The 125,707-nt window shown below is 40.7% G+C and overlaps 5 protein-coding genes across 5 annotated transcripts; 1 reads left to right on the top strand and 4 right to left on the bottom strand.

The window, feature by feature from the left end:
• Positions 1–13,579: 13,579 nt before the first annotated feature.
• Positions 13,580–50,346, top strand: LOC121183455 (pituitary adenylate cyclase-activating polypeptide type I receptor-like). The gene is made up of 13 exons (XM_041040530.1): positions 13,580–13,633; positions 22,125–22,233; positions 38,274–38,381; positions 44,398–44,498; positions 45,344–45,441; positions 45,598–45,730; positions 47,147–47,300; positions 47,429–47,489; positions 48,099–48,168; positions 49,104–49,195; positions 49,306–49,435; positions 49,619–49,660; positions 50,140–50,346. The coding sequence occupies exons 1-13, from the start codon at positions 13,580–13,582 to the stop codon at positions 50,344–50,346; spliced, it is 1,359 nt and encodes a 452-aa protein (XP_040896464.1).
• Positions 50,347–58,885: 8,539 nt separating this feature from the next.
• On the bottom strand, positions 58,886–68,974 carry adcyap1r1b (adenylate cyclase activating polypeptide 1b (pituitary) receptor type I). Its single transcript, XM_041040199.1, has 13 exons — positions 68,918–68,974; positions 64,951–65,053; positions 63,590–63,703; positions 62,850–62,953; positions 62,637–62,734; positions 61,601–61,733; positions 61,317–61,470; positions 61,131–61,191; positions 60,975–61,044; positions 60,775–60,866; positions 60,157–60,286; positions 59,587–59,628; positions 58,886–59,074 (listed from the first exon to the last, which is right to left on the bottom strand). Exons 1-13 carry the CDS (start codon positions 68,972–68,974, stop codon positions 58,886–58,888), a joined length of 1,347 nt encoding a protein of 448 aa, XP_040896133.1.
• Positions 68,975–105,877: 36,903 nt separating this feature from the next.
• On the bottom strand, positions 105,878–109,376 carry LOC121183219 (proproteinase E-like). The gene is made up of 8 exons (XM_041040185.1): positions 109,317–109,376; positions 109,022–109,110; positions 108,054–108,151; positions 107,845–107,970; positions 107,311–107,447; positions 106,627–106,769; positions 106,379–106,531; positions 105,878–105,991 (listed from the first exon to the last, which is right to left on the bottom strand). The coding sequence occupies exons 1-8, from the start codon at positions 109,354–109,356 to the stop codon at positions 105,974–105,976; spliced, it is 804 nt and encodes a 267-aa protein (XP_040896119.1). The 5' UTR covers positions 109,357–109,376; the 3' UTR covers positions 105,878–105,973.
• Positions 109,377–110,580: 1,204 nt separating this feature from the next.
• On the bottom strand, positions 110,581–115,889 carry LOC121183535 (alanine aminotransferase 2-like). Its single transcript, XM_041040649.1, has 11 exons — positions 115,784–115,889; positions 114,894–114,983; positions 114,649–114,757; positions 114,421–114,557; positions 113,836–114,079; positions 113,678–113,757; positions 113,456–113,592; positions 112,939–113,110; positions 112,225–112,380; positions 111,512–111,624; positions 110,581–110,671 (listed from the first exon to the last, which is right to left on the bottom strand). Exons 1-11 carry the CDS (start codon positions 115,880–115,882, stop codon positions 110,581–110,583), a joined length of 1,428 nt encoding a protein of 475 aa, XP_040896583.1. The 5' UTR covers positions 115,883–115,889.
• A 1,621-nt stretch (positions 115,890–117,510) lies between these two features.
• On the bottom strand, positions 117,511–121,674 carry LOC121182839 (alanine aminotransferase 2-like). The gene is made up of 11 exons (XM_041039465.1): positions 121,567–121,674; positions 120,887–120,976; positions 120,437–120,545; positions 120,191–120,324; positions 119,476–119,719; positions 119,307–119,386; positions 119,066–119,202; positions 118,656–118,830; positions 118,419–118,574; positions 117,752–117,864; positions 117,511–117,670 (listed from the first exon to the last, which is right to left on the bottom strand). The coding sequence occupies exons 1-11, from the start codon at positions 121,669–121,671 to the stop codon at positions 117,511–117,513; spliced, it is 1,503 nt and encodes a 500-aa protein (XP_040895399.1). The 5' UTR covers positions 121,672–121,674.
• Between the last annotated feature and the right edge of the window lie 4,033 nt (positions 121,675–125,707).

Genomic DNA, 125,707 nt, shown 5'->3' with positions numbered 1-125,707 from the left:
TAACTGCATCAACTTTCAAAATTCTTTGCTTAGATTTTTAATCTGATCACACGAGCCCACAGATTTCTGCTCTGGCTTTTGCATCTGGCTGATCAGATGTGAGCCAGACTGTCTAAAAGAAAGTTACGATGGTGTAAAACAAGTTATAGTCTAAAGAAATGGGATGGAGGACAAGTCAAGAAAAACTTGACTTTTTTTTTTCTGGAAATGAAATACAGGCTTCAATTTGTGTTGCTCTAGGCAAATTTGCATGCAATCGCACTGCCTCTAAATCTGCTTTGCATCAAGTCTGAACAGTCTCGGTATAGTTTGCCAGTAATAATTTCACAAAATGGCCAAAATGCCAAATGTGTTCTTTCTTAGCTGATCCCTCTCACACATTAAATTACAGTAACAGTAAACTTCTCATCACTTGTCCTTCAGCGTGTGCAAACTCAACTGACATGATGCTGGTCTGTGAGATTGTCTGAATCGTGACTGACCCTGTTAATGAAAAGACAGGAATGAAACATAGAACGGACAGGAAAAGAACTGTTCACAACACTTGTGAGGCTTACAGTCAGATTCATAACCTTGCTGGGATCTGAAATGTCTGTTATACTTAGGACACAACAAAACGCTGCTTTGGCGCCTTTGAAGTGTGCGTTGGTGTCATGTCAGCCTCAACTTCATCAGTGTAACACTGCATGTACTACAACTCTGTGTGATCTGAATGCACACAAGGCTTTCTTACATTAAAGTGCAAGAGTCTCCTCAGGTCTCACTTCTTCTGTCTCATCTTTTTTTCAAATGATGCCTCACTGGATATTTGTCTTCGTTCCGGTTGCTTTTGATCCTGCTGTCCACTGCGTTTCCTCTTTGTCTCGCTGTGATCAGCGCTGTGGATGACCTCTACGCTAGTTAGGAGTGCTGCGCTGTGCTCTGTGATGAGTCTGGTTCTTTTATATACCCAAGGGCACAGTTGGCGGCAGCGGGGGGAGCAGCCTTGAGTCTTAATACACGGCCCTGCAACTCAACAAAGCAACAAACCCTTTAATCCAACCTGCTCAGCATTTTCAAGCATATTCATCATTATGCAAAAAAACAATCCAGATACTGCGTGTGTGTTTACATAAAGAGGGAGCATTGTGCTTGATCAGTGTACCAGTTGAACTACGGGTGGGTTTGTTGGAAGAAGATAATGTCTGCATAATAAAACACACCGAGCCCAAAGCAGCAGACCTTTTCCACATCACAGTCAACGTGACATTTCTAGACTCGCTGAATGTGCAGAAATTCTGGAGTTGTGCTGTCACTCACACATGTTGTTTAGATGTCCCACTTATCTAAACCAACATGCTTTGCAAAAGGAAACTGAAAACAATAAGAACAACAACATCAAAACAAAGAAAATGATGAAATTAATTAAAAATCACATCTCAGCTCATGTTGTTGGACAAAGGACCGAGTGAGGATTGGTCTCTGGTTCCATGCAGTCATGATAAGGATTTCAATTTTGTCAGATTTTAACTGAGGAACATTTGCAAAAATCCAATTTTAAATCCTCTCCTTTTGTATAGATCAGTTCCCATATCACAAGCTAGAGTTCAATACAATAAATGGATGATAAAAACTAAAAGCAGAGGTGCTCAAAGCCACATCGTTACCATTTATATTTACACACGTTATCTCCCATCAATGAAATGAGGAATCACTGTCAGAATATATATATATATACATATAGCAATGACAGTAACACTGTCTGGCTGAGGAAGAAAAAGGACAATATATATATGAACACATCCACTCATGTATGACATAAGCTGTTCATGTTGTCATCCACAGGAAGCACGGACTCATTCCCTCTCTGATCTGAAGAATGATAGAATCCAGCTCTAATACACTGTGTTTACTGGTTATCTGTTTTGGATCTGAGCACATCCATCCTCCTGTGCACAGTCAGGAAGCTTCCAGCAGGACGGGGAACAAATTTCATCGGTCTTGATGGACTGGAAGACGCTGTGACGTCTTTCAGCTGATCCTGTCACCCACACCGATTCAGATAAATCAGTCCAGATCTGGGTTTGATTTCGAAAAGAGACCCTGAGCTGTGCAGCACAAATGTTTCATTGGTTGAGCACAGTTTCAAGTTTCAAGACAACTTTCTCATTCTGTTTTATCCACTTTGTGGAGTCAGGGGGTTTCTGTCACTGTGGTTTATTTTTCATTGAGTTCATTGTGAATTTATTCATTTCTGACCTGAATTCGGACTCTTTATCATTTTTCACTCTCACCTATTTTCTATTTTTATTTCTGAATGGTTCTCTGTCTCTGTTCTTCTGCCTTTTTCCTTTCAATAAACCATTTGCATTAAAGGTCACACATGTATTAAAGCTTTAATGGACATTATCGTCCCTGAGTCCAGTTTTAATCAGTTCAGATTCATTAAAATAAATAAATAAATAAAAAATCTTCTCCCCAGAGAGGAATGGCTTTTATTACCTTCGGCCCCTGAGATTTAGGACTTTCACAGTCATATGCTCTTTCAATTACGTATCGGCATCAGCACTCATAAATATGTCATTAAAGCACACATGCTGGCCTAATACAATTGTCTTTACCAGGGTTTACGTGGCTTACATCTCCAGAGAAGGAAATGAATTTGCAGCAGTGTGGATGTGGTGATCTTTAGATATTATTTGAGATTTGTATGTCATCTGCACCTGTGGGACACTGATCTATATCCATCATGATGAGCACAGAAACTTCTACTGTCATGGGACATGTTCACAAAGGGGGGCAGCTGCCAGTGTTACATCTGCATAATTTAGCACAGGAAAGGTTAACTCCTTCTCATTTGCAGCTTCAGGATTTCTCCCAGAGTGGTTTATATTTCCATGTTCTCCTTTATACTTCAGCCAACAGCCCAGGACAGCTGAGACATGTGACGGGAGTGAAGCTGACACGTGAATGTGAAAGTGTGTGAAGTGAAAAATTAAAATGTGGTATAGGACATTGGCTGCATGAAGCCTGACAATGATAAATAATAATAATGCCTGTCATGTGTTGTCGTGTTTAGAGAGAAGCTGCCCAAGGGACTGCAGCTGATTTGTCCATCATAATAAACAGAGATAAGTTTACCCATAATGGGAACATGAGATGTGGCTTTTAGTGAGAAACCACTGATCGATCCCCCACAGGCTGCAGTTCCTTGATGCAACAGGCCGCCTTCATGTAGGCACTGCAGACGCTGATTTGCAGCCTTAATTTTGGCCCCTAAAGCTGCATTCATGTCTCCAAAGCAGAACCCCAGCCGCCTCAAACATCTCTTTGAATCTCTACAGTGCTGCATGAAAACAACTCTCATGAGTGATATGTGAGATCTGCTAAATGTCAGCTAGGAGACAGTCAGAGAGCATACACTGCAGAAGACTGCAGAAAAATCAAAATGTGCCATTTCTGTAATGTTTGGAAGTTTTTAGCCTCACAAGTGACGTGACTGTGGATGGCAGAGTCGGTCGGTCCATTTGTCCACCACTTTGGTCGCAATGACTATTGAACAGTCCATGACACTTGGTGCAGACACAAGAGGGTGATTCCTCCTGACTTTGGTGATCACCTGACTTTATCTCTGTCACCACCAACATCTTGACACAGATATTCAGAGATCCTAGAAGATCCTCTGACTTCAACTAGCGTCATCATCAGGTCAAAATTTAAATTTTTCAAATATTTCGGTTTATGATCAAATATGGCACATGCAAAACTAATAATCCTTAGCTGCACTTGCTAATTAGCATTAACATTAACATTAGCTCAGGTTCAGCTTCTCAGCGCTGTGAGTTTTGGTTAATAGGAGGTCATTGTCAATCATCAGTCCATCTAGTGATGTCTGCATTTGGGCCTTTTCCTTGTGGTCCTGGCCACAGCTGCCCCTTCATAACACAGTGTGAGAAACTCAGTGTCATTCACAGTTTGGGAGTCAAGAGGAAAAACATACAAAATGCTGTGTAAATGCCACATAGCTGTGATTTCTTCAAAAAGTATTTTTTTTTAATCATTGCCATTTTATCAGTGTTAATGGTCTTTATGGTCAAGTAGTTTCATTTTGATAGACCTTCTAGTCCTATACAGATAAAACTGTCCAGCGTTTCACAAGACTTGACATATGAGGGGGGAAAAAACATGATGCTAACCATCTTGCAGCTCCTAAGATTTGTCTTGTGACCTCCTTGGAGCTGCTATTCCCCAACACCAGGCTGAGATCCACCACCAAACATGACATGATGCATTAGAGATGTCTGCAGTCCTGAGCTTTCATGCACATCAACATATTGTGGTGTGCCTTTGAATGTGATGCTGCACCTTAAACAACAAATGATCTTAATGAATGGCAGCCGCCATAATGGAAAGAATGTGGACAGCGTTTATGTGCTTCAGAGGTAATGGTGATTAATGCGAGGCTTCGAGCGCTCAATTACAGGACATCATCAGAAAGGGAGGAAATGCACACGGTTCGACTCGTTCATCTGATTATACAGAGACCTCTGAAACTCTATAGCAACCGTCACCATAAAGAAAGCTTGATTCTTTGGGAGACGACATGTAAACACAAGAGATCAATGAGACCTCTCTAAAAGGCACAAGAGTCAGGCTTTGGATGAAGCTATAATTAGGAGCTAGCTATCCATCTCCAACCTGATATTCTCATTAAATCTTGTTTACAGGTCAGAGTGAACAGGAGCTGAAGGATTACTGTGCTGCAACACAGGAGCGACAAAGGTATCGGATTCACAGCAACAAGAGTCTGGTTTAAGAAAAGATTTGTTTAACTGAGTGATAGAATCATCACACACAGCAGAGATGTGTTCAGAGGTCTGAAACTAAGCTGTGGGCTCAGATGTAGCATATCATTTTAATTTTTTTGTTGGAATTAATTGGTTGAAATCAATTTAATTTAATTTAATTTAATCAATTCAATTTAAAATCAGTTTAAAAAAATAAAATAAAAATAATGTTTAAACAAAATAGTGAAGCTTTAGTGAAGGGCAGAATGTTCAGAGTAGCACTGAGCCATCTGGACCATGTTGAACTTTCATTAAAATGTTATACTTCCAAGGACCACAAACTCTGATGAGGATGAAGGTGTCTATGATTGAAGCGATGACGACCTGTTTGGAAATAAAACATAAATCATTGTTAAATAACTCCTCTGACCTGTTGTGCAGTGAGCTTCCAAAAAAGACTGAAGACAAGAGCTATGCTTTGGCTCTGACTCCTGCTCCCTGAACAAGGAGGAAGAACAACAAACATCTAAGTCTCAACTCTGTGAGAGTGATGGACACGCTCACTCACACTGATCACTGTCAGAGGTCGCTGCAGAGTCACTGACACAATGGAAACCTGGATATCTGCTATGAACAGCCCTTTTTACCTGAGAGGAACTACTATCTCTCACTAACATGTCACCCAGTATGTTACAATACATCACAATTTACATGTTTAGTAAACTGTAAACTGATCACAGAAAAACTAAACCACAAACTGCCAATCACAGAATAGTTACCATAATACAGGTAATGTTTGATCCTCACATGGTGAATATGATAAACACTGTACCTGCTTAGCCTCAGCAGCTGTGAGCATGCTGACATTAGTATTTCGCTGAAAGCACTGCTGTGCATGAGAATCACTTCACTGAGCAGAAAGGGACAGAGCATGGGCGACTTGATTATCAGCTTACAGATACTCAGCTGCATTATAAGCTGTTCATTTGTGTTTTCTCTGAGCTGTCCTCATCACTAGAGGACCTTGTTTACTGTAAACTACTGTTTTGTGCATGTGCTATAAACTGTGTCTGTATAAGTGAATCTAAAATAAACGTCTTAATAAAAGTCTTTTTGGTGGTTGTTTGGTTAAACCTGAAAACAGTGAGCCTTATGTTGAGCCTTATGTTGAGCCTTATGTTGAGCCTCATGCATGGAGGTTTAGTGGCTGACATCTTTCTTTTGAATCTGTTTACCTGCTTGTCAGTTTTCTGTGTTTGTCCTGACTTCTGACCTCGATCAGGACTAATGAGAAAAGAGAAAACAGACTTTTGATTCTGAAGGGTTCCTCTCAGTCAGCAGGGACTGACCCACTGCTGCTGCTGCCCTTGTCGGTCCTTGTAAAGATAATGCTGATCGTGTTTCTTTTTTAATGATGCTGTTGTTGTGAGAGCAGCTCCACTGTGTTTAGGGTTAGGGCTTTGAAGACACTGGTTGTCCTGTGTTTGGACAATACACAGAATAAAATAAAATCAAAAAAACCTTCCAGTGTAGCTGAGAAAAATGAAAAATGATTCTGACCTTTCATTTTCAAGATAAACTCCTGCCCTTCATTACAAAGACAGGAAAAGTGGACAGTGATGGCTGCTCAAAGCATGTGTGTTTCCTCCTCTGAGGCAGAGAAAAAAAACAACACTGACATTAATGCTCCAAAGAAAGTCAGAGCATTGCTGCACACCATTTGTTCTTTCTCTGTCAGTTTATTTTGTTCAGCCCTCTGTGTATAGAGAGTAGTTGTCTTTGTTCTACCTGTTACTCTGCACCTGTATTGTTTGCTGCGATAACTAACGTCCTCCTGTGTGACCTCCAGCTCAGAAATAAATAAATAAATATTTCTGAACTTTTACTCGGTCTCCTGTGTGAGCCCTGGTTTATGACTGTTACATCCAGATTCTGTGTGCACTGTGGGCATGTTAATGATGGTTTTTTTTTTTCTTAATTCTGTTGAAATGTTGTAATTGCTCTCTGTGATCATAATATTTCATTTAACTCAACGTCTGATTTCCAGATATTTTTGTGTGGTATTCAAAGATGGACATGTACTGTACACGTCTGCTCTCTTCCTGCAAATCTGCTTTGTGCCCATTTTACAGTCAAAGCCGTCCACAACATCTTTGACTGTCTGGGTCAGATGTTAAAATATAAAAACTGGACTCTTCAGTCTTCAGTACAATTAAATTTGACCTTTAGGCAGCTCCATGAGATCATTTGTGGGAAAACTCCTCATGTTTCAAAGAAACATCAAAACCCCAAAGCAGTAACTCATATCAGGAGTGACTGGACTCACATTTCCATTTGCTTTATCTTCTTTATTCTTTTAGTTCATTTAAGGACAAAATCTCAAAATAAGTAAGCTCTCATAAGAGAGCTGTGGTTATGTGGTTAGTTTTGTCACTGTTAACTCATTTACAGTCTAAATATTAGTTTTTTTTTTATTGCTTTGGAGTTGTAAAGAGCTATAAATTGGTGGAATAAAAAACACACTTTATACTGATGGAGACACATTAGTGAAATAAAACAACAAATTGTTGCCAAAAACATAAAAACACTAACAGCAAATAAGAGACGACACAACAAGGATGAAATGAGCAAAGATTAGAGAAGCGCCTTCCACAAAAATCATTACATGAGGAAATTGCCAAACCATATTAGACCTGGTTTGGCCTAACAGCAATATAAAGTATTAAATGTTACGTAAGCATGACATTCAGTGTATTATCATTCAAATCATCTTCAGAAAATGTCTCCCCATGAATTCCAGAGCGACGTCTGAAGGTTATCAGACCCCATGTGTCAGTGAAATGTCCGTCAAAACAGTAGCTGTGCATGTCAGATGTAGATGATGCACATGTTTGGGACACACACATCCATCAGCGATATTAATTATCCTCTGACGGTTTGTAGTTGGGGGGGGGGTTTGCAAAACCAAGACGCGGGGTACTCTCATAACACACAAGTCACCAGTCTATCACAGGACTGTCATATAGAGACAAACAGCCATTCACACTCACATTCACACCTACAGGAAGTTTAGAGTCGCTGATTGACCTGCATGTCTTTGGACTGTGGGAGGGAGCCAGAGTATCTGGAGGAAACCTATGCAGGCACGAAGAGAACATGCAAACTCCACACAGGAAAACCCCGGGCTGGCAGGTTAGAATCCAGAACCTTCTTACTGTGAGGCGACACACCACCCTAACCACTGCACCACCGTGGGTTAAACTCGTTTTGTGCAAACCCCTGCTGAATAATGAGCATGGGCTTTTATTGTGAAACATAATACTGATGAAGCCCCTTGGATAAGAGGCGAAACGTCTTCCCAGACAAACATATGTCCAGTTGCCTTCGATTCAATTTTCAAAGAGAGAACTATGACCTGGATGAATGAGAACATTCACAGACATATTGTGAAAGGGTCGAGTGAAAACCAGCTCCCCTGCATCAGAGCTTTGTTTCTTTAGGACGTCCATGCTGCAATCCCACCTTCCTGCCAGTACACTGGAGCACACAGGGCTCAATCACGTGTCAGCCTTGTTTTGTCTGAAAGCTGTAACTCAGTATTGACTCTCCCGGAGCTCACCATCTGGCCACAGCTGGTTACACACTGACATTAGTGGCCTCTTGTCTCTGCTGAGCATCAGATCTCTACCTGGAAATGAAAACAAATATTTTCAGTTTGTATGTTGCATTCATGATCCCCAGGGGATGAATCCTACTCACTTTGGCGATCCCCTGACATTTTTGGTTCTGAATGAGGATGAATTGAAATGAATATGGTGATGAAGTTTCACCCCGGTTTCACCTGTGACCACCCCAGATCTGGATCCACTGCTATGTTCAGTGAATTTTGTTGTTAAATTTGGTGTCGTCTAAGTTGATGTTTTTTTCATTCATCATTCAACACTAGAGGGCACCAGATTAAAAATGTTCACATCCTACATGTAGTAGCTTTAACAGTGTGACTACATCAACTCAAACTTTCTTATTATTAAACTTTTAAGATAATTGTTCTTGATTGAGCTTAAGATGTTCAATCTATTTTTCAGGTACAGCCCACAACAAACAAGAATGAAAGTGGACTGCATGGTTTCCACTCAATGACCCACACCTCCATTATGAGACAACTGGATTGCTTTGTCTATTTGAAGAATCAGGCCAGTACAGAGCCATTTTTAAAACGTGATGGACCATGACGATGATTGTCATGTTTTGTTCCACTATAATGTAATAATATTTTGTATTAACCCTTATGTTCCACAGAGTACGAGCCCTCATGACTTTGGCTGACCCCTGACTTTTTATCTATAGCCAAAGTCCTTTCCCCTGACACCAAAAAATAAAAGTGGCTCTAAACTTTTGTCTATCTTACCACTCGATGAGGATTACAGTCTCACAGAGCCACTGCCACAGGTGGTGACAGATTAAAACTTTTGGCTTTGTCTTGTTTTTCTTCAGATAAGAGCAGAGATGAAATCCTAAGGAAACAAGCTGATACGTGACACATCTGGACGAGTTTGTTCCATCAGTTTCCGTCCGGGGTTCAGAGTCTTGCAGCGTCTCTGTGAGCCATTGGTTGACATGCAGCTGCAAACAGCAGGTGTCCAGCAGTGACAGCACACACACATGAATACAGTGTACAGAGGAATGCTGTTTGAAGGCCAGAACCAGTCCACAAAGGAACAGATCAGGACAAACAGGGAAGAGGTCAGCTGTGGTTCTGATACAGCAGCAGGGGTCCAGGTCAGAGGTTAAAGATGTCTATTGACGACTAGTCTGATAATTCTACTTCACTGTACAACTCATTCATTTCATACAGTTTTACCCATCCTGCTTTAATCCATTTGATTCTGTTCATTGTGATAGCAAAGTCTCATTTTTGTAAACATAACGTAAGCTCTGAAGGCAATTTTACTTTATGCATTTGCAAAATCCCATTTAAAGTAAATCAGGGCATTAATTCATGTTCATGTGCAATCACTGTCTGAAACATGTGGACCTCATGTCACTATACAGGTTAGAAACAAACCTCAACAAACAAACAGATGATCTAAACCACCAGTTAGGAGGTGGGAGTGTAAATAATCCCACTTAAAATGTCATTTATAATCAATGATTGCACATAAAACAGCGTGTTTGAAAGTACCGTTTGACCTAATCCCTGTAAACATCTTTTGTTTAATTTTGAATTGAATTATCTCCTAAATTATATTTATTTGCACTTAGACTAATGCACATGATTCAAGTCCTTTAACTGAACTGGGACATAACATGTAAAAATAACAGTGATGAGGACAGTTTGCTCCCGAGTCAAAGTCAAGCACATTCAGACTGGACAATTCTAGCTTCGTAATATTACTGTCACACACACACACTTGTGCGAATCCAGGTGCCTCGTCACACCACACAGTCACAGAGCGACATTCATTTGCTGTGCTGGACGACTGCTAATGTCTGCTAACATTTCATGGCAAAGCTGAAACAAAGATGGGAGCTCTGCTGGTATATCTTCTCATGTTGGCAGAGCAGGGATATATGATGAGAAGATGGCTCTGTGCACACCTGTGCTTTGTCATGCAAACAGACCTGGGAAATGTAGTTCCGAAGGTCTAACCACAACAACACAAAACTGAGAATAAATCAGCAGAGAAAGAAGTCAGTCAGTCAGTGTTTGGTCTGCTCTCACCTCACAGAGATTGTATTGATTTTCTCAGAAGAGCAGTTTATATGTCATTGGATGCAATAAAGTTTAAAATGACAGTGTGGTGGGGAACACAGGGAAACATGACCCCTCACTGCTCTTGAACGTAGCCTTCTCAGGTTCACTAGCTCCTCCTTTCCTATCAATCAGGGTCAGAGGTTATTTAAGGCACCTGTTAGCTTCATGGCTTCTTCTTATGTAGCCTGACACTTTTTTTTGCTTTAGGAAGAATCTGTGGTCTGATGGGTTTTTTTAGCTGTGGCTGCTGTTTTAGCTTCTTTGCCATGTTGTTTCACTGAAGCTTCCTGATTGTAACCCTTTTTACACCACAGTGGTAAGTAAGACCTGGGCAACTGTCTTGTTGTATTTGCAGTATTTGCAGAGGATACCGTAGTTGTGATTCTTTTGTGTGTCTGTAGGTCCTCACGTGCTACTGTTTTTGTCTTCTTTTCGTTTTAAGTGTTTGAACACTGTTTCCACACTGGTTCTCGTAACCATTTTAGAATACTCCAGCTGATGTCTTTAGTTCACTCTGTTAACTTTGGTTCACGTTTTTTCCTCTTCAGTTTACTCAGTGGAGCTGAGAGCTGCTCTCCTGGGGAGGCTTAACACCCTGTTCTTTTCCAACTACCTACCTATATTTCTCTTTCAACAGTTCTTCTGGTATCTTTCATTTGATTAATTTAATAAAAACACTTTCATTTTGAGTCATGTCTCTGCCCCTTCAGTGAATGAGTGTATTAAACTGTGGATTTAAGGTCTCTGGTGTTTGGTATCATATATATATTTTTTCAGTTGTGCTGATTTTCCTGGGGTGTGATTCCCCAGATTGTTTAGTAGATTTCCACTCTATTGCACCTGCTGTGGAGGAGGGGGGTGGCTGCCTCCCGTCTCACTCCCTCTGCCAAAATGGCTTCCTCCATTTCAGACTCTACAGGTGTCTCCAAATCACTTCAGTCACTGCAGATGGCTTGTTAGTGCTTAAAACCATGAATCTGTGTCAAAGTTGGGAACAAAGATTATGGTGATTTTTTTTTTCCCCCATTAAAAAATAATTGAATTCAGTCTGAATTATTGCTGTTAATAAAGCCTGTTGTGAGCAAGCTGTGTGTAGCAGAGGTAGATTAAGTGAGACCCTGTAACACTGCTGCAAAAAGTCTATTGCCCCCTGTTGGCTACTGATGCATTATCATAATGTCATTTCATCTGAGTGTCTAAGTTAATAAGTGTAAAATGTATGCACTGCATGTTACCCTTCAAAAGCACGTAGACTAATAAAAATCCCAGTCCAATGCGTCACCTGTGGCATTTGTGACACCACATGTCAATGATGGTACAAAATAATGACACAATTGGTGTTACGAATTTACCACTCACTGTGAACTGTGTTCATTATGTTCAGAGCAGAGAACAAGTGAATGAGGGAGTGATGAGCTGAAAGCATAGTAAACTGATTTCTGCCAAAAGTCAATGTTGTTTGTTTTAGCCAAGTAGTTTTAGTTGTCTACATTTAAAAATAAATAAATAAATGTGAGTCTTTTTTTGAGGATCAACTTATGTCTAAACCCCCAAATAAATGGTTTAGCTTATAATATTTCTTCATGAATGTCTCATGTTGTGCCCATCAACATAATAAATATAAAGCACACACAAATTCTCTTTCACACATACAAAGACACGTTTATTGAGGACCCCTCTCTGTTCACAGGTGTTGCTGTCTGTAGGAACTTCAGAGTTGTTGGTCTGGAGGAAAAGCCAAAGGCACCGACTGTCATCGATTGACCTCTGCAAGGTGCCTCCAACACACACATTTTCTCTCTCTTTCTCTCACACACACACACACACACACACACACACACACACACACACACACACACACACACACACACACACACACACACACACACACAGACAGAGTGCTGCTCTGTGGGCTGCTGTCAGCCTGCACTGTTTGTTTACTCTAACTATTTATATGAAATGTCCTGAATAATAAAACAGAACTGTGAGGTACAATGGAGAAGAGCAACATGATGAAGGCCCTACTGGGTCTTCATCAGTTCTTCATGTCAATATGAATATTCACCATCCAATATATATATATATATATGTGTGTGTGTATAAAGTAAGAGGTGTTTGCCTCTGTAAGCTGCAGGTCACAACACAGCAAGAAAGGCTGCAGCTGCACATACAACAAAGTGCATTAAATCAAATTAAATCGATCACTGGTGTATTTTATTACTAATGAATTCTACTTTTTAAGTTTATGATAATTATTCTCAGTTATGAAATAGTTGAGTCAGTTTTCATAACTTTCAAAGTGGATATTAATTTTTCTGTGGAAGAAATTTCCCACCAGAGCACTCTGAAAATATTTATTTGAAACAACATAGTAGACTTGAAGCTTTTCTGGATCTTCCAGCCACATCTCATAACAGTGGTTTTTTAATGTCTGTCTCAGGTTATTTGATATTTCAGTCATGGTTTTAAAATTGGTTACATTCATCTACAAATAATGTCGGAAAACATTTATTTTGAGATATTTTCGCGTATCATACAGTGACATGCAGAACAGTTCACTTTCATTCACAGGACATCAAAGACTATAAAGGAGGCCTGTTTAATAGAACTACTTTACAGTCTCTCAGTTCAGACTCCAGGAGACTGTGTCCGCAGTTAAAGGTTTATTCCGTCCTCCCTCGCTGTGTCAGTGCGCAGCTCTGCGCCGCTGCTGCGTCTGTGCGCTGCGCTCCGTCGCTGCCTCTTCAGGGAGGAGCGCACCTTGTTTGGCTCAGTCGAGTCTCTGCTCTCCTCCGCGCGTAACGCGGACCGTCTCGTGCACCGGACACCGGGAGACACACCGACCACGTTCACGTCGGCAAACTGCCAACAGGCGACTCAGTTCAGGACTGTTGCCAATTTGTGGAAATTTAACAAATTATCATACACTGTTTTGTTTTTTGTTTGTTTTTTTTTCATCCTCGGAAGTTTTCGCACTTTTCAAAGTGAACGAAGCTTGAAGATGTTCATGCTCAGTACGTTCACCTCTGGGAGCTCGTCGAACTCGTGCTTGAGGTGGATGGTCACATTACTTCACTTGGGTCTGTTACTGCAGCTGGCGCTTTGGGAAACGGTGAGTCCACCCGAAACATTCCGGTTAACCGAATGGATCTTCGGGGCTGATGAGGTCTATGATGCCGGTCGATGACCGTGTGTAGGTGCGTGTGTGTTGTTCAGGACTCGAATGTTTTATCCTCTTGCTCATCACTGCATGTTTCCAGAACAAATTAGTCTCCATCTGCTGCCGTATGAAAGTCTGATTAGAGATCAAGGTGTCGAGCATCATTACATAATAGTTTCTTGGTTCTGACGATGAGATAAACGGATTAGTTAAAAAATATAAATATGATTAACTGACAAAATTAAAAATGACTGGTGACCAATCCTGCCAAGTTTCTAAATAGTAATTGCTTCTTTTAGTACTGAATATGTACCAGTGTGCTTGTTTGTGTTTATTTAATCACTTATTGCTTTCCCCTTGTTTTGTATTTGCAAAATACAGAACAAATGTGTCTCTGCACTGAGCTTGTATATTTTCTGCCTATACACCTCATCCTGGAGCAAAGGGTGTAAAAGGCTTGGTTTTTTTATGACAGATTTAATACCATAAGCTGTTTTTAAAGATTTTGTCCCTATTTTTTTCGTTTTGGTTTGATATATTTTATTGTGTCAGCCTTGTCTTTGTACAGTATGCTGATACATCCTATACAAGTTGTGATGAATAAATAAATTCATGTGAATGTCACAACTGATTTCACAGTGAAAAAAAAAACAAAACAGGGGAAAATGTTTGGGCATTTCCTACATAGTAAATATGCTTCAGTTATGGAAGCTGCTGATCTGATGTTTGTCTGATGGGTCTGGACTGAATGATGCTTATAATCACCTTATGGATGACTCATTTGTCCGGAGCGGTGCCAGATCCCTGGGGATCACATTTAATGATCAGTTCTCCATTTCTAACCAAATTATCGGCTTTTCTGTAAGACAGACCTGGTTTTAATGTGCCTGACTATTGTCACATCAGCTTGACTTTTTCGTTCTGCTTAGTTTTGGTCCAAATGAGAAAAATCACGATATTTGATGAATGAAACATAAAATTAAGAGAAACTTTAACCTGTCAACAGGAGCAACCAATGATTAAAAACAACACACATATACCTAAAATAAATATTAGAAAAAAAGAATACATCCAGTGGCGTCTCCTGTGACTCCATTAATACTGGACACTCACTTGACTCTGCTGCCTTTGGCTGCAGACAGACAGCAGCAAAGAGAAAGCATTAATATTTTCTTTTTTTTCTGCACATGCACATAAGTCAGTTTGAAATTCAAATGATGCAGACAATTCAGAGTGAAAAATATCCCTGTTTTATTCCATTTTATCCATATTTGAATTTGGATGTAATACCATCATGGAGGCATTTCTCCTCCATCAGCTGTGTTCGCACCTCCGGTTTCATCTTTTCGTGGTGATGGATTTGGGTCTGTGAGGTGTCTTTCCTGATCCTGAGGGCTGGTAATGATCCTTTGTTGTCTCTTCCTTTATTAGCTGCTTCCACCAGACTCTCTGCTGCACTTTTATTGCTATCAGGCCTGGAAGTGCTCATTTTGTCCCCTCTGCCTTTTCATTACAGAGCTTTTTGGTGACAGCAAGATGGACGTGTAATGTCACGCACTGACCTTCTGGGTCACTGTAATCGCATCTAAGTGATGCTGGAGTGATTTAGTGTGACTGTAGAGTTGTGTGATAACTTTCTGTGAATTTGGTACTACGATGTGACACATCTCATGTTACACATCACATATTTCGTCCAGAGTTGGGTTTTTTTTTCATGAATTTGTGAGCATATGCGCACGGGCTATGCTGTACCAGCTCACGCAGATGGTTTCATGTTAGACACGAAAGAAGATGACCGCTTGCTTGAAAACATGGATGTAAACCATGCAGATTTCAAATCAACTTTGCATGTGATTTTTGAGGAAGGAAATAGAAATACATCTTGATCTGCTAGGTCAATTGTAACTGTAACAGTCAGAAAACACAAGTATGTAAAAATTAGTAATACTCAAGTAAAGTACTGTACTTAAGAAAGAGCTTTTGATCTGTGACGTCAAAGTGTCCCACTAACCTCAGCCTCCAGCCTGAGGCGAGTCATGTCTCTGCCTTTAAAATAAGCCATAACACCTTAAAATCAATTTGAAAGGCCACAGGTAACCAGAGCACAGAGGCCAAAATGGAGGAAATGTGCTCTGTTTTCTTTCTTGATCCTGTGAGAGCCCTGGCCTGGCGGTTTTCTTTTGTTCAAACTGAAAGCCGTCAGATTGTTTTTTTCAGGGCGAATATCTGCTTAAGGCAGATATGTGTTACTTTTATTGTATTAGTGTATATTTTGACTGATAAACAACGAGCAATTTCAGTGCAGAAAACCCAATGGAATCTCTGAGTTTTACACTGAGTTTGTTTTTCGGCTGCGGAGTGGCCCCCTCAGTTTTATGGTCACAAAACAAATGTCAGGGATCCCTATGTTGTTCATGGCTTCAGTATGTGCAGCAGTAAGTGAACACATCACTGTTCAAATGGCCCCACATTCAGATCTGATACTGACCTCAGGCTTTTTACGTTCAGTTCAGTATGCCAGTAGCCTGCACATAAGTTCAGTCTTTTAATATGCTTTTAATAAGGATGTAACACACTGTGAATCACATCTGAGCAGACAACAGCTGTCTCAGCCACCAGTAACTGGAGCTGCCAGGCTAAAAGCTACTGATTCATTCAGTGAAGATGGTGATCCAGTGCCGTCAGTCCACTTTGAAAATGTGTTAGAAATTTTATTTCGTTTGCACTAAACACGTCTGAACAGAGTTCCAGACAAAAGTCGAGGGACCCTCGATTACATCGTCACACATGAGAAGAGACTCAATTTAACTGTTAATCTAGAGATGCTGGGGCAGGTGGCTGCCTAGTAAGGCGCCTGGGGAGCTAGGGTGAATCGGTGCCTTGCTCAGGCGCACCACAGCAATGGTTGCAGAGGCGAGGAGGTGGGGTGTCTCCATCACCACCACCCATATCCATTGTGCTTGGTCGAGGAATCAGACTAGCGACCCTTTGATCTCCAGGCAGTCTAAAGTCCAAAGCTGCACTCTTAACTTGCTGCACCACAGCCGCCCCCAAACCTCTGTCTTTGAGTGGCAGTGACCACCATTACAAAACTAACTAACGTGATACTGCTGTTATTAAAAAAATAAAAATAAAAATAATAATGGTATTACATGTTGCCCCCCTCTCCCAGGTCACAACCAGCGCCACACTGTCCTCCTCCTTTTTAAAGAACTGGAGTACACAGATGGACAACATGAGTTGATGACACGTCTCTGTGTTTATTCATTAAAACTAATTCTGTCCATTTTAGCCCTGCAGTTCACCAGGCATTTACTGCACCATATGACATGAATTATCTTTGACACAGACTGGGACCAAAACTTTATCAGATCCATCTCACTCAGTGTGCACCTGTAAGATTGTAGTTTACAGTCTGATGGCAGCAAAAGTAAGATAACTCGTGCCATGTGCAAACCGAGCCAAACAGAGCCTGGCCTATGTATTGTGTGTGCGTGCTGTAAGGCCAAAGGTCATTAGTTCACTTTACCAGCATTTAATTACTTGAGATCCAAGGGAGTTAACAGAGGAGGGGTCTGAACTATATGCCCATCTACCTGTGTATCATCAGTGTAAAAATGATAAGAAGTACTACTACCTCAACACTCCTCCATCAGGTGTGTTGGCCTGCATCACAGGGCCAATTACACACACACTTTAACGACATCAGAGGCCTGGTGATCACCCATCCTTCGTGTCACTATGAAATTTAAATGTAAATAATACAGCTTGGTAGAGGTTTGCTGGAGGCGACTGGTGCCCTGTGATAATGACCCCGGTTAAGACAGTGATTGAATTTAAATGACATTGCTGTCACGTAAACTGTTGCCATTTAGAATTGAGGTTTCCAATAATTAAAGTGCACGCTCAAATGGCTCCTCGCTCACACACACATTTACACAATCTAATTTCATTAGTCTGCATCCAGGAAGTTTCAGTTCTCTCCCTTGAAAATGATGGTTCGGTACAACTAAACTGCAACAGCGAATGTGTTTTGTACAAATTGTGATTGGGGTAAATTGAGGATACACTGTTAATATAGATATTTTTGCAAGGTTCAAATACATTGATACTGATTATATCAGTAAAATGTTCACTGATAACATATTTATTTTCCACCAAAATATCTGATCTTGAGCTACAATACCCATCTGTAGTGACTCCAGCATTATGAAAGTCTTTAATGGTTCTGTTTAGACTCTCACAGCACCTAAGGTTAGGGAGAGATCCTTGTCTGGTTTAATACGGAACCAAACTTGGTCAGAAATAGTATATGGCTGGACTGCTCATTACCGGTAGTGTAATACAGCTGAATACCCATTAAAGCTGTTCCCGTTTACATGTTTCTCTCTGGAACAAGTAAGAAGTCTTGACTGAAACTCGGCCCATTAAGACGACACGTTAAGCAGCAGTAACCTCTGAGTCATTTCCAAGCTGTTCCTCTCCTGAAAATCAAAAAAAATCAAAAAACCATGATGTCTTCTGACAAAACCACTGCATACATAAGTTAAAGACGACGGCTGTGCTATGAGTTCATCTGTATTTACCTGTAAAATGGTCACAGAGAAAGTTAGAAGCTAATTCACATTGTCAGTTACCGTGCAGTGCGTTGAAGGAGATGCATAGAGAGGTGTGCCTGTGGAGGCAAAGTCTGACCTTAAATACTGAAGACTGTCTTCTTCATCAAATAGCTAAGGTTTGTCCAGAAAGCCGCTAGATTTGTTGCTAGGTGCTCTTCTGGAAACAAAGTCGCTAGACTACAGGAAAGCTACCGGTAAAAGCACGATGTTGGTAACACTGTTTGTAAACGCCTCCGAATGATGTAATATAAACTGCGTCAGTTCATTTTGAAAGTGCAACATCAAATCTCAGCGGGCCGACCAAAGGTGCAACTTCATCGCGAACTGACGGGCATTTGAGGATGACTGAACACGCTGCCTCTGAACATCCAATCAGTGATCTCTTACAAAACGTACTTGCTGTTGCAGTTTAGAGAAGTCATTTCAGGGAGACGGGGTTGGAAGTTGAGAAAACGTCTGCCAGGCTCTGCACCTCATCATGAGTTACACCAGACTCTGCACATCCCTGAGCTGTATACGTGGTGCGGGGTTCCAAAGGCCACATATTGTGTAGCTATCTTGCTTGTTTAAAGGAGGTTTGTTCCATAAACCTGCAGAGCAAATATGACTGTGCTGTCCTGTGTCACGGCAAGGCTGCGTTGCCAGATTAAGCTGCCAGATCGACGTTTTCAGCAACACAGACTCATTTGTTTGCTACTGTAGATATAAACTATTAATGATGAAGGAGTTCATGGGGCCACCCTGTTCAAATACAGTGTGGAAATATTTAGTCTTTTCACCGTAAAGTCTTCTCATATCAGGTTGTGTGTTTAGGTTACACTGTTTTTATCAGATAATCCTCAAAATAGACAATGAAGTATTTAATTTAAAGCTGTTGGGAAATTTGACAAGAAGAGTCTCTGCCATCCTTCATGTTTCTCATTCAAGTATATCAGTCTGTGTTGTGTAAGGAAGGGATGGGGTTATTTATCAGAAAGCCTGAACTTACTGAGTAAGGTAGTAGATCCCAGCCTGAGGCTTGTAACCTTGAGAAGGGGTCAAAACAAGACAAGATTAAATTCTGCTTCACACAATGATCGTTTTCAAACTGCATCTATTTCAGGGGACAGCTTCACAAAAGCCATTTGTCAGCAGTGTTTATATGCAAATTAAACAAAATGGTGGCACCATCACATTTGCAAATAGCAGATACCTTTGCGTACAGCACCTGTCCACAGGATGGCTGAGCTCAAACTGTGGTCACATCCCAGTCCAGACAGTTCAAACACATTCTTTAGAAGAAACCATGTAAAAGAAAATTATATTAATATACACAATTAAATAGTTTTAACAAATATGTTTAGGAGGAAGCCAATGCAGTATTATGTTCTGTTATGTTCTCAGGACAGACACAGGGCTCAAACACATGACTCAGAGTCACAGATAAAAAGTTCAAACAGTTCACCTTTAATAAAAGGTGATGCAGCCAGAAGCAGGTGAGGGTTTGGCGAGGGGTGAAGTCAGCAGCAAAGAGGGAATAGGCAAAAGTCCGAACACGTCAAACACGGGCAAAAACTGGCAGGCAGACAGACAAAAAATAATTAAAAAAAATAAAATAAAAACTAAGAAAAAAAACACAAAAAGGTCAGCAGATGGGCATGGAGCCAATCAGGTGACTGGAAATGTGGGAAAGGCTGAGGTTACTCAGCAGGGCAGATAGGTGTGGCAGGGTCTGAAATAACAAGACAGAGAAAATGGTCAAGGCAGGCGGAGAAAGCCTGTGAATAAACTGTGACACTGACATTGGGGACCAGGATCCATGTACTGCCTCCTCATTGTGGTTAAGGTTCGGCTACTGAAACACTTTGGCTGTAGTTTGGGTTGAAAGTTGAAGCGGGAATGTGTTGTGTCTTGTGCTTCAAGCCTTTGACTGTTTACATATTTAACCAAGACAATCTTTACCCGACACTCTGCTTAAATGTCACCACAAAAAACTTTATCATACTTTCATAAATATTTGTTTTTGGACATTTTTTTTTTGCCTTTATCAGTTATAGTCAATGCTAGACAGAAAACAGGAAGTGAAGGGACAGAGAGATGAGGAGCAACATGCAGAAAAGATCCTCAGGGTCAGCACTCTACTGCTACTTTATTCTTCAGCTTCTCAACAACTGGTTCAGTAAAGGAATGACACGTGTACACACTGTAAATGCAAACAGATTCATCGTATGGACTCTACAGTATGACGGCTGTAGAGTAAAACCTGTTGTCCTACAACAGGTCAGGAGGCATTTCTGTCCAGTAGCAGAGAGCGTCTTCTCTCTCCTTTAATCCTGGATACTGCAGTGCTTAGAGAGAATGGGGTCAAATGTCACCTGCAGTGTCCCCATCTGTTCAACAGACAGGTGTTTCACCAGAGATGGTTCTTATGTTTCAAACCAAATACATCCACCAGAGAAATCAATTAGACAACTTCAAAGCAATCACACAGATTATTTTTCCCCTGACGGCGTAACAGATCAATTTTTGCGACATGGCTGCACAAATTAGATTCAGCTACAGGGTGGAGATGCTTTAGGAATCTGAATTTCATCTTCATGTGTGAATTTATTCATCATCTGAGATTATCATAGGCCTGCATGGGTGCTCCTGTTCCTCTTGTTCTTTAGAAGGTGTAAAAGGCAGAGGAGCCTTGTCAGCAGATGTCAGGACTTTAAGAGGAAGTCGCTGAACTCCCACGTTTCAGCTGTCAGTGGTGCTGATTACCGCACGAAGGTTCATCACTGGAGGGGAGCAGGGTCTTCACAGGGGGAGAGCGATGAAATCCTGTTTTTGTTTCCTTCACTTTTAAGGTTTCAGTTTGATTTAGTCACTAAAATCTCTTTAAACAGAATTCAGAGCAGAGAGATGTTGATAAAACTGTTATGTTTGTGTAGGTCTCTTTCAAATAGCACTGTGCATTTGCAGTAATTAAGCTTTATAAGCAGAAACAGCCCTGAGCTTCACCTTTCAGGCTACAGAGAGGCTCTGCCCTCTGATTGGTGGAGGCTGTACCTCAGCCCTGAGTAGGCCTGCAGACACTACTCAATGTGACAGCTGTACAGCGTCACAATGTGAAAATACTCAATTACAACTACAACAAAGTTCTGCTTTCAACATCCATTTCTCATTAATCATAATATATATTGAAATATTTCCCTCTGAATTATATAAGGCATTATATAAGGCATCACAAAATGTAAAGGCATCAAAAGATGCAAATACTCAAGTACAAGTACATGAACATTTTTTTGAAAACTTTTTTGAAAGGGTAATGAGATGAATACACAGCACTAATCTTCTAATAACTTTGCCAAAGAAATCACCTGTTTTATCTGCAAAAAATATATTGATTTCAGCTTTAAGTAGCTCTGAAAACACGAATACTGACTTTTTCACTTGTCTCACGAAAATTAAAATGTCTAAAAGCTCACTGTGTTGATGTTTTGTTGGTGTTTTTGTTTCGTTTAATTTACGTCCGCCAAGTAATTCAGAGGAATTACAGTCACAGCCATTTTTAAATGCTTATTATAATAATAGTTAACTTATTGTTAATAAGCAGTAGTTGGTATTCATATACTAAACTATACAATACTAAAATTCTTGGATTTGAATAATAAAGTTTTAGCCTTTCTTACCAAATTATGCAGACAGCGATACAAATGTTTTGTTTCGCTCTGACATTATTTCTAGAAGAAACATTAATCCAGTGTGTAATTATACTTTAAGCTGCCTGCAGGACCATCACAGTGCTGCTGTGTTCTCCTGTATAACTGAACTGTGCTGATGGTCTCTCTGCTCTTCAGACGGAGGCCATCCACCCAGACTGCGCCCTGGTGGTTCAGCACATGAAAGCTCAGGAAGAATGTAACCACATCCTCAAACAGGAGGAGAACAACCACTCCACCCGGACAGGTCAGTCTGTGTTCAAATCTTCATGTGGGAACAAGGATTTGTGGGGACTCGCCTCCCTCCTGGGGACAAATGTCAGGTCCCCACTGGCTTTAGTGTTACAGTAAGACTTTGGGGATAAAGTAGAAATGAGGCAGAATTAAGCTTTGGCTCAGGTTAGCGGGAGGCTGGGTTTGGGCATGTAGAGTTATAGTGAAGATCAAGAGCTAGAGTATTAATGAGAGTCAATAAAGTGTCCTTATAAGAGTCAAAACCAAGACGGTGCAGTGTGTTTACCTTTTTATTAAGTACTCTGACATGACTGTACAAGATGAATGAAATTGAACAGTAAGTATGTTTAGTTTATTTTTATTTTGATTCTTTATAAGTTTTACCTGAGACTTCTTTGGCAATCACTCAGAGGTGACATTATATCTATAGTAATGTGCCATGTACCATCTGTTAATATTCTACACCCACTAATTCATGCTTGAAAACTTTCCTCCAAGCAAAAGATGAGTGGGAAACGACAACAGAGAAATTCTGATAACTAACATGAAATCATTTTTTCTTCACCTCCACCTCTACCCTCCTCTTTCCTAACCTTTTCTGTAGGTTTTTCTGTTTTCTGGGAGATGGTTTTTCTTAGAAGCTCCATTCTGACCTGTGGAACAATGCTCCAGCTAAAACTTAAAAAAAAAAAAAAAAGAAAACACTGTGTTTGGCAGCACTTTGATTTGAGGGCCATCAGGAGCACTCCTGAGTGGGCTGGAGCCATGTCAGGTGGTTAAATTACAGACATTGGGGACAGAGTCTGACATTCTGAAGTTTGGGACTCAAGGGAGAAAGCGACAAATTATTGGATTGGGCTGCGCAAATCTTGACTGCAGTCAGGAAGTACTGTGAAAATCTATTTTCACTTTTTTAATATATGTAGCCCCTGTTGTCAGAGTACAGTAAATTCATATATTTGACTAAAGTTCATTATAGGCTGAAGGGTCACTTCTTCCCATCCTCCTCCTCTTCAGAGAGTATTAAGAGGAGTGAAAGGCATTGCAGCTTGAACAGCAAATGTCAGGGGTTGAAAAAGTCAGTGAGCTCCCACGTCCAGGGAATTGATTACCGTACGGAGGTTCCTCATTAAAGGAGAACCACTGCCAACCTCCAGGTTACAGGCACTGGCAGTCTGAGTCCATGCAGAATCATGCCACTTCGATCTCATTCAGCATGAGAGAAACGAGCCTACAAATCAGATTTATTGGTAGATACAAAAGACATCAACATTCAATAAAAAGCTAATCTAATGAAAGATGACAACCCCCATTTGTAGCTCACCTCAACACCAAAACAGTTTTGGTCTTTTTCTCACTGCTCTCAGCTGTTTCTACTTTATACTTAGCCTGGATCACCTGGCTTCTCTGAGCATAAAACTGGTGACCCTGAATTAACCAGTATAGCTCTGTTAACAGCAACATGGTTAGAACCATGAGTGATGGACTTGATATGAAATGAGACAAAATGGAGAGCAGCAAACTTAAAAAGCCTTAAAAAGTGAAATTCATCAAGGTGAAACATAAAGAACATAATCATGTAACTAGAACAGAATTAGAAATTGTAGAAACACTAGAAATAATAATAAAGTAAAGGCTTACTACTGTAATGAATTGTGGGAATTATGTCAACATGAAGATGAAATAAAGATTAAATAACTGAAGAGTTTTCAGGGGGTTTCCTCCTCGAAAAACAGATTGTTTCTTGTAAACAGAGTAAAAATTAGTCTTGATACAAATCAGCTTCAACCAATCTGTTCCTTTAAAACAAATCTGTGTATTCTTTAATGAAAAACTGAAAACAGTCTCAAGTAATTACAATCAATTTATGCAGTAAATAACAGTCATGACAGTAACACAACACAAGTAAATCAAGGTGATAATATTGATAAGTTAAGGCAGAAGTGATTTGTGCAATTAGTGCATATCCACGCTGAACACTTCTCTAAAGTATTAATTAATGTGATTATTTTCTCTTCAACTTGAACTAACACTTCTGCATGAGAGTTAGGTTTGTAGATAGTGTAGGTATTTTGGTATTCTTGCACGTGGGGACAGTTTTGTAAACATAAAACATACATGATTTTTAAAACACCGTCTCAAACCATAGAATAAACCACAGCTGACTGTGAAACTGCTGGATGCCCTCCTGCATCTGATGACTGCTGCTCTTTAATCAAAAGCATAGCGAACACATTTACTTCCTATAATCAAATTACCGTCCTTCACTTGGCAGAGCAGCCAAAACAATCAAGGGAACTAATCAGGTGAGGAGATGTCTGGAATAAAGGGACTGATTGGTCAGCCTGCTGGCCCTGTTTCATCTCTATGGCTCAGGTAGAAGGTGAGCCAACTGAATCAGAGCAGATTCATCCATTATCTTCCCTTCAATGGCTCAGAAAAAAAAAAAAAGAAAACTCGGGACAGGAACAGCTTGTCCTTCAGGAGCTTCATTTTCCATCTGTCGATGCTGTCTCAAAGAATGTCGATTACACCCCAATTATGAATTCTCTTTGTTTTGAAGTGTTTTGAGTCACGCGACAGGGTCATTCCAGTCGGGGAAGCTCTGTTCTCTCCTCTCTCTGCCTCTCAGCTCTGAAAACACTATTATGAAATCTATACACAGTGAGATAGTTGTCTGCTCGCCGGTGGGACCGCGTGTGCCCGCCACAGCTGGTTTCACTCAGAATTAATTGCATCATTTGTCACCCTTTCCTATGATCAACCAAAGCAAAGAAGTGACAATTAGCATTTGAAGTGGCAGGTATGAGTCGCATCAAGCCCGGGCTGAACGCTGACTGAAGCAGACTGAGGCACCGCTTCTGTTCTGCCTTTGGGGCACATTTTGTTCGTTTAGAGTAGAGACTGTTATTTTGAAATGCATACCTTTATTTTGACGTTTCTTGGACGTGGAAGTAGACGGACGCGAGCAGAACGTAATGTTAAAAAAATGAATGCAAGTTGGCAATGAGGGACTGCGTACGTTCTCAAATAATTAAAACGGACTTCATATAACTCCTTGCAGAAGCAACATCTGTATGTATGCATTTATACAGTTATTTCATGCCAATATGTTCAAGAAACAAAACGAGTTTGGAGAGCTGAATAAGAAATGGTTATTGTTACGTTGCTAAAGCTAAACTACTCTTGGCAGGCTGCCGGGAGCAGTTTGTTGATTGTTGACGTTGACTCCTGAAATGAGGATTAATTAATTAGTTGTGACTTCATGATTTTCTGAATAGAGTTTAAGTTTACTGAAAGTACAAATATCTAATTGTAGATGTATTTTCTTGTTATTTTTAGTTTCACTCTGTATTCAAAGCGGTGCCAACAATGTGTAATATACCCGCAACCTGCTACAAGGACACGCCTTGCATCATTGAATCAGAGTTTAGCTCACTGTCTAGTTGAAATTTCAACATGTCAACGAGGACAGTACAGTGAAAAGACAGAACAACCTGGAGTTCTACAACTGATAAGACATGGAACAAGCGAAGTCAGACAATGCATCAGTGCGTACAAGAACTGCAAAGAGCTTTCTCTCCTCCACGTTCAGCGCAGCGGCTAAAGCACGAGCCAAAGCAGAGGCAGCAAAAGCACGGGCCTCTTACGCGGAGAAGGAAGCAATGCTTAAAGTACAAAGTGCTGCAAAAGAAGCAGAGCTACAGGCAAAGCTAAGTTAGAATCTGAGCTGAGTGCCCTGGCATTCCAGAGAGAAGCAGCAGCAGCCATCGCACAAGCTGAAGCATTGGAAGCAGCTGTGGAACTGGAATCAATAAAGCTGGAACCCTCTGCTCGGGAAATGTTACAAAAGAACATTGCAGTAAGGACTCAAGAATATGTTCAATCACATGTGGAGCTTCGGTCACAGAGATGTCAGGCAGCCACACGCACCACAGTACCTAGTTCAGCATTGCCAGAAGAGAGTTTTGTCACGTGGCACGCCCTGTCACAAGAGGAGCACAACAATGACAAAAGCAATGTTCAAGTTTATTCTGGTGAGGAGGGATTTCAGACTGAGACTAAGCCAACTCGTCACTCCTATGGACCTTCACTAAATGCAGCAGCACCAGCTCACGTTCCTCAAGGTATCACCATTCTCAGCAGTGTAGCACCTGAAACAGAACATTTGGCTCGATACCTGGCACGATGTGACTTGGTGAGTACAAGTCTCTACCAATTTGATGACAGACCTGAAAGTTATAGAGCATGGTACTCATCTTTCAATAATGCCACTACAGACATAGGACTCACAGCTACTGAAACATTGGATCTGCTGATTAAGTGGCTTGGGCCAGAGTCTGTCAAACATGTTAAAAGAATTCGTTCTGTGCATGCTGGAAACCCAACTCTAGCTTTGCAAAAGGACTGGACACGCCTCTAGGAATGCTATGCTGCGCCTGAAGTGGCGGAGAAATCCCTGTTTAAAAGACTGGATGAATTCCCAAAAATGTCTGCCAGACATTTTTGGGAATTCATTTTGGGAATTCATCCCTGTTTAAAAGACTGGATGAATTCCCAAAAATGTCTGCCAGAGACTACGGGAAACTGAGGGACTTAGGTGATCTTCTCATGGAGCTCCAGGGAGCTAAAGAAGAAGGTTATTTGACAGGATTTGACAGAAACACTGCCAGGGGTTTAGCACCCATAATAGAAAAACTTCCCTATGCTCTCCAAGAGAAATGGCTCTCAGTCGGGTCAAAGTTCAAAGAAGAAAATGGTGGATGTTTTCCTCCGTTTGACTTCTTTACCAGTTTCATCTGCCAAGAAGCACGTAGGAGAAATGACCCAAGTTTTATTTTCTCACGTACTACTGAGAGACCACACGAGGCACCCTCAAGGAATTATGGGAACAAGATATCAGTTCACAAGACTGAAATTTCTACACCTGAGAGATCATCTGCAAACCCGCCTGAAAAGAAATTTGATGCACCAGAGAAAAATTGTCCCATCCACAACAAATCACACCCATTAAGGAAATGCAGAGCATTCAGAGCAAAGGCAATCGAGGAAAGGAGAGCTATCCTTAAAGAGAATGGGATCTGTTTCAAACGCTGCACTTCTACCAGTCATCTGGCAAAAGACTGCAAACTGCCTATGAAATGCACAGAGTGCGACAGCAACAGGCATGACACTGCAATGCACTTCAGCCCACCAACTCAAGTCTCTACTAGGTCTCCACCCCCAGCAAACAACGGCGGGGAGGAGGAACATACTGTCACTAACCCTGCAGTGAGCTCACAATGTACCCAAGTGTGGACAAGGGCAAACAGGGAGATCCAGTTCAAAGATCTGTCTGGTTCGAGTGTATTATCAAGGTCAACGAGATAAAACCGCCAACATGTATGTGATTCTGGATGATCAAAGTAATCGTTCGCTGGCATGTTCAGACTTTTTTGATCTGTTCAACATAAAAAGCCAGCTATTTCCCTACAAACTTAAGACTTGTGCTGGGCCAATTGACACATCTGTCCGCAAAGCGGAAGGGTTCCAGATTGAATCTCTTGACGGAAAAATTGTCCTCTCTTCCACCGCTAATTGAGTGTGATGAAATACTTAACGACCGCTCTGAAATCCCTACCCCTGATACAGCCTGCAATCACCCTCATTTGAGAAAAATAGCAGAGCACATCCCTGAACTTGACTCCAACGCAGAAATCCTCATCTTGCTGGGGAGAGACATTTTGAAGGTACACAAGGTCCGTCAGCAAGTGAATGGTCCTCACAATGCCCCTTTCGCACAGAGACTGGACTTGGGATGGGTCCTGATAGGAGACGTGTGTCTCGGGAATGCTACACAAACCAACTGTGTGCACATACAAGAAAAATGTGTTGGATAACGGCCGTCCTTCTATCTGCTCACCTTGCGACAGTTCCATTAAACTGGTTGAGAATCCATACCAAGGCAAGGAGCAAAGGAGTAAATCCTGCAAAGCATCACTAGAGATCCTAGGGCAGAATGTCTTCAATGAAACAAGTTTGGACAACAAACCTGGCCCATCTGTAGAGGATGCAATCTTCTTGGAGTTGATGGACAGAGAAGCATTTAAAGGAGAGTCAAATCACTGGGTAGCACCCCTCCCTTTCAGACCTCAGCGTCAACTGCTGTCCAATAACCGTGAGTACGTGCTGTCTCGCCTAAACTCACTGCAAAAGACATTACAAAGAAAACCAAAAATGAGAGATCAATATCTTGAGTTCATGAACAAAATTTTTCAGAACAAGCATGCAGAGGAGGCCCCACCATTGGAAGAAAAGGAAGAGTGCTGGTATCTGCCGACCTTTGGAGTCTTTAACCCACAGAAACCAGAAAACATACGTGTGGTCTTTGACTCCAGTGCTAAGCACCAAGGGATGTCTCTAAATGACGTGCTGCTGAAAGGCCCTGACCTCAATAACTCCCTTGTAGGAGTTTTGATCCACTTCCGGAAGGAGCAGGTTGCAGTCCTCGCTGATATACAGCAGATGTTCCACTGCTTTCTCGTTCGCAAAGACCACAGGAATTACCTGAGATTCTTCTGGTACAGAGACAATGACATGTCCAAAGACTTCACTGAGTATAGGATGAGGGCCCATGTGTTTGGCAACAGCCCATCCCCAGCCGTAGCCATCTATGGACTCAGGAGAGCAATTCAGGAGGGCGCATGCAAATATGGAGCAGACAGTCCATTTCGTCGAACATCATTTTTATGTTGACGATGGCCTCATTAGTGTGTCCACTGATACTGAAGCAATTAGTCTCCTGCAGAGGACCCAAGCCTCCCTCAGTGAATCTAACCTAAGGCTACACAAGTTTGCTTCAAATAGCAAGGTTGTCCTGCAAGCATTCGCGCCAGAGGACCGAGCAGTTCTGAAGGACATGGATCTCGGTAGTGAAACCGCACCAGTGCAACGCAGTTTAGGCCTACTATGGGTGACCACAACAGACACCTTCACATTTAAAGCATCCGAGGATAAGAAGCATTTCACACGCAGAGGTGTTTTGTCCACAGTGAACAGCATCTTTGATCCCTTGGGCATGCTCGCACCCGTAACGATTGAAGGGAAAAATCTACTGAGAGAGTTCAGCTTGGCTGAGAGGGACTGGGATGCTAAACTTCCAGAAGGGAGGTTCAAAGAATGGGAAGCGTGGACAGAGGCCCTGCATGATTTGAACAAGCTGCACATTCCCTGTGCATACGTACCAACATCGCTCACCAAAGCTGAACATAGAGAGCTATGTGTGTTTTCTGACGCATCCACAAAAGCCATCGGAGTTGTGGCGTATTTCAGGACCATTCAAGCTGAAGGACAAGTGGATGTAGGATTCATTCTAGGGAAAGCTAAATTAGCTCCACTCTCTCAACCCACCATCCCACATTTGGAGTTGTGCACCGCAGTACTGGCTGTAGAGGTTGCTGATCTCATCCAAGATGAACTGGACCTAAAACTGGACTCAGTTGAGTTCTACTGCGACAGCAAGGTTGTGCTCGGATATATTCACAATCAGACCAAACGTTTCCACATCTATGTTCACAATCGAGTTTGTCACATTCATCAATCAACAAGACCAAACCAGTGGTTCTACGTCAACTCAGGACAACCCAGCAGATCACGCATCCCAACTGGCACAGTTTTTGTCATGAGAACGCAAAACAGACATATGAACTTGTGAACCCAGACACAGATTCTGAGATATGTTCTGAAGTAAGCAGTTATCAGACACAGACTCACGAACAGGGTCTCAATGCCACACGCTTTTCATCCATGCACTCACTCACCAGGGTGGTTGCAACACTCATCCACATTGTTAGAACTTGCAAACAAAACAGGTCAGGCAGATGCAATGGGTGGCATCATTGTGGGTTCCCACGAACTCCTGATGAGTTGTCTCAGGCTAGACTGGTTATTACCAAAGCTGCCCAGGAAGAGTTTTTCTACAAGGACATTGCTGCTCTCACACGCACAGGGTCAGTGCCCAGTAACAGTACACTTCAGAAGCTGAACCCTGTTTTAAAAGAAGATTTGATCTGTGTGGGTGGCACATGCAGAGCTGAGCATGGCTGAAAAGAGCCCTATCATCTTGCCCAAGGACAGTCACGTTTCCCTGCTTCTAGTGAGACAATATCATGAGCAAGTGAAACATCAGGGCCGCTACTTTACTGAAGGGGCCCTCAGAGCAGCAGGCTATTGGATCATAGGCAGCAAGCGGCTCATCACCTCAGTTCTGCACAAGTGTGTAGTATGTCGACAGTTGCGTCGCAAAGTAGAAGGACAGCTCATGGCTGACTTGCCACCAGAGCGTGTACACATATCCCCACCCTTCACCTATGTTGGGGTAGACGTGTTTGGACCGTGGCTAGTTGTCTCCAGACGCACAAGGGGTGGCCAGGCCCAAAGCAAGCAGTGGGCTATGCTTTTCTGTTGCATGAGTTCACGAGCAGTGCACATCGAGATCATTGCCTCTTTGGATACTTCCAGCTGCATCAATGCACTCAGGCGGTTTTTTGCATTACGTGGACCTGTCAAACAGATACAATCAGACTGCGGGACGAACTTTGTTGCAGCAGCAAAGGAGCTGGGATTGAGTCACAAGGAACCGGATGCCGCAGTTCATAAGTTTTTGAGTGATCAGAACTGTCTGTGGGTGTTCAATCCACCACATGCGTCCCACATGGGGGGGTCATGGGAACAGCTGATAGGATTGTCAAGATGCATCCTCGACGCTATCTTGCTTAAAGATAACATTCAGCTTACTCATGACGTCTTATGCACTCTTAATGATGGAGGTGGCTGCTATCATCAATGCTAGGCCTCTTGTCCCAGTCTCCAATGACCCAGAGTCACCTTTCATATTGTCTCCTGCTATGATTCTCACTCAGAAAGTGGGAGTTCCCCCTCCGCAAGGAGAATTCACAAACAAGGATCTCTACAGTAAACAATGGAAACAGGTGCAGGCCCTTGCAGATGAGTTCTGGCGCCGCTGGCGTCAGGAGTGTCTTCCTACTCTGCAGACCCGGCGGAAGTGGACTGAAACAAAAAGAGATGTGAAAGAAGGGGACATCGTACTTCTAAAGGACTGTCAGGCTGCACGGAACAATTGGCCTATGGCAAGGATAACTGCTTTCTTTCCAGGAAGAGATGGCAGAGTCAGGGAAGTTGAGCTTAAGATAGGTCCAGGTTCCTCAAAGGTTTTCCGCAAACCCATCTCAGAAGTAGTTCTTCTTTTGCCAGTGAATTAACAAGCAAGGTTTGGTGATGGTTTAATGGTGAACTAATAAGGTCAGACAGGGAGTGTTCTGCCTTTGGGGCACATTTTGTTTGTTTAGAGTAGAGACTGTTATTTTGAAATGCATACCTTTATTTTGATGTTTCTTGGACGCGGAAGTAGACGGATGCGAGCAGAACGTAATGTTAAAAAAATGAATGCAAGTTGGCAATGAGGGACTGCGTACGTTCTCAAATAATTAAAACGGACTTCATATAACTCCTTGCAGAAGCAACGTCTGTATGTTTGCATTTATACAGTTATTTCACGCCAATATGTTCAAGAAACAAAAAGAGTTTGGAGAGCTGAATAAGAAATGGTTATCGCTACGTTGCTAAAGCTAAACTACTCTTGGCAGGCTGTCGGGAGCAGTTTGTTGGTTGTTGATATTGACTTATGTTGAAATGAGGATTGCCTTGCATCATTGAATCAGAGTTTAGCTCACTGTCTAGTTGAAATTTCAACATTTCAACGAGGACCGCAGAAGCCGCAGAAATGTTTATCTGTATATTTGCAGAAATATAAATTATTCTCTACATTTGAGTTCCAGAAAAATTTAATTTTTAACAGAAAAGAAAATGTGAATTATTGTGCATTTTCACCCCCAAGTATCAGGAGTTTCTCTGTCAACTGATAAGGAGTTTGCAACAAGATGACACGATTAAAAGAGCAAAACATGACAGAAATATGCCATTTTGTTTCATGAATTAATTTGCGGCAGCATAGTCTCCTTAAAGCTCCACACAGTTTTTAATGTGCAAATTGAAAATAAGCATAAAAACAGGTCAATGTAATCACACCTACTAAGACACTAGAACAAGAAAACAGTAAAGAAACAGAAAACTAATGTACGCCAAAACTTAAAACATAGTTGTGGTATGGTGAGTTAAATATGGTCAAAAGACAATAAAAAGCAAAAAAGCAAATCAAGGTCATATAACATTCTAAACAAAAGCCGTCCAAAAATAATAATAATAATAATAATAAATTGTCAACATAAGAGCTCAGCCAGAGTGGGCTGCTCACATGCAGAATACTGCCAAGACATAAAGTGTACCTAAAAAACCCCTAAAAACTTAACACTCATGAATATTTAGTCACAGCTGTCCTGAGGAGAAGTGTCAAGGCCATGTGGGTCAGGTCCTTATGTCTTTGACCAAAGTGTTGTGGCAAATACAGATGAGAGCGGAAGGAAGTGGAGGGGGAGGGGGTAACTGCATACTCGAGCACTGTAACTGCAGATTTTGTACTCATTTGAGAGACCTTTTACTTTAAGTCTATCACATTCCAGTGCTAAATTTTGCACATGTTACTCCACTACATTTTGTCAGGGCTAAGTTTTCATTCAACATTACAAAATCTCATTAAGCGTCACTGTTGTTGGACAGTGTTGTTGTTGTGGTGATGGACATAGACCCTTTTTTTTTGACTTGTCCTTGCAGGAAAAGCATAGGTGTAGTTAATAGCATTAATTATCGCTCTGTTCTCTTCTGTTCTGCTTGTGCTGGTGAACCACCAGGCACAATAGGCTACCGTGTCACTGCAGCAGCACACCTGTATAGTAAGAAGACATGGTTAGTGTTAATGCTTCCACCTGAATTTGGCAGTCAAAAGGTCCACCGTGAGAAAGGGTGAGAAGTGGGCTTGTTCACTTGATGACCCAAAGCATTTTAAATTTGATCTTATTGGTTTTAGAGAACACACTCAACTTAGAAAATGTAAGACAGAAATGGGAACTCTACTGTTCCATTCTTCATTCTGCCATTTCTTGAAGGTGATTTTGACCCAGTTGATAATAATGACTAACATATCAGACCATTCCAACATCATTTTCAGCCAACAAGAAATTTTCCAGTTTGCACAGTTAGCATATCTTCTCAAATTCACAGAACAGCAACTGATATTGAGATGCTGTATGTTCATACACAAGGACAATTTGCTGTGAACATAAATAAAAGCACATAAGGAAGTCTGATGCTGGAAAATAGTATCTGATGGATACTAAAAATTGCTATGGCTCCTTGAGTTTTTACAATGAATGATTAATAAACAAAGTTAACCAAGAATACCTATAGAGACTGTGCCAGAAGCTTTCTGTTTGCTTGTAGCCTCTCAAAAAAATCTAGTATTGAACTAAATATTCATCTTAATAATCATTTAAAAACTCAGAGTTTTAACAGTGGCTGGCATTTTGGCTAACTTGGCTAATGTCTGCATCTGTTAAAACTGCATGATAAACTTTACTCTCATTTGTGCTCACAAATTTCCACAGCGCATTCATTTCAATTACTGAATTTATGCTCTTTGAGATATGAATGTGGATTCATCAGTCTAATGCCACTAGACAGATAATTTTGTAAGACAGACTTCTACTTTTACTAGCTGAGCTCATTCTTTTGCTTTTGCCTGTTTACTTCAGTACATGAAAAGCCAAAGCTGTTAGTTTTAATATGAGGTCGAACAGGTGTGTTTAGGAGCACAATTCACCTGCAAATCCTTTCAGACTAATTCGTCACTATTCAGCAAGGGTGGAGGAGCCAATCAGACGTGACTGAATGAGGGACAAACAGATGGGTGGGATGAAGAGAGGAGGTAAAGGGCGACGCGGCTCATGAAATTGAGATTGGTAAATAATGAGGCTTCATTTTTGCAGTGTTACAAAAGACTGCACAAGAGGTGAAGGCTACTAACTGATAAATATAGAATTTGCAGCTGTTGACAGAAATACAGCACCAACAGGTAACAGGTAAAAACACAGTCACAGTTTTCCACTTCGTGGCCTTTTCTCTATCAAGAGTAACCAAATCAGCTGTCCAGTTGGGGGCAGGGAGGGCAGATGTGTCTTCTTCTTTGGGTTAATTACCTTCAGACCTCCAGTCCCACAGGAAACGCATCAGAGGAGGAACATGGGGAGTCTGTGACAGAGAGGAAATGAGGATGTAATGCAGGAGTGAGCGGAGAGAGAGGGTTAACAGTCTTGTCCATTTTCAAAGGATGCTTGTAATTAGACCCACAGTGAGCAACAGCCAGTTTGTTCGTGTGTGTGTGTCAGTGCCTATTTCCACATTGCTTTCACACTCCACTGTTGACATTTCCTCAGATCATTTCACACTATGGCTGTCCTGCCCTCTCCACATCTCTGTGGTTTCCCACAATTGTCATTTTCATAACTAATTACACAGACTAAATGCCAGAGGTGAAACGTTACTATAAATCTAATTGCAGAAACGATTGGTCTATAAACATAAGAACATTAAGTTTATCAACAGTTCTGTTGATAAGAAATGCATCAAACAAAAACGATGAATGAAGTTCCCAGTGTTTTATATGACTGTAAACTGAATGTCTTCCGGTTTTCTTCGTCCGTTTGAACATCTCCCCTCTGTTACTTCCTGCTCCTTGTCCTCTCTGTGTGTCTGTCCACCTCTGCTTCTCCCTTATCACCTAACATTGTTCATTAAAGGGTGGATATTGTTGTATACATCTCAGTGGAGCCTCTTCCTTTGTATTAGTTTTAACAGTATTACAGCAGCAGCAGTGTACATGACAAACAGAAGACAAATGCTTTACTGATCCATGAAAACTCTGGATGGTGAAGTTTCGAAGGTAGATTTGAAGCCAGAGGAAGAATAAAATACTGAGATATGGCCATAGGTGAAGCAGAGACACGAACTGATGCTTGGTCAGTCTTGCACCTTCCCGCATTATGCCTGCCCCTGGGAAATGACAAAGGTTACCTCTTAATTTTTACTATAGGTCACATAAAGGGTGAATCCTTGTGTAGTGAAGCACACAGGACAAAGTTTGTGGACAGGCCACTCAGGTCTGACTTTGTCTGCCAGCCTCAGTCCCTGACAAGAAAGGTAATCCAACAAGTCAAGTTAGAGGCAGCTGTGGTATTAACAGGAAACATGCTCTGTTTTCTTTTCCCCGTCACACCACCAGTCAACTCATATCCTAAATTTCCAAATAGGCTCTGTAATATCTCCTAAAAGTTAGGTTTCTATGTTATTACATTCATTTTCCAGTTAATTGTGATGGCAAACCTGGCGATCTCTGTTTGGATTATGTTGCATCCAGACCTCTGGCTGTGGTTAGGCTTAGGCTAGAAAGGTACTTGGGTTAAAATTGGGGAAATGTTCATAAACACATTGTTCATTCTGGACTTTTTCATCCTTAAGCAGGTTCTCTGAGTTGCCCATAAAAAAACAGTAACCTACTTTAGTTTCTACAAGTGGATGTTGTAGGAAAACAAATACGCTGTCAGTGAGTATTTTACTGATACGTTCAGTATCAACATTTTTGCAACTTGCAATACAGTTTTGAAGGGAAACATTACGTTACAGGTCGTGAAGAAGTTCTCATCTTGATTTAGGCAACAAAAGCACTGTAGGGAACAAGTAGGGAACTGGGAAATTTCTGGTGGCTCTGACCTGAAATTGGAGCCAAAAGAGCAGCAAAGCAGGATGGCTGGCAGTTTCGGATAAACTAATAGAGTCGATGCATCTATTTGAAAATGAGCTAAACAGTCTGCGTAGTTAGTTTATATCTTAAACAAGAAGCAACCATTTCTAAAAACACATTTTCACTGAATGCTTTCTGAAGCCACTGTAAATGGTAAAAACATGATGTTTGCTGTGATCTCAGCATTATTCTGCAACAAAATCAGAATATGTATCTTGAAATACCAAAAAAAAAAAAAAAAAAAAAAAGATGTGACACTAAATCCATGGAGGAACGCAACGCTTAATACTTTCATTTCGTTTGGGGTCTGCTTTGTTGTTGCTTTCTTGCCACATGCCTTTGGACCACTTCTGTGTAAATGTGCGAAGGTGTGCGTCAGTGAGATGTTCATGTGCATGGGTGAGCATAATGATGCTGATGAAGAACATTACGTAACAGCCTGTCACAAAGACCACTGATCCTAACAGGATAACTGAGACCCTGGAGAGGAGATCTAATGAAGGCATGAAAAAAAACACAAGGCGCTCTTTACCATTAACAGGACAAAAAGATCCAACCATTAATAGCTGATGAGAAGCACCAGTACATTCATCCACTCTGTCACCCTGTCAAAGTGTCAGTGCTTTGCTTTAATTAGCACCTAATGAGGAACTTACTGATGCAGGGTGTGATCATACACTGGGATTCAAACAAAAACACTGTGCACATTGATACCACAACAGTGTGTATACACACTGGCTTTGTGGCTTTTCATTACCTGGAGAGCCACTGGGGCAGCTACAATAACAGCCTCATAACGTGCCATTTTGAAGCGATGCTGCACATGAAGATGTCATTTGCTGCTCTGTGAACACACAGTAGGCACAATGCAAACAGAAAAAAAGAAGATTAAAAAAGGAGAGCTCAATGTCACATTTATCCAACGATATGTTTGCTTCACCACAGCCTTGGCAGCAGAACCTCCAGCAGGAGCCAAAAGCTGTGTTTTATTATGAATGAGTGGTGGTGTGTCTCCACGCGCTGCTGTTTTAATTGACACAGGGCCAAGCGGCTTTGATGTATGAGGCGTTGTGGTGGCGGAGAGAGACGAGAGACTCCTCATTACTGCTGTGCCCCCCCCCCCCCCCCCCCACCTACCTCGTTTGGAGCGACGGAGGCTGCAGGGAAAGCTTGTCAGCCATGTGAGGGGAACAGACAATGCGTGGGCAGAGAGGAGGGCTGAGGACATCACTAAATCAAACGCCCCTTCTCATTCCCTGACTTGGGGAAACCCCTTGAAAAATGACATGAGAAGTCTGACTCTCTATACAGACAGGATGATTTTCAGATAGGTGCATGAATCGATAGTCAACATCAGTAAATGCTGCAGCATTAAGAGGCGTTCAGAGCCAAACAAGTCACTCTCTGATTAAAGAACGATGCATAAAGTTGATGTCTACAATCAGGATTCGATCAGAAATAACCAAACATTTTTAATCATCTGTTGTTAATTTATCTCATTTCAGTGTAGACGCTGCAGAGATCTCCACATCAAGTCTGATGAGTCACCTGACTTCCTACTTTGCTACCGTCATAATCACTGCAGCCACTAGTGGGCACTGTCACTACAACGAAAACATGTCATTTTGGTGCCTTTGCTGAAAAGACTGATGTCACCTCACATGACCACTAGATTAATGATAAAGTGCAGTGATGGGTCGTATTAAGCTGAGTAGGGCAAGGCAGGGGAGACAGAGTCCGGAGATCTTGGGAGAACCAAGGTAATCCAGAGCTGGTTCTGGGCAGAACGGGAGAGAGAGGGAGGCAGGTGTCGGGCAGGGGAACGTTGCAGGCAGAGGGAAATAAGAATAAGCAACAAGATTCAAAAAGCTGGAACATGACTGAGTCTATGATCTGGTGATGTGGTGGAGTCAAAGGTCAATATTTAATACAGACTTACACACATGCTTGATGTTAATTATTGTTTTGCTGCTCTTGTTTTAATGTCTTTAGAACAAGTTCTTTGTAATTGTACATCTGAATTCCCTGATTTTTCCTCCCGTTTCCTCTACTAATTGTATATTTTCTCCATGTTTATTTTTCCATTCGTCCCTGCTGACAGTCTGTTGATTTCTTGACTTGTGGTGAAATCTTGTATTTTAATTTGCCTCCATAACCATAATTATTGTAAGTTATTTAGTTATTTGTTACTCAGATATATTGACGTTCTTCTGTGACACTTGTTTACTTGATGTATAATGATTCCATATTAACAACTCGCTCTCTCTTACTAACGTGTGATAAATGTTGTCTTCTCGTCTCAGGTTGTCCAACAGTCTGGGACGACATTCGGTGCTGGTACAGTGCTAAGGTGGGACAGGTGGTCAGCGTCTCATGTGCTAATGTTTCCCAGCTGTTTGCTAATAACCAAGGTAAGTCACTTGTACTCAGCTTTGAGGTGGGTCAGTAAGAGGCTCCTTAGGATCTTTAACCACTGAGGGCCAATCAGACTAAATTAAAATGGTTTGTCTTTATTTATTTATTTAAAGATGCACCCCTGACAACAAATGGTGTTTGGTGTACCAGATTTTGAGATATCGGGGGCACTGTAAATTCTTGTAAAAACTGTGCAATGAAACTTTGTTTAATCAGTGTTTTTTTGTTTGTTTGTTTTTTTATCTGTAATTTAATCTTTATTTGTATAGGGACAAATTTATAAGTTTTACTAGACTAAGCTAATTTGCAGTGTCGTCCCTAGATGGACCTTTAAAATACATAAAACTCACCAACAATCAACAATGCACGAAAAACAAGGATAATTCATGTTATGTGCCATTTAAACCTCTGTGCTCTTTATAGTTTGGAATTCTGAGTGTGAGAGATTGAAATTCATTTTTGTCGTCCACATTTGCACCTTTTGTTTTTATTGTTGTGGCAGTAGAAATGTTCATATCAGCCTTGCATGAGGCAGTGTAGAGAAATGATTAATAATGCTGCCAACAGTATTGCTGATCTTTTGTCTTATCCTCCACCATTTTTCCTCCTTTGATGCTGTCAGTAAATACTCTGTCTCAAGGCCATGTTAACTTCTGCCTGTAGAATAGGGCTTCTGAAACTGGAAATAAGAGTGCGAGTTTCCTTTGTTTAAAAGCCAAAAAACAAGCACATTTAACTCATCCAGCACAATGAACTTGTGCTCAGTTCATCCATCTTTCAGCTTCAAGCAGGTTATATTTAGATATCTCTTAGGATCAGTGTTATGTTTTCACTGAGTGGTTTATGGAAACAGGCATTTTTCTACGTGGATCATGTGGACTCGTCTCCTGTGTCTGAACTTGGCGGCAGAGAGTGGCACTCTCCTGACTGTTTACAGGACAGACAGTAAAAAGCTTTATTCATCTGCTCAAGCAAAAAAATTATAATTAGCCTGATCACCTGTAGAACAACAATTTAATCTTTATGATTACCTATGTAAAAACATCCATAAAGACGTGTGGACTAAAATACTTTGTAAAAGGCCAGTCATTTTGGATGCTAAATATTCAACGAATGTTTTATATCTATATGTTATTGATTGATAAGGTCAGAAGGGGATGAAGGAGAAGTTGATGCGAAATGTTATTGTTACAAGACATTTATATTACCTTCAGAATCAAACTGAGGGCTCATCAGAGATCAAATGTATTATTTTGGCACAGTGAATTTTCATGTGACCTGGTTTGGTTTGTGTTGTCACTACCTCCTGTGACAGTTTGGGGTTTGTTAAAGAGTATGCAGGTATTTGGTGCTTTGGTATGTTTTCAAAATTGCACACTCAGCCTACTGGTGTACTGTGTGTAAATGTATCTGGGAAGTATCATGCATGAGCGTTGTCCCTGTGCTGAAACACTCGGTTTGAATAAAGTCCGGACTCTTTCAAGTGAGTGAGTGCTGGTGAATAACTTTCACCTGAACAGGCAGAGAGCATGTACAGTATGTAGGATGCTGTGTGTAGAAATGATGATGATGAAATGACTGATTTCCAGTAAAAAAAAAAAAAAAGAAAAAAAGAAAAAAGAAAAGAAAACCCAGAGCAGCGAGCTTCTCAGTGGAAGTTAACTGTATACTTTCTGTGGAGGGATCAGGAGGCAGAGGTTGCTGCTGACGACCTCATAACTCAGTGTTAGTGGGTTCCTGGACCCCACTGGATTTCCTCCTCCACAGACACCGGGAAAAGTCAAGCGCTGTAGCTGTGCACTCAGATCCAGACTAACCAACAGGAGGCTGCATGCAGAGAAAATAATGAATTGGAAAATCAAAAGGTTCACTGTAAGAGCCGAGAGCATGAGGAAGGAATCGGCGCTGCTTGTTAAGCACGGAGGTATGAGCACTAGTGCCCTCCCCGGAGCCTTGGCCTTCAACCCCCAATCACATCCAACCATTCACCCGCCGACGCTGTGGCTGCAGGCCTGCAGGCTCTGCACAGTGCATTTTACTGAGGCTCATGCAGCTGGATAGCAGTAAATCCACCCACCACTCAAACCCCCACACTCCGCTCAGCAGTGCCGAGGAGCCGGATGGGCATCTTCACATCATCAAATTCAAACCTGTAATTTTGCTGTACACTTTTTCATTCTGCCTCTTCACTGAGAGAACCTGGTGACTTTGTGTGGGTCATGGCTGTCGTAGAGCTCGGTGAGTGAGCTCCGTCATTCTAACTTCAGGCCATGGTGGGAGAACATTGCTGCCAATTTGCCTCATTTAAATTCAGCATTTACAGTCTTCACTTGACCACTCATACTTACCTAGAGCTGTCAGAGGAGAGAACAAAGTAAGAACCCCGGACTCACAGGATCTGTCCCATAAGTCGACTTTAACAGGGGAGACCACCGTTCACTTCCTTCCTGTTTTCTTTTGACCATGATCACTCTGTAACCATAACCATGTGTTTAATACTGTAACCACAACAACAGCAAGCCTCTAACCTTAATGAAGCTTTTATTTTAACCACAACCACGATCTTGCCCTAAATCAAACCAAATCATTTTTGTGCCTAAGCCTAACCAAACTTTTACTTGTCACATTATAAAAAGCTTATATGTTCTTCAGCTATGATTGTCTGTTTCTGTTATATCTCCTGCCACCTCACGGACACTAATTCAGGAACAGCTCCTGCTGAATAGGTCGTGTCAAAGGGAAGGGACCTAAACCTAAAAACCCATATAGTTTACTAGTTTGCTGATGGATGAACTTGGACATGTTGAACCAACATTTTCTCAGTGAACAGGGACATTCATCTACTGAGAGCAGGTGCTAATGAGCCAAAAAAAAAAAAAACTGAATTACTTCGGGAAAGTTGAATTACAGACTCTGCAAACAGTTACACAAGCTCAGTAGGCGTTCGTGTTCAAGTGCATTGGCTAAATCAGAGTGTCCCGAAGGACTGGAGTTGTTTAAGAAAAGGTTGTTGTTTCCTGTGGTTGGACAGTATTTCCCAGCTCCAGATATCAGGGAGGAACAGCAGCAATGAGGCAAGACGTTTGTGTGTGTGTGTGTGTGTGTGTGTGTGTGTGTGTGTGTGTGTGTGTGTGCGTGTGTGCGTGTGTGCGTGTGTGTGTGTGTGTGTGTGTGTGTGTGTTAATGTTTGAAATGGTGAAAATCAGATGGGAAAAAGTCAGTCATCTCAAAATCTGGGTAAAAATCTGCATTGTAAAAGTGTAGAAAGAGAAACTGCTGCTTTTTAGGTAAACCCATGCAAACAACTAGCAGCTTATTTGATTTTTTTGACCCCATTTTTATTGTTTTATTAGTGTACTGTAAATTGTGATCAGCGGAAATTTCAAACCTTTGTGTGTCCTGTGATTACTCTATTTATTTGTCGCTATATTTGACCGTATAATGCATTTTTTGTTCATTTTCTGATACTTCTTTGTGTTTGTGTTGTCAGAGTTTTATGGTGATGTGATGGGGGGCCTCAGTGTAGCAGCCCAACCATAATCATTGGCCGGTAGCATTTCTGACCTTCGGTCAAATCGCTGTTCCGTTCATGTGCAGTTATCTGAGAGTGGGAGCAGAGCACTTATGATGTGCGGTCAGCTGCACTGAGACACAAAACAATAGCAGTAAATACTGTACAGAATGGATTTCTGGACACAGCTGTTGCCTTTAAAAATTCAACACGAGTGGTTACCAGCCACCCAAACCCTCTATCAGGACAGATGCATACTGTAGTTTAGTACAGTAGTTTGATGTACTGACTGCAGCATATAGTTTTAAGTTTGGGTCAATTTTGTAAAGGATTTGTTTCACCCAAACTGCAATAACATATACTTTGACGTTTACTAACGTTTACTTTGTGCTGACTTCTCGTCAGCCTACTACTCCCATTTAGATCATCAGATGGATTGTCACCAGAACTCAGACAATCTGAATCAATTTGTACTTTTACTTGCTCACTGCAGGGTTGTGTATTCTTTCCTTTGTTTTTTATCTTATATACCGAGGAATGTAAAAATCTTATTATTATTGTTTCTTTTCTGTCAGTCAGACCACACACATCTTTTTTTTTTCTTTACTGTCAGGCAGCAGACAAAGTCTGCTGGAGTAGATCAGAGAATTCTGATGTTTACTTCCTTTTGTCAGAAGGACAAGAACGTGCTGGACGCTGTTGTTCACCTCAGCTCAGGTAGAGCAGGTTTGCCACTAATCGTCGGTGGTTTGAACTCCGTCTCCTTCAGTCTGCATTTCAAAATGTCCTTGGGGCAAGATGCTGAGCCTCAAACTGCCCCTGATGGTTGTACCGTCAGTGTGTGTGAATGGGCATCTATGACTACTGTAACCTATCACCTGCATGTAGAACAAATGAAACTATAGATGGAAGTTTGGTTTTATTCCATTAGACTTTTTTTTTTTGTTGTTGTTGTTTGTTTTGTTTTGTTTTTTCAAACACAATATGAACCTTTCATTTTGGTGTGGTAGATATGGACCAGTCACTGTTGTAGATCCTTGTGTGTTTGAACTCTTTTGTGTGTGTTTGTACTTTTGGATTGTTTTTATGTGTATAGCTTTGTTTGCAGACTTCCTGCCTTGAGTTGCTCCTTACGGGACAAGTAAAGGATATTGACTTCAACTGAATTTACCCCAGTGGTGTTTAACTATGCACATGCGCTGCTCTAACATCCTCCACGCGTCTGCTTTCAGTCTTTCCACCAGCTGTTGAACCTGCTGCAGGGATTTTATCCCATTCAGCCACATTAGGACATTAGTGAGGTTTACACATTACTGACGTTGGGTGATAAGGTCTACACCACTTAGCAGTTAAAATTACTTGTTTTGAGTATCAAAGCCTGCTTGCATCTTAATTTCTACAAAATGCTGCAGTCAGACTGTCAACGAGATCAAATCACAAACCCCCAGTATGAGACACACTGCAGTGGCTTCCAGTTTGTTTTCAAAGTAATTTGAAGGTTTAATTTGTTATTTTTAAAGCTCTGCACTGTCAGACTCCAGCAGATATTTGTGACACTCTGTGTGCTTATTGCACTTTCAACTTCATGTCTGATCCTACAACTAAACCCTGGTAACAACAGCAGTCTAGACTTAAAAATAAAGGCTGGAACAGCTTTCCTGTTTAAACCTGTTGTGCTACCTTGGTGATTTAAACCTCTGCTAAAAAATGCTTTTTAATAAACCTGCATTTCTGTTATTTTATTTTAATGTTTAAAAAGGAAAGAGCCTTCTCAAAACTATTGACGCAAAGTCAGAGGTGCACTGTTGTCTGGTGGATAGAATTTAGTTTGTGTTGCTCAAACTATCAAATATCTGAAGTTTCAGAGACAATGTTCAGTAGAAAGCAGCAGCTTTTTTCAAAGATAACTTCATGACATTCACGTTAATTCCCCATCGCTCAGAGCAGAAATCTCAGTCTCAGTTTTTCATCTGTCTGTCTCTGTCTGTGTGACTAGATCTTGCAAGAGGTACAGTAAGGAAGTAAGTGTGTTTTTTGTGTGGATTTTTGGGAAACAGACCCTTCAAACTCCAACAGGAGCTAATAAATATTTATTTTCATCGCTGATAGCACTGAAGATCTATCAAAGAAGAATTTTGTACATGTACTGTTTTTCTGGAGTTTTTTTTGGCCACCTAATTACCAACGTAGACTGACACCGTGGCAAGTGCTGACTCAATATATTATATAAATATAATAATATAATACCATCTGTCAGTGTCCTAAAAACCAGAGCAGAGACAAACTGTGTGTCTTTAATCACTGTCTTTACTTTGTTTCTATTTCTTTGCCAACTGTCTGAAGTTCCTCCAGCGTTGCCAAGTCCTTCAGTGTAGACTCTTTACCCTGAAACTCAAATACTTATGTCAGTCCTTTATTTACTCTGCCTTGACTCTTCTTGTCTCTTGTCTGACTGATGAAGTTCTACATCTCTCACTTTTCACTCTTTTTTTTTTTTTTAGGTTACATCTACAGGAACTGCACTGAAGACGGATGGTCTGAGGTCTACCCGTCCTATGAGGAGGCCTGTGAGTTTGCGGAAGATGAAGAGACAGAACCAGAGGTAGATGGCTTTATTTTCAGTCAGAATTAGTCTGCAAAGACACAAACTGTCCTTTCAGTGTCAATATCTTTCTCTTTAATAACCCTCTCATTTGGATATTCTGTCTGTTCTTCTGCCTGTAAATTACCAATGCGTAAAACAAAAGATGGGAGGCATTGCTCCTCACATTTTTGAGGACCCATCAGGTGAAACCTGTGACTCTGCTGAGGGCCTGTGCGTACTGTAGGCTGGCTCACATGCACATATAATGACTTGTATTGTCATTAAAATAGTTTAATTACTACCCTTTCACCTCAAACCCTCAGTTTTGCTAATTATGGTCCAGAAAGGCTTAATTACAGATGTTATTTCAAGCAGGCTGTGAAGTCAGTGATTGACATTTCTCTCCTTGACTCTGACGCCAACATGAACCCTGGAGGACTGTCATCACTGGAAAAATAATAATAATAACACTTTAAGTGCCATGTTAACATTTTTCTGACCTCATGTTGTCAAGCAAATATTGACTCTCCTCTCTAAGGAGGAGGAAGGAGTGTGATGTGGGCATACTGTTGAAGAAGGTCTGTGGGAGGAGGCTGAGAATATAACAGTTGGGTCAACACTGATAAATGCAGATGCCTGCTCAGTGTCCAACAATTTGTATGTAAAAACTTTAATTGAGCACCATAACTAATACTTTGTAAATTTACAGCCTGTCATCCACCAGATGCCAATGTAACGGCAGCTTTCACGTCCAACACTCATCACTAAACACTTCTAAGGATTTATTGATGACAAATTATTGCAGTGGTGCAATTTTTTATTCTCCTTTGTTGTTTTTCTTGTTTTTTGTTTTTGCATTTCAGACAACGTACTTCTCCAACTTCAAACAGGTGTACACTGCTGGCTACGCTACCTCCCTCATCTCTCTCATCTCAGCCATTTTTGTCTTCACTGTGTTCAGGTAAAGCTGTTTACAAAATTCTTCGGTCCAAAAGAATGTCACAGAATTTTTCTGACCCTATTGCCATCATTTCTAAAGCTAGACAGACTAAAACCTGAAAAACTGTTTGGTGTGTGTGTGTGTGTGTTTTCAAGTGTTTTTCTCTCTGTTCTACAGGAAGTTTCACTGCACCAGAAACTACATCCATATCAACCTGTTCTTCTCCTTCATCCTGAGAGCGAGCGCTGTTTTCATTAAAGATGGAGTTCTTTTTTCTGATGAAAACCTGGATCACTGCTTCATGTCGACTGTGAGTGTTAAACTCTCCAGTTCCATTAACGTGTTTGTATGTACGTCACCCTCCTTCACATCCTGCTTTGAAAGATCCAGTTAAGTACAAGCAAACTAGAGAACACGTTATACCTGTAGTACAACTTGTTCTCTAGTGTTCAGTGACAGCCATACTGCCACAGAGCTGAAATGAAGAAAGAATATAACAAATCATTATATACGTTTCCACCACTGTTCCTAATCTCAAACCAGTTCTTGGCGTTTTGACAAAGCCAGGAAGACTAGTTTGAGAGCTGCACCAACACTTATGTCAGCATATGTCAGGGGCTGGAGGCGGGATTATCATGACCAACAAGACCAACTAAGACTTTGTGATTTTAAAAAATCTGGAAAATCACACAAAGCCAGGACCAACACTTGAAAATAGACAGTGTGGTCCACCATTGTTGTTGTTGTACTTGGCACTAGCATTGCTGGGAAAGCAGAGTATACAGATACGTATACAGATGTATACAGTGACATAATGGCACAATAGAAAAAGCAAAGGAAGAGAGGGATGGAAATCAGAGAAGGAAAGGAAGTTAGGAATGAGATAATGGTGGACATGAAGAGGAAAGACAGAAGGCACGACAGAACAAAGAATGGAAGAAAATATGAAAAAAGAAAGGTAAAATGTTATCGAAATAATTATTTATAATTATTATCTTATCATATGGTGGATATAAAACCTGACTTTCAGTGTAGTGGAGTAAAAAGTACAGTATTTCCCTTTGAGTGTCCCAAAATGGAAATAACCAGTCCCTCAGATGTGTAATCTCTACACATGAACCTCACAAACTCACAGGAGCTTCTTATGGTAGAGAGCAGGGAGGAGGAGGATTGAAATGAGTGGAGTCTGTGAGAACATTAGTGATGAGTGTCTCTCCTCCTGTTCCACTGCTGATGAGTCTCCTGCCTGCAGTGAAGGTGAGTGTCCCCTCGTGTGGCTGCGAGAGACCAGCATTAACACATCACTGTGACTCATTTGGACAGCATGCGAGGGTGAAAGAGGGAGAAGATGAGAGAAAGCTCTTTGTACTCAGTCAGAACCAAAATATAATTTTTTGTAGAGTTAAAAAAAAAAAAAAAAAAAAAAAAAACTGTGACAGGAAAACAAAAAAATGGGTAAGTGCTGATAAATGGATGAGAGGATGGCGTTCAGGCAGTTTGAAATCACTTTGAGAATCTGTTTATTAATAATCAATTACTGATTACTGCCTAGAACCAAAGTGTAGACAGATTAAGTGAGTGATACAGTTAGAGTTTTCAGCTGATGCACTCCCGTAATGATTATTGTAATTGGTTTTTAAAGTGTCGGTGGTTGTCCTGAAATGAGAAGCAGCTTTTATATTTGACTAATCTGATGCTTGCGTATTTTGTTGTGTTTATCCCGCAGACGTCCTGTAAATCAGCTGTGGCCTTCTTCCAGTTCAGCATTCTTGCCAACTACTTCTGGCTGCTGGTGGAGGGCATGTACCTGCAGACGCTGCTCGCTCTCACCTTTGTCTTCCAGAAAAAATACTTCTGGTGGTACATACTGATTGGCTGGGGTGGGTGACTCCTCTTTCCCCTGTCTCATGTCATTTTCTTTCTTCCTTCCTCTGTCTGTCCCCTGTTGAGGCTCTTGTCTGACTCTAATGATCAGGTCCTTCTGTTTGTGTCTCCTTCTGTCTCCCAGGTCTCCCAACAACAATCATAACGGCGTGGATCCTCACTCGTAACTTCTATGATGACAGGGGGTGAGATCATGTCACATGAAAACTTCGAAATCGGGGGGAAAAACAAATTTGGATTTGTATTTCTGGTCCTTCTTTTTGTGCCATTGTTTGATGAAGGATCACACTGAGGTTTTGCACAAGTGAAATCAAAGACAAATATTTCAAGGTCAGCAGCAGAAAACATAAGATATAATAGAAATATTATTTTGAGCTTTAGAGGTACGAGTAGGTGGTTTCCAGTCTTTGTGCTAAGCTAAGCTAACCAGCACACACATCTGAGAGTGGAGAAAATCTTTTGTCTAACTTGCTGCAAGAAAACAAATTATCCAACTATTCCTCTAAAACATATTAAAATAAATGTTCATATTAATGAAAATAATAGGAACAAATATGAAGAAATATGTTTACTGAATTATAACTTTTTATATCTAAAATATTACACTGATTTCAGGAGAAAAAATAAAGATTTATGGTGGGTTTAGATTTTGACTTACCCATGATGATTTGCTTCTTCTAACACGATGTTCTGGCTGTGGACACTGAGTAGTCGTGCGTTTCGTGATGAGATGTACAATATTGTACTCCTGTGATTGCCTTGTTTATCTCATTACTGCCTATCGTGTGTCTCAGGTGCTGGGATGACACAGATGTGGCCTTCATCTGGTGGATCATAAAAGCTCCAATAACTGCATCACTACTGGTGAGTACAGAGCTGTTACAGTGGGAGCTACTGAGGAATTACAGGAGTCCTAAATCTTGGATCAGGCTTGTGGTGTGACTCTGCAGACGCCGTCTCCAACTCTTATCTCGTGTTCACATTAAGGGCAACAATAAACAGCCGATTATAACCAGCATCAACCTCCTGGTTCCGTGGTAAATTTTTGATTCATGTTTTTGCTCTTTTCCTCCCCAGTTTGGCAGGACCTTTTTGTGTATACTGTCCCTGTCACTGTTTATTCCACTGTCAACCTGGACAATGAGTAGTTCTCTGAGATGCCTGGAACAATCTACCTGCCAAGTACCTGAAAAAACAGTGCAGGTGTACTGAGGAGAACTGGTGCTGTTTTACAGGCAAAGGAGAGCCACAGCAAATACTGATTACTGATACTGATTTAGTTTTTTTTTTCTTTTTACAGCTCTGATAAATAAAAACTGTTCATTGTGCTTGAAATCACCACTACTTCTGTGTGCACTTTATCAGGAACACCTGTACACCTTCTTATTCATGGAATTATCCAATCAGCCAATCATGCAGCATCAGTGCAGTGCATCAAATCCTGCAGACACAGGTCAGGAGTTTCAGTTCACAGAACAGGGACCATCCTGGATTTCTGCTGAGGCTGCAGATGGTAGGGTCAGAATCTGGAGTCAGCAGCACAAATCCATGGACCCAACCTGCCTTGCATCAGCAGTCCATGCTGGTGGTGGGGTGATGGTGTGGGGGATGTTTTTCTTGGTTTACTTTGGGCCTTAATACCAATCAGTCATGTTCTGAATGTCACAGTCTGAGTATAGTTGCTGACCATGTTCATCCCTTCATGGCCACAGTTCACCATCTTCTAATGGTTCCTCCCAGCAGGATAATTCTCCATGTCACAAAGCTAAAGTCTTCTCAAACTGGTTTTCTTCATGCAGGTGAACTTCATCATCTTCATCAACGTGATCCGTATACTGGTTCAGAAGCTGAGGTCTCCTGGTGTTGGTGGCAATGACACCAGTCACTTCAAGTGAGGCACAGCATAAATATCCTTCCACATGATGACACACACAGATACACACAGCAAATAATCTGCACGCACATATGTCATCTTCATGGGGGTTTTCTATGTGTGTGCAGGAGACTGGCCAAATCCACTTTGCTTCTCATCCCTCTGTTTGGGATGCACTACATGGTGTTTGCCTTCCTGCCAGAAAACACAGGAGCAGAAGCTCGACTCTTCATAGAGCTTGGTGTTGGATCCTTTCAGGTAAAACACACAACGCAGAAACAAATGAAAGTCAGGTCATTAACATAAAACAGCTCTTGTAGTCCAGCATAACCTTGTTAAATATATAAAATTTCTGTTTTTCATGGGGACACAGTGTCAGACATGTTTGCTCAGGATGTACAGTTTTACTTTTAATATTTAATATTTATTTCTGCTCTGAAGGGATTCGTTGTGGCTCTGCTCTACTGTTTCCTGAATGGTGAGGTAGGTCAATGCTGCACAATATGTGCAGGCTCTTTGTGATATGAAGAATATAATGTGAGCTCGTTAGAATTTGTTATAGAGGGGAACATTCGTGCAGATTCAGTAGTACTAACAAATCTGCTTGAATCTTAATAAATATTATTCAGTTAAAAGAACATATAGAAGGCATGTTTTTGCCAATCAGCTTCCAGCTGTTTCTATAACAAATCACACGTTTATAGATTAATTTCCTCGCCCGTGGTGGCCATTTCAAAGATGATGAGCTCAAATTCCTGCTACCTTTATTTTCTAGTGTTACATTATTGTTATCTGGTAAAACAGTTGCAGGTATGGTTGTGTGTGTATCAAGGGGGACTGAGAAGTAAAATCAGTGTCTGATAAGTGCAATTTGTAGCTTATATGATTATTTGTATTTTTGTAGGGTTATTTGTTTTCTATTTTTGAGCTTTGTGTGTGTGTGTGTGTGTGTGTGTTTTTAGGTGCAGGCAGAACTAAAGAAGAGGTTTTGGAAGTGGCAGACTCAGAGCTACCTGAGCTACAGTAAACGACGGCGTACACTGTTCACTGAGAGCAGCACGGTCACTCAGATTTCTGTTCTCGACAAATCCAGCCCCAAAGATCAGCCGGGCTCAGACACACACACCCTCACACACACTGTAACACCCAACAGCATCTCCACTGTCTGACAGTTGGACAGAGGTGATGTTCATGTCCTGTGTTTCAACATCTGCTTTGTGTTTGGACGACAACCTGAACAATAGACTAAACCACAGAGCCTGATTGTTGAATGATTGAGGTACCTCTTATGTTCTTTTTTTTTTTTTTTTTCATGGGTGGACAAATTTACAAGCGTGTAGACTTGTAAATTTAACTTTTATTGATTCACCACACTTTTACAATAAACTCTGTGACACTGATTATTTTCTAACTAAGAGGTTTTGGTGTTGGCAGAAACACAGGCTGTATCATGCATGCCTCCAGCATCCCTTGGTTGGGATGTTTTCTTCATCTTTTGTCAGTGCATACATCAGAAAATGCAGACTGAAGTCAATATGCTTCATTAGTCTGAAATGTCACAGATCATGATGAGGGAAATCATGATGATTTTAGTTTGGGGTACATCCTTCACATTTTCAAGAAACCACTAAATAAATTCACCCCTTTTAGAAAAGCACTGATATCACAGTTAACATACAGCTTATTTATGTATTTATGTATTTATTTATTTAATTTTGAAATAACCAAAAAAAAAAAAAAAAACCAGAATCTTAGTTTAATCAACTGAAGGTAAAACATGACTAATTCCTCCTGTAGCCCTCTGGGTCTTTCTGGCTCAGTCTTGGCTGCTTTCTCTTGTGATAAAATGTCACGTTTGTGTTGTTCTTGCTCATATTTTCAGATGCTGCTCATAAAAGGAAATAAATGCATGAAAATGGCTATCACCAAAACAACTTTTCTGCAGTCTCTCCTGTCATTTTCAAATATATTTCCTGTAGATTTTCATATGTTTGTGCAGATTTTACCCTGATTTATCTGCCCACAAGAGGCTGCACAGAGAGTAAAGCACGCTGGGTTCATGCTGTCCCCTTTAATATCACCCCCCTAATGTGCAGATGCTTAGACCAACCTCAATTTCCTATCCACAACTCAAAAACAACAACTTATGTTTGTTGGAACATGACCAAACCAAGGACCTTGGCAGTAGCAGGGAAGTCTGCCCCTGTGCTGCCATGTCACCCATTTCCAAGCATTTATCACGTTTTATGAGCAGTCAGTATAAAGTCAGTCTAATATATCTAATCAAATCTTATCAACCAGGTTACGCAGTTTTAACATACAGGCCCCGCATTGATGGCTCAAAATGAACAGTCCCAGATGCTTCCCATAGAAAAGGGAAGTGGCTGTGCTCTGTTCTTTATTGGAGGTGGGGATTTTAACCAAATGTGTATTTGCAAAACTCATTTCTGAATCCTTCTCTCCCAAAAAACCAAAACTTGTTCAGGTTTGTTTTGGAATGTGCCACAGATTCATTGCTGATCCAGCATTAAGGGGTAGTAATGAGCCCATGACAGGCTGGACAAACTCATGTAAAAATTAGATTTATGTTTTCAGAAAGCATATTTAAATGTTAGAAGAAAGAAAAACATTTCAAGTATGGTAAGTATGGTGAGGACTGTCTCCATGCAATGGATGACAGTCCATGCAATGGATGACAGTCCCAAATGAGTCCTCACAGTTACTAAAAAAAACTCATAAATCACTACATATGCACTGCTCCTTAATTTTGCAGATCTGTATTTTGGAATACTTTTACCTTATGTGCTAGTGTTCTGTTCATTAGAGTTTGGACTTGCTGCTCACCGTGATGTCCTTGTTGTTCTTGCTGTCACTGATTCAGTGCCGTGTGGTTTCTTGAATGTTGGGCACTGGACATTCCATGACCATGTTACCAAGAGATTTATTTAACGGGACATGCCCGTGGTAACAGTTGCTCTGCATGCAGCATGTTGCACACTGCACTAGCGCACATCTGGAGCACTAGACTGTAAAAGCTTTTTATTTGTCAGATAATTGTTCTTTGTCTGAGTGGAAATAGACCTGAACTAGTTTACATGTATTTTATAACAATGTTGCAGTTTGATATGTAACTATCAGACTAAAAGACATTGTTATTGTAAAAATAAAAGTCATGAATAATAGATAGAAAGGATTTAATAAGTTACTTTAAAATAGAAAAGTTGGCATTTATATTTATCATTTTTGTATCATACATGGTTATGATGATAGTTTTATTCATATATGTCATAATATTGCAAAATGTGGAAAAAATTTAACTGTACATGTCCATATTCCTTAGCTTAGGTTTAGTGAGGCCCAGTTACAGATTGCTGTGCTAATACTAATGCTAATCCAGAGCATGTTTCCTCTAAGGAGTAATTTTGGGAGATCGGGTGGGATGTTTTTACGTGGAGTTCATATTGTTTCTGTGTTTTACCTCTGTAAGCATTTAGCAGGTATGTACAGCAGGTAAATACATGTACATACATTTGTACATGTATATATGCACAGTATTGTCCAGAGTGGGAAAAATTACATTACTCAGCTACTGACCACTACAGTGCCTTTATCATTCAGCATAACTCACTGTCTCTCTGCAGTTCAGGTGGATTGAACCCACAGTAGGTTTGCATTCAAAGTCTGAATCATATATTTACGATTGTGATATTATGCCATGTACTTTACACTTTGCTGGGCAGCAAAACATAATGCTTCTGTGTTGTGTCAGATTTGAGATGTGACAAGAAGTTTGTGCTTAAATGACAAAAAAGAGCCTTTGTTAAATTTAAAATTGTTCAGTAAGGAAGAAGTTTGGACTGTGCTTTCTAGATTACATGCGTTTACAGCTTCAGTGTGGACAATGAACATGTTACTTCTCTTGTTTTACTTGAAAAGTGATTGTGATTGTTTCTCTTACAGGTTCCAGTTTACAACACAAATGCAGGTTTCTGGTTTGGTGGTTTCTTATTTGGGCCAGGGGGCAAACATTCAAGGACAAGACTGGCGATCGTCTATATTTTTCTTTCTGTAAACCTCCCTTGAAAGTACTAAAACCAACAATGTGTTAGTCAGTTTCTCTATACTTTGTGTTCTCTATCTCATCTGTGGCTTTCAGTCCAAAGCCCACTGTCTCCTACTGAAGCTACAAATCTTTAAAAATGACTCACAAACATATGGTTTCTTTTTTAAAATGAGCGCAGTAATTTCCTTAAACAGCTGGTCACTGTAGTTTTTATCAAATGGTCCTCAAACAGAAGGAAATTGTGCATTTGTTAGGGACTATTCTCAGTAGCAGGCTGGGTGTGTGATGTGTGTTCATTCCCATAAACACACACACACACACACTTAAGTTTATTTTGCCTCAGTCCCATATAAACCAGTTCTGTTGCCACAAATACTTAAGACTAACAAATATGGATTCATCCACCACTGAAAATAGTCCTCAAGAAATGCACCATTTCTTCATCTTTGAGGAACATTTGTGAAAACCAAATGTTGTGTCCAGTTGTTTTAGGAAAGTTAGGAAATTACTGAGCTGCTTTTGAAAATGAAACTCTACATTTGTGTCCCCTTTTTAAAGATTTACATCTTAGTAGGAGTAATAACGAATGAGACTGAGTACAACAGATAGGAACGGGAAACAGTAAAGTAGGCTAACTTTGTTGATTTTGCTCTTTTCATGTTGACAATAAGAAAAAACAGAATGAGAACAGCCCTATAAAAGATTCCTAAATAATTCTGACATTAACACACAACATCATTGAGCCAACGAGTTAGAAACATTTATTGTCGATACTTCCATAATGTACAAAAAAACCCTTCTAATGTGCACACAAAAACAAAATAACATGGTGCACGGTGCAGTGAAAGAGACCAAATTTTTAAAAAAGAGCTCATGAACAGATAGAAGCAGGCTCACAGCAGAGATTATTCAGGTACTTTTACATTCAGCCACCAGTACACAAACTGCCGAGCCCCCCACCCCACCCCACCAAACTACCTCTAACTGATTCAAACAGGCAATCAGTACAATGAAGTAATTCAGTACAGATAACCACCATCAAAAAGCTAAAAAAGAAAAACATTTAAACTGATTTCATGCTTTGCAGTAAAAACAAAAGGAAGTATAGTACAGTAAGAGTACAGCAGTTTTTTTTATGGCACTTTTCTTTTCCTCCTGTTTGGGAAGATTAACATTCAAAGGAAAAGTATTTGATGGGTCCTGATGGGACTTGAGCTACAATTAGATAAATCGTTCACAGTTGAAACCCAATATCTGTGTCCCACCTTATTAATTGCCTCATCCACTCGTTACAGCGGATTGGAAAAACAAGGACACAGCTCAGATTCTCGTAATGGCCTGAAAGCTCGACCCTCCCATGTGATTATATCTGCCGGTCAAATAAGATCAAAAAGATTTAACACGCATGCATCAGCCTATTAGAGAGTACAGAGGCATTACAGGAGGCTTTATACTTTTAGCAAACACGATCACCATTTTAAAAAATAATAATAAAAAATATGAAGACAATCACGGCGCAAAGTTTCTTAAATGACAGCTATTCACTTTGAACCACAGAAAACTTCATTTACAAGGTACAACATTGGCAGCTTGTTTCTGTCTCGCATATTTAAACTGCAGTTTATTTAGTCACAAAGGTTGGCTACAGACCTTTCAAACACTTCAACTACTTCATAGTTCAAAACAACAGGTTCAAATGAGTATTTATTCTTATAATAATAGCAACATCTTTGTCTGACATCAACATAGTACTGGCAATGTAAGGCTCCAACTCCCGTATTAACACCAAAGGAAATAATTTATAAATACGTCAACAAAATTAGGCTCATGACCTGGCGAGATTGTCTTAATGTTTGTAATGAGCTCGACTGAACATTCAACTGAACCAGAGCAGAGGTGGTGATTGTCCAGCCCTTTCCCCGGACATCAGAAGATGAGAGGGGGCCCCCTTATGGCTGCTGTTGGATCTGCACTGTTGTTATTGCAGGTCGGACTGAAAATAGACATAGCAGAACAACAGGACAGTACAGTTTCCGGTCAGCCCTTCTTTTCTCTCTCTCTTCCTTCTCTGGACTCACAGAAAGTATAAGCCTGGATGTTTGCAGGTCAAAAGATGCCTGGGTTAAAATCGGACCAAACATTTCTTCCACATAATTACAGTGGCAACATTTTAATTAGTAGTTAAAAATGGTGCAAACTGACATAAACGTGCTAAATTGCTGTGGAAAGAGTAGTTATATGTAGGAGAAAAAAGTTTCATAAGTTTTGATTTTTTCTGAACTTTCTGTTGCAGTGTAAAACTTTCACGTTTCAACTAAAAAGCTCAGTTTTAATGTAGATGCAGGGCTGTTGTTGAGGACGTCAAGGTCTTGTCACCAACAAGACAGTCGTTTCTGGGACTGTTTCTGCACAAACAAAAACAAAAAATTAGGTGAACCTCTGATGGTTAAATAATTATTTTTCAAGAACCCATAACTAATGTCTTTTTGCCTGCAAACTACCAAAGTAATATTTATTGTGTGACTTCGAACAGCTAATGAGGAGAAAAAGACATTTAACCAAATTATACTACTGAACTGAGGATAAGCACATCGCTTATTCATAAAAGAAATGGCAGATATCTATTAATGAAAGAATTCACTTATTTGTTGTTGTTTTGGAGTTTTGCAGTTCCAGCTTCAGACAGTTAAATTCCGACATTTGCAGTTAGACCAAATTATTTCTGTCTTTGCAGAAATCTTGTCAAACCTACTGGACGTTTTGAATTCAGCCCCTTTGAAGTAGAAAATCATAAAGAAAATGCTCTTGTGGTTCAGGTCCATGTAACGTTTTACAGTCTAGTTATTTTCCTGCTGTAGAGAAACCAAAGGGTGTGTTTGTAAAACGAGAGAACTAAAACATCTTTATCATTTTGTACATGTGACATAATGAACTGTACATCGACGTACTGAGTTAATATACTGTAGCACTGCTTTATTAAAAACACTAATCGGTCGTATGTTTTGCTCATCTTTCACAAAGATGAGTTAAAGTACTTTGAAGGCCTCCAGGTTTCAAATACTGATTTAGTCTTAAGCATCATAAAAGCACTTTGTTAAACCCTTTTCTTTACTTTGCAGTTTTGTTTTGAAATGAAAAGACAAATTTTCTTTTCTTGTATATCATCAACAGAAGTCAAAATACAAGTTTTGTGCTTAAAGGCACTTTTGGAGAAACAAAGTGGAGTGAAACACTTTCAGGGATTCAGAGGAAAGTTGAGTCAGACCAAAGGAAAAATCTGCAGTGACATCAGCTGCAAAGCTAACTCAGCCTTTGCAAACAGATACGGCCTTGAAAAAAAAAACCTCAGTGAGGAGTTGATTAATTCATCTTTGGAATGAGAGAATTAAAGTCACTCTCCAAAAGCAATGTCCATCAGTGTGGTTGCTTTCAAGCTTGAAGAGAACAAATGCCACCAGAGACAATAACTGCAGACAGACAGAGATACTGCGAGGTGGCATGAGGGATTTGTTGGAAAAGAAAAGCCTTCCTCAATTAAAACAGATTTTTCAAATGGTCGTTTTTCAGAAACAAATTAGGAAATTTTCCCCTCAAAATAAGTAAAGTACCGTCATGTTCCAGACGGTCTAAACCTTCACTTAGACCAGTACAATGTTGAAACTTCCTGCAGGAGGCTGTAGGAGAGGCTCAGCTTTTAAAAGTGACAATAACAATCAGTATTACAGCGTGACGCCTCTACAACAGCCTTTAGTTAAAAACTAAAATTTCATTTTAAAAAAAAGGAACTGTTAAAAAATTTAACATCCAATTAAAACACTGAATTCTCACAAAACAAAACCGTAAACAAAACCACATGGAACATAAATGCAATTTCATGCAAGCAGTCAAACTCATGGTGCTTCAGTCATGAGTTCGTTTTCATTGACATTTTCTGTACTAGCGGCTGTTTACATCTACAGACGCAGTGGTCTCTAAGGCGTGCTCTTCTCTGACGTCTCGTTCCAGCGCTGAGATTTAAAGAGAGGTTTGTGTTTGTGGTCGTAGTCGGCAAACCTCAGCGCTGGACATACATCCGAAGAACACGCTTTTGAGTCAAGCATCTAACCTGGTATGTTTTTTTTTCTTTTTTTCTCTTTTTTTTGGCATTTCACGCAACTGTAGAAAATATCTCCTTCTCACAAATTGATTCTCATGATTTTCCATGTTTCCCCTGTTAGATCCAGGGGAAATTTCTTCTCAACCTTCCCTCAGTCTGGTTGTCTTCAAACTCCCATGATATTGTTTTACACTAGTCACAGTTTAACACAGGAGAGGAAGGCTTATGCCAGCGGTCGGTAATAACACTGAGCTTTCATACACAGTCACTGTTTGTACATCAAGAGTGCTGCGGTAATTTAGAAATGGCGCACTTGGCTGTCGTCTTCAGATCTGGGTTTGACTCTACTGAAAATAGTCGTAATGTTGACCCTGGTCAGTAACACTGATAAAAGGGTGATGAGGGTGAACCTCCACTCCTTAAATTTTTGTATTCAGCATCTCTATTCATTTAAGGTATTACTGTACATTAGGGTGCCCAGTTTCTCACCTCACTTAAAGGGTCACTCCAGCTTTTTAGACTTGCACCTTCATAAAACTGGGAGACCCACAAGAGACAGATTGAAAGCAGACTGGTCAAAACTGAAGCAGCACAGGCAAAGATATCCTGAATTTTAGTTAAGCTCCAAAAACACCTATTACTACATTTCCCATAATGCTCCTCATCCACCCACATCTTTCAAAGTCCATGCCCTCAGTTTGTTGCACAGGTATCAGCAGGGTCATTTCCAGCTCCTCCAAAGCCACATAAGACATTATACAACTGTTTAGACAGGCTGAGCAGCAGTCAACAAGATGAATACAATGATCGTCTGTGTAAAATCAGCAGAATGGCCCTTTAAGGTATTTACATTAGTGCGACCAGCTTTGTCTGTCTTAAATTAAACCGTTTCAAATGGCACAGCAGCTGTGATACCTGTATTTAAAGGATGAATACAGTGTTCAGTTATTGTCTAAAATACATTTACAGCACAAAGTGAAAGTTGAGGACAAATGTAAAACCTTCCTCAGACAGACTGGAATGAAAACTGTGAGCGGACACGCACTGTAGAGCCCTGACTACAGCAATAAACTGGTCCCTCTGTGCTGTACAGCAGCAAACGCTGTAGCACCAGACAACTGTAACGCTAATACAATATATACAGAGAGATAACCAGGCTTCTTCTGCATGTTTCAGCCCAATGATACATTAGATACACACTGGATTCTTTATTCATGCCCTTATGTTAGGCTGCTCAGGAACAGCAGGGTGAAGTTTGTTTTCACTCCAGCTGCGCCTGAACCGGGTCAGAGGTCGGGAACATGAAGAGATTCATTATTTGGCACCTGACATTCGGGTCTGGTCATATTCCGGGGTGAGGCAGGTCACACTAGAGGCTGTTTTGGGTCGCTGGAGTTGAGCTGAGTTTCCATCGTGGTTTCATCAGGGTATGGGTTGGGGTACGGGTTGAGGAACGGGTTGGTGAGGCTGGTCATTGGGATGAGGGTGGGCGTGGTAGTTTTGGCGGCATCTGGTCCAGTTGCAGATGTGGTGTCCCCAGCGGTACTGCTCAGGTGGCCAGGGTCTCGGCCTGCAGGCTGGACATGCGGATCTGCGAGCTGCTCTTGCTGAGGATGGACAGCTGCGTTCCCCCGTTCACCCCACTGCTCGCCAGCGAAGGATGCCGGTGCTTCAGGTCCACAGCAAAGTACCTGTTCACCGTCCAGCTTCGCCATTTCCTCTTGATCTCCGATTGCACCTTGAGGAATATACTTCACAAGGTCATTATTAATGGACCTCGCTGGAAAGAGACAAGCTCAATGTCCCTCTGTCTCACTATAGCTCTTTACTGTACCTAATGCTCATCAGTTTTTACTGGTTTTCACTGAAAAGTACAAATTTGTTAAAGGGAACTTTTTGATTGGAACCAATTTTTTTAAGTGGATTTCTTTTTTTCTCAAACAGTGAAAATATTTGTTTTAACTCAAATTTAACTCAAAATTCATGTGAACATGAGAACAGTTAAACTACTAAATTTTGTGCCTCAAACACTGCTTGTAAAATAGTTTATTTTTTCCAGATATTCATTGTTTTTTTAATAATCACAAAAAATTCCAGATGTTTTTGTTTGAAAATAGAATCTGAAAATAATGAGCCTATAATTCAAGTTATTTGCATGTCATACCTCACCTATGCTGCTTATCAGTGAAATTGTTCTGTATATTTGATGAAACAGTGTCAGTCACATGTTTACATTTAAAGGAGATTTACCTCTCCATTCAGGAAGCAGTAGAGGACAGCCACCACAAATCCCTGCACAGACAGACAGAGGGTCCAATTGTGAGACAAAAACGCTGCCACATCTTTTCTAACAACACAAAGTAAGAGCAGTGATTTCAAAACAAGACTACGCTTTCACTTTTTGAATCTATAGCCATTAGTGCAAGTGTACCAATAATAATAAGGTGTTTCTTTGCTTTTTGCAGCATAATTGTTGAACATGTGACCTGTAATTTTTTCTTGCCTTAGGTCTTGTCTGAGTGTGAAGTTAAATTTGTCCTTTCAGTGCACAGACTGAAAAATAAAATGTTCAAGTTGTTTCACAATTCGGGTCAAAACTTGAAACTTGACAGCCCAGTCAGACCTTTAGGCAGTTAAGACTCCATTCAGACAAGTCTGACAGCAGTCAAACCATTTGTGATTTACAGCAGGTTTACCTTGAGTCCAAGGCTAAAATATTAAGTCTGTGTTTGTGCTAGTATCCATATTCGTCTTCCACTGGCTGTTGTGAACATCTTAATGTCTTTTTCCAAATTTAAGCCATAATAAAGAAGCAGTCACCTGGAAGGATCCGAGTCCGAGCTCGAACACCAGGCGCTCTCGCTTGCTGACGTTCTCCGGAGAGAAGGCGAACACAGTGTAGTGAATCCCAAACAGAGGAATCAGTAGCAGAGTAGAGCGGGCCAGCCTCCTTCAAAATATCACACACACAAACACACACATTATCATGAGAGTACACAGTACATGTGTTGAGGACCTGCTCTCATAGGATACCATGCCAAACAATCTATTAAAGTTTAACAGCAGTGGGGAAAAACAAAGTTTTAAATAACAGGCTATGTGTGCATTAAGTCCAGTGACATGGTCTCACAAAACCTGATCTTTACAACCAGCTGATAGTCATCTTCAAATGATTTGAGTGAATCAAGCTTTAAGTTCAAAAATGTTGTTTTTCATGATAACACACAGAAATGAGTCATAAATTAAGAGCTGACTCTTTGATGCCATTTACACAGAGATTTATTGTTTTACCCACTGTGAGCTGCTGGTCATGAATGTACTGAACAGAACAATGGTGTATTTCAGTGCTTGTGAATTCTACCTTTCATTTTTAACATTGTGTTATTTCCTCTCACAGAAAGTTACACAACCTCACATCAAACATAAAATGTTTCTCACAGGTAAATACTGGATTCATTTCCTCCGATATCTGGGGACTGCAGCTTCTGGACAAGGATGATGATGATGCCGATGAAGAGAACAAAGTTGATCTGTAGAAAAAAAAAATTAATGGAAAAGAAATTTATCAACTAAAAACATTCTTGGTAAAGGTAGTATTGTTCTTTTGTCCCACATTCTCAAACAGACTGACAACGCACCATAATGGAAGCCAGCACAGGTCCCTTTATCACCCACCAGATGGCAGCATTGTCATTCATATCCCAACAGCTGAGAGAGCAAAGTGATAAAACAACACAGTCAGCAACATGAACACACGAATTCATCATGGGACTAAACTCTTATTCATAACCTACCCGATATCATCAAAGTGCAGCCTCAGCACCGCCCAGATGGTCACGCACACTGTGGGCGTCCCTGGTTGAAACAGAAACCATGAAAAACAAAGGCATAAACATTAACAGCACTGCATTCAACGCAGAACATTAACCATCCAAAAAGATAGGAATCAGATACAGTGTTTGATGTGTTTGCTGTCTCACCCCAGCCAATCATGATGTACCAGTAGAAGTATCTCTTTTCAGGGAAGAAGGTCTCCACCAGTAAAGTGAAGAGGTACAGGCCCTCGATGAAGAGCCAGAAGTAGTTAGAGAGGACGCAGTAGTGGAAGAATATCATCACTGCTCGACACTCCAGCTTCAAGGAGAGAAGAGACAACAAAGGAAAAGGTGAGAAAATTATATCTGAACATCAGTGACCGCCTGTTAACGTGTGACTAGGACAACAGCTTTATGTGCAGGCGCACAGGTGCTTTTGTGGTACTCACGGTGTGAATGAAGCAGTGCTCGCTGTCTTCTTTGGCGTACAACACGCCGTCTTTGATGAAGACAGAAATAGCTCTCAGGATGAACGACACAAACAGGTTCATGTGGATGAAGTTCCTGGTACAGTGCAGCTTCCTGTGTGGAAAGAAAGATGTGAACATACTGAATAACATGTGACCTTTTATTTATAAAAAAAAAAAAAAAAAACCAACAGCAGCAGTAGTAGAAGCACCAGCAATATCAAAGCAACTAAAGTGATAATTAGTGTATTTGCAGTGGTTCTATTTGTACTGTAGTAGCAACAGCAGCTGCAGTTGTAGTGGTAATAATTGTAATAGTAATAGCAAAACCAGCTGTAGTAATAACAGTAGTTGCAGTGACAGTGCAACAGTATCAGCAGTGTATCACTAGTATTAGTAGTGGTGGTAGTTGCAGCAACGGTAATAAGCAGTGGTAGCAGTAGTACCAACAATACTATTATTTAATTATTTAAAGAACTTCATAAGATAAGATAAGATAGACTTTATTCATCCCACAACGGGGAAATTCAATTGTTACAGCAGCATATAGAAAAAGGTAGAAAAACGGCAGTAACAGAAAATATAAAAATAACAATATACAATCCAAAACACAATGGAGAAAAACAAAGGCAAAAGTACTCAGGTTATAAATATTATATACTATATACAAAAGGTGCTTGAGTCTTTGTAGAGAAAGTGACTGGTGATGTATGTAAACATAAAAACAGAATTATGGCAGTGCAGAGCAGTAGTAATATGTAACATGGTTTCATTATGTGTTGTCATTGTACAACCTCACAACTGTTGGGATGAAGGACCTGCGGTCCAGTTACAGCAGCTCTGTACCTTTCTACCTTTCATATTTAATCCTGAAGGTGAATTCTTCATCACAAAAACCTTTGGTTGCAGAAGCCGGACGTAAAACTTCTAACACCAAGAATCTCTAATGAAGTAAGAACATCGACCACTTCAGTGTATGTTTCCACTGCGCTGCAGTTCAAACCACCAAATGTCTCACCTGAACCTGCACAGGATGACCATGGCTGTTGTGAGGGAGACCAGAGAGGTGCTGTAGCCCACAGTGTACAGAGCCTTCACCGACACATAGTACATGTCCTGAACGTGGAGCAAGCAAGACAAAAGCTGTGAGTGAACAGTACAGTCCTGAGAGGGTGGTGGTATTTCATTCAGATTTTTCTCTGTGTTTCTGAAGCTGTGGTGGTGTACTAACCGGATGGCTGCTGTTTCCCTCCTCATACAGGCAGGCATCGATGTAATGAGGGAAGGGCTCTGACCAGCCAAACTCAGTGCAGTTACGACTCACCTTCCCCAGCTCTGTGGATACAGATGATTTTATTTGATTATAGCAAACGCAGGCAAAGAGTGCAATCAGGAAGTGAGGCAGACCTAACATTAATTATTTCATATAAGATGAGCTTCTACTAAATGGACTATAATATAAAACGTACAATATATTGGTATTTTACCTCTAATTTCATGTATATGTTCTGGTTGTGTGGATGAATATTTACTTTGTAATCAGTTAATGCTACATTCATCGTCAATAGGAAGCCCTGAAATCTCTCTGATACTCTGACATTCCTCTGACACTTACTTTGTAAGTGGTTCCTCACTTAAACACACAGAATTGTGAAGACATGTTCACATTGGACCCTTATGTCTAACCTTAAAAAAAATATATACTAAGTGTCCTTGTTTCCAAGGTCTACAACTCACACTCGTCCACACAAAAGATGGCACTTAAAGTACCACATAGAGATACTCACACACCCATTCCTCAATTTGATAGTGTGATTGTTCCATTTCAGTATAGTTTCCCAAGACGGCTTATTCAGTTTCACACTCAGACACTCGAGCCTCTGACATTATACACCACAATTACACAAAACAAAACATCATCTGGATTAATTGCTGATGGTAGTTGTGAATGAGAAGTGTTTGGAAACTGACCGTAGTCTTCTTCGCTCATGAACTGAGAGAAGAGTTCGGGACAGTTGACCTCGACCACCTCACCGATCCTGGCGGGCTGCCAGCACGTCAGGTTGTCCCACATCCACGGACAACCTGAGGACACAACAGGTGGACGAACACGCCGCGTCATTCTAACGAGCCATATGTTCGTTTTGGGGAAAAAAAGGTCCACCTGCAACTCATTTATCAGTACATCAAAACCACAGATCCTTGAAATACTCATATGGTCGCTCTCATGCCAAGAGCTATTTTGAACAAGCATCTTTTCTTTTTAAGCCAAAAGATTTCATTCAACAAATAAAATAATTATATGTCTGCTAGGTGTTGCTAACAGCCTATATACATCCATTTTTTTGTTGCTGCAGATATTTAGTTTAAACTTTATAAAAGCATCGACTTCAGTTTCGATTGAAAGAGAAAGAAAGAGAGAAAGACTAAAGAAAGAAGAGAAAAACCTAATCTCGGCACAGAGAGGATGACAGGGGTTCAAAGCACAGGAGAAGTCAAAGATGATGCTTTGTGGCTTCTCCAGGTGTGTGTAAGCTCTGTGAAGCAGGCAGATGATGGCATCGTCCACACCAATTTCTGGTATGCAAACTGCAGCAGGTCCTCATGACTTGACCTTAAAGCCACAGGCCTGGAGTTGTAGAGAGCACCAGGATGCCCCCTTCCTGGGCACAGGGACGACGCACAATGCCCTCCAGAGAGGACAAAAAAAGATACAAGAACCCTCCTGCCAGCATCCTCGGGTTAATTGTTGTCAGGTGTTCCAGCCTTGCTGATCTGGATCTTGGTCCTGCTGATGCTACATCAATAGCGTCTCTTAGTCTGATCCTCCCTTCACCCATCATCTAATCAGCCAGAGAGATGCCTGTCACTCATTGTCTCAAGGATCAACATTCATTTCCAGCATCATCATCAAGAGATGCTGCCAGTTAAAGCTTCTGTCTCTCCCTTGGTCTGGAGACAGAGGCAAAAACTGAACCATCAGAATTAATTTGCTTTGCTGAATGTCTCTGTTGGCCCAGCTTTGTTTGTTTATTTATTTATTTTGTGCTACAAATAAGGCACAGACGTACACACACAGGCAAAATGTGAAGACTTTCTAATGATCTCTCTTTGCAGACAAACAGGTCAGAGTCAGCAACAATTTGTAGAATTATCTCCTGCTCATTAGAGTGGAGGCCCTGAAGATGTTCTTGTTATTAATCTCTGTGTTTATTCTTTTTTTTATATTTTAATTGGCTTGTGTTGAAAATTATTAAAGAACCAACAAAACAGTGGTTAGCATGAGGGGAAGGGGTCCAAGGCCAAACAAGCACAGTCCCACAAATACGTACCAAAGTCTGGATCGTTCCTAGGATCATCCGAGGCCATCATTTCCATGCATTTCTCCTGCTCCCTCTGGATCACACAGTTAGAGGGCACCTGTTGGCTCAAAACCTGGAGTACACGCACAGAAAGACACAAACGCCACAAAAAGAGAAAGAGGGAGTCAAGCAGCTGAAGATTACATCAGACCAGAGAGCAAGGACCCAAAGGTAACGTGGAAGAGGGTGCTTCATCAGCTTCACCATGCAGTTCACACCACAGTGTGGGAGAGGTCGTAGCTCTGGGATCTGTTTAAACACACAACCAATTAAACAACCCATTTCAGAGCTACTGGCACTTTACCCATGCTAACTGACCCAGAGGAGGGGCACACAGCAGGAAAGGGGGGGGGGTTATTGGGTGATGGAGGGTGTCTGCTAAGAAGACAATTTTGTGTCTGTGCTGGCGTCAGCCTGGGACATACCACGTCACCGCTTTATGAGGTGTAGCAAGGGAGCAGTTGAGCATTTATACGCTGACGTCAACAGCGTTTGCTTGGGATTCATGTGCTGAAGATTTAGTAGAGTAATATAGGCACAGTAGTGTTGGGGCATTGTGCGGAAGAAGTGTCGACACCGTCTCTGTATCCACAAATCTGCTGGAGGATTTCTGTGCTGCACTCTCGGCAACAGTTGAACAGTAAAAGAACAGAAGGTTGAACTGATAAGTCTTCAGAGCACGACTGTGTGAATGTGGATGTTATTCCATCTTAAAATATCTGTTAGACGTCGCAGACACTAGTTAGTCATATCAGTGGGTTTGGGACTAAAAATATTTACATCCACATTTTACATCCTTGGTGTATGAAGAGTGATCATTAGCATCCGTCTTCAGCTTCAAAGCTGCACTTATAAATATTTTTATATCAACGGATCATTTATCCAAGTAACTGATAGAGAAGTAATCTGTCATTGAATGTTATTAATATGCAGCTATTTTCCTGTAACAAATAACATTTGTCATTTGTAAAGTTGGGTGGCTGCCATGTTATAGGTACAACATATCTAACAGGAGAGCCAGGATGTTTTTTTTGTTTTTTTTTTTAAATCATGTGTATGTACTACTAAATCATTGAATTGTTTGCTCTAAGTATGCTGCTGAGAATTTTTGTGTTTCTGTTTGAGATTTAGCACCTGACAACAAATTGAGTCAACTGACTTCAGTATTAAACATACTGTATCAGCGCTGACTTGCAATATGACGTGAATTAAAACAGATTACCAATGTTAAAGTGTTTTAATGTTTTAGATCCACCCTTCTGACCTTTTCCCTGCTCTGCATTAAAGTCTCTGCTTCATTCTTTGGCACTGAACGTTGCCAGTGAACATCAGTCATTAACACAGATTAAGTGCATATGAAATTAATTTGTAGGCGACAGGCCTGCTGAAACTGATCGGGAGCAGCAGGAAAGCCAAATACGCTGTGTGAGTCTTGGAAAGTTTAGAGCACAGTTTCAGTGCTTCTGTGTTTATTTCTCTGCTTGCTGTGTAACCTCCTGTGACTCACTTCACTATATCTAATTAGGTCAAACTGTGTACACCCAGCATGACTAGCTTCACAGTAGCCTACATGACTGAGTGTGTGTGTGTGTGATGAGTGTGTGTGGCCAGATAATTGCTAAATGATCAGGTGTTTGATGGAGTGTCATTTAATAATTTAAACTAAGCCAGCTGCTTAACTACATTTTATCATGCTTAGTGCTCACTGAACCTTCAGTATAACATCAGTTTAAGGAGCAAACACAAATGTGATTAACTCATTTTAGAAGATAAATAGAAATTCAATTAGATTTAACTGCAACATACAGTATGACTAAACAATAAAACATTTTTTGTGTGTTTAACTAAATGTGTCACATGTACCACAAAACTACAAAAATTCCCAGTCTGTCTCTTGTGGGCATGTTTGTAATCCAACCATGACTAATTGTTGTTTGGGCTGTGGCTTTGTTTTTGAAGCAAAATATAAATTCATGTAACAGAAATCAATCTTTTCCAGGAGCTGCTTTGGCCAGTTTTCCATTATTTCAAGCTTAGCCTAAATTTAACATATTTACATACTACTTTATAAAATTAAAACGGGTTACCCCAAACAAGGCTAATTGATACAATTATCTCATCATCTCAGAGCTGATCCTGTTAACTGGGAGAATTTTAAATTACATTTTGCAGAAATAACAGATTCAACATTATTTCACATAAAAAAAATTAAAAACAAACTATAGCCTCAGACTCAATGACTAACATGATCTAAACAGCCTTAGCTAGTCACATAATTCATAGCATAATTCCCAATTCCGCTTGTTCTGAAATCCATGAATACCGCTAACTCTGAAACACCCATTTCTCCATGCATGTTTATGTAGTTAAATAGTAAAGTTCTATCTACATTTACAAAGTATTAGCTGTTGAGTTTAATATAGGGACTGCCCCGTAAACTCTTTTCTTAATGTAATTTTTATTTAATGCTGTGAGAAGCTCAAGCAAAATTCCCCTCCTTGTTGTTGGGGTAGAGGCAGAAACAGAACCAAACCAATGGGGCAAGAGAGTGAGAGTTTAACTTACCTAACTAATTTGTTGGTTCTTTAGAACCCAAGCAGAGCATACTTTTCGAAGTACCTAGAAACTTTTGTTTAACTTGTTTCCTTGATTTGATCTGATTTTAATAACTTCAGATTTTGTGGTTTGCACATGTTTTTTGTCCTTGTTTTTATGCCCTTTTTCTTGTGTGTCTTTAATTTTCTCACTCTCTTTTTCACCTTCTGAAAACAGTGCACTGTTTGGAATATTTGAAGGTTTGCTTTCTCAAAGGTTTTAAAGATGACTCCCCTCACGTTGTAAAGAATGCACCAGCACCAACAAGGAGCAGAAACTAAACTGATCTGATCAGATTCATGTCCAACTGTATTTAATGTCCTTTAGTAAAATAGTGTTTGTGTGTATATTTCAAAAGTAAACAGCTTGCACAACTCCTCTCCAATATAATGTACAAACGGTTTCATCTACTGCTCCTTCATTGAGATATCTGAGGTCTTTTTCAGTCTCTTAACATACGACCAGTACAAAACAGCAAATTTAACGTAATGACAGACTTTAAACATAAAGAGTAACAGTACCAATCTAACAGTGCTTGTCCCCTGATTTGTACATCTTTTCTGTTTTCTGGGACATCACAGTCTGACAGACGCTGCCTTCTTCCAGCCTCTTAATTCTTCTGCTGTCCAACTCTCAAACCTGTCTGTCTCCTTTCTATTTATGTCCTGTTTCCCTGTTTTCTCTGGGTCTCACTGTGTTGGACGATGAGCTTTTGCTTCAGTGTTCCCAAAATATCCCACAGTGCATCGTGCTACCTACGTCATTGGCTCATCCATACCCAACATTTTTTTGCAGTATTTGTGAAACAGTCCATGGCAGCATCACACGCAGCTGCTGTCGTTCACCATCTTACCTTCTGCTCAAATAAACTGTCTCTCACTTTCTCAGACAACACTCCAGCTCAGGGGAGATGACTCACGTTTAACTACAGTAATAAAATATATATTTTTTCCGCACAGCTTTTCAGAGAGCAGAGGAGAAGTCTGGTAACAAGGACCTTCTCCCTCCTCACAGATTTAACAGACAGGAATAATGTTGAACAAGCAATGAATAAATGATGAGAATGCATCCTTACCCATCGTTCCAGCCACACACTGATCAATGAATTATTGATGCAAACACTTGGTTACTTTAACAATGTGAATGACTGTACGAGTGCATGGAAATCGGGCCTCAGCCCGTTTGTTGAATTTATTCATGCAAAGCTCCACCTGTTGCTGAGTCTGTTTGCATGTGGATTGTTTTAGCTGCACGTACACAACAGCGTACACAGAGAAAATGAAGGTAGATGAGACATTTTAAAGGTAAATAGAGTAAATAAAAACAATTTAAACAAGCTTACCGAGGTTAAGAGGAGGAGCAGTGCGACGATCAGCGGACTGATGTTAGCAGCAGACATTTTGTGTTTCTCAGTCAATAGTTTCCTGTAAACAGCGAACTCTTTCAGCTGCAAAGACGAACACAACAGGCCTTCAGCTCACCTTGGGATCTGAAAAACACAAGAGTGGGGATGTTAAGGAGGATGTGTACATTATTTCTCACCAGGACATACAGTTAGAGCAGACGTTCATGATAATGTAGAGAAAATGTTCATACATTATAGTCAAAAGGTATCATCTCAAAATTATTGGATCAGCAGTCTGTACATTTCTGTGTTTTCACGAGGAAAGTTTTCCACTTTAATTGCGTCACAACTCTTTTGGTCATGTTGCAGCTTTGTTAAGCTGCTGCTGTCTCCACCTGCATATCAGCAAGAGAATTTAATTGTGAAGAAGCTACAAGGAATGCATTGTGATGTTCACCGTGCTGCCAGGATTTCATTGGCAGAGCTCAGGGTAACTGTAGGTCTTGAAAAGTCTGAAAAAGCACTGAAATCAGCTTCTTCCAAACAAGGGATTAGAATCTTTGCATCTTTGAATCTTTGAAGGTATCAAAAAGCCTAATTGATGAAAGTCTTAAATATTATACTGCTGTATGTTAAACATAATGTTTTTGTATCTGACTGCAGGATGTCGGGAGATGTTATACTCTTATTAACTAAAGACAAGATTGTTCTGACAGTGGGATGTGCTGCATAAGGCTGAACCATCAGACAAATTTCTCCTGCTATAGCTCAAAAGTTCGATAATCCATCCTTCCATTTCCTTGTAAAATTTGAGGATTTGCTGCTTTTCTTTGTCTTATGTGTCCGTAAACTGAACATTTTTGGATTTTGTTCTGCTGGTGGGATTTCAAGACGTCAGCTTGGGCTTAAAGAAACTGAAAACGCCTGATCAGATGATCAAGAAAATAATAATAATGTCACGTTGACATTTCCTGCATTTGACCAACACGCCTTTCACTTCATTTTCATCCACAGCGACGGCAAGAAACCATTACAAAGATATTGTCTGCCTATCAGATGATTGGCTTTACAAACTATATGTGAACAAAAGCATGTCAGGTTGCGTGTCTGTGATGCACCCATGTGCATGTATCTGTGTGTCCTCATACATGTAGCCTGGCTCTGCAGGCCTGGAGGCTTCGCATGAGTGAAGCCAAGTAGCAGGACTGAGCACTCAGGCCTCGTCCCACAGGGAGAGTTTGGCAGCTTGGCAGCCCTACCACACCAAACCCTGCCAGCAACAAGCCCCTCCTCCTGCCGTTGTCAAGAGCAACAGCTGAGAGCGCTGCTGAGTTTGGATCTGAACTGGACCATGTGGACCTGGATCCCCCTTCTGCTCCTTCTTCTGTTTTACTGTAAATAGCCTCCCTGAGAAGTACTTCAGGTCTTATGTGGTAATACATAGTTTAATCTTCACTAAAAACTAAACCCAAACTTTCAGTCTGTGTTTCAGCAGAAACAGTGGAAACACATTTCTACATTCAAATGGTTTTAGACCTGCGCTCTGAATATTAATGCGTTACAGCTGCACAAAAACACAGTACCTTCATTCATATTTTGCTGGAGTATGTGGCACTAAGTCACTGAAGGACACACACAAAAAGAGTAAAAAATAACAAAGCAAGACACAACATGAATAGGAGTCTGCAGCTTTGCCAAGGCCGCCATAATGGCTGCTGATGATCTTCCATAGAAAAGCTTTCATGTTGAGTGCTCGAGCACAAACTGCCATTAATTCATTTTTGAAAAAAAAAAAAAAAAGGAAAGTTAGAAACCACCAAAACACTGATGGTATCTCACCCTGCCACACTGGGAGTTGTGTGTAGAGACAAAGAGAGAAGGAGAGGATAAACAGAGAAAGCTAAAACTATAAGTAAACCGCTTCCCATGAAATTAAATTCCAAAGAAACATCTTCTGTGGTGAATTCATGCATCTTTATAAGTGAAACCGAAAGTCCAACCAAGAAAATCCTCACCAAGTTTTGAACAATCTAAAACAGCCTTTCTGTTTTGTAAAGGGTTTGATGAGAAAGGTGCCGCAGTTTGAAGTCAGGCAATGTCAAAGCATGGTAACGACACAGCTCTGGTCTAATGATTTCTCCATTTTTAACACATAATGAATCAGTGTTTTTATTGGTTGACTGTCAGAACTTTTGGGGCAAAGGGTGATTCCACTGAAACGGGAAAGGCATTCCCGAGGAATATAGACAAAACATTTCTACAAAATGTCTTGTTTCTTAAAAAAGGAGACAGTTGAGATTTAAGTACACAAGATTATATATCTCACCAAATTCTTAGGCCAACTTTCAGGAAGGTTTTACTTATTATGGTCAATACCAAGAGAGCACATTGATGTTTGATATCCAGCCCTATTCAGGAGTCCTGTGTATATTTGCAGATATTGGTGCTAGTGTGACCATACTCCAACAAGGCCGCCTGGAACTGCCGACACCTCCCACACTGCACCGCCTGTGGGCGGCAGTTTAAGGCCACTTCCACTGTTGGTGTTTTGTAGACTGACACACAGATTAAAGTAGGAGATGCATCTGATTCAAGGATTATTTCAGTGATAAGATAAAAACGGCACTCATTTTTAATAGTTAATGTATGTGAGGTTTTTTTTGTTTTTTTTTAAATGAGCAAATCAGTGTGCAATTATTCTCTCTGGATTTTATTTCCAGCTAACATAAGATTATCAACCAGACCCCCATGAAGCCACAAATCTCAGGCTGACTGCATTTCATTTGGTTTTGGAAATTTAATTAAACTGAATTTACACAATTTATGTACAATTTAAATCAAAGTCCTGCATTGTCAGCTAACCCTGTGACCCTGACTATTTTAAAGAGCTGCATTAGTTTAGTTTAGTTTAGTTTAGTTTAGTTTAGTTTAGTTTAGTTTAGTTTAGTTTGCTCAGACATGGTGCAGATTCCTGGAGATGCACAAAGTGTGGTTGTACTTCAAATGGTATATTTGAAAACTAACTTCTGGGTTTTCTGTGTCCTAATGTCTGTGTGTGCTGTCTGTGAAACAGACTTAGTTGCATCCATTGGTGCTGCTATAACCAGCTGGTTAAGTGCACACCTCCAAGCTTGACTCAAGATAATTTAAATAACACATTTTTTTTTTTAAATATGTGAATGAGCCTTCGCTGTGATAATACCCATGAGGTTATTCATGGATACACATACAGTCTTTATAGTTATTCACAATTTTTAACAAGTAAATCACAAAAACTTCATTATTGTGTGTGTGCGCACACGTGTGTGTTAGCGTAGCACCTGCTGCTGAGAACTCCCCTCCCTGAGCTGTAATCAGAGGCTTAATGAGTCTCAGTGGCTTTCATGTTCAACACTGTCAGCTTGAGTGTGTTTGATGTTTGATGCTCCGTCTAAAGAGGACACACATGGTTAAAGTAACACACACACACACACACACAGAAGCATGTTCACTCTCCAAACTCAATGTGCACACATTTTGGACTTTGTCTTTACTTTCGCTTTATGATGGCACTAATAAATAAAGAGGAGGAGGAGAAAGATAAACAGAGGAAGAAAAGAAAAAGGGAAAGTGAAGAGAGCTGAAAGATAAAGAGAAAGGAAAAAAATGGATTCCTTAAGAATGTGAGTGGGTGGTTGTTTTAAGAGTAACGATTCCTCTTGGGAAAAGAGGAATTATTTCTCTGAGAATAAAGCGGAGAAGAGAAGCGAGGGTTTCTTATGATGCTGCTGAGAGAAACACTTTGAAAACGCTGTGATGAGACGCATCATTAGAGAGAAAAGAAAAGGGAGAGACGAAGGGAGAGAGTGGAGAAGGAGGGAGGAAAGAGAGAGAGCGTGAGCCACCTTACTGTGTGGCTCACGCTCTTTTGCTTTTTGTGGGACACTGAGAGCTGCTTTGTCCCTTGGGACATGTTTCAGTCAGGTTTTGACAGCTGTTGTGGTCTGTGGAGTAAAGGCATGCACCAGCTTATCCCACTCTCCTCACTAAAAGACCTTCAACCCCACACCCTTCTTCTCCTCCTGCCTCTCAGCAACCTTATCTGATGGACACTAACTGCTTCTGTCTTCAGGAAAACAAAGAAAAAGGACAATGTACTTCTCCTTGCTGCTTCAAGAATCATCATTTAATGTGTTAAACCAGCTCCGGACTGTCTAATTCCCACTGAGTATCACACTAAGTCACTCAAGTCTCCAGCTCTATTTTTAGCCCAAGGAATTATGGGAGAAATTAATTCACACAGACATGACTTAGTCTTCATTATTTTGGGGAGCGAGAGGGAGGAGCACATATTACAGACAGAGAGAGACAGAGTATGAAAACTGTCCTGGTTTCTCGCTCCCATTACGTCCCGCTTTTCCCACAATTCAGTGGGGAGCTGCACAGTCACAAGACTGAGACAAAATTTAAAACAACTTCAGGAGCAGTTTAGCTCCTGGAGCTGCAGCCAACCATTATTATTTTCATTATCAATAAAACAGCATACAGAAACGGCAGCAAATGTTCACATTTAAGAAGATTTAACAAGATTTTGTTTGTGTTTTACTTCAAAACTGATTAAACAATTAAACTTAAACAACAGTTGTCCATTAACAAGCTAATTGTTGCAGAGCTACCTGGTTCACTACGACACTAACCAGTAAGTAAGAACCATTAAAGGAAAAAGGTTTAAGAAAGTCAAACAATATTGGACACAAATACAGTTCCAGATGATGTTATGTCGCTCTTCATCTGCAGGAAGCAGGTAATTGTTTGCTGATATGTTTTTCTGTTCATAGAGCCCAAAAAGTGATTAATACACACTTAACATTTTAACATATTTCTGATTTTAGAGGCATCTTTCAACTGAAGCTAAGAAGAGACTGGAGGACAAACGAGCTGGCACGATACGCAGAGCAGACATGACACACAAAAACAGAGCAGTGGAAGGCCATTGTGTTGCAGCTGTGCAGCTGAAGTTGCCTCAGTCTCTGCTCTGGTTCCCAACGTGACCCAGTGAGACGGCACTGTCTGCCTCATGGCTGCACTGTGATGCTGACTGCTGACTGTCTGCAGAACAGGTCAGAGATCCCCTGAAACACGGTTTACATTTCACGACTCTCTACACAGAACTGGACTGCATGCTTGTTTGTTTGTATGTTTTTAGGCCAGTTTAAACATGTGGCCACAGGCACCAGATGAAATGTATTTGCTTCCTGTTCTTGGTGCAGCACAGCTCTCCTACATCAGGCCATGATCCTGTGCATTTCTACTTTGCAGCCGCACTGACCAGCAGCATCTATGACATACCATCAACATCTCTGGTCAAACAGGTCAATAGAGAGAAAGCAGCATTTTAAAAGGCTGGGTTTGTCTTCATGAAGCTCCTCTGTAACATACGAGTTACTGTGTTGGGGTTTCTGTAGCTTCCAGCTGACAGGCTGCAGACACTGGGCCCAGTTTTTCAAAAGCGGATTCAAACACATCTCCTGGCGCAAATACACATGGGTGTGACAAACTAATGTCAGTGTCGCAGTCAGGCACAGTGAGGTGCATGGTGATGGAGAGGATTAATGCATTATTAGCAGGAGGAACACGGAATCTGTGGGCTCGACTAATGGCCAATCAGATGAGCTCTTCTCATTTCCTTTAAAAGCAGAAAATAGGTTAAAGATGCTGCAGTTACTCCGAGGAAGAACAGTTCACCTCTGCAAAGCCTTGTGATGTCCCACAACATAAATATACATCACCGCAGACGTTAATATACTGTACATCACAAAAGGCCTATGTGTGCAATGAAGCTACTGTAGCAGAGGAGCATCTATCATTGGCATTACTGCAATGTTTCCTAAATTTGATGTGTGTTTATTAAGGCAACTAGAGATCTGAGATCTTTAGACCTCACTCAGATTTTCTGATCATCAGTCGACTTCTTCGTGTAGCCGAGTCACCACGTTCCCAGAGCTCAGCAATCAATTTGCTAATTTAATGTTCTAATTACTGATATGATGGTTCTATACAACCAGATGTTATTTTAAATTTTAGGGAAAAAATTTTAAAAATTACAAAATGATGTCTTGAACATTTCCTTTAGCTTGAGTGGCAGCAGATACAGGATATAGACTGTATTTGATACTGGTGATAGTGTATAGCAAAGGTTTTATCTACGTTTTAACAAAGAAAAGGGAAATTATAGCATTCCTCTTTCATAACCAGATCTCCTTGATGTGATTAAGTGGCACTCGGCTCATCCATGATACTGGGTGTGTTACAAGGTTGCCGTGCTGAGACTGGGCCCGACGCCTAATGTCCTCTCCTCCCTCACTTTCTCTCTCTCCTCTGCCGCTCAGGCCAGCCAACACTACAAGGCTAATTGGGCCATTTAAATGTCAGCATCACTGAGATCTAGGAGACAGAAAAGCTCTTCCCTGATATTTCAGCTTTGAATGTTTTTGTCTAAGGTTTTAGCAGCAACATCTTACTGACGTATTGTAGATATGTTTGTCATAAGTCAAGCAAATCCAAACAGGATCTGCAGTTTGCCTGATGTGCTGTGCCAGATGTGAGCTGTAAATTTAAACAAAAAAAAAAGAAAGAAAGAAAGAAAAGAATTGTAAACACAGTGTTTGTCGTTTTGGATAAACCAGAGATTTCTCACAGATGTACACAGAGGTGACTGGATTGGAAAACATCTCCCACAGTGGGTGCAAGCATTGATCTCACCACAGTTTTCACTAAACAGTACTAATAGCACCTGTTTGGCTTTGAATCAGGATTCATGGCTGATATGCCACTCATTCATCACTCTTTATGAATGAGGCTGCAGCTGAGCATTCAGAAATAAATAAACAAATAGCTAAAGAGAAGGCTTGTTTTTATCAGTCGATCTGCAGCAATCAAACCAGGTTACCAAAAACATGCAGGAATACACACACACACACCTTTTTTTTCTCTTCCTTTCAGCCATACACACACATTCATAAACATTAAGTAGTGATAGGTGCTAAGCGGAGGCCCACCTCGGTCAAACACAAACCGCAGGATAAGGGTGGCTGTGACTGAAAGCTGCTTTTTTTAAAATCCTCCCAAACCATCTAAACACACAGGCAGGAGAAACGAGAAAGAAGCAATTGTGATTCCATGACAGTAGGATGCATTACAAGGTCACTCACAGCTCTTACCCACAGGCCTGGGTCTAATAGATCTTCAGGAACAGAGCAGCCCAGATACAACAACCTCAAATATGTAAAACCAGGGGTAATAGCGTGGTTATGGTTGGCTGATTGAATTCCTACAAAAGCCAGTGGGTTGCAGGCCTGCTGTATGTGAATCCAGTGCTGTAATGATGTGTGTATGATTGAATGATATATAGATATAGAGGGAAAATGACTCTGTCATCATTTTTAAGCATCAAATATCCGGAGTTGTCCTTGCTTTACGCTTCATTATTCAGTAACCGCCTAAACAGACTGAAAACAGAAAAAAAAAAAACAAAACTCATGCATATAGACAAACATATGTGCCACCTATTTGTCAGTGTGTTGAAGAGCATGCTGTGGGTATCAGTGAGCATTTTTGACAATAAAAGTCCTCTACAGTATGTTTCTGTCACCTGAAAGTCGATGCTTAACGTTGTCCTGTTTGCAGTAATTGTGCAAAGTGCGCGCTGTGAGCAGCCTCTGATGGGAGGGAACCTCCTCACTGAGCTCAGCCGACACATGCCGCAAGATCCCGGCATGCTTGTTTCCATTCTCCTCCCTGAGGTGCACCGCCTCACACCCTTTAATACATGTGCCTTCGTGCAAGCCGCGATCTTTAATTCGAGACGGCACGATTGTAATTCATCGGTTTTATCTAAATCTTACCATTGTATCGGTTTTCTCCAAATGCAACTCCTGCGCTGTGGATCCTCCGGGCTGATGAAAGGCTGCGCACTCCGCAGGGGACAAATCAACGCTCACGGTTCTGCGAAGATACAAGAGTCCCCCGTGGCTCCGGGCAGCACAACTTCCAGCCGAAATGCAGTTGGGACAAAATGCTGTGGACGATAATGCGACGGTTTTCTCTTTGGCTTGATCTAAATGTGTTGATATTTCGCGCAATTCCGCTGCCCTGAGGATGGCTGCTCGCTTCGCCTTCAACACAAGAATGCACCGAGCATTTCAACTACCCCCCATCCCCCCGTCTCTCTCTCTCTCTCTCTCTCTCTCTCTCTCTCTCTCACTCCCGCACACACACACACGCGCGCGCGCGAGGAATCTCAATCTCATGATAGATGTGAGACATACACGTGTTATGTTTAGTAATCCAGAGTTTCACCAGATTCAACACAGAAAATGCATATACAAAAGAACATATTTGTGGTTGTGTGTGTGTGTGTGTGTGTAGTCCTGAGGTCACTGTAACTGGTAGATTCAAATAACACACATCAGGACCAGGGACAGCGACCATCATCATTCACACCCCACCTTCTTTTTCTTATTAATTACATAAAGTAATAATTTGGCTTTGGACTTTAGTGTGTGTAGACTCCCTGTGCTGTTACAGGCCTGAGCCAAGATGAGACAAATTTTCCTCGGGTTTCCCTTAATAACATTTCCTCTTAGTATTTCTCCAGCAATGTTCCTCCTCACTGGTATTTTGTCTGCACTGTGGGGAGAAAATAAATTATGTGCTTTCAGTGTTACCTGTCAGCACTTTTTGATTAAGCGCCATCTGTGAACACTAATGTTAAAGTGAATCCCACACACAGTGGTTTTCAGTAGCGTTTGCCCAGTTAGAGGGGTCTAGTGTCTCGTTCACACCACAGGCCTTGCTAATTCAATAGGTGTTAGTCCGGTGTGGCTGGACACGTTGTTTAGCGTGTTATTTTTGTCCATTAGTTGCAGTTAGAGCAACTGCTCGGAGGACAATTCAGTGACTGTCCAGGTGGGTTGCCAGCAGCTCTGATGGTTGTGGTCTCTTTCAAGATGACGATGCTTCCATCTTCAAAGCATGAGGGGGTCACTGATTAGAGCAGAAGTTATGAGAATTACATGCTGTGGTTTTCTCAGACAACAGCTTCTAAGCCAAATGACCGCTTATGGAAAATTCTGGGCTGACATGTTCAGTATGAAGCAAACAAGCCAGCTGTTCCCAATGACCACACCCAAAGGGCAGGTGAAATGCCTGCTGTCATACTGAGGGCTAAGATGAGATGAACTGCTTTAATACAGATCTTGTCACACACTTTCAGACAGTCTTTCCTCTTGTATTCTTTTCATGGTGTTGTACTTCCGTTTATACAACTAAACAGCAAATACATTTTGTAAGAATTAATGCAGAGCTACATCTATTAACAGCAGCTGAGTCGTCAGGAGGTGGTTGGGGTAGATGGTGGTGCACAAAGCATACGACTGTTCACAACAGAGACCAGTTTTTATGTACACTGACCACATGTTCATTAAAATCTATGCACTGTTCAGGCGTCAGATTTGGTTATATATGCCGCCGGGAATCTACATCTCAGTCTTACTACAAACAGTTGTGATGATGCATGAACAGAAAACGGAGGCGGGGGAAGAGGAACAGGAGGTCTTTGGAAGAATGTCTCTAAAAATATATTCTATCTAACTCGCTCGCTCTTTGTGATTGATATAAAACGCTTATCTGCAGGAGAATAGAAAACAAGCAGGGAGGAGAGGCTAAACACATTATCAGTTACCACCTGAGCTAAAAATATACAATAATAATTAACTCAAAGCAGCGTTTGTTGAATGGTACTGGCTACTGATTAGTTACTTCTCTCAGGCAAAATCAGCTTTTTTCAAACCTACATATCCTCAGTGCTTCGCGTTCTTCTGCAACATGGAAAGAAAGAGGCAGCAGAGTTACAGCAGGGGTATAGACGTAGGAGGTGGGTTATTATATCAATTTGCTCTGTCAGAGAAATGGCAGAGTGAGGGCTGCATTTGATGTGCAGCATATTTTTCTGCTGCTCTCGCCACAGAGAGCACCGGCTTGAACTTGTTTTGTACGCGTCCAGTTTTCCTATGAAGATCCTCTCTGGTACCGAAACCGTAACATCTACCTGATCTCTCTTTTTCGTCACAGTCTCACCCTCATGCTGAAAGTCAAATTTCATTCTACTTGTACTCCCCCTCCTGCTGTCATCCAGCCCTCCTACACACTGTGTAGTGGTGACTCAGGCACCTTAGGTCTGCCGTCATCTTCCACGCTGAGCTGCAGAGAGGAGAAACAATCCTCTCTCTCTCTCTCTCTCTCTCTCTCTCTCTCTCTCTCTCTCTCTTTCTGTATATATATATATATATACATTGTTTGTTTTTTTTTTACTTTGCTTCGTTCTCAGATTGCCTTGTGTCGTAAATAACACATATGTGATAACACACGCAGACCTCAGCGAGCCAGTCTGAAGATCAGGATCGTGATCAGGATTTGAGTGGTTTGCTTGACGCAGTGACATCATCACTAATTGATCCTCTTTTGAATTCTGAAGGGGGAATAATATGCTGCTGTATGGGGTTGCCATAGCAACTGGCCCATTTCAATGCAAGGGGATGTGGAGTGCTGCTGGAAGCTGGGGGTTAATTGGGGATGGGATGGGAAATGGGAGGAGGCGTTGGTGGATGTGTGTGTGTGTGAGAAGGAGAAGGGGTGAGAGCTGTCTGAAAGGAAAGAAAGAGTTAAAAAAAAAAAAAAACGGCCTCAGTGCATTCAGAGCATTTGGACAAAAACACCTGTCAAGCACATAGAACTGAAAGAGAAAGAAAACTCATTCATAATCCATCAAAACGTGAGGAGAAAGGGGACAGAGCTCTGATTTGCACAAGAAAACAAATCCACTTACAATTCATAATCACGCTGATAATGAAATTAGAAGGACTGAGCTATTGAGATTTGGATCAATCACAAGTCTCGCTTCAACTGCGAGCTATTGAACTGGTACCTCTGCACGGATCCATAGGACACACACATCCAGAGCCGATCAGAGAGGGGATAAAACACCTCGCGTGACTAATTGATTGGTGTTCTGTGCATGTGAGCTGCAGACATAACCCTTTAAATCAACAGAGTTACTGTTATATCAACAGAGACACTTAAGTCAACACTGTCTCTGTATCCTGAGGCCTGTAACCCCGCCACAAGACAAATGTGAAGATATACACGCCCTGCATCATTACGGAGGTGTTCAGTAGCTTATCATGCTGTAACACAGCTGCCCAAAGGCTGAAAAGTGCTAAATTCTTCTTCCTAAAGCAAAAATGTGTGCAAGTGATATGCACAGACCTGTACTCGTCTTTCATTCCTCCTGTCTTCAGATTGGTTCTTTTCAGGTCCGTTCCATTTGTTTCCTTGAAGCTGGGCACTGGATGTGTTATATGTTATATGTGTTATATGGTGCTGTATGGTGTAGTAACTCACACTATACATTTTTATAACATGGTGAAAAAATAGGACGTCTGCTCTCACTCTATGAAGATCAATCGGTCACAGCATGGATATTCACATTGAAAGTTATTTTTTTATTTATGGAAAGTTATGATTTTTTTTGCTGTTTTGCAGGGAGTCTCTATAGAAATCTACAAAATGGGTCGGTGAGGCTGTGCTTAGGCGCAATGGGGCTTTGAACTGAATGCTAACATACGAATAATCATTAGTCATATGTTGAAGTTTAGCAGGTAACACATTTAGTTTTTTAGTTTTGTGTGTTAGCATGCTATCATTTGCTTATAAGCACTAAATACAAAGTACAGCTAAGGCTAATGGGAATGTCACTGGTTTTATTCATGAGTATTTGCTCATAAACCAAGTATCACACAGTCAAATTTTTACCTGTTGGTGGCGCTATAAATCATCGAAGGGGATCACAACATCCACATCCTCATCCTGGTTTCTGACAGCCAGTTTGACCAACTCTGGACTAATATCTGCCCAGGTCTAAAATTTTAACTCTACCAGTCAATATGGTTTATTGGTAAATGTGAGTTAAACATGACTGCAAGAACATCTTAGCACAATAATTCAAATAATATAAAAGAAATACAGACACAACAAAAAGAAAAACAAGACAAAGACCGAAATAAAAACTAATTAAGTTCTCCAATAAAAGCCTGTTTTAAGAAAAGTTTTAAACGTAGTAGTCCTAACATGTGGCCTGACAATAAGCATTGTTCTCGTTCTTAAATGCTGCTTCTGTGCATCCCACACACTTCATATCTGACCTGAGGTGCAGTATATGACGGTGGATTGGCAGAGGGAGGGGTGGCCGTGCTGTCAGGGGGATAAATGCTGGCAGAGACACTGTGAGTGTTTGGGAATGTAAATATAACGCATCTCTCTCTCTCTCCAGCAGCAGGTCTTCCTCATCGCGCTGTAGCAATAACAGCGATTGAAATCACCATGGCAACAGAGTTTCTACCTGAAAGCTGCAGAGAAGCTGGATGAAGAGGGATGAGAAAGCGAGCCGGGGCCTCTCATAACCCAGCATGATTTATGAAGGTCTGGGAAGGAGCATTTACAACACAGCCACTTCACACACTGAAAGAAAAGAACCTGAGGTATTAAAGGCCTGGCTGTATATTCAGCAAGTATATTCATTCTCTCTCTTCGCCCTCTTCTGTCTGTCTCAGTCTTCCTCTCGTTTATTCAAGCCCCCTCTCCAGTATAGTTTTTGTAAACTATACTGGAGAAACCTCATCTTCTGAACCTTTAGGCTTTATTCAAATCTGGGTCATGAGTATAAAACTTTAAACAGTTTGGCCTCTCCAACATTACCTTTTGACTCAGAATTATATATATATTTTTATAGTTTTGCTTGGCACTTAAATATCATTGTATCTCTGCAACAGTTAAACTGGTCCCAGTGACAAAAGCCATGTTTACATTGGCATGGATCGATCTGAATTCAATCCTCTCTTAATATCTTTTCCTTTCAGCGAAGATGTGAATAAATGATCCACATAGTTAATCATCTCCTGGGAGCTTCACTCCAGAGCAGCTTTTCTTCTGTCACGCTCCTGTTTTAGAAATTAAAACAGGAGCCCTCCTGGAGCATCCTTGTTTATTCCTGTAGGATTTAACTTCACAGCCCATGGAATGGATAGCAAACATTAACCTTAGCCAATCAGCCTCCTCCCCTCTGTCTACGAAACAGTTAACACATTAGCCAAGCTGAGCAGACACAGTCTTCAAAATGACCCCCTCAACTCTTTGTCCTGCATTAATTTAACAGCCTCCACAGACAAGAAAACAACTGATGCCCTGCAGTTGGCTTCACAGCTGATTACAGCCATCATACTAGCGGGCAGAAAACACACTATTTTTGGTCATGGTGGCATGAAAATGCATTAATACTGAAAGCTGTTGAGGCTGGATTCATTGATACATCTTAGCAAAGATATGTTTCACTCTGTCAGACACATACAATTTTTTACAATAAAAAAGTAGTAGCTAAACCAGAGATAAGTTTTATTTCTTTCAATAAAAATCAGGTTCCATTATCACTGCTTTGTTTCACTAGTTATTTCAGACTGAAAACAGCATTTGGATTTTACATAGTACAACATTATAAAGCACAGGAAACATACGCTCAGCAAGTCACTCAGCAACTCATACTGTATAACTACTGTACATTGAATATACAGTGTACGCCTCACCTTTCAGTGGTATTGTCTTTCAGTGTTTGCCACTAAAAATATTCACATGCAAAACCTGCAGGAAGAAGGTTTCTATTTACACTGGCTAGTTAAAAAAACAAAGAGCCTTGTTATGTAGGATGAACCTGAACTGATAATGACAGTTACAGTCTGTTCCCGTCACAATTCAACTATTTGTCCTCATGTTATGATTCTTAATTTGTAGTTAAATACCTGTAGCTTGTTAGACAACACAAGATAACCCAGGGTGGGAAGTCAAACTTAGCAAGGTAAGCTTGCAAACATTATCTTTTCTTGCTGTCTGCTAAACAAACACTAGCCTGGTTGAGCAGGTGGCTTTTCATTATTTTGGATATGTCCATGTTACAACAGTAGTAAGTAAGAATATTCCTATATATTACTGTTCATTACTGTACAAACAACATGGACTTCCACTGAGACTTTGTGTACTTACAGTAACTTTACAGAGGCTAACAGCCTCTCATATGACTAATATTAAGTTTGAGGGTTTGGGCAATGAAATCCCCACAGAAAATGGCTTATGAGAGAGCAATGCCAGAGTGATTAATGGAGTGTTAATGAAATGGCCCTTCAGTCTCATTATCAGGCTATATCTCAGTCAGGTCCTTGCTGGCAAAAGTGTGATTTAAAGTGTGAAGTCAACAAGTCACGGCTGTCTTTATAAAGCTCTAGGCTCTGAACTGTCCTTGTATTCTCCCACCCCTCTGTGTTCTTGTTTTCTTTGTTGAGTGAGTGAATCATCCTCCGCAGCTACAGTCTCGTCCAGATCAATGAAGATCTCCACATGGGTCCTCACAAACCTCGCCGCTCTTCCTCCTCTCTCTGCCGTTGCCATGGAGACCCTAGCAAGCGGCTTCACTACATGGCGGGACTTGTCAGAGACACGCAGTTCTTCCCAGTGGTCCCACAGGCACACATGGACGCATACACTGACAGTTCTTCAATTAAGGAGATGAAAGAAATAGATCCCTCTTTCCCCTGACTGTCCAACTCATTGCCTCCTCTCCTCTCACCCGGTCCTCTCACCCACATCCTTAGAGTTCAACATTTATGTTCTCGTATTTCTGAGAGGTCCCTCGCTACTGACAGTTTTATATTTCCCCAGTGTCCGCTGGGTAACAGTTTTCAGACAAGTTCACAGAGCGACAGGAAAGTCCAAAGGGAAACAGAGGACCAGCAGAGCTCATACAGTGAGCTGAGGAGGAGGATTACAGTGGTAAGTGAATGTGACGAGGCACTGGGGAAACAACACGAGCAAATCGAGTAAATCAAAGGTCAGTGAGGAATAATTAAAGCTCAGTTGTAGATGAGTGCTCTACCAACTATCATAGCCTCTTAACACAATGAACACAATGAAAGAGCTTTCAAGATCAAAGTCTCTTAATCTTTTACCTATTTTACAACACATTCAGGAAATACAACTAAACTGTCTCAAATGCCTAATTGTAGCTGCCTTATAAAATAAAGTTATTTGATTTTGTTTTACTTCTCTTGATTACAGGATGGAGTAGATGTGTACCTCTCTTCAGATATGTGACAATGCCCTCATGCCCCTCATACCCTAATTTTGATCCCCATAGTTTCAGTAAAGTGAAATCTTAATTCTAAAATACAGTTATATTTCAGAGGCAGCAGTTTGAGGAAGAATTGTTCTGGTTTCAACATGAATAAAGCCAGCTGACCTCAATCCCATCCAGACCTTCTGGGAGGAACTGGAACATTGGCTGAACCTTATGCCATGTTCATGTCATAGTTACTATAATTACCAGTTCTGTAATTTAATGGATAAAGTGCTACACTGAACAAGAAAGCTGTTTTTAATGGTCACACATCCATTAAAGTTTTTTTTTAGTTAACAGATTGCCTTCTAGAGAGAATGACTTTCTTTGAAGAACTGTATCAAACATTTGTGTATTTCTATTTTGTTTTGGTAGATGTTTATGGATTAGCATTTCCTATTTTTTGGTCTGGTTTAACATAGAAAAAGTTCACAGTGACTTCAGACACAACCTGTTTATTTACATTTAACTTAAACCACCATCTTTCCTGAACCTTAACCAAAGAGCTGTGGTTTGTGACCATATGTGATGACCACGTTTTTGGGCTCAGATGTTCTTTTGGTCGTGTAGTGTGCCATATGAGTAACACTGTGATTGGTTAGCTTGGCTGCTTGTGTCTCTGACACAAGACAAATGTAGATGTTGTGATCCAGGGAAATTTTTTCCCAGGAATTATTTTCAGTCTCTGCTGGGTAAACGTCTTGTGTTTACTTTGGGAATGTGATGACTCTTTCTCCACAAGGCAAGTTTATTTACATAGAACATTTCATACACAAAAGAATTTCAAAGTGCTTTACATCATGCTCAGGAAACAGAATAAAACACTGAAACATAAATGATAGAAACCATTTTGAGTGTGATCTGAAGGTTCAGTCCGAGGCAGCAGAGAAAAAATCTGCTTTTTAATCTGGATCTGAGTCTTTTTTTTTTGTTGTTGTTGTTGCAGCTTTGTGGTGCACAGTAAGTAAATACTGCTTCTATGTGTTTAGTTTGGACTCTGGGAACAGTTGGTAGACTGTTACCGGGTGGCCTGAGACAAGTTCACAGTGAAGTTCGATTAATTTAGTTTTTGTGGTCAAGTTAACAAAGTCGTTTCTGGGGCCAGCATTAAATGAATGTACATTATAGTCTGGTCATGTTTGATGATGTCTCAGATAGGGCGGGTGCGATACCACAATTTAGTAACACCAGTAATCCACAATCAATAATTAGGAACAACTTTTTAACTTTTGTCATTTTTTCAAACTGTTTTAAAACGTTCTTGACATTGGACACAGACTTGACAGGATTTTACAAACAAAATAAACCAGTTTTCATCCTTATATGATTTTCAGTTACGTGCTGTTTTAATTTATATTTGATGTGTATATTTCTTTTTTCAAGCCCACATTACAAAATAATATGGACAATAAATTAAATCAGTCATACAAAACGTTGTTAGTGATTGTGTATTAACACTGACGACAGGATAAGTCAGCTCATACTGAGCGTGCTGCAGTTTGTGCCTCCTTTGCTCATGCATTTGCGAGCAATTATCTCTTATAAGATCGCCTCATTGGGCTACTGAGAAGGAGACACATAGTAAACCCAAACATGACAGTGTAGTGTGTGCGCAGGCGCACAAATTGATTTTGACAGTTAGTTACTCAGAGCTCTGTGACCCAGTCATCCAACAGACAAAAGGGAGCATCTACCCAGCATTAACTGGTGCATCTACAGACAGGACGTAAATTCACCAATCCTCACCAAAGGCAAGAAGAAAAAAAAAACCTTTGACAGACATCTTCAGCGACAAGCAGAGCACAGAGTTAAACATTAGCAATCCAAACACTACCATGAACAACTCTCACTTTATAAATAAAACACTCAGCATTTCCATTAATACTGATCTCCAGAAGGCTCGACAGGCCAGGGTGAGAAACGATGAGTACACTGCAGCACAGCACATTTCTCAGTGTCTGCATGCAGTGTGTGTGTGTGTGTGTGTGTGTGTTTGCCAGCTCTTTCTTCCCATGACAGAGTAATTTGCTAATTCTCAGAGGATGGGGGATATAAACTGATTTTATTTTTTTTTATGACCATCACAGACCCCTGGCTATTAAAAGTGTATTTTTTTTCTTGTCTGTTTTCAATAGTATTGCAAAAGTGCGTCAGCTGTCACTCAATCAGGATATATGACACCAAAATACAGAGCTCTGTACAAATGCACCAACAGAAATAACCAAAGCAAATGAGAAGCTGCAGAGATTATTCCAGCCCATCGAGCTGCGCTGGTAAATAAACCCACAAAACCAATTACTTTCAGGGATGTGGAAATTTATTCACCCTGAAACTTTTGATAAGTTTTGTATACCAGTAATAAAACTGGTCAAAAATGAAGGCAGAGATATAAGATGCCATGCTGCTAATGGGGGCATCAGATCAGAAAATGCTCATATTCTTATGTTTGGGAAAGAAAAGACAAACAACCTGTTTTGAAATAACCAGTGTTTTTTTTTTTTTTTCTGAATTGGACACGTGATGCATTTAAAACCACAACACCTACAATAAGAAGCTGGCTAATGAAATAGGTTTCAGGGCCTTGAGGGTTCATGAACTCTGCAGTCAAAGCTGATTAGCTGTGGTATTGGTTAGTGGTCAGGAGTTAATGGGTCGACTGAGATACGCTGAGCAGGAACCAGCTTCAACCAAAACCGACCACAAAAAAACAATGGAGAACATGTGTCACTGTGCTGAAACGTGCCTTTACATCAAGACATCAGCATGGCGAAACACTCCGGGCAGCGCTCCACACACTCACACACACACACACACCAGCTCCTGCCTACCGCAATGAAATTACTGCCTTTATCAGAATGTAATCACTGTTATTGTGCTGTCTCCTCTTGCACTATCACACAGCCACAGGAAATGGCTGCAAGTCTATTTTCAGGCTGCCTGCTGATGGCAGTTTTCAGACCCCTGAACGATTAGAAGAATCCTCAGAAATACGGTGCTATTCCACCAAGACAATATGTTGGTAACCAAAGATTGAAGATTTTTTTAGATTTAGATTTAGCTTCTTGAAATCAGTGCGGTGAGAATTAAAAAAATTCTATGTTCTTTGCTGTCACTTCGTTTACAAATCATGCAATTTTATAAGTAAAACCTGTAAAACAAGGATCCTTTTGGTTTCTTCATCCGGTGTCTTTCAGCTTTTGTTCTGCCATTGGTAAAGGTTATTGTCTTCACTTCAGAGGCAGAACACTGAAGGATGAGTTCATTTTCCGAGGCAAAGGTTTCTTTTGGGAGGGACGTGGGCTGCAGTTTATTTGAAATGTAGATTCTTAGCCGTGTCTGTTGTGCTTTCATCCTGTCCATGAAAAATGCATGCTGTGATCTCATTATCCTGCTCTCCTCTTGGAACGCTACATAAAATCAATCCGGGGCAGAGGAGGGGTGAGAACACCGCAGATTCTTCCTCTCTTTTCACAATGGGTGAGAAGAGCCCCTACAAGTGGGAGGAGAAGAAGTGTAGAGGAGTGTGTATATGTGTGTGAATCTGCATGTGTGTGTGTGTGTGTGTGTGTGTGTGTGCATATAAAAAGCATTTAACTGGTGGTTGGCTTGATTTAATTGATTTAATTTAATGTATTAACTGCATGGTATCCTAACTTTCAGGCAGCTGCTGGTTTCCATTTAGTTGAATGTGCTTGAGATAGAAAATCCATAGTTAGAAACAATTCGGTGGCTTTATTTTCCATTGATTTATTCTAGAAAGTTTATTTTATATATTTATTCAGTGTGTGGTGATGGAAAAAAAGATGTGATACACATTCCCAAAATCAGCAAGTAGAAAGTATTTAGATGAACAGTGTAAATATTTGCCATCACAAGTGATGCACTAAGAACATTACTAAAGCAAAACCACATAAGTGTAATCAGTAAATTGTATTTTAAGTAATGCAAGTAATTTGTAATGTAAATAGTAAACAGATAAATGTGGTGGAGTAAAAAGTACAATATTTCCAACATCACATCACCAACGTAAAAATGATTGTTAGGTCGAAGCAGGAAAAAGTTGCATGATTTGTTGACCCAATCATTGACCCCGATCTCCTCCCTTCTCCCAGATGTTTCCTGACAGCATAACATCATATGAGAGAGCAGAGTAATTACTCTCATGACAGAAAGACAGAAAGTAAATATAGATCATCAATGTACCTCATTAAGGAAATGCTTCAGCTGTGAGAACTGCACAGAGCGGTTGAATGGACCACCTAAGACACTTCTGAAAACGGACACAAATGCCCAGAACAACCTTCAGTGTGTCAAAGATGGTCTCTGTGTCAATTTTAAATATTGTCCTAAAAATAGCAGAAACCAAAGGCTGTTTTTTAGGGTAGGACATCAGTCTGAACACTTCTGGCCAGCAGTGTTTCAGATAATACACAATCTGCAGTTAATGAGCCAAACCATGCAACACTGACAGTATTGTCCCTTAAGCTGCATGTGTTGTGAGTGCACAAACTGTCTGACTCTGTCAGTGTAGGAGGAAGATAAAAATATAAATATCAGAGCTTATTTTCTTCTCCCAGGAGAAAACTCATCCTCATTTTAGTGCATTTTTTTTTTCTTTTTCTCTACCGGATGTTCTCATTTTCTAAATTGGCAGCAGGTGGAGAGAGTTACATGTAGCTGGAATTTACCCAATTACAGTAATGATGGGTGAGGGCTGTGTCTCATTTCCCTCTGTAATGGGCTAAAGTGAGCACACCTTGACCAAACACACTGCATACCAATGGCACACCTGAAACACAGCAGCAGCTGAGTGTGTGTTTGTGTTTGGGTTCAGGAGTGGAGTGTGTGTACTGTTAGGTGTATTGTAGGGAATCCCTATTTATTCCAGTTGCGGTTGCCATGGGAACCATCGGCCAAAGGCTAAAGAGAGCTATGCCCTTGGCCAGTTCAGAGATTAATGGCCTGTTCAGTCCACTGTTGTGCGATTGATGTCCCCCTTCTTCCTTCACATCAACATAAGCACGGCTGACTCTACCATCTTCACATTTAGACTGATGCACTCTCAGCCCTCAGAAACAGCATCAAGGATCTGGGTTCTGCTGTAGCCTGGTGCTGGATTCAGTACATTCTAAGTCTGCTCTGGTATCAAAATGGAAATATTACAACCTTACCAGCCCTGAAAACCCATTTTCTCAATCATCTGGGGAAGGGCAGACACTTTCCTCCCAGAGTCAGAGCAGTCTTATTTTTTTGTTTTCTCTGAGGTCTGGTTTGTAGTGGGCAGGAAAAATAGAAAAATATAATATATATAGAATATAGAAAAATATAATTTTACATATTTCAATACATCAGCCAGAAATGTAGCGATTTGATTCAACATGTGATGACACGTTTAACTTTTTCCTTATTTCTTTTGTATTTGCTCTTTTTAATTTTTTATTAAAAAATTATCTCTATCTTTTTACGAGAGTTGTTTTGGTTTAGCAAACACAAGCCATCATAATTTGAATGTAATGTTAGGTCTTAATGTTATTTCCATGGAGCCTAACATTAGCTTGGCGTTAGGGCTCCGGGTCTCATTACTAACTTTACCATTTTGACAATTTAAACCGAAGTAGAGCTCCTCAGCCACTGTGCCAACTTAACGTTAATGTTAGCTGCTTCTTTCACTCTCACACAGTGACGTGTGGTTTGTGGCAGTAATGAGAGTGAAGGTGAAAACTGCTGGTAAACTCAAATGTAAAGGTTTTTACAAAGAAACACTGAATGAATAAAACTGTGGCCGACACAACTGCACTGTTGAACTGTTTTCTCAAAATCACCAGCAGCACGTTATGGAGCATCCACACTGTCCCAGCCTGCTGGGTTGCAGAGGCTGCCTGTACTGTCTTATATTGACTTTGTCTTTGCTGTAATCTCATTGGGATAATGGACTGTGCAGAATACTTTTTCAAGCCAAGGTTTATTCAGTCGTTTTGCCTGTAACTCGGTTAGGAGAGATTTGTTACCATTATCGTTGTGGATCCTTATCAATGGGATTAAACGTCCAAAAGGTGTAATGGGATAAACTGATTCAACGAGACACTGAGTGATTTTTATGTGGAAACTGTTTAATGAGGGAAAGGAAATTGATCCTCAACAGAAACAAGAAAAGGCTGATGTTCTCGAGAGGTGTGCTCAGACCCAGCTGGAGGATAAAGTCTGAGCAGCCAGGCTGTAAATCCACAATCTTTTCTTCTGGAGTCACCAAAGCCACTTCATGTGAAAGACGACACCTCAGCCACTTCCTCCCTGCTGCACGCTCTGACTATTGAACTGACCGATGGAAATGTCTGGTGATGCATGTTAACTCACTGGCATTTCAACAAACCACAGGTCTGAAGAGGATCGTCGTTCATTGTGTTCCAATTTTTCATGAATGAAGTGCACGGTATGCACAGTAGTATAATAAGATAATCATTGTAATTGCAGTGTGTAGGAAGTCCCCCAAAACATCACTAATATGCTCTGTGAAACCACTGATAATGATATTTGTAATGATGATAATACACTCAAAGGGTGTAATTTGTAGATGAGAGAACATGTACAGTGAATTCAGAGAGTATTCAGACCTCTTCACTTCTTTCATATTTAACGTTGCAGCTTTATGCTAAAATCATTTAAATTCACTTTTCCCCTCATCAGTCTACACTAAATACCACATAATGACAAAACAATTGTTGAATTTTTATTTTTGCAAATTTATTAAAAAGGAAAAACAGAAAAACTTTACCCTTTACTATGACACTTGAAATGTAGTTCAGGTGCCTCCTATTTCAGATGTTTCTACAGCTTGATTGGAGTCCACCTGTGGTAAATTCAACTGATTGGGCATCAGTGCAAAAACCAAACCATGAGGCTGAATGAGCTGCCTGCAGAGCTCTGAGACAGGACTGTGCTGAGGCACAGGTCTGGGGAAGGTTATAAGAACAAACTTTCTGCTGCATTGAAGGTTCCTATGAGAACTGTGAAGCATGGTGGTGGCAGTATCAGCTGTGGAGGTGTTTTTCAGTGGCAGGGATGGGGGTACTGGTCAGAGTTGAGGGAAAGCTGAATGGAGCTAAGTAGAGATACCCTTAATGAAAACCTGGTCCAGAGCAGTCAGGACCTCAGACTTTGCTTACAACAGGACAGTAAACCACAGCCCACAGCCAAGACAACGCAGGAGCGGCTTAGGGAGAAGTCAGCCAAAGCCCTGACTTCAACCCAATCAAACATCTCTGGAGAGACCTGAAAATGTCTGTCCACCCACAGTCCCCATCCAGCCTGACAGGTGTGCAACGCTTGTTCTGTAATGCCCAAGAAGACTGAGTAAAGTTTCTGAATATGTCAGTGTGATATTTCAGTTTTTCCTTTTTAATAAATTTGCTTCAAAACTTCAAAATTGGGGTTCTGAGAGTCAACTGATCAGGGGGAAAATGAATTTAAACTATTTTAGCAGAAGGCTGCAACATAAAATGTGAAAAGTGAAGCGATTTGAGTGTTTTCTGAAGGCACTCTAATAATGATTAGATAATTTGATGATTCATAATTACAATGAGTCTAATTTTCTTTATTATATGAAAGGACATTTTGACGTTTAATCAGGTGGTTGAATCCAGATTATGTTTGTGGATTCCTCTGTCTTAGTTTCAGGCACCGTTGTGCAGGCTGGGTTAATTTTCTGTTGATTATTTGACTAATTGAATCGGCCACACTGTCTGTCAGCAGTGACAGTCAAAGATCAAAGCCCCAAGGCTCAGAACATGGAGTTCAGACAAGAAACTCCAACTTAAACCGACCAGAGAGGAGTGAAAGAAAGATGACAGGGACAAGCGGATATTAAAGTAAGAAGATGCTGCACTGACGAGGCACTTTGTTGAAACAGAATAAGATAAGGTTTAATGACACATCACCCAACAACTGAGGGGAGTGCAACTCGTGTCATTAAAAAAAAAACACTAGTGATGATGTGAAGTGGCTCTTGGAGGTGGAATCCATGATTATGTTCTGAGAGTGAGAGTAAAAATAATAGAGTGGGTATCTTTAACGAGAAAATCAGTGGGCCTCAGCTATGAGAGACAGAAAATCAGTGTGACATTAGTCTGAAGAGGCTGATCACATGATCTGAGCACAATCAAATCCCTTCCTGTGCAAACAGCTGAGGGAAAACAGACAAGAGGTAATGATGACTGGAAGACATGGATGAAGTCTGCATAATGATTAGATGAGCTAAAGCAAGGAAGCATGAAAGACACGTGATCTGTATTCATGAAGTCCAGATCTATTTGTGAAATAGGGAGAAATCTGCTCTTGGTATGTTTTTACTTGTTTGTTTTTTAATGTGATGAAGATACTTCATTGCACTGATGAAAGAGTCATAAAATTCAAAATGGCCACAAATCAGTCCTTGATTTGCAAATTGCCCACAGCAGCCTAATAGACTCAAAGATATTAAAGGGAGAACTAGGGCGTAAATTGTGCAGCAAAATCTATGTAGACAAATTTATATTACCTCACATTTGACATTTCACTTATCGATTTTCCCAAGACTCTTATCAGGAAAGTCAAAACTTTTCTTGTTGTCCATAAAGTAGGTTGTATATTTACCCATGAATGTCTGCTGTATGTCTGGAAAGATAAAATGTTTGCCAAATGCAAAACCAACTTTTAAATTCAATATTTCAGTATTTCACTATATACAATATATTTCACGATATTTCACAGACTGCTCACACTGTGCCACTGGCTCATTTAAAATATTGATTTTAAATATAATTTTCACCACTGGCACAAAGACAGCTGCTGGATCATGGAGACACAACCCAATACTGGAATAAGTGGGGGAAAAAAAAAAACATTTTACTTTTCCCCTGCGGTTTGTGTTATAGTAATGTGCAAAGTGCAGAACTCTAAAGACCAACAAAATTTTAAATCTAATTTGCTGAAATATTAAATTGTACAATGACCTGGTGTAATTCTGTAAAAAACAAAAACAAAAAAAGAAGGGGCCTTATGAAACCAACTACTTGAAATTCAATATCAGAGATGAAGAGATTGATTAAAAAAATGATAGTTTACTGGTACAAAATGGTGCTACAGGCAACTTTAATCCCCAAAAAATGTCTTTGAAAACTCAACCAGTCAAGCAACAGCACACACACACACACACACACACACACACATTTACTCAGAAACATCCCCGTTGAATAGAAGGACCAGTGTTACACAAAGGAAAATCATCTCTTTCATTTCATACCAGTGAAGATGTGTAACTGAGGCTCCATGATCCCAGTCCAGATGATGATGTGTCTGTCCAGCCTCAGGCTGCAGTGTAGTCGACCACTGCTGCTTCTACTGTACTAGTCTCTGTGGGGCTTGTTGAAGCTGCAGGGACGACTGTAACAGCAGCAGAAACAGGAGCTCCACTGAGATGAATCTCAATGAGGACAGGGATGGATGTTCTTCACGCATTTTCGCTATACTGTCACATCAGGAGCCACTCATGTTACAATACAGTGCAGTGCACGTGACCTGCTACACTATTCCCTAGTCCTACACAGGACTCTTATGTTATGAACATGTTTATCAGTCATGGTGATAGGAATGTATTATCAGACAAACATTGCAATAAGGTGAAGTATCACATTGGGACTTCATGTTAAATGTGATGGGAAAAGATAAAATCCTTTGTAAATTGTTGTGAATAGCAGGAGATTTATCAGTGTAGATAATATAACAGTATAACAATAATAATATAACCCTGCTAGCAATCAAACAAAGGAATACTTCTAATAAAACATGAACACTTTCCACCATTTCCATGTGTGGAAGTTCACTACTGCAGAAAATCTGACATTCCCAAAAATGGAGGCTTAAACTTATTTAAACTAATCTGCTGTTATCTGTACCACGGGGACTAAAATGAGCTTAAACCTCTTTTCGAGTTTTAAGCTGCACCCCGTTCATACTTCCCCGCAGCAATAATATCATTGTACAGCGCCAGCAGACATGAGCCATACAGTAGCACCTTTTCTTTAAATACCCCTTGAACTGAAAGCGACCGTGATCACTAAACTCAGTTAAGGGCAGAGCAAAATGAACAGCTAGCCTTCAAGGTTTCATAAGCCCAGAATCCCAGAGCAATTCAAACTGAGCCTTTGTTCCCATGACAGCAGCAGGAAGACTCAGTCTGCACTGAAATTTCACTGATGAGCCTGATATGTACCACGTGTGCGACGCGGCACATTAGCTAATCGTACAGATGAGCATGTGCTTGAATATGTTTCTCTTTTCATAAAATTAGCCTCTCGTGTGAGAGTCAAACCCAGATTTTATTTGACAGATACACCTCGTGCAAATTACCGAGGTGATTAACCGAAGGTAATTTTGTCTCAGTGACGTGATTGAGCCGCCAGCTTATAGACATTACAGGGTGGGAGCCAAAGGGAGGGAAAACTAGAATTCTGGGCAGCAACATCCCAGGAGTCTGCTTCGTAGAGAGACGCTGATGTTGAAATTCAGATCACACACACGCCTGCAAACCATGCTGCTCACCAGGGAGGGGAAGGATGAGAGACAGAGGGGGGAGAGAGAAAGAGAGCATAGGGGAGTAAATAAAGGACAGAGGTAGACAGGGAGCCTGTACGACAGCAGACAGAGGAAGAAGAGGAAGAGGAGGAGAAGGAGGAGGAGGAGGAGACTTCCACACAGGACTGAGGAGCTTGTGTTGAAATAATGAGGCCAGATTCATGTTAATTAAAATTCCACCTAAATTTGACTTTGCACATGTTGCGTAATCCTCCTTAAAGTTTGGATCAGAAAGCGTCTCTCCTGAAGCTGAGCAGCACAGGGACTCGCTGTAGTGATGATGTAATGTAGAGACAAATCCCCGAGCTGCTGCGCAGACGAGGAAGAAAATGGAAAAAAAACCCATGAATCGACGACAACAGCAGCAGTCAGAAGCTAAAACCTTCAGTCAGGATTTTTAGGATCTAAAATCTTCAACAGGACTTGTGTCAGTCCACAGAGATCACAGTCACCAGACCAGTTTCTGTTTGACTAAACAGAGTGAGCTTTAGAGGTGCTGGCAGGTGGATTTTCTTTTAACAGGGGAGGGTGAATTTAATATTATTATTGGGCTGATTTTAGAGCCAACAGTAGAAATTCTGCTCAGTCTAATCAGATCAGGTCTTGTTTAACTGTCATGGGTCAGGTCTGTGTGAGCACAATAACAGGTGTGTGAGTAAAAGTGAAGGATTTTTAATTTCATCCTTTCATCCATCCCCAAATTTGTACTTTTAGCAGGGGTCTTTCCTGTGTCTGCTTCTTTGCCTTTTCTTTGTAAGTTGCAGCAGGAATTGAAAAGGCGAACTATTATTTTACGGTGCCCCACTTGTGTTTTTGTAAAGTCACAAAAGAATTCGATTTCTCGCAGGATTTCAGAGAAGACCTGGGTCTACGTTGGGTGGAAATGCTCATTATATGTGGAGTGTCAGGGTGTTTTGGGGTTTCCAGAATCTTACTTTGTTCTCAGCTTATGATCAGCAGTCATCTGTCTTTCAAATGATTCTCTTCCCTTTACTAATTCTAACACATTAAAACTACCGTGTGCCATCTCAGTTATCCTGCATCTCATTTTTATAATGTAGTGTGGTGACAAATGTGTACATAGAGTGAAGGTAAGCGCAAACAAATACAGACAGGTGAGAGAATAGGGAGGCTGGCAGGAATAACAGTGAGCCGGATGCAGAGACAGAGACAGCACCTTGTGGTTCTGCTACTGCTGCTGTTTACACACTGAGTAAAGCAGATGGGTAAATGTGTTTGCCGGTGCAAACACAAATCCAACACACACACACACAAGAGTTATTCATCACCTTTTATACATACACAGCAGCATAGCACAGCCGATTACTATCACAGTATTTTGTTGCTCCTGCTGTACTGCCAAGTCAAATATTTAAGGGCATCATTTCAACTTTCAGTCTGATTCATTCTCTAAAATACCAGTAAACCACAGTATCGTCTGACTGGTCAGCCACCAAACTCCAGAGGGGAGAAGCTCTGAGTTATCTGAGAGTTTATTTACCTGTAGTTAAGCTGCAGTAGTTTTCAAGCACTGCTCAGTGATTGTCAGACTTTTTTGCCCCAGATTTTGCCTTTCAGGCAACATGTAAGCTGCCCTACCTTCACGGTGAACCCTGTCGCCCAGACCTTACATTTATAAACACCTAATTTGTGCCAACAATAGAATAGAATAGAATAGAAATACTTTATTCATCCCAAGTTGGGAAATTTCACTATCACAGCAGCAATACACAGGCACTCGGCCTCCAAATATAAACCTCTAGTGGTAAAAATAAACAATATAGACATTATTTACAGAAATAGGATTTTAAAATGAGTAAAAAAGGAAGTGTGCCATTTGAATAGAAATATAAGATCTAAATACAAAAACAAAATGTGCAGTTGAAGCTGAACCTTGTGTCAGATCTGTCATGTACAGCAGTGTTACCTGTGACACAGTGATGACAGATATAAAACAAATATGTTTTGAAGGAAACATAACTGGATTTTAGCAGAGAGGAAACTAAAGTCATGTAATAATATAAAATGTAGATGTTGGTTAATTAAACATGTCTAATGTTTCATGTTTATTAAGGAACCAAGTAAATATGTTTTAACTATTTTAATTAAACAGTGATGATAAGGTGTGTGGGCTGTAATATCATATGCAGCGGTTCACCCCTCTTTACTTTTTAAATCTACAAAAAGAAAAACAGGTTCCCAAACTTCAGTTCACTTCTGAAACCAAACCTACACCCATGCAAATATTATCTCTACTTTAATCTTTGAAAAGTGCTTCACAAATGAAACAATTATCATTACTCTAATTATTATTTCACGCACTTTGTGTTCAATGCTCCATTTCGCATCTAATAGTGCATTTTTGATGCTCTCACTGCTTTTGTATTTTGCTTTTTTTTTTGTCTTCTCCTCCCTCAAATCCCCCTTTTCATCTTTGTTGCTCCCGACGCAACAAAGCTACGTGATGTTGATTAGACGCTCCCTCTGGCCAGCATTCACACAGAGCATTAACTCCGTAGAAAAGGCAAGGCATGATGGGTAGGGCTGAAAAGGGAATGAGGCAGACTGCCAGTTTTACCCACTATACATATCATTTTGCCCCCCGTCCCTCAGGCACTCCTCCCAGCTCTTTTGGTTTTGGTGTTTGTGCTTGTTCATTCTGGGTCAGGGGCCGTTAACAGGGGTCTTCACTCAGTGCCCTCCATTGATCTGCAAATGTGAGGAGGGGTGCTGAAACACTTTTAGCCCTTTTGTTCCAGAAGAACAATAAGGTTTGAGTGTGGTTATTTGTTTGCTGTCATGCAATATTTCTCATTTTCTTCAGCAGAGCCATGTGTGTTTGGGCCCCCGCATGAGATGCAGGGGCCCAGGAAAAAGGCGTTGTTGCTATAAACAGAGCAGAAGGGACGGGGGAGGGGGGGGGGGGGGGCTACAGTGATGAATTTAGCAAAGAGAGGCAAAATAGAAGGATAGCAGAGGAGGAGATGATTTGTAGGTGTGGTAGAAAAAAGTAGAGAACTCTGTGTGGTCTTGGACTGTTTAATCTGAAAGTGACAAAAAAAAAAGTTTTAATTATCTGTTAGAATTGAACATATCTGCTTAGAACTATAAGTAGTTATAAACAGATATTTGGACATTTTAAAATATTAAGTAAAATACAGTAGTTGTCAATTAAAACGTTTCCTATGAGGACATATTCTATGCTATTAGAACTGTATTTTATTATATTGTCATTCATTATTATATAATGTCATCATGGGTCCTAATAGGAAGAGTTAGAGTTGACGAATATATCAATAAACACTTGTAACTGCTCACAACTACATTATTGTCTGTTACAAACCAACACTGACGTAACAGCAACATTGGTAGCAAACTGTTGCTCATTTCCACATCCAGCAGTTACAGATCAACATGATCATTAATTCATGTTTGAATCCACCTGAGGAATCTAAGTCCAGTATTCCCTCTCTTTTAGCTCTGTGTTTGGTCTCCACCAGCTCCTGAGGGAAATGTCTGGCTCTTTAGCTGCTAAATGCTACACTGTATTCACCAGCTGCTCTCTGACTGCGTCTGTCTGCTGTTTGCTGTTGAGCAGGTCGTGTTCAGGGGGGTTTTAAGGGCTTTTTCTCTGGAAAAGGCTGCTGCTGTGGCTGAAAATGATGCAATGAGAGTGGTGAGAGTGAACCAGAACTTTTGAGCTGTGGTCCAGACAGAAGAACAATGAGCGGAAACTCACCGCAAAGCTCTGGAAAGATGACGAAAGCTGCAGATTCTGCTAATAATTCATCACTGCGAGTGACCCCTGTTTTCACATATACTGCTTAAATATTAATATTTTAATGATTTTAAATAGCATAATTTGAAATAATTTACAGACAGCAATTCAAACCCACAAGGACTTTATCGTCACCTTCCCTTTTAGATATCTGCATTAGTCGAAGAAATTTCAAATTTCAAGTATGATGGTCTGTTGTTTGCTTCCATATTAACACACATGTGCAGTGCTCCACACACACACACACACGCACACACTTGAACATACTGTCCGCTGCAGCACCTACAGTTCACAAATCACTATGGCAACCAACTAGGTCCACATTTTCTTCTCACAGCATGACCTCATTTAGAATAACAATAATTCCACAGCAACACACTTTCTCACTATGTGTCTCTCTGTTATATGAAAAGATTATCACGGCATATTGCCGTGGCGTGAATACAGTGGTGGTGTCTTTGAGTTGACCGGTTATCCTGGTATTTGTGTTGCTGTGTTTTGCTCCATGTCTGTCATGTCTAACAAAGTGTAGCTATTCATAGAGGCAATCAATGGCAACCAGCAGGAAGAGTGACAAAACAAAGCTTAATGACGTGTGGAGCTGCTTTTGATAGCATGTATAAATAAACTGTACACTGCTGTTCACCAGTCAGTTCGTTCAAAACAATTAAGGAATGAGTCGATAAAGGAAGCGCTTGTTTTTAAAGAACAGGTTCCTGTACCTCAACAACCTCCTGATGTTTGTTTATTGATTCCTCAAGTGTAGAGTGGGATGTTTTACAAAAACTCACCAAGTTATGGTGTGTATGTACTGATATACAATAACTGTGGGTTGGTGAGTATCTGTCATCTGATAGATTTTGTGCAAGGTTGAGATGTGCAGGCAGAAAAATACAGAAAAACACACAAACATAATTACCTTGTAAAGTTCTTACAGTTCCCCCTGGTTCCCGTCTTGTGCTGCGAGGTGCGAGAGAACTGCTTCAGTTCAGTGCCCTCAGAGTGCACAAACAATTAAATAAATTAAAATACTGTGGGGAAATAATGGCCGTTTGTCCTCCCAGTGGGTGCTCCAGCCTGAGAGGGGTGATGACTCGATAACTCACCATACATGGGAGAGATGAGGAGTTGTGAATCACGGTGTTTCCTCTGGTTGTTTTGTCTCTATAGAGGAGGTTTAGACCAGAATCATATGTTCCTCATATGAGTTTTCTTAGTTTCTGTGTCATGTGTCTGCAGTGATTACTTTCCATGGTGTGTACGCTGTAGACGTCAAGTAATAATACACAACATCTAACACTCTCTTTTGCCCTGAGGAGAATCATTTTTCGACCGCAACACAAACTCGCCCACCCTCTACACACACACACACACACACACACACACACACACACACACACACACACATAATGACACACACAAACACACAGAGTGAGCAGTCATAGCCTGTCTGCAGTCCCCAGGCTGGCAAAGTAAATGAGGTGGAAATGTATGAAGCCTAAAACGTCCCCAGGGAGACATTATGTGAAAGAGACACCATTTCACTGAGGAGAGAAGCCACACAGGCCAAGAGAGACAGAGGAGAAACAAAGCTGAGGGGCAAACTCAGGCTCGTCATGGTAACAGAAGAGTAGAGTGGTAGAGAGTGGAGGCCGACATGCACCACAGACTACAAGTCAAAGTCTCACTGACTGTCCTTTGAAATAGACCTGAAAAGAAAATAATTCTCACAGCTTTTGCCCTGCAACACTCAGATGCACTGACTTGGGTTGCTGCTTGTGGCTCAACCCTGTTGCCAGTAAAAGTTGCCTAAACATGTGGTAACAACAGAAACCTTGATAATTTTTTCAGTGGCAGAGACTGTACAAGAAACAACTGAAGAAAAAAGAAACAACTGACTAACGTTGTCAGTGAACAATGTGCAGAAATATTCAATACAGGCTTCAGGATGCTTGATGAACTTGACTAATTAGGCTGTTCAAGGTGCTGTCTGACCAAGTCTAAGCTCCTACGCCTATCCTAAATGACCACACTCGTAGAAAAGCCTGCCCCCATAGCCTCATCTTGGTTGCATCTTGTTGGCTTCCTGATCCCTCTCCAAGAACTTTGTGTCTTTAGTGTTGTCTCACTGAGATCATTCGCATGGTTATATGGGGATAATGTGGATAAGGGTGAACATGTTTGGTGTTGCACTTGGTTATTCACACAAAGAGCGACATGTTGTAAGTAGAAGTGTATGAGGAATAAAAGAGAAGCTCAGATCCCTCCTGCTTTCACACCTACACACAACAATCCAATCTCTGTGTAAAGAAGACAAGATGAATGTATGATTTTTACAAAATTATTTGCTGCTACAAATTATATGTAACCTTTAGTGCAGCTGGAACAAAGCTGTTAATTCCCTCCTTGTTGCAGTGATGCAGCTACGCAGTCGCGTCCCATAGTGGAACATGAGAGTGTGTTGCTTTCGAAATACAAATAAAATTCAGACAGTTCAATGTTCTGGCTTTCGGTGTGGTTCAGCCATAAATTTGTGCATGAAGGAGAAATTCATTCTCCAAAGCAGAATTTTTTAAACAAACCAGACGTGTTAAAGAAACATTTTCTAAACAGCCTTTGTGTCTCACCAGTCTGTGAAACAATAACCATCCCTGGACCTCTGACAGAATTTCAGTGTTCAACCCTGCAGCCATCTGCAGATGTATTTCTCTGCTTTCCTCTGACACTAATAAGATTATATATTCCCGCAGGCTTTGTGAACAACATGCTAACTGTCTAACCCCTGACCCCAGTTTCTTGGTGCTCCTTTTTCAATGTCACTCATCCCCACGGAGCCTACAGGGGCAGCTGTACCTGCCAAAGCCCCATCAACCCCCCTGCTGCCCGGCAGCCGGCACCTCTCACCCCCCAGCAACACCTTCCACCACCTGCTGGCATTTAGCAGCTAAAGCCAAGATGTTTAGGGCAGACAGAGCTGGGAAAGAGAAGAGAGGAGGGTTTGTGTGTCTGTGTGTGTGCAGTTGGTCTGAACGCTCGTGCATTTGATGCTAACGCAGAAAAATAAATATATGTAGCCTCAAATTACACATAACAAGTGTGTCCTAAATGGCTTTGGTAGCACTACCATGTTGTTGAGATGGAGCGAAGCCCTCACAGAAGGTATCCATAGCAACGCAGTGTCAAGCATCACTTCTCAGAAGCTGTGAGCTGTACACAGCACTCAGCTCGATATGAGAATCCTCCCAACACAAGGCACTTCTCCAGTCATGTTGCATTTCAGGACTGCAACACACACTTCACGTGCAACCACACTGAGCCGTGCAGATCAGAGAGAGACTCGTGATGGCCAAATGTTGCGTATTAAAAAAAAAATGGCGTGGACCGTACCATCTCTCTAACAGGCTCACTGCGTCTGGGAAAGAAGGGTTGAGACGTTGCTTAATTCACTTCTCATAGTGACTGTCCATGTTGCATCAGCCGCATATTAAAGCTGAGCTGGTCGTGAGGCAGCTGTGTTTTAATGAATTATTACATCAGTGACAGGTAAATCACTTGAAAAACAGCGAGAGCACTTCAGTGCTGGGGTTCCCAACCTTGGGATCGGAAAGTAACCTGCAAGGAGTTCTGCACAAGCCTAACATTGAGACCTGGACCTGGAACGTAACGTTATCTCTGAAGTCAGGTGAATAAATATCAGAGGAATCTGATGAAACTGTTCAGGGATTTGATCAGATCCCTCAGTGGTGGCCACGGCTTAGTGACTGTGAGTGTCTAAAGAATATGGAGCCACATGAACCTCCACCTGCACCTCCTAAGGGAGGTGCTGGTGGAGGTTCAGGGTTTGTTCAGGGTTTTTTATTATTATTATTTTATTATTTTTCCTTTTAATCATTTCCCATTTTTCACAATTTTGGGAATAACTTTTAAATTCCCTTTTGTCTGTTTCTGGAAAAAATAGCGACTGAAAATACAACTCAAGACAAAAACTTAAGGTTTTCTGGGGTTAACTTCTTCCTATAAAAGAAACGTGGGTGTAAAGAGAAGCATGAAATGGGAGCTGGAGAGTGGAGACATTTAACATCGATGCGCCGCTGAAAGAGTTGCCGAAGGAAGAAACAACGGATAGACAGATACAAGAAAAGATCAAAACACAAGGAGCAGGAGAGAATAGAGACATGAGGAGAATGGAAACAAGCAGCCTGTCCTGTCAGGTCTCCATGGTGAGCATCATGACAGCTTGTGAGCTCCCGCTGTAACTCCTTACATGAGGAGCACGCCTCCTCTTTGACAGCAGATTCAGTCTGCTCCTGCACATTCGGTCCCCGCTGATGTCTTATTCTTGTGTTCGTATGTCACCTCCAGTTTGTGTATGGTGTTTACAGTGAGGTGTGTCAGATCTGCCGTACTGTACGTGTGTTACTGCCATCATGACTGCGGTGGAAATGCAGGCAGACAGGCAGGCAGGTCAGCAGGCAGATGGCCAAACAGACAGAGGATTGGTGGTGAGGATTGGATTAACATGAGTATCTAATTGCATTTGAGGGACCAGAGAAAGCACACGAGGAATAATTAAAAGTGGCATCCAAATGATGGCTCAGTTACGTAGCAACATTGGCACAAACAAGAGAAACAAACTTTCCAACAAATTTCCTTAGCAGGTTATTAAAGCAATTAGGATTCATAACGCAAAGGAAACTAACTCTGTATGAATTATATGAGGCCATTTCAGGTGTTCTATAAGGACAACTACACATTCAGAGAAGGATGAAGTCAGCTGGCTCCAAAATAAACTGGAGAAAAACATGTTTAAATACTCATTTAAAAAAAAAATCTTCTTAAGCAAAGGGGGCTAGGGCTGCTCTCCAGGCCAAAAATACACCTCCCTCCATGAAAAGTTCATTTAAACACCAAGACATTCATTAAGTATTAACTATTCATTGGAGGGACTCTATAATTCAGATCTTAGAGACTTTAAGGAGTCAAACACTGTTTTGTTTTTTATGAAGCTGTAACTAAACTGAAGATTTAAACTAATATTCTTGCTTGTTGCTGCCACAGAGGGATGAAACAATGGCAAAAATTCATCTTTAAACACTGTTGTTATGCGTCATGAATAACTGATTTTGGTATGTCATTGTTAAAAGTGTGTCCTGCCTCTTTGTCTTGTATCCTTTATCTTTTATTTTTGCTATCCATACATCTCCAACGACTACAAACAGCCTTGGGCTCTTGTGTCAGGGATTCACAGATGTTTTTCACTGGGCCAAATCACTGCCATATCTCTTCATATGCAGCTAATTGTAGTTTCTGTCTCATTTTGTGTCTTAGGAATCTGTGACTGCAGTCTCATATGGAAAAAACTGAAACATGCTGAAAACTGAAATAAGTTACCAAAAGAACAAGTGTAAAAAAAAAATCTCAATAAAATGCTGTGATGTTACTGTCGGTTCAATGCTGGGCACAGACAGAACCGCCTTCAGGAACATTGTCCTGGATACTTTGACCTCAGCAGGTAACTTTTCATTTCTGGCGGTTTTCAGTAAAAGAGCCATGAACTTCTCTCTTTTTTTTCATCCTTATCAAATCTTTTAATCTGAGTGGAAAACAAGTCACCAAATAGGATGGTTACATAACCATCTTTGTGTATGTGAGTGCTAATCAACCTGTGTGTACAATCAAAAAACTGAGATCAAGGCAAAAATGTGTCAAGCAAAAAGCAGAAGTCAATTTAAGTCAAGTCAGTTATATTTATTTGTCCCAGTTGTCAGTGAAGTCTGTACGACGATCACCATCCTGCACCATCAGTTCAGAAAAGGATAAATGTGACAAAAACAAGCAGTACATGGAATAAAGGATAAAGAAGATGCTTTTTCAGTTATTTAAATTGTGACAGCAGAAAAAACAGATCCTCCTCAGTGTGTATGGTAAATGTACCTGCATCATACCTCTCCTATGTTTAGTCCTTCCACGTGTCATTGATCTCATCACTGTTTATTTCTCGCTTTCGTCGTCCTCTCTCCTTTAAAGCTGTGGATTCTACGTTCCTGTGAAGCCTTGGAAATGATGCTGTGGTTTCCCTCTGCCTCCTGCAGTGGAGCACCCTGAGCTGAGCGGTTAGGCTGGGGGAGGGCGGGGGATGGTGGGGGAGGATTGTTGGGCTTTGCTTTTGAGGAATGAGCCATCTCACTCTCTCTCCCTGGAGCAACTGGGGTGGAATAATTACATAGCATGTGCAAAACTGAACTCCACTCATTGTGAAATGATAGAGGGAGTGAGTGATAAAGAGAGAAATGAAGCAAAAAAAAAAAGAAAAAGAAAGATGGCCGCCAGTTCCTGTGGGTGAAGCTGAGCCCTGCGCAGCAGTTATCACATTATTTACAGCCGAGGATTTAATGCATCGTTCAGTAATGAGCAGCCAGCCAATGGCCTGTGATCTAAAGCTCGCTTATTCACTGGGCTCAACTCCAGGAGGAGAAGGGCTGGAGGAGCCCCCCCAGATAGAAACAAAGCCAGATCTCCCTTGCTATTTTTCTCTTTTTTCTGTTGGACTCAAGTGTAATACATTATGTGTGTGCCTGTGAAAATGTGTGGAAATCTGTTTGCATTTTGGGACTTCATTTCATACCTGTAGAAAGGAGGATCGGTTCACCTGGTTTACTCACCTGCCTGAGGTGTCCTTGGCCAGTTTACTTACAGCAGCTCCCTCCATGTTCAGCAGGCTGCACGTTCACTTCAGTTGTGGTGCACATGCCATGATGTGCAGCTTCTTTGGGCTAATTTTGATGAATGAATGCTGCCTTTTCTCTTTATGTTCAAGACACATTCAAGTCCAGGCTCATGGTGTCTCTTCTCTCATCAGCAAGAACAACCAGTCGCCTACAGACGGCGAAAGCCAACACTGACACCCTGTGGTTTCCCACTGACAATACACCGCCTCCAGTTTCTACAGTGTATCACCTTGGTCTGCTGTAGTGTTAGGCTGTGTTATAGTTTCATACTCACAGTACGGCTTACAGTACATGCTATCTATCTATAGATAGATACCATTTATCATTTTATACTAAAAGGAAATGGTGTACCAGCTGGTGTTGCATCATTGCTAACAATCAAACTGCGAGTTCAGAGTAAAGCTGCCAATCCATCGTCACACATTCCTGAGGTGTCCCTGGATCTGATTCACCCTCGTCCACACAGTGGCACAGGAGCTCCTCCATGTCTTTGTGTGTTGGAATGAAAGATAGCCGTAAAATAATTTTTCAATTTTCTATTTCAGTTTTTATAGTTTACATCACATAGTCAGATTGTGTTGTATAGATTTGGGACATAACAAGGGTTTATTTTTCTTGCACTGAAAGATGCCAAGGACAGGTGATTGATGAGGTGAATTTATCATCAGATAAAAGGCTCCAGGTCTTCAGTGCTGCATCATAGTCTGAAAGATAGAAAACATACATTTAGCAATGTGGCCTATGCAGGTCACATGAGGAGACTGCTCTTTCATTATTGTTTACATGTTTGTGGGCTGGGTGTATTTCCCCTGGCTTGGATAGACATTTTACCACAGGTATATATCTGAGAAATCATTGGGAGATCTGCACCACTGTAATGTCCTAACAATGTTCAAATCAAATGGAAATATTAGGTTAAACAACCGGATTCCTCATGTGTTTTGTAGTCATCTAAAATCAGCTCTTTTCTACCATTAGGCACCTCTGGGCCTCTCTGTAAATTAAAAGCATTTTGATAAGAAATTTAATAAATTGCATTTACTTCTGGACAGACTTGTGCAACTGTGCTTTTTCTCTGGATGGAAACTCACGTCATGGATCCACTTGGAGAAGGAGGAGGTGCGAGTGAACACTGTGGGCTTCTTGAGGGTGTTGCATCCGAGGGAGGAGACGAAGCTGGTGACCCCCTGCACGTACCACTTGCGGTCCACACCCCGGCACATCAGAGGACCCCCTGAATCCCCCTGCAGAGACAGCCACAAGACAAGTGAAGACAAAACACTGATACAACGAGAACCTGCTTGCACAATGATGACCAATTTAAGGGAGCTGTACGTACGTGGCAGCCAGAGCGGATATCACCACCAGCGCAGATCATAGTGAGCTTTACAGTGCTCCCCCACCAGCTGCTGCTGCTGCAAACGCTGTGCTCGACCACAGGAAGGAGAGCCTGCTGGAGCTTAGAGGCAATGGGACCACCGGCTGTAGGAAGTGGGGGGGCATTGCATTAAATCCTTGAAATTCTGAGCAAAAAAATCTAAATATGGCTAAAATATTGAAGCACAGAGGCAGAATTTGACTGTCCGAAGTTCAGAAATCAAACTACCAGCACCTCTAAAGCTCACCAATTAATTATCTTCTGTGTTTTCTCTGTACACAGGCAGAAATGTGTGAAATATGTAGTATTTGAAAATAAGAATAAAGTAATTGCCTTTTTTGAAGAATGTCCTACCGTCATGTGATTCATGTTGCGCCTCATTCCTGTGCTGTACTATTGTTTTCTTTGTTTTTATATCAACATGGTTCCAAATCTGAACCCAGATCTGGTATTTTATGTCTATTACAATTCCCAATAAAACAATAGGAAAATAATAAACATTTACTAAGTGGGGCGAAGTCCTTCATTGCTCTACTCCAACGCAGCAACACTGAATGACTTTATCGCGTCAGTACAGCCACATGTTGGTCTGTGCAGTAGCTGTGTAGATGAGACTCAGTGTGTTGTTGTATGAGAAGCACTCACTGTAGAGTCTTCCCCAGCCGGTGATGTAGCAGGGGTGGTCATGAGGGACAATCTCTCCGCTCTTGGGCAGACAGGCCAACATCACCTTTTCGCTCAATCTGGCTGGGGAGGCTAGTTTGATCATTGCAATGTCGTTACTGAGCGAGAGGAAAATCACAAGAATGTAATCAAATAAAAAGAAATATCCCTGAAAATTAAAAAGGTAATCATCACTTTGAAAACCTTTTTTTCCCAACACTCTACTTAGATTAAAGAGAAATATGCTACAGTAGCAGCTCAGTCAGTCACATAATAAGGCTTTCATTTGTCACAGGTGTGTTTTCAGCTTGTTTCGCCCGAGAGTGGCCAACAAACAAATGAATGCAGATTTAACTTATGTTTCCTCTAAATCATATTTGCTGTTGCAGTTTAGCTGTATTTAAACATAATTTGTTGGGCATCCTTGCTTTGTGCAAAAACATCTGTACTTTTCGACACATAATCTTTTCTAGCTCTTTGTGCAGTTTGAAAACAGCTCTGTGTTTTAATCCTTACCCACATGACAGGCAGCTGGCATCCCACTGAGGGTGAACTATGACCTTCCCCACAGGTATGATCTGCTCAAAGCCATCCTTCATTTCCAGGTCATACTCCGCCGCTACCACGTAGTATGTACGAGACCTAATACGTAGACACGCACACACATCAAATTCAATCATCCTGTCACATCATGACATGAATACCAGCAGCAGACTGTGATTCACCCAATGCAGTGTGCAGCAGTCAGGACCCAGTCAACAGAGAGCAGAGTTCCTCCACAGGTGTGTCGGTACGTGAAGCCGCTACGATACTGCAGAGAGACCTGAGACAATAACACACAGTCTCAAAAGCATGGTCACACATCACATACAGGCAGATAACATGCAGTCTGTTTAAAACCACACACGCACACCACACACAAGCCGGAACGACAGCACACCCAAAGCAAAGTTGATTTGATTGACAGTCAGAGAGGAATTGGCATAACTACACTGTTGCCCATAAAGTTGGAATTTGACCTCTTCTCATGAAATGATTGTGACAATGTGATTTCTTCTTGATAGATAAAGTGTATACCTTCTCAAAACTTTCTTGATTAATCTCTTCCAATGTGATTACTGATGTGTATAAATAGGAATAAAAAGAGGAATGTGTCTGAAAACAAAATTATTCCAACTTTATTCAAACTTTATATCAGTTTACATGTTTATTTTTGAAGTTGTAGTGGGAGTGGACTACATTATGTTGTGATGTTCTTTTAATGTTTTTGCTCATTCATTTACAGATATGAGGGTGAAAAAATATTAGAAACACATTTCAGTGTAATGCAGTCCAGTACAACACCATCACTGATAGGCACACAGCTGAATCTTGACAGTGTCAACAGAAACGGAACATTATAATCATCCTAAATGTGGAATTTGTGGCTGATCTGTTGTATTAAATTGTACAGCTGTACTTAACAGGCCTGGCTATGTGGTCAGTGAGTGTGTTACAGTGTAAATGTAGTTTTCTGTTGTGATAGTGATAAATGACCAGGAGGGAATGTCTGTGGCTAATTCTTAAAACCTAATAGATTTATCATATCATAGTGAAAGAAACTGCCTCAAGAGTTGTGATAAAGCAAAATGTGCAGCAGATCCTTGTCACCTCACGTCATTTTGCCAAACCCTGAATCTCATTATCAGCTCACCTGCCACGGCCAGCTGTATCGACGAGCATCTACCCCGTTCACAACACGGTTCCTATCGGGATCATAGGCAGATATACCACAGCCATAAGCTGGAGACCAACAGAGAGAAGTGGACGTTACAAAAAGTAATCCAGCTCAGCCCTGATACTGAGATACTGTACATCAAACAAACACCTTAGTACCTGGCTGGATGAGATTGGGATACAATGTTCATTAAAAAAAAATAATGTAGACTAACAGCAGAAATGCCCCATTTTAAATCATGTGGACTGGGTTCAAATAATCAGAGACTCACCATGGGCAGCAAACAGCAGGACAAGGATCAATTCCATCATGATTTCTTCTGACTGGACTCTCTAAGTGTGTTTTTTGGCTTTTATACCCTCAAAACACATTCAACAATTAGATCTCTCACACACAAACACAGTCCAATCTCTGACCTGGGAATGTATGTCCCAAGCAACATCTGTTTCACATGTCTTTACATAACCTTTCTAGAACAAGGAGAAGAAACAAACACAAATACAACAGAATACTTGATTTCAAAAGACTTTGGCAGGGACAGTTTTGCAGAACTGTCCATTTTATTTAATTTTTATTTCAATCTTACAGTCTTCAAACTATACTGATGTTTTTTTTAATACATTTATTAACAGTTTAACTTTAAAGAATCAACATCAATCAAAGTCATTTTAACAACATTTTAATAATTAAAAACTACATTTTCCAAAATGTAACTTGAAATCAAATAAACATAATCTTCAAGTACTGATGTGCCCAGCACCTTTCATTTTTACTTATTACGATGAAGTCTGGTAATAAACATTGACCCGCTGGGTGTAAATAAAGTTCCATAGACTGAATTTAATTACAAAGATTCAACTAGTGAACACAGGAATAAATGCCACTAACATATAGGCCTGTATGGCAACCAATATGACTTTGAATTTGAATTGTAGCCACTGTTTCACTTTGATTCTGAGGAAACTTACTGAAACCTGATGATTCTCAAGTTCTGAGTCTTTTATTATTATTCATAAGCATATTTATTTTGATGGACATCGGCAATAATCATATCATCTGGAAGTGTTATTCACACCGAATGATCAATGTGTTTGTTGTCTTGTCAGGGAGGCTTTTGTCCTTCTCTTTTGTCTTTGTCCTGCTGAATGTCCAAGTCTGTTACAGAACATCTCCTGTAATTCTGTGAAGGTTATACCACCGTCTGGCACAGTGAATATTTCCTTCCCCACCTCTTCCTGTAATGTAGATCCCATCTCAACGGGGCAGCAGAGGTGTTTTTCAATTATTTTTATGTGGGTACATTTTTTGTCAAGAATTGAATTAGTTTTAACTAAGGGAACTGAAATGTGTTTTTGTTTTTTTCAGGATCAAATGAATTCAATTAATTAATTCAATTCAGGATTAAATTAATTATTCCTTTTAAGACTGTTTATTTAAAAGATTAAAAAGGCTGTTTTACTGAGTGTGAGAAAATCGAGAAAACCTTGCTTCTGTGAGGTTTTTTTTCCCCAAAGTGTGTGTCCTTGACATTTCTGTCAGGGGAACCTGTGCAGCAGGCGCAGGTGGAACAAATGGAAACGAGCCAAAACCTCGTCCAGAGCGGCCGGAGGAGCCAAAACACATATCCTGACAGGGAAGAGGAACACACAAACTAAACATTAACATACATACACTTATACATGTGTACTTAGAGCAGGAATGACCTGAACATTAACAGTTTAACATAGTTTAACAGCTATTACACTTTGGATATGTCCTCAGGCCGGAGTGCATCCTGTTGTTCCCTACATGCCCTCAGGTGACAGAATCATTTCACACAAACACCGAAGTACTGGTTTTCTGAGCTCTTGGTTTGTATACATGGTGAATGAGATAACAGCCATGATAATACCTTTGTTTGTACAGCAGCTCTGAATACAGGCTGCTTCACGCTGCTTCTCAATCATGACCTCATTATGAAGGAAATATTCATTTTTGAATTTAAAATATGTGTAAAATATAGTTTAAAAGAAAAAATGAATGACCCTCCACACACAACACAGGTATTAACAGTTATTTATCAGACTTTCCAGCACTTTCCAGGATGTCCTCAAAATGTCCCTTTTCTCCATCATAAAGTGTTTTCTTTCCAAAAGTGTCCTTGTTGTCCAAAATGTCCTTACCTTCTCAAAGGGCCTTGTTTTTCCTCAACACCCTCACTTTCAAACATTGTCCTTACTTCTTAACAAAACGTTCCAAAAAAAAAAATTTTCAATTATTTCCTGAAATTTCCTCACTTTTCCAAAAATGTCCTTCAGAATGTATCCCACTCTTCAAAATGTCCTGATTTTCCCTAAATATCCTGATTTTACTATTTCCCTAAAACCAGATATACTCACACTTTTTAAACTATGTCCTAGGTCTAAAACTCAAACAGCACACACACATGAAGTTTAACAGTAGAATCCAAAGCTCTTTCTTTCTCACCTGACGTGACAGTTTTGGTCGTCCTGCCCGTTCTCGCAGCCAGCTCCCAAACACACACCTTCTTCTTCCAGTAACTTCTGACAGTAAAGCACATCTGCCTTCACACCTAGCATCTGAAATTAAAGGGGAGAACAGCAGCTTGTGTCAACTATGAAGGCCTCGTTTATGACTTGCTGAACGTTTGGATTTTCTACAGTGTCAGTGTTATTGCTTAAACTTTATGATTTTATGGACTACAGTGATTTTCAAATTTCAGAGGTGATACTTGTTCTTGTTCTTCATTTTGCTGTGAAATAAAATGTTAGATTCTGTATTTTCAGCAGGTGTTGAATGGTATTTACAGTATATTTATAGACACACGAGTACTTAAGAATATAAGCTGGTCTAATGAGTTTTCTTTTTACCGCAGAATTACAAGTTTATTTTATGTACATATTTAATAAAGATTAAAATTAGTCTTTTGTGTGTTCTAAAAACATAAAATACCGATGTAAACAAACCTTCTGCAACATCAGAAATATAACATAAAATCATAAAATCATAATTGATATTGATTTTATAAATAACATGTAAGTATATTCACATCCCATGAAAAAGACTTTTGTGTGGTGGATCCAAATAAATCACAACATGAGAATAAATATACAATAAATTAAACTATCACAGCCATGTACTGTGGTGCAGTGGAGAATGTTTGTGTGCAGCTTTCTGACCTTGGCCTCTTCAATCATCTGAAGTGGTAAATGCAGACGGGGATAAAGAAAGACTCCAGCCATCGCTGGTTGGCAGTTTATCCCTGGAAGGCCATTCAAGAACTCATAAGCCCGCTGAGCATTCTGGGCCAGTGTTGTCTGAGTGTGAAGAATCTCCTACGATGGAGGAAAACATGGCAGGTACTGGTTACCAGTTGTAAAAGTATACAAGCTAGACCGGGACAAAACTCCTTGGACACTGACTTAAAGCTGCGCCAATGAATCTTTTTATATTAACAACTAAAGAAATTAATATGTATCATGTGAAAAAAGCTGGAGCACCTAGCACCCCTTTTTTCTAACCTGAAGTTGTGGAAACTCAAACTTCATAACTCACACTTCACAGTGAATAGCAGCGTGCTAACGTCAATTCAGACAATAAAAAAACCCCAACATATTTATTAAAATACAGTGGGAAAAAAACATCTATTGGATTTGATTTTGTGAACTTGTGTCATAGTGGACCTTTGATGTGCATCAGTCTTTTGTGAAGATGTCAGGAAGAAATTGTACAAGTGAGTTTGAACATCTGGATCCAAAAAAATGAAAATATTTTACTGCTAAGGATATTTAGTTATTTAATTAACTGAAAAATGTTAAGACAGTTTCTGAATTCTGTAAGAGGCTGTATTTGGCAGTAATTGCTTTGGATGAATTTTTTGCTCATTGTCTTACCTGTGCATATTTTTTATATGAGAGCTCTCCAGGTCTGGGTGGATTGACCATGACCTCCAGAGCGAGCTGTGATAAAACTGGAGGGCTGGATGTGGCCTGCATGTTTCTCAAATGGTTGTTCACTGCTGGGTCCATGTTGATTACCTCCATGTACCCTCCTCTCAGACCACATCTAAACACAGGGTGAGCATGGACATAAATGAGTCACCAGACAGAAGAGACTTTTTTAAGGCTTAAGATGAATTCAGATAACATTTTTCACCTCACTTTATGGGAGTCTTTTTATAGCCATATATTCCACCTTTATTTGCCCCAAACATGCAGTACACTGACACCAGTTCAGTTCTTTCTCTTACTGAAAATAATCAACATGCACACGAACACGTCACACATGGACACACTGGAAAAGGCTGCCAATACCTGCTCTATGTGGTTAAATCACTGAGCAGCGAGTGCTGAGATCATAGACTGGGCTGTGAAAAACATTTGTTGTTTAACAAACATCAGTGAAACTCACTCTCCCATACAGGCTGTAGATAATGAGTGGAAGGAGATCAGCTCCACTTTCTCTGCATACTTCTTTCCCATGTCAAACAGGACTTGCTTATAGGAAATAAACTCTTTGTCCTGCCCGAACACACTGTCCTGGTACACCTAGAAGACACGAAAGAAAATGAGCTTGTGTGAGACTCAAGCAAAGTCTTGAAGATGCCTGTTTCATTGTGTAACTTATGATCACCTCTTCAGCCAGGAGGACGAGACCCTCTGTTGCAGCAAAGTGAATCACTTTCTCGATTGTTCTCCTGTCTTGCACGTGACCTAACAGGACAAATAACAGTTAGTATGAGATAATAAAATGGGAAATGTAGTCAGTGATGCTGTAAGTATGTTGTTTACCTGTGGGGTTTCCTGGGTTGCTGATGTAAATGGCCCTGGGCTCGCAGTGCCCCCTAGCGGTCTTCAAAGCTCGGTGCAGCTCTTCCAGGTCTACAGCCCAGCCTCCCTCCTCTATCAGCTGGTAGGGCACCAGTTTCACCCCTGTCATATCCATCAGCGAGGGCAGAGTGTGCGGGCAGGGCACAGGGGTTAACACACCTGTCTGAGTCTTCCCAGCCCCGTTGGCCATCAGGTGCAAAACCAGCTAAACACAATAAATAACAACACAATTAACTGCATGCAAAAGTGTACACTTCTATTCCACATTACAGAACTACAAGCAAAACAGATGTGACCTGACAAGTCACAATAAGACAATTTCAGCAGTATACACACACATGCACAGACATAAATGATTCATAACACCATTTAATGTAGTTGTACACAGCTATAAGGACATTATCAAGTGTTTGTTCATTTCCAATCATAGCATCTCCTACGACGATGTTTATACACTGCTTCTGAATGCTAAATACAGAGACTTATTTTTGTCAACTAAAGTGTTGACAAATATACTAATAATAGTCCCAGAAATATGTCTCATACCGACAAAGTCTTCTGAGAACCAGTGGAGATGATGATGTCTTCTGGGTGTGAACTCACTCCATCATCTCGCCTCATTATGAACTCAGTCACACTTTTCTGGACATGTGGTGCACCACGGGAGGTTATTGAATATGAGCCTGTCATCGACAAAGGGTTAGAAGTCTGTGAATTATTTGGGGCCAGATGTTTTTAAATCTGCACAGATGAAATAATATCATTTAATCTTACCCACACTCCCGCCTGCGCAGGCCTCCAGAAGCCTCTGCGCCCTCTTCCTGACGTCCAGAGGAAGGCTTTTTTCTTTGAGGAGCTCAGGGTATAGACACACAGCCAAGACCTGAGAAAACAGGGAGAGACAGACGCAGACAGGCTCAGTTTGTAGCTGTCAGACTGATCACAGTGGGGCAGGAAAGCAGGTACACCAGATAGACACACACACACAAATACACACAGACTAAATATAAAACACCAACCTGGCGAACAAATGAGATGGGTGCCATCCCTGCCCTGTGGGGATCACCTGAACTGACATTGATCACCTTCTTGAACGGTTTCTTTGCTCCCTGAGAAGAAAACAGTCTGGTTTTAGACACAGGCTCGGGTTGGTTGTCTTTTTCGACATTCACTGTCTATAGTTTTATCCTTCATTCTTTCATCTCTAGTCAGGCGCCACTAAACCAAAACCAGGACATGACAAGATGATATAATTAAAAGATCACCAAGCAAACCTGATGGATGGAAACATGACATTTCAGTTTGTTTCATGAATGAATTTGAAGAAGGTAACAATCGACTCATCGCTCCACAGAGATCTGATGTTCGACTCTGCTGCTATTTTTCTTCTCTGGACAGTAGTGGACGTTTCAGTGGACGTCACGTAGTAGTAGTGTAGTTTATGTTTATTATAGGCAGCTTTCATCAAAACCTCACTCATACATGTTATACACCGATGAGCCATGCAGTGCACCTGTGTGGAAGCATCTGCTGGTTAAGTTTCTCCACTCATTCTCCAGTTAGTTACTGGATTTCACAGATTAAACTTGATGCCTTGTTACTGATTAAACTACTCAGCAGTAGACTCATATAAAGAAGTTAAAATTAACTCCACCACAAGGAAATAAAACTTCAAAATACTGCAGACATGTAGATGTATATGTGATAAAAAAAAATCTAATAATATAATGTTTCTAATATATAAACACTGGCAGGGGCCGTTCTTCATAATGAGTATTTTACATTTGATACTTCAGTACATTTAGCAGGGAATACCTCTGTAGTTTTACTTACATGAAGGTTTAAATAAAGGATATTAAATAAAGTATATAGCTCAGATTAGATCCGGTGCCCTACACCTGTGACTCACCTGTGTGATCTGCTGTGTGATGCGTGCAGCCTGACTCTGCAGGCTCGTGGGGGCTCTGATCTCCCGGACTCTGGGGTTCACCTGCTGCACGGAGGTCATCTCTGTCTGCTCTGTCTGTTCTCACCGCTGAGGTCTGACTGAGAGGCTCAGCGCCGACACTCAAGGTGTGTCTCTGTCCCGCTGGGATCTATCAAGTAAACAAGCCCAGACCACAGCTCGATGACTTCATAAAACCTGTGTGCCGAATTCAACGAGCCCGTGGAGGAAGTGCACGCAACCAGCGGGAGCGCGCATGTCTAGAGGCACAACTGTCAGACATTGCTAAATGCTCCATAATACAAGACAATTAACGAAGTACATTTACTCAGCTACTAGAAGATAAGTAGGATAGTTTAGTTAGTCGATAGTTTAGTAGGATAGTTTAGTTAGTAAATAATCGATAGTTTACGTACAAACCAAGTGATCGGTTTATAGATTATGATGCATCACTGTAGATTAGACCACTCAGAACACAGGTATATGGACTGACAGAGGCGTATGCTGTGCTCTGGTATTGGGCTGGTTTTGATGGACCATCGTGCACAGATCGTGTCAGAACCTCGTCAGGCTCATCGGCGGGAGGGGAGGGACGCAGCGGTCTCAGCTGTGCAGCCCCATCGTGTTTGTATTGAGTCGTATTTTCGTTGCGGTCTGGAATCACGTGAATAAAGGTGGCAGTTCTGCCTCAGGCTTCATTGCATGATGTGACTCGTGAGCTGATCAGAAAAAAACTTCTTTGCAAGAATTTGAAAAATGAAAAGGATGAAAACTCACCCACTGATTGTTCAGTGTATAAAATGTCAGAAAATAGTGAAACATGCCGATTATTATTCACTGAAACCTGTGTCATTAGGATGATTCCCAACATCAGTATTTCATCATTGCAGATGTTTGACTTTTTTCCTGCTGCAGCAAATTTACACAGGGACACAGGACGAGGTAAAGCCCCACAGACGTTAACATAGATAAAGACCCTCGAGGGTGAACATACAGTGTATTATCGACAGAGCAGAAGCTAAGCATGTGTAGAAATTTGTTTAGATACTGTGTTTGGGTCATCTTGACATCCACGTTTAATCATTTACTCTCTCTAAGGTCATTCTTAGGAATACATTTATGATGATTCTTTTTCACGTCTGTTATTATTATTATTATTATTATTTTAAACACAGTAAGAGTTTCTTTTACTCATACAGAAGAATAAAAAGTTATGGTGAAAATACTTTTTTTTCCATTCACAGGAGAAACAGTCTGGTCCAGCACATTATCAAAAGGAACTGTAGTAACTCGCACCACACACAGCAACATTTTATTAAATATTATAATTTTATAGACATTGATTTTTATTGATTGATTATTTTAATGATTTGGGTAACACTCTTCCATATCCACCATATTGTCCCATAACACTGTTAATTATCATACTGTTTTATCTCCATACACTTTATTTCACTATCACTCATATCTTTCAAACCTCTGCTCTCTCTCTCCCTAAGTTTCCTGTCTCTCTTCACTGCAACTATCAAATAAAAACTAATTAAAAAGGCCAAAAAATAACTTTAAAAAACCTGAACATTTAGAATATCGGTGTCCTATTAAGCAAAATTGCTGGAGCCTTGAAACGTGATTTCTACATCTGGCAGTTCTTCTTTCTGTGATTTACTCTTGCCGTTGAGGATCTGTGCTTCTCAACAGGGGACAACATGTTCGGTCACAGTGTTTTGCCACTTGTCTCTGCCCCTCACACCTTTGTTAGAGCGAGCAAATCTGTCCACGAGACGATGGTGGAAAGAACCAAGTCGAGCCAGGACCTCCTCCAGAGTGTCAGATGGAACAAGGACACACAACCTGAGAGGGAGAAAACGTAATCCAGTCACTTTTTGAGAACAAACAGTACTTGACCAGATTGGGTAACTTCACACATCTTACCTCAGATGATGTCTGTCAGTTTCTTCACCATGCTGAGAACCAGCCCCTACAAACACACCTTCTTCCTGCAGTAGCCTCTGACAGTACAGAACATCTGCCTCCACCTTGAATATCTAAAAACAGACACACATGCTCCCCGGCAGGAACAACAATCATGTACAGGGGTTATTATTTCTGATAGATAGGAAATATGATCTCTTGTGTTTTACATGTTTTTCAATGATAAATTAATTTTGAGATAATGCCCCTTTCATTACCTTATGTACCCTTGTAGTCTTTATTGCATATTTTAATTCTGAAATATCTTTTATACTTGCAGAATATCAATGCTGTTAACACTATTTTTGCCAAACTTTAGTCCTGTTTCTTGGTAGGTATTTCCTGGTATTGTAGGTTCCCAGTACAAAAATACTTTAAAATGTATAATTTAGTATAAATTATGATAAGAAATAATAAATTATAGTATCATTTCTTTCCTCTTTGCTCTAAAATGTCTAGCTTTTTTCTTCCTTGTTTCACACAATCTTGTTTTCTCCCATTATACCAACATTTATGCACCAGTAGGAACCAGTAAGTTTTTTATTGATACGTGATTCATACAAAGAAATTACTCTGTAAATCATGAGCAGCATTATAAAATGGTACCAGTTCTTGTTGCACTTCCCACCTTGGCCTGCTCTATAATCTCAGGTGGTAAATGCAGACTGGGATAAAGGTAGACTCCACCCATCGCTGGCTGACAGCTCATCCCTGGTAGACCGTTCAAGAACTGCCAAGCCCGCTGAGCATTCTGGGACAACGTGGCCCAACTGTGGAGAATCTCCTTTGACGGAAACAATGACAGGGATTGTATTTAGTAACACAACATGGTGCAGGGACCTGTACTGCAGGGTCGGCGTGTCACCTGTGCATATGCGTCGTAGGAAGGGTCTCCAGCTGTCGGCGGGTTGACCATGAGATCCAGAGTGAGCTGTCCTGTGACTGGAGTACTGATGTCACTACACAGCATGGTATCAACATAATGCATCACCTCTGGGTCCATGTTGACCACCTCCATGAATCCTGCCCTCAGACCACACCTGGCACACAGGTACAGAAGTTACTTCGAGATTTAATATATACTATTTCTAATGGTTGTTTGCTACTTTGATCGCTAAAGTTTAACTGGCTGTGACATGTATTTGACCAATCAAATAAAAGTCACCTGTTGGTTTATGCTGCCAGAAAACACACACAAGAGCAAAATACCAGCACAAAGAAAGAGATTCCTGTGTAGAAGCGCACAGAAGTGCTGTTTGCTGTCATAGGACTCACTCTCCCATGCAGGCACTGGATAAGGAATGGAAGGAGACCAACTCCACTGTCTCTGAGTACGCTTTGTCCATCTCAAACAGGACTTTCTTATAGGAAATAAACTCTCTGTCCTGCCCGTACACACTGTCCTGGTACACCTGCAGCGCAGAAGAAAGGAACAGACAAATTAGTGTAAGCAAAAGACTGTCAGTTACCGAATTTAATCAGAAATGTGAAGATCAGAAGTTTAGTTTCTAATCACCTCATCAACCAATAGTAAGAGTCTCTCAGCTGCAGCAAACTGAATTATTTCCTTGATTGATTTCCTGTCCTGCACATGACCTACGAGGACAAACAGCAGCATGAAAATGTAATGACAGCAGGGAAGTTTGGACAGGTGGCTTTTTCTAAAGATGCTCTGAGTTGTTTACCTGTGGGGTTTCCTGGGTTGCTAATGTAAATAGCTCTGGGCTCACAGTGCCCCCTAGCGGTCTTCAGCGCTTGGTGCAGCTGGTCCAGGTCTACAGCCCAGCCCCCCTCCTCAATCAGCCTGTAGGGCACCAGTGTCACCCCAGCCTCATCCAGCAGCATGGGCAGTGTGTGAGGGCAGGGCACGGGGATCAGCACACCTGTCCGAGTCTCCCCCTCCTCACGGGCCAGCAGCTTCACAATAACCTTAACACAACAGAACAGTTAAAAAACAAAATTATACTCATTTACTTATTTATTCTTATTTTTTACACTTTATAGGATAATTGTAATTAATCAATTACAATTATCCTATAAAGGGTTCAATTACTGTTTTAGTTTTGGCCATTGTTTCTATCAGTTATGATCAGATCAGTTGTTGAGATCTGGGAATGCTGCAATATTATTTAAAAGAAACATAATGGGGCAAGAAACGCAAGCAGTCAGATGATCAGACAGGGTTTAAACAACCTTATCTGGAAGAACAAATGAAGATAAACAGCATTTGTCTCAGTTTACAGTCCACTGTTTCTGACTCAACTCTGACTTAAAGTACCTACCAGTTTTGAAGGCAGACTGAATTATCCTTTAACATCCATATACCACAGTATGTTACGTCAGTGTGGTATCTGGACAATCACTAATGATAACACAGTTCTATCAACGGTATATTTATACCATCAAGGCCCTTTGAGAACCACCAGAAATGAAGACGTCTTTGGCGTATGAAGGCACTCCAGCATCCCGTCTCCTGATGAACTCAGCGATGCTTTGCCTGACATGAGGCAGGCCAGAGGACGCAGTATAGGAACCTGTGGATCAGTCACTGGATTAGACGTTCCCATACATGTATTCATTTAAATGTTCATGTGTCATGTTTTAAATGTCAGACAGACTGTAAAGAAAAGTTTTTCTGATCCTCACCCACACTCTCTCCATCACAGACCTCCAGGAGACTCTGAGCCCTCAGCCTCACATCCAGAGGGAGACTTTGGTCTTTCAGCAGCTGAGGATACAGACATGCTGCCAAGACCTGAGGACATAGACCAGGTTTACAGAGGACAGTACAGACAAGAATCTGGAGAATATTCATACAACTTTGGTTAAACAGGAAAGTGCATCTCTGAGATTAAAAAAAAAAAAATCTCTTACACTCTCAGTCAAGAAAGCAGCAGCACAGAGAGCATGGTTACAAAGCATGGGACACATACTTATAATAATGTTGATTTTATTTTTTTTTAAAAAGTTTGAGAGAGAAAGAGAGAAATCAACTGACAAAATCAACAAATCAAACAAATCAACAAAATACATATAAAAAGTGTGAGAGGAGAAAGGCTCCTGAAATCACGTAAAAGCACAAATGACAGAACTGACCTGCTGAACAAATGAGATGGGCTTCATTCCTGCTTGGCGAGGATCACATGAGGCGACATCAAGCACCACTTTGAAGGATTTCTGCGCCCCCTGCAGGACAACACATGCTAATGCAGGAAGGGTTTGTCCAGTCTGGACTGTGGACCCAAAATCACCACAAACACTCAAATTATGGGTAAGGGGAAATTTGGAAATGTAAGGTGAAACTCTTCTCAAATGACTGTTAAATTTGGTGTAAGGCATCTGATGATTGAACAGGTAGTTTAATGAAACGTGAAAAGTTTAGAAGGGAAATCTGTCCGTCTGTTTGGTTGAACTGCTAACAACTCATAGACAGAACCAGACACTGATGGGTCAGAAGACTAAAATGTTGAGACGCACTGATTTAGTCTTCAACAATAAGCTTTTATTCATTTGTTTGGCGTTAAATTCAGTTGTCAGATAAATGTAGATGACTAAAAAAAATGAATGTACTTAGTTACGTTCCACTGCTGTGATTAACGTGGTTATTTAATAGCTTTGATGGAGGGTGTCACCTGAAGCCACCTGAACTCAACATCTTTAGTCTCTTTGTATCAAAGAGAAATAAATCTTTTATCAAGATTTACATTTGCAGATGTTTGAAATTTTCCTGATCCTGAGGCCCAGTGCAAAGGTAGGTGAATAAAACTGCAACTCACCTGTGTGATCTCTTGTGTGATGTGTGCAGCCAGATTCTGCAGTGAACTGTGGGATGAAACTCTGATCCCCCTCACTCTGGGATTCACATGCTGCAGAGGACTCATTGTCTTCTTTCTGAAATGACACTGAAGAGGTTCCAGAGTTGCACAAGGTTGGAATCGAATCCTTTTTGCAGCTCTGGGTTCTTACATGTGAAGGACGGAGGTGACTGGTTAACCACTCTGTCACTGAAAATGTTAGTGTCACTCAGCTCCTCCCGTTTGATGAATAATCCTTGAGATTCAGTTTGTGGTGCATTTAAACACACACACAAGAAAACCCTGATCTCTAAGGTGGACTTTGTATATGTGAGACTTTTCCTAATATTCTCATTCTCAATGCCCCTATGCTGTGGCTCCAGATCATTTTTCAGATGTGAAAAGATCAAAAAAACAAACTTTGATAAACTGCCATTTTTCTTTCACTACAAGCAAACACTGAAGACTTCAGACATTTTAAAATACAAATGGCTGAAAAGAACCTGAAACATTTATTGGATTGTTTCAGTTATTTATCAAGAAATGTTATATTTCATGGAGTTTAAATTTCATATTTTTTAAACTGGTCTGTCACAACATCCATTTGTCATTTTCAAGATTGCATTTCCTTTTTCAGTTTCCTTTTATTTACTTTTTTTAACAATTACTTATGGCCTGGTTTCTGATCATCCTGGTTTATTTGCCATTTACTTTTAATATTAAACACTTTGATCACGAGACAAAACAAGAAACTGACTACACAATGTTTATTGTTGTCTCACGGAAATACAAACAGTTTGTAAACAAAAGCATCGGTGTTTATTTCCTGGAAAACACAGTGCATTTTAACGTCTCTTTGATCGTACAGGTGGACGTTAACCTCCAGACCAATCACCGCTCATTGAGCAGGTGGGGGGCGGGTCGTACAGGTCAGGTGGCAGGTAGTAGATGTGGAGAAGCGAACGCTGTATTTCATGGTAAAATAATGGAAAATGTCCAAATATTCTGTTAATCTCAGCTGATTGAGCAGGTGAATCGATCCATGAAGGTTAATAGTGCGTGTCTGTGTTGTTGTGTTCATAATACTAAACCACATGGATGCAATTTGTTGAGACTCTGATGCTAATTAATTAGCCACATTGTTGACGGGTGAGACAGGCTCAAACTCAGAGATGGTTCCAGCTTGTCCCTGACTGTTTGAAGTGACTGGGGAGACGGAGAGGACCGGGACGCTCTCCAGACCTGGACTATCTTCAGATCAGGAAACTCTCCAGACCTGGACGCTCTTGCGCTTTTGCCGCCTGCACGACCACCATTTTGGACCTCGACTGTTCCTCCACCATTCTCCATCTTTCCGTTGCTCGTGCTTCAGGTGACACCCTATGGACAGGTGAGTGCACTGAATTTGAGTTTTATTTTGGAAGCTTGCAAAACAATGTGCTTGTATTTACATTTTATCTTTATTCACACTCACTGGGCACTTTGTCAGGAACACCACACTGACACTGGTCAGTTCCTCACTTCCTCTGAGGTTCTGCTCCACGTTGACATGATTCATCACATCATCAGCCACATCCCAAAGGTGTTTACCATCACACCACCACCAGCCTGGACTGTTGACACAAGGCAGGTTGGGTCCATTCATGCTATTGATGCCAACGGGATAATTGGATAGTTGGATGAACAAGGAGGTGTACAAGTGTTCCTAATAAAGTGCTCAGTGAATGTACTTATACTCCGGTACATTTCAGGGGGAAATATTGTATCTACCAGTGCTGTATACAAGTAGAACTGAAACAAATAAGACGATTAATCAGTTAGTCCACAATAGATAATTGATTGGCAACTGTTTTTTATAATCGTTTGTGCTTTTTTGATGTAACGATGTCAAACATCTCATGGATCTAGCTTTTCAAATTTGAGGATTTGCTGCTTTTCCTTTGAATTAGTTTGATAATTGTTTTGATTGGACAGAAGGAGTGTTGTGAAGGTGTCTCTGTGGCTGTAGGTAACTTCCGACTGTTCTCTGAATTTTGACAATCGATTGATTAATCAATAAATCACCAGATTAATCAGAAAATAATAATTAATTGCAGACCAACATAAAATAGTTAAAAAACCATCTCCACATCGACCAACTACAGCAGCAAAATGCTCTTTACACAATTGTGCATGAGTGATCAAAATCTAATGATACAATACTCTGTCCAACAGTAGAACACTCACAGGGCCCTATTTTCTGCTCTGGGTACTCTTACTTTTTAATTGAAGTACATTTTCCTGATTATACTCACATGCTTGTACTGAAGTTACATTTTCAGTGCAGGACTTTTACTCATAGTGGACTACTCACGTACTGTGGTATTACTTCAGTAAAGGATCTACATTCTTCCTCCCCTACTAAAAGCAGCATTTTTACAGCAACAGCATTTCAAACAGTCTGAGAGAGTGGGACGAAGTCAAATTCTCACTCAGATCTGCAGCTCCGCTCGACTTTATTAAGCTTTATAGTGAGTTTCAGCTCATTGTTTAGCTGTACAAATTTGTGATTCACTCGCATAGATTTGTCTTCTGCAGCAACTGTTTACAGAGAAAAAAACTCTGTCCACTACCTGTTTAGCAGCAAACAGCAGACAGACACAGTCAGGGATCAGCTGGTGAACATTGTGGAGGTGACGCAGCAGGACAATGACCCCAGTAAGTCAGAGCTCAGGCCTTAATCCAGCAGAGATGCTGTGGGATGAGCTCAGAGAGGCGTTCACACCAGACGTCCTGAGAATATGGCTGAGCAGTTCTGTGGTTCTGTAGGAAGAACGGTCCAATTTGCCAGACGGGGTCAGTGAGCACAGCCTTAGTTTTGGTCTTTGAACAGACACAGAGGTTCCAGTCCTGACAACCTCGCTGTGACGACAACTGAATTATTGATTTTACCTTATTGTTTGAGTGGTGATTATGTGGGAAACATGTCAATCCTTCGGCTCTGCAGATGTTCGTCGACACTTTTTTCTCATTTCAGTTTAGGAAACAGTGAATAAGTTAGTTTCCCCTCTGAAGTTGCTGACACTTTTTTTTTTCTTAATATTTTGTTGTGTAAAGCTGCTCAGGTTGTTGTTTTTCAGATTATCATCAGCTAAGAACGTTAGTTGCAAACTAACTTCAGTTAACTTTCTGCCCTTTGTCTTCGCAGATGTGAATGATTCACTGAAGTTACATCAAGCAGGCTTAAAACCAACCAGCAACCCTTTAATATCAGTATTCATGTCAGTATCGAACAATGGTTGTGTTTGTGTATCTGACAGAGTTTACCAGTGTAGGAACTTTCAGTATCGAATGTCCCTGAAAAACAAAGTGAAACAGGATTCATGCACAAAAACCTGTTGTTGTTTCTTTCTTGAAGATGAGGGAATCAGTTTGTGTATGAACAGTGCTCACTCCCCATTAAAACCACTGAATACAACTTACTGTCAAACACTATGTTTAGTGCTGATTTACTGGATAACACAGGAGATAGAGGATCTTATTTTTAATTTCTGCTTTCTTTTGTAGAAAGAAAACTCTTTGTTAATTTTCAACCGTGCGTTCACCGCAGACTAAATATGAAGGCTTTAGACCAGTAGGGGCTGTAAATTATGTAAGTGATTATATTGAGAGCGGTTTTATAATTAAACTTGTGCTGTAGGAATCTGGATTGAATTTAGTCCCTGATGTCCACCTGGATTTCCTGATATACTGCATGTTTAATTGTATTTTTGCATATGCTCATGAACCAGTGCGTTCCAATTGGTGCATTAAAATGAATTTAGATCTTTTGGTATCGATACTTAAAAAATTACTTTCAAAAAGTATAAAACAAAAAGCAGATTATTTTTCTATTGACTGAGGTGCAGATTCAGCTGATAATTCTCTGTAGGTTCATCAGTATGAGTCATTTTCCACACTACTTATTCTTTAAGTGGTAATTTGCATCTTAGCATGCTAACATGCTAAACTAAGAAGGAGACCATGGTGTGCATTGTATGTGCTATATTTTTTTTGTAATAATAACAATAATAATAATAATGATTAGCTTTATTTGTATATCACCTTTCATAGAAAGAAATGCAGCTTAAAGTGCTTTACAATA

The sequence above is a fragment of the Toxotes jaculatrix genome, chromosome 6, assembly GCF_017976425.1.
Source record: "Toxotes jaculatrix isolate fToxJac2 chromosome 6, fToxJac2.pri, whole genome shotgun sequence".
Taxonomy (NCBI): Eukaryota; Metazoa; Chordata; class Actinopteri; family Toxotidae; genus Toxotes; species Toxotes jaculatrix.
This window is presented reverse-complemented; position numbering and strand designations above follow the sequence as displayed.

Excerpts from the sequence above, each read along its gene's own strand:
- LOC121183455 (XM_041040530.1), top strand. The coding sequence starts at position 13,580 with ATGGTCACATTACTTCACTTGGGTCTGTTACTGCAGCTGGCGCTTTGG. Across the intron at positions 45,442-45,597 it reads TTTGTCTTCACTGTGTTCAG|GAAGTTTCACTGCACCAGAA; the intron begins GTAAAGCTGTTT and ends TCTGTTCTACAG. Across the intron at positions 49,661-50,139 it reads ACTGTTTCCTGAATGGTGAG|GTGCAGGCAGAACTAAAGAA; the intron begins GTAGGTCAATGC and ends GTGTGTTTTTAG.
- adcyap1r1b (XM_041040199.1), bottom strand. The coding sequence starts at position 68,974 with ATGTCTGCTGCTAACATCAGTCCGCTGATCGTCGCACTGCTCCTCCTC. Across the intron at positions 61,471-61,600 it reads AGCACTGCTTCATTCACACC|CTGGAGTGTCGAGCAGTGAT; the intron begins GTGAGTACCACA and ends CTCTCCTTGAAG. Across the intron at positions 61,045-61,130 it reads CTGCACTTTGATGATATCGG|CTGTTGGGATATGAATGACA; the intron begins GTAGGTTATGAA and ends TTGCTCTCTCAG.
- LOC121183219 (XM_041040185.1), bottom strand. The coding sequence starts at position 109,356 with ATGATGGAATTGATCCTTGTCCTGCTGTTTGCTGCCCATG. Across the intron at positions 109,111-109,316 it reads CCTGCTGTTTGCTGCCCATG|CTTATGGCTGTGGTATATCT; the intron begins GTGAGTCTCTGA and ends GTTGGTCTCCAG. Across the intron at positions 107,971-108,053 it reads ACTGCTGCACACTGCATTGG|GTCTCGTACATACTACGTGG; the intron begins GTGAATCACAGT and ends TCTACGTATTAG.
- LOC121183535 (XM_041040649.1), bottom strand. The coding sequence starts at position 115,882 with ATGACCTCCGTGCAGCAGGTGAACCCCAGAGTCCGGGAGATCAGAGCC. Across the intron at positions 114,758-114,893 it reads CCATCTCATTTGTTCGCCAG|GTCTTGGCTGTGTGTCTATA; the intron begins GTTGGTGTTTTA and ends CTGTTTTCTCAG. Across the intron at positions 113,758-113,835 it reads CAACCCAGGAAACCCCACAG|GTCACGTGCAAGACAGGAGA; the intron begins GTAAACAACATA and ends TTGTCCTGTTAG.
- LOC121182839 (XM_041039465.1), bottom strand. The coding sequence starts at position 121,671 with ATGAGTCCTCTGCAGCATGTGAATCCCAGAGTGAGGGGGATCAGAGTT. Across the intron at positions 120,977-121,566 it reads TCACACAAGAGATCACACAG|GGGGCGCAGAAATCCTTCAA; the intron begins GTGAGTTGCAGT and ends GTTGTCCTGCAG. Across the intron at positions 118,575-118,655 it reads CCTACGACGCATATGCACAG|GAGATTCTCCACAGTTGGGC; the intron begins GTGACACGCCGA and ends TTTCCGTCAAAG.